This window comes from Dipteris shenzhenensis, chromosome 31, assembly GCF_047967505.1.
Source record: "Dipteris shenzhenensis isolate YYH24624 ecotype China chromosome 31, Dip_SZ_1.0, whole genome shotgun sequence".
In the NCBI taxonomy this organism is placed as follows: Eukaryota; Viridiplantae; Streptophyta; class Polypodiopsida; order Gleicheniales; family Dipteridaceae; genus Dipteris; species Dipteris shenzhenensis.
In genome coordinates, this window is record NC_141626.1 from 45,458,581 (window position 1) to 45,602,759 (window position 144,179).

At 41.9% G+C, this 144,179-nt stretch overlaps 4 protein-coding genes across 4 annotated transcripts; 3 read left to right on the forward strand and 1 right to left on the reverse strand.

Moving 5' to 3' along the window:
• The first annotated feature begins 498 nt into the window (after positions 1-498).
• LOC147881520 (vacuolar protein sorting-associated protein 60.2-like) lies at positions 499-4,209 on the forward strand. The gene is made up of 7 exons (XM_087369684.1): positions 499-683; positions 1,106-1,257; positions 1,340-1,433; positions 1,731-1,802; positions 1,893-2,004; positions 2,096-2,244; positions 3,695-4,209. The coding sequence occupies exons 1-7, from the start codon at positions 609-611 to the stop codon at positions 3,746-3,748; spliced, it is 708 nt and encodes a 235-aa protein (XP_087225810.1). The 5' UTR covers positions 499-608; the 3' UTR covers positions 3,749-4,209.
• Positions 4,210-24,483: 20,274 nt separating this feature from the next.
• LOC147881521 (carbon catabolite repressor protein 4 homolog 1-like) lies at positions 24,484-64,795 on the forward strand. The gene is made up of 11 exons (XM_087402282.1): positions 24,484-25,325; positions 25,603-26,380; positions 26,483-26,569; positions 39,783-39,866; positions 39,965-40,051; positions 40,146-40,241; positions 62,742-62,795; positions 62,909-63,000; positions 63,187-63,301; positions 63,381-63,528; positions 63,776-64,795. Exons 1-11 carry the CDS (start codon positions 25,168-25,170, stop codon positions 63,919-63,921), a joined length of 1,845 nt encoding a protein of 614 aa, XP_087258408.1. The 5' UTR covers positions 24,484-25,167; the 3' UTR covers positions 63,922-64,795.
• A 30,086-nt stretch (positions 64,796-94,881) lies between these two features.
• LOC147881522 (putative cellulose synthase A catalytic subunit 1 [UDP-forming]) lies at positions 94,882-100,497 on the forward strand. Its single transcript, XM_087370067.1, has 14 exons — positions 94,882-95,167; positions 95,400-95,595; positions 95,745-95,962; positions 96,075-96,180; positions 96,306-96,501; positions 96,643-96,909; positions 97,013-97,358; positions 97,441-97,578; positions 97,703-97,828; positions 97,922-98,134; positions 98,272-98,533; positions 98,629-98,828; positions 99,077-99,427; positions 99,529-100,497. Exons 1-14 carry the CDS (start codon positions 95,090-95,092, stop codon positions 100,105-100,107), a joined length of 3,276 nt encoding a protein of 1,091 aa, XP_087226193.1. The 5' UTR covers positions 94,882-95,089; the 3' UTR covers positions 100,108-100,497.
• Positions 100,498-131,328: 30,831 nt separating this feature from the next.
• Positions 131,329-131,969, reverse strand: LOC147881523 (oleosin G-like). The gene has a single exon (XM_087402408.1). It carries the CDS (start codon positions 131,967-131,969, stop codon positions 131,508-131,510), a length of 462 nt encoding a protein of 153 aa, XP_087258534.1. The 3' UTR covers positions 131,329-131,507.
• Positions 131,970-144,179: the final 12,210 nt, after the last annotated feature.

Consider the following 144,179-nt stretch of genomic DNA (forward strand, 5'->3'; position numbering starts at 1 on the left):
GAAAAACTTCCAAAATATGCTCTTGTAAGGGAAAAACATCCAAAATAGACATCCTTATTCCCCCACTTTTCCCCCTCCATGACATAAGCCCCTTAGTGAGTGCTTAAAAAAGCCAAACTGTAAGCCTATGGGCGAAAACATGGAAAGGGGGGGAGGGAGGCCTCTAACCCTTAGGTGGGGCAAAGCTGTGTGAACCAGGTTCGAAGGGGGAGATGCTCATTGCTGACTTTTCCATCTTGTTCGATCGTCAAGGGCTTGGACAAGTCAGGTTACAATGTTGACTTTGAGTGCTTAATCGTTGTGAGGCGAGGGGTAGCGTGGGGTTCAAATTACGATTAGGTAAGAAGTAAAATGGGGAGGTTAATAAGATGCGTCCAAGCACCACTCCAATCCTGGGTTTCAATTTTCAATTTTCAAAACAATGTGTGGAAAAAAAAAAAAGGGATCTGAATAAAGTGAAAAAGGGCAAAACTTTTTCAATGGAAACGGCCTTATGGGATTTGAAATTTCCTCGTCTTCTTCTTCAAAAGTTCTTGTTGCTCTCTCTTTTCTTTCTTCAACTCTCTCTCTCTCTCTCTCTCAGGTTTTCTGCCATCCCCTCCACAAGCATGAAGAAGCTCTTCGGATCCAAGAAGAAGAAGGATAAGCCTCCTCCTGTTACCGTTGAAGAGACCACCGAACGGGTTCTTTGCCTTCCCCCCCCTTCCTTCTCCATCACGCTTCTTTGCACTTACCGTAGCAATCATCGTACCTCTCCACGCTTTCCTTGCTTCCTTAGCGTTTCTTAACCACGTCTGCGTTTAGAACCCCATCTCGGCTTATCTTACACTTTCAAAATGTCGCCTCATCTGTTTGTAAATTGGTGTTCTTACTTTGGCCACGGCTGTCTTCCCCACGATGTGGAATTTCCTGGATTAACTGCACTTGTTCATTCACTCTACGCGATCTAATGATCTTGTCATGTTTTTAGTTCTGGTTTATGGACCCCTCTTCTAGTTTAGCGAATCATCTATACTGAAGCACCGATAGAGTCGGATTCCTTTAATCGAGGCTTTTAGTGCTTGAAGTGCTTCATTAAACGTCTGTTGGATTTGGTACCATGTAGATAAATAGGCGGGGAGATATTGCGGAGGAGAAGATAAAGAATCTTGAGGCAGAACTTTTGAGTTTTAAGGAACAAATCAAGAAGACAAGACCGGGACCTGCGCAGGATGCGCTCAAAGCTCGTGCATTGCGCATACTCAAGCAGAAGAAAATGTACGGCTACATGCTAAATTGTTGTCGCGGGTGACTCACTGAATGTGGCACCTACGCAGCTCACGCTAATCTTTCGTTGCAGGTATGAAGCTCAAAGGGATATGCTGTACAATCAGAGTTTCAAGCTGGAGCGGGTTTCATTTGCCACAGAAGGTATTAAGGACGCTCAGCAGACGGTGAGATAGCGTCCTTGCACCCCTTTTACTTTTAAATCTTGCATTACAAAAGAAATGAGAAGAAAATGATCGGTGAGATAGCGTCCTTGCACCCCTTTTACTTTTAAATCTTGCATTACAAAAGAAATGAGAAGAAAATGATCGATGTATACCCTCTCTCTCTCTCTCTTTCTCTCCGTTGAGATTATGAACGAGCTACTGTCCAAAACTTGACTGATTAGCATTTACTAACACTAGTAGTTCTAACGTTACAGTAAAAAGACCTAAAACACGTCTGGTTTGCTTCGCTTTTTGCAGATCACAGCAATGAAAGCAGGAAATAAGGACTTAGAGGGAACCTTGAAGATCTTGAAAATTGACGATGTGGATGTGAGCTATTTCTGGACCAACTGTCGCACTCTCCGAAGAATGAATTGAAATAAATATGTTTAAGGTTTGACGCCTACATCTGTGATGCAGAAATTGCAAGATGAGATAACAAATATTGTGGACGCCAGCAATGAGATGCAAGATTCGTTAGTTCAAGGTCACAGCGCCCCTGATCTTCTGGATGAGGACGACCTTCTGGGAGGTAGCTTTTCTTTGCTTGGTTTTCTCTATCTGAGTCAAAAGTAAATGCTAAGCTTGATTTAGTGTCTGACCGTGTAAATCTTTGTCCATAGAGCTACATGCACTAGAAGCTGATATAAAAACAGGGAAGCGGACTGCTGTACCAGTAAACGTCCAACTTGATAATGAAGTACAGCAAGGAGACCTGAGCCTTCCCTCAGCACCTTTTCGGCACACAACTGGCGTGCAACAAACTTCAGAGGTCTCTCTCTCTCTCTCTCTCTCTCTCTCACACACACACACACACACACACACACACACAAACACACACCCACACCCCCATGCATAAATGCTTGTGTGTTCATATACATGATGTGAGCAGATGCGTAAATGCATGTATGTAGTACCTATACATACATGGGAAAATAAGTTCTGCTTATGAAGTAACAGGATGATGATTCCTGCAATGCAAATATCTGGTGTACAGTAGGGAAAGGTTGATTTAGTTAATAAACGGCTTGGTTGGAGGTTTTTTGTTGCTAGCAAGGAACCAATAAGATCCAGCCAGTCGACCCCAAGTTGCACCATGTGTCATGCTATAGTGTAGGCGCACCTCCCTTCAAAGTTCTGCTATGTATTCAGTCGAGCAACAGCATTTATCTCCTGCATGGGGATTTCTGTCAAAGCTGTCTGCTCCACCTGAGAGGAGAGCTGGCCCATGTGGACTAGCCATGCCTCGCGCGCTAATTATGAGGAATAATTTCTGATCTGTGAAATTTTGATCAACTGCATGGGGTCCAATAATTTACACAGGCCAGTACGAACTTCAGGACTCTAGATCATAGACTCTTGTAGGAATTTAGCCAGACTGCACTCTTCAATAATACTTATTGGCATTTATCTCCTGCATGGGGATTTCTGTCAAAGCTGTCTGCTCCACCTCAGAGGAGAGCTGGCCCATGTGGACTAGCCATGCCTCTGGCGCTAATTATGAGGAATAATTTCTGATCTGTGAAATTTTGATCAACTGCATGGGGTCCAATAATTTACACAGGCCAGTACGAACTTCAGGACTCTAGATCATAGACTCTTGTAGGAATTTAACCAGACTGCACCTTTCAATAATACTTATTGGCTTGTCAGAAGCTTGAGCTATCCCCACCTGTTTAAACTGCGCGAGGATGGGGGCTCAGCTGTAACAGTTCAAGCAGTGACCTGAGGCTATTGCCGCTATACTGGCCTAACCTGAATTTTGTTGCTGCAGCATGCAGCAGTCCCATGCTGACAATTTCATGTGAAAATTCAAGTGAACGAGCTAGCTCATGTTCTTGCAAAGGAAATTGGGTGTAAATCCAGCAAGCTGCGTCCAGTTCCTCTGCTGTTGACATTCCCACCTCAGATCTCTGCATAGAAAGAGCCACTTGTGGATACACGTGTGGGCCCATCAATGGTCAACCATATAGCATGGAGGGAAGATTCACCAATAGGTTCTGAGGAGACACATGTATACATGGGGGATACATGCAGACACCCACCCGTGCACCTTCACTGACAGTTAACATTCATCTGTGCATTCATGCTCAAAAGCTCAGCTGGAAGTATATTAACTGAAATTCTCAGAATTAGAATTCATTCTAATTTTTTTGATTGATTTTTTTAATGTTGTGCAGACACGAGTGAAGTCTACTTATCTATCATTGTTGTGCTCACAGGCTGTAGATGTATCAGCACTTTCAGCTGTGCCCAGGTCCTCAATACGTACATAACTAGTTGGACCTTTCAGTGGAATCTTTACGTTCAACTTTGTCAGTGAAGAAGCAGGCCAATCTTTTTGCCATTATGTCCCAGAAAACATTTCTGTGGGACTAAATATGTGCAGAAAGTCAAAGCCATGGCTGGGTGTACATGCGTGCTTAGGCTATAGACTGAAAGAGCTTGGTTGTATTGGCTGCTATCGAATATATATATGTATGCCAGGTATGCCTTTTGCAGCGGTTGTAATCCTGGAGCAGAGCTGTCATTAAGAAGATCAAGTCTCCTTTTGATAATGATGTAAGAGACCCTTCACAATATCTTGAACTACTTGATTGTCACCTTTACCAGTTTATATTATTGTTGCTTGGGTGCATCATGATTATTGGCCACGATGCTTTCTGAATAAGAGTTTGGCACTAATTGTTCTTCTCAACTTACATTACTCGAGAAATTAGAGAGATTTTTTACTACCTGTTCAAAAAGGCCAAACACAGAGTGACCTTAAATCACAGTGGCTGCCATTCTTGTCTCTTCTAGTACCATTCAAAGATCAACAATTATATACAATTCAACCAAAGAGGGTAATGGATCACTGTAAAGTACATTCTTTAGAAATGAACAAGCAGAACTTAAAATCTCATTGTGCGGACTGTAAATTGTACAGTTGCTTGTTTTTGCCAATATCCAATTTAGTTGCTTGAGTATGAATTCCATGGTTGGCTTCTCTGGCCTGTAAAAAGAGGAGTCACTTGGTCATTATCTCCTTGTCCTTACGGCATGATAAAGGGAATTTTTATTTTTGCAATGCCCATCAAAATTTGGCCCTCGGTTGAACATTATGCACTCCCAAGTCTCAGACGATATGGATGCATCTCCGACGTTTCAGATTTCAGATGCAGTGTTGACTTCATAGTCCACACTTTTGGTGCAAGCCAAGGTCGAATGAGCACCACTTGAGTGTTGAACTGACATCTTGGTGAGCCAAATTGCACAATCATCAGGTTGGATACCAGAATAGGAACTGCCAGATCATTGGTGTAATTTGCAACAACAGATCAAGCTGAATCTGGGTCTTCATCTTCTGGAACCAAGAGCTATCAAATTCTTAGTCTTCTTGAACCAAGAGTTGCTGGATCACCAGAGCTGTTCATATTCTCATCACACGGTCATCATGACCACTTATTGGAGAAAAGAATTGTCAATTGATCTACAACATCCACAATAATTAATCTCGAAGGGAAGAACATATTAGTGCTAGAGTCCAATGCTATTACTTTGCACTGCCTTTTGCACTCGGAAGAAACCAACACACAAATCCACCCAAGCTATAGTCGGAGCCTTTGCCACATCCATCTTTGACCTAAAATGAGTCTAAATCAATCTAGGACAAAAAGCCATGCATGTCTAGAGCCAGCTGGAGCTACGTTCATGTTCAAATTTTTTGTGCTTGCATGATCACCAAGAATAATGTCCACCAGGGCATCTTCTTCGACCTTGAATACTTCGTCGATTATGTGCTCAATGTGCATCTTTGCTAAATATGGATTTGTCATCATTTGGAATTGTGCATCTTCGGTATTGTATCTTTGGCAACCATTGAAGCTCGTGCATCTTCAACAATTTGGTGCTTTTGCAGCTTTATAGCAACATTCTCCCCAAGAGGATCACCAAAAGTATTTGTGTATAATGCACATGCTTAGATTCTAGTTCAATAACTTGGAAGAAGATATTCATAAACATTCATAATTGAATTCCGAGAAATTGCCACATTTAGATACAAGGATCACTCAACATGCCAACTCAGACGGACTTCTCACGTCAAGCGAAAAGTATTACCACACAATGCATTCCGATGACACACACGAATGACTGATACAGTGCTCTTCTGAATCCAATTTGCCGAACACTTGACACGGATCAAGCTCTCTTTGAACGTTTGGCACGCAGGCTCGGACTCCTGCTTGAACACAATGCATCGTAAATGACATACGCAAGTCAATCTGCCACTTCCTCGAAGGTTCGCTCTGCGACTTCTCGGACTCTCAAGAACGTTGTGTGTGCATGCTCGTCAAGCTGTGCTCAGACACAACTGGGTCAGAGTTGCACCGCTTGAAATTACCGCCGGTGCACATCAGGATTCACAAGGACCTGCCCATGGAGTTGATCCTTACCTTGGAATCAGAACCCAGAGTCCTGTACTTTACTTTCTGGACGCACGGTACCCCTGACTTCTCCGATCCGGATCCGTTGGCAACCCAGACATCTGGAATTCTGGATCCAATCATGGCTATGCATTCAAGATCCGATCCGGATCAATGCATTGGTATCTCGAGCACTTTCGATCCATCTCAAACATTCTGAATTTCAAATCTGTTGGAATCCCCGATATTTCGATTTAGTGTTGAATTCACAATCAAGATAGATTTCACTCTGAATGTGCACATAAGAATGAAGACATACTCAGATCAAAGATAGGCCAGGCAAGATGTCATCATAAACATGGACAAATATAGTACAACAAGGTGAATGATATCTATCATTTACGAGGCCTGCCCTGTAACTACGATAGCACAAATGTAAGTGACAGCAGAGTGCCATAAAGAAACGCAGCCTGTGCAATCTTCTCTGTCAAAACCTTATTCCTTCAATAAAACCTCAACTAAGAGATGATGCATGGAGAACCGAGTCAAATATTTCCACATGGGCAAGCATAAAAAATTCGAAAATAAAATCGCTTCCCACATAGGTGAGGGAAAACAAGTGAAAAAAGATGAATGACACATGTCATTCAATAGGCTTGCCCAAAATAAATGGGGAGGAGAAGGGGGGGGCTAGCGAAGAGTGGTGGAGTGAGGCAAGCTAAGAGAGAGACTAGTGGTGGAGTGAGGCAAGCTAAGAGAGAGACTAGTGGTGGAGTGAGGGAAGCTAAGAGAGAGAATGGGGAGGTGAAGGGTGCGTGAGCTAGGGAAAAGTCGTGGAGTGAGGGAAGCTGAGAGAGAGAGAGAGAGAGAGAGAGAGAGAGAGAGAGACACACCCAAAATCGTTAGTTGTGCATAATTGCCCCATCTATTGGGCTAACAGCTTTAACAAAGACCAATGAAAAAAATCTGGAATTTATGAAATTTAAAAACTCCCTTATTTTAGCTTTGCCAAAGTAGAACCATTGCTAAGGCTACCCTGTAAGGGCAGGCCAAAAATGCTAGTAGGCGGGCAATATCTACACTCTTGTGTCCGTGCCAAACACATCTAGCACGTCAAGAGCGTTTAGACCAAGCAGCTAAAACATGTGGGTGTGTATGGGCTTGTCCTGAGTTTTGGTCCTAAGTTCAAGCCCCAAGGGCAGCTCAGGGTTATATCTTCATATATGGGTGCTATTGGCGCTTTCCATTTTACTACAATGCCCCAAGAAAAAAAGATCTAGCACAAAAGTACTCTAGTCGGTCGACACTACCGAACAATCTATCTTTGTCAAAGTGTTGTTTCCACTTATGTATCCAATTATCAACAATCAAAATTTGAAAATGGCCATAAGTAAAATATAAACCTACAACAATAACTTTCATCCACTCACACATTTATCATTGAAAAAACAAGAGTGCACAAGTGAAAATGGGCACTACCTCCCAGTATCGTAGTCAAACAAGCACCTTTGGGTGGGAAAGAGAAAGCAATCAATTTTTTGAAGGGAGTTGGCCTATTAAAAGGTAAATTTCGTAGGATAATCTCCAAAAATGGCAATTTAAAGCACATAACTTAGTTAATGTTTTTACAAATTATACTTGGAAATTTAGAAAAGAGGTTCAACCCTCCTACATAAGGAGGTAATGCTAATAAAAGGGATGAGAAAGTGAGAAAAAGACTAGAACACACAAAATCGTGATATTGCATGGGTGCGAATGACCTTAGGTATATTTGTTTATGTTGGTTTTCGTATGCAATAGTGTTCCAAATCCTAAATGGAATCAAAATGGACTCTAGAAGAAACACTAAATATTCTCTCTCTCTCTCCTTTAACAAATAAGAGGTAATTTCCATAAAATAACCAAATACAAGTGGTAAAAATCATCTAGAATATAGCTAAAACATGTGTAGAAATCTTGAAATCACTGAATGATGACAAAACTCAACCAAAAGAATGGGCTGAGAGTACCACCAATCTTCCACGTAGACATTGAAATATGTACTTTCCACATCAGTCTCATCAATATCTCAATACCACAACCAAAACATTGTAAGAAACACTGTAGAAATGTTGAATCACCATCCGTCTTAGATAGAAAACTCCAATAGGTGTCCACAATGAGCTATCATTTTTTTGTCAAGTAAGAAGTTCTAAAACTTGTCAATATCTCAATATCACAACTAAAACATTGTAAGAAACACTGTAGAAATGTTGAATCACCATCCATCTCAAACAAAAACTCTAACAGAGGTCCACAATGAGCTATCATTTCTTTATCAAGTAAGAAGTGCTAAAACTTGTCAGAATATAAAAAATGAAATTGAATTCAGCCTCTAGATCAAATCACAATTTCCATCTATTGAAGCCTTTGGCAAATCATGATTGCAAACTGGTGCCTCTAGTGAGATTGCAGTTGTAGTTTGATGCTTGTATTCGCCTCCTAGAGCATGCACATACCCCAAACAATATGATTCCACATAATGCTTTTCATGTTAGTCTATTAAAGCATTATGAGGGACCTACAACATCATCTTTCTTGCGGGGTTTCTAAGATGAGCCTCACCTGATTATTGATGAAGATGAATTTGTAATATTAAAAAAGATACCTTTTCATCAAGATGAGCATACCCATGGTGGTAAATTATCAAACTATAGATGTTTTAAAAAAAATAACAATAATAAACCTCACTTTCACTACTCAACCCTCACCCTGTCCTATAGATGGGTGGCCATGGTTTGCACTTCATATAATGTTCGACTAGTCACATCTAGTGTGATGGGATGTTGGGAGCTAGTGCATGGGGTGGACTACAATCTATATGGAGTTGATCTACAACCTGTAGGATTGTTCAAGTTTGCAAGATTTGATGATTCTTTACTTGTCAGCGTGCCTCATGAGACATGATTGGTCCAGACATCCACTAAGACTTCATAGTCATTTATGGGGTTTATGTATCCTATGTTCTTGGTAGCTTCAGACTAGGCCTAGGGGTGTGCAAGGTGATAATGCTAGGTTTTCATGAGGACATAAGGAGATTACATAGGACTAAACCAGGAGACTACATAGGACTAAACCGAAAGTTGGGCATAATCTTTGGAACCAATCACTTTTGTATGTATTCAATTTAAAAATGATCACTTGAGCTATCGCCTTTGCAAGGGCAAGTTACGTTGAATGTGCATTTAAACGTTTAATTCACTATGTGCATGGATAGTGGGGTCTCGGGGGCAATTTATGAAACTTTAATTATTTCTTTGAATTGACATATAATTACTCAACTCACAACAAAAGATATTATTAGTTTTTTGCTTCATTTTTGTTCTAACATTTTTGTGTTTAGATGGGGGCGTTCTTTTCATTCTCACATGTGATTTTGTGGACTTTGGAGCTTAGCCATCCTCTTACTATTTCACCTCCCCTATGTAGCCCACCTATGAATTGTTACTCCCTAGCATGTTTGAAATCACTTCCAAGCTTCCTCTTGTGCTTTTAGACATCAGTTGTAGGTACTAGGGCATTCCTAGAGAATTGTGATTTGATTTGCTACTCCATCTGCAAATTCAATGGTTAGTTTTCTTGTATCCATCGACTCTGCATGGTTCTTGCATATGCTACTTTATCTAGTAAATGGACAATTATATGCTATCGAATATGCAAAATGCTTGTTGCAAATGCCTTCTCAATCAAACATACTGCTTTGATAGCATAAGTTCTCATTGGATCGATTGATGACTTTGCAATCTCCTTTGATGATATCCATCGATAGTATCCTTACCATATTTTGAAAACACAATGTGAAAGTACTTCAATGGTGGATCTTATCCTCATAAAAGACATAGCTAGTTGATGGCACACCTAACACTTACTCCATTACAGAACCTCGAAGTGTTTATGGAAGCACATACTATTGCAAAGACAGTGTATTAATATATGCACAATGGATATTGTTTATGATAAAGTGGGGAGTGAGAGAGAGAGAGATAGAGACAGAGAGAGGAGTACACACGATATAGCTACCTATACACTATGTTGTATTGAACATAAACATGAATATATACATGTGAACCCCTTGCGGGTAGGGTTATGGTGCCCCCTATGAACCCTATCTAGATAGTGCAATTCACACTATCCTCAACATCCCCTCTTAAACTACTGCACTAGGTAAGTAGAGGGGGCATGTACAAGACCTTTTTGTGGATTTTGTTTGGTGCATATGATAGCATCCAAAAATGAAGAAGAAAACGAAAAAGAACCAAAGTAGTATGTGCATGTGTGAGCATAGTGACTACCTAGGAGAAGCTTGTATAATGAGTACAACTTATGAGATCATGTACATAACGTGCATTTCTTCCTCTTAAGTTGTGGGTCATTTGGGAATAAAACCCAGAAGATAGGCCGAAGGGAAGAGGAAGGAAATACGTAGAAAGTAAAGTCCACCTGGATCAAAGATTGGTCGATCGAAAGATGACTGCGTGCATGACTGCATGTATGGCTGTGTGCTGACCATGTCATAAGTCACCATGGACTATGTAGCTGCTCTGTAGGAGAGACATTCAGATGTGAAGCAAGTCAATGTAGCGATGGAGAACAAATCCAGTAGGTTGTGACATACAAGGGTGCCACCAACCCAAAAGAACTGATAGCAATGTTTGAGGTATGTTGTAGTAGAACTATAGTCTCTGTCAAATGATGCGCATTCGAAAAAGACCGCATATTCGATGTGGACAAAGTGATCTAGGGGCTACAAAAAGGCTGGAGCCGAAGGTGTAGGTATGATACTCTGCTCTACTGAAGAAGAAGCCCATAAAACTGAGAAGGAATGGTGGCATGTCAAGCCTGTATGCTTGACTGGCATGAGTTAAAGCTGATCTAATGTGTAAATAGCTAAACATCCGGTGGTAGCATCTGTCATAGGGCTCAAGGTGAAGCTGACAGTAGAAAGGTCTAGAAGCATGAAATATAACTGAGAATGCATAAGATAGCCCTGAGGCATATGCGGTGTCGAATGCTAATGTCAAGATAGGTCTAAAGTCCTAGATCCAACCACTAATCTGCATCAAGTATGACTGTATATGATAGCAATAAGTGCATGCTAAAACATTGAGTCTCCCTAGGTTGCGCTATGGCTGAACCTGATGATGTCCACTGCACTGGACTAGGACTGCACTGATGTCCATTGCATTGGAGCAGGACTACATTGATGCTTAAGTATCCTCATGCTAAGGAGTGATCTGCTGATCAAAGATGGTGATAACTGGATCCAAGAGTGGTGCAATGCTACATGACTGAGCCGATGCTGGAAGGTCCTGAAGATTGATGTGTTGATCTATTCTGATGATGGAAACTACATCCAAGGTATGCTCTGTGTCAGAGGTGAAAGCATCACTGATGGATGCTAGAATGGAATCACTTGAAGAGTTGAATGCGATGTGGCATGTATCCCCGCATGCAGCTATAAATGTGTGCATCATACTGAGGACTTACCTACTGAATAACTACATGATGATAATTGAACTCCTATTGTGTATCTGTATCTGATGTGACAGCGGATGGAGTCGGATCCATGCATGAATGTGATGGCTATACATCACCAGAATCAGACTATGCTGATGTAGATGGGACCGCCTCATACTGAGGGCTTACTGTCAAATGTGTCTCATGCTGAGGGCTTACTGACAAATGTGCATGACTAGAAAGTTTGGGCTGATCCATGCTAGTATGTGGAACATTTGTGTCCAATCTCTCAAGACCAATGAGGATCGAGCGTATAGCATAAACTGGTACATACCTTGTGGCAATGAATGGTCGCAGTAGGTTCTCTTTCCATTCACGGATCTCATCCGAAGTCCATGACTACTGTATCATCAACTGCACGATGTGAATAACTCCATGCTGGAGGCAGTAGTCTGGTGCTCTATGCAAGAGGCTTACCCTTGTACCGATGAGAGTGGTCTACCCATGAGAACACTAGAGTTGCCACTGTAGGGCTTATGCTCGAGCTGCTACTAGGGGCTTTTGCTAAATTTGTCAACTTGTGGACCAAGCCATGTGATGGAAGGCCAAGTGTGTGCCAAAGATCAAGCCTGTAGTAAAATCATGACAACTATGTGTCCTCCCCTAAACCCATGTGATGGAAGGACAAGTGCGTGCCAAAGATCAAGCCTGTAGTAAAATGATGACAACTGCGTGTCCTCTAAACCTAGTCTTGCCATTTGAGACCTATCTGGGTGCCATGTGCCCATAATGGACCTTAGTACCTATGCTCTCGCTTGGCCTTAGCAATTCAATCAATATTATTACATGTGCCTAGGATTATCCTAGACCCCAACTCTCTAGGCCCCGTTAACACAAGCATTGTTGAACCCTCTTGTTTCTTTCCTCACCATAACCAAGGCATGGGATTTTCAAGAATGGTTTACTTGAAAATTTTTTTGGCAAACCTGCTATATGCTTACCCTTTCCCATATTGAACTCTCTTCAAGTCTATCTTTCCACTTAACTTGACATTCTTGGTATATTGATGTGAACATACCTCTTGCTTGGATTGCAACAACTGACCTCAGTTGTGTATTTGACTTTCTGAGTCAACAAGTAGAGATGTGAAGAGTACTCTCTTGGATATTCATCAAGTATCATCATGGTCCAAAAAATTCTTCAAGAGATCTTAAGATCTCATTAACTAAGAGAGAATGAATTTAACCAATTCAAAACTTGTGAAAGATTATTTGTAATCTTATAGTGTACCAAGAGAAAGTACTATACCACATCCATTCATGCTTATGTTATTTTGGTACACGTCCAAGCATTACATTTGTCATATTCCTCAATATCTATACTGTCCCATATCAGTACGATATTGAGAAATAATAACAAATACAAATCATAATTCTTTTTCCTTATGATGCGAGTAGCAATAAGTGGACATGAATATATACATGTGAACCCCTTAGGGGTAGGGTTATGGTGCCCCCTATGAACCCTATCTAGATAGTGCAATTCACACTATCCTCAACATCCCCTCTTAAATTGCACTAGGTAAGTAGAGGGTGCATGTACAAGACCTTTTTGTGGATTTTGTTTAGTGCATATGATAGCATCCAAAAATGAAGAAGAAAACGAAAAAGAACCAAAGTAGTATGTGCATGTGTGAGCACAGTGACTACCTAGCAAAAGCTTGTATAATGAGTACAACTTATGAGATTATGTACATAACGTGCATTTCCCCCGCTTAAGTTGTGGGTCATTTGGGAATAAACCCAGAAGATAGGCCGAAGGGAAGAGGAAGGAAATACGTAGAAAGTAAAGTCCACCTGGATCAAAGATTGGTCGATTGAAAGATGACTGCATGTATGGCTGTGTGCTGAACATGTCATAAGTCACCGTGGACTATGTAGCTGCTCTGTAGGAGAGACATTCAGATGTGAAGCAAGTCAATGTAGTGATGGAGAACAAATCCGGTAGGTTGTGACATACAAGGGTGCCACCAACCCAAAAGAACTGATAGCAATGTTTGAGGTATGTTGTAGTAGAACTATAGTCTCTGTCAAATGATGCGCATTTGAAAAAGACCGCATATTCGATGTGGACAAAGTGATCTAGGGGCTACAAAAAGGCTGGAGCCGAAGGTGTAGGTATGATACTCTGCTCTACTGAAGAAGAAGACCATAAAACTGAGAAGGAATGGTGGCATGTCAAGCCTGTGTGCTTGACTGGCATGAGTTAAAGCTGATCTAATGTGTAAATAGCTAAACCGGTGGTAGCATCTATCATAGGGCTCAAGGTGAAGCTAACAGTATAAAGGTCTAGAAGCATGAAATATAACTGAGAATGCATGAGATAACCCTAAGGCATATGCAGTGTGGAATGCTATAGTCAAGATAGGTCTAAAGTCCTAGATCCAACCACTAATCTGCATCAAGTATGACTGTATATGATAGCAATAAGTGCATGCTAAAACATTGAGTCTCCCTAGGTTGCGCTATGGCTGAACCTGATGATGTCCACTGTACTGGACTAGGACTGCACTGATGTCCATTGCATTGGAGCAAGACTACACTGATGCTTAAGTATCCTCATGCTAAGGAGTGATCTGCTGATCTAAGATGGTGATAACTAGATCCAAGAGTGGTGCAATGCTGCATGACTGAGCTGATGCTGGAAGGTCCTGAAGATTGATGTGTTGATCTATTCTGATGATGGAAACTACATCCAAGGTATGCTCTGTGTCAGAGGTGAAAGCATCACTGATGGATGCTAGAATGGAATCACTTGAAGAGTTGAATGTGACGTGGCATGTATCCCCGCACGCAGCTATAGATGTGTGCATCATACTGAGGACTTACCTACTGAATAACTACATGATGATAATTGAACTCCTATTGTGTATCTGTATCTGATGTGACAGCGGATGGAGTCGGATCCATGCATGAATGTGATGGCTATACATCACCAGAATCAGACTATGCTAATGTAGATGGGACTGCCTCATACTAAGGGCTTACTATCAAATGTGTCTTATGCTAAGGGCTTACTGACAAATGTGCATGATTAGAAAGTTTGGGCTGATCCATGCTAGTATGTGGAACATTTGTGTCCAATCTCTCAAGACCAATGAGGATCGAGCGTATAGCATAAACTGGTACATACCTTGTGGCAATGAATGGTCATAGTAGGTTCTCTTTCCATTCACGGATCTCATTTGAAGTCCATGACTACTGTATCATCAACTGCACGAAGTGAATAACTCCATGCTGGAGGCAGCGGTCTGGTGCTCTATACAAGAGGCTTACCCTTGTACCGATGAGAGTGGTCTACCCATGAGAACACTAGAGCTGCCACTGTAGGGCTTATGCTCGAGCTACTACTAGGGGCTTTTGCTAAATTTGTCAACTTGCGAACCAAGCCATGTGATGGAAGGCCAAGTGTGTGCCAAAGATCAAGCCTATAGTAAAATCATCAACTATGTGTCCTCCCCTAAACCCATGTGATGGAAGGACAAGTGCATGCCAAAGATCAAGCCTATAGTAAAATGATGACAACTACGTGTCCTCTAAACCTAGTCTTGCCATTTGAGACCTATCTGGGTGCCATGTGCCCATAATGGACCTCAGTACCTATGCTCTCTTTTGGCCTTAGCAATTCAATCAATATTATTACATGTGCCTAGGATTATCCTAGACCCCAACCCTTTAGGTCCCGTTAACACAAGCATTGTTGAACCCTCTTGTTTCTTTCCTCACCATAACCAAGGCATGGGCTTTTGAAGAATGGTTTACTTGAAATTTTTTGTGGCAAACCTGCTATATGCTTACCCTTTCCCATATTGAACTCTCTTCAAGTCTATCTTTCCATTTAACTTGACATTCTTGGTATATTGATGTGAACATACCTCTTGCTTGGATTGCAACAACTGACCTCCGTTGTGTATTTGACTTCCCGAGTCAATGAGTAGAGATGTGAAGAGTACTCTCTTGGATATTCGTCAAGTATCATCATGGTCCAAAAAATTCTTCAAGAGATCTTAAGATCTCCTTAACCAAGAGAGAATGAATTTAACCAATTCAAAACTTGTGAAAGATTATTTGTAATCTTATAGTGTACCAAGAGAAAGTACTATACCACATCCATTCATGCTTATGTTATTTTGGTACATGTCCAAGCATTATATTTGTCATATTCCTCAATATCTATACTATCCCATATCAGTACGATATTGAGAAATGATAACAAATACAAATCATAATTCTTTTTCCTTATGATGCGAGTAGCAATAAGTAACATATACTATTCTATGATTAGTAGAAGGGTATATGTACGTCATTGTCTAATCACACGTCAAAGTTTTTTATTTAACTTGGTAGCTATTAATGATCCAATATGTATTTTCTTCAGTTTGCTAGAAAATACATAGAAGATATTATCTGGCGTACCAACTCTTTTTCATTATCTATAAAAGCAAATTCGTAAAGATATTACCAGAGCAAAAATCTTGCCAACAAAAATGTCATATGCTTTTCTTCTCTTTAATTTTCTCCAATTTAGTTCACTTTAGCATAACACTTTATTGAAGCATACCATATGTATCACACAATAATAATTTTGTTATCTACAATTAAGCTAGGATTGGCTTCTACTTAAGCAATCTATGAGGATACAAGCCCTCTAAGTAATTGTATTTCTTATTTCATACATACCACATGATATATGTCTTCTCATTCTTATCAATGCACATAATCATGCTTATTTAATCATTAAAAATTCTTAACTCACCTAGATTATCCTAGATCCTATATATGCTATCATATTTTATTCTCCTTTTTATGACATTCTAATATGATCTATGACTCTTCTTCAGATTCAATTATTCCCTTCTATCGCCATACCATTCTTTCTTGTCTCTATATGAGTACTTTTATGAGAGTAAGAAAAATGAAAATATGGGAATAGATTCATATCTCCTTTATCCTTCCAAATCCGTGCTTGCTTGGTTGAGCACCAATCAACTTTCTTTTGCTTCTCGTTCAATCCTTGATTTGATAACTTTGTGGTTCAAAAGAGATTCCTCACAGAGCCTCTCTTTCATAGTGACATCATATGAAACTTAAGAAAAGCAATTCTTGAGCCCGAGAGTGTTTTCTAAGCTGTGATTTTGTGCCAGAGTGTTCCCTTTGCTATGATTTTGGTTTCTATATGTGGATTGAAGCCCATAAGCACCTGCAAGCCATGCTCGAGAGCCCAGAAGGAATTTGCGTTTGAGGGCTATTTTTTGGTTTAGTTACGGTTTAAGTAAAAAGGAAAGAAGAAGGATAAAAGATGTATCAAGAGATGCCTTGGTCGTCTTGTCACAACACTTGTATGCTTGATTATGTCTACTAAGCTGCAAGAGAAATTGTTGAAATTGTCGATTATTATCGAAGCAATAACATGCATATAGTGCATCTATAGTCTTTGTTTCATATTCAGCTCTCGATTCTTGATTAGTCTTATTGCTTTCTTTCAAATTAAATAGTTGTGGTCTTTTGCTTAGGAGACTGACATCCCTGTTACTATTTTCATACGACTTTCATTCTTGAAATCACATGATGCTACTATTACTTCAAAGATCATTCATTCTATAAGAATATGAATATTTTCTATCTTCATGCCCTAAGATTAAGTCATCTCTGGCCATGGCTATTCATCTTCCTATCCAAAGATTGCTTCTACCAATTTGTTAATAGTCGGCAGTGAAAAGAAACAACCATAAATTTCTTACCTCAAGTTGGAATATAATGATCTAACCACTCAAAAGGACCGGTGCATACCCTTTGAACAAGTTAGCGTGGGCCATTTTTGTCAAACACAATTGTAGCATTGATTTTCAAAGCATCTTTGAAAACTTTTGCATACAAACTCAAAAACTAGCTATCAAGTAGTCGAAACGATCAGGAAGAACATTTTGAGAACGACCGTGTCATCAGATTGGAGAAAATCATGTCACTTTCTGCCCACAGTCAAGCTAGAGCGCGGCTAGGCTCTGACACCCCTGTTACAAAAATTAAAATTAAACATGATCACAAATTCATGATTTACCAAAACCATAGAAACCAAGAACAAGGAAACAAGTAGGGGAGAGAAGAGAACGAGAGAGCGATACTGCATGTGGTCCAATCTACCCTCCCTAGATGGTGTCTCTTGCTTCCCATCTAGAGTATTTATAATTTTCATTTCAAAAAGCAAAGAGCCAATAATAATACATCCAAAAGCATCCCTTGTCCACAATTAGAGGAATTGCTCAACATAGCTCCACGAGCTTAAAATATCACAAGGCTTAATATGCCCTCATCCACAATTAATAAAATAAATTAGCCCATGGCTTAATATTCATTACTTTACAATATGGCCCTTGGTTTAATATTCATTACTTTACAATATGGCCCTTGGTTTAATATTCCTTACTTTACAATATGGCCCATGCCCTTTGGTAGCCATCCGATACCTTGATCAATCCAAATCACCTTCACCACCTCCGTTCCTCATTATCCAACTCATCATCTATACTCAAGCCGCCAATTGTGTTCGTTGTTACAATCAATTGATGAACCATCACACAAACTAATCCCAGCACAATTGTACCAGATAGCAAAATACACACCTTGTGAGCAATTGCAATAACACAAGTGACATTAGTACTAACATGGAATCACCCACAATACTAACCATCTAGCCTGGCAAAAAACAGGTAGTTAGGCATCTGCAACTACACACCACAAAGCATCCATTAGGACCCCCACCACGTCCGGTGCGGTCCTATGGAATTCTTTGCCATAGTCACACTTGACTAAAATAAAATAATTTCCACAGCAAGAAATATAAGAAATACAATTTTGTAACTCTCTCTCTCTCTCTCTCTCTCTCTCTCTCTCTCTCTGTCTATGTGTGTGTGTTTGTGCACATGTACATGCATGTGTGTGCTTGTTTCATCTACACAAGGGCACCACTCACCATATTTCAGCGACTAGCACAAAACCCAATGACATACACAAGCCAAAAGAGTTTCAAGAAAACATGTTGATTTTTAAAAGGATTTCATTGACATTAAGGTACAATAAAATCTTGGAGAAGTCATCCTTTGGCAACCTCAAGTGACTTGCATAAATCCCATTGACATTTATTTTTATTGGAAAATTTTATAAACAAAGTTTTGAAATGATAATGATCTAATAATAATATAAATTTTAAAGGGGAAGCAAAATAGAGAATCCATTGTAAGCTCTAAGGAGCGACCTAATACTTGCATCCATCCAAAACACATATCAAAGTTACAAAAGGGAAGTGTGCATAGATATGGTATTATAAGTGTCAATAGTCCACTCACATGTGATAGATGTCTAAAACTTATAATGGAAAAACAGTGAAACTATGAATGCCCCTAATGTCCATAAAAGGCAAGAGGAAACCCTATGGAGAAGTTAGGAACTCATTACACCAAAGCTAGACTCAATGATCAAAGGACGAAAAGACCAAAGAGTGAAGATATATCGAAGACCTAAGGACGAATGACAAACTAAAGGACCACAAGGTGAAGGCAAATGATAGGCCAAAGAATAAAGGACACATTTAATAGGTTGAATTGAAGGATGTATTTGACAAGCCAAAGATACAAAAAAGGGCCAAAAATTGACGATTGGGTCTCTCACAAAGAGGCATAAATGCATAAATTCCCAAACCTTGAATGGGAGTGGGTGGAGCATAATTAATGGTGTGGTTGACCAATTTAAGGTATGGTTGGTGGCATGAAAATGTATGAAAGGTCATGGCCCTCTCATTGTAGGGTTCTCTCCTCACCCAAAATTTCTCTTTAGTATTGTTTAGTATATTGTTCTTTTCCCCTCTCTTTGCCTAGGCTTAGCTATGCCTATCTATGAATCCCAATTTGGAGCGGAAATTTGGTTAATATTTGGTGATTCTATTAGGAACATAGCAATATGCTTTTTGGAAGTGAGAGATTGAGAGGAAGCTTGCACAATAGGGAGTTGGTTGTCATGAATGAACAAGCTTGTAGTTACAAAACAAAGCTAAAAGTGGGAAGCCAAGTCCAACACTCGCTATTACTAGTTCCATGCTGTGAATTAAAGTTTTGTGTATTTGCGAATGGGTCCTTTAGTATCACAAGGAGTGTAGGATGTCAATTGTCATCCATGTAGAAAGGTCATTGGTAAAGAGAAAGAGTCCTCTTGCACAGGAATAAGCAATGCAACACGTAGATGCCCAACCAACAATGACAACAAAGTGTGAGCCGAGTAAAGGAAAAACAAAAAATGAGAAGATCACAAGCAACATGTCAGACAAGAGGAGAGAGAGGTCAATGAGGCCCTTTATATCCAAGGCCTCCCAATCCATACATCTTTAACCTATTAATCATGGACACGAACCCATGCTTTGCATGGGCAAAGATGCATGACCATCCTCAACCACTCCCCATCTGAAGGTGGATCTTCCCTCATCCAGCCACCCAACAGATGATTGATTCTTAAATTGCCCATCAATTCACCTTGCATACTTGGATTAGCTTTTGAAAATTTGGTTGTCTTAACACATGGATCTGAGACCTTCCATCTCCTCCTTTCATTCCATTAACCTTCCATCTCCTCCTTCCTCCCAAGAGCTTCCATCTCCTCTATTCCATTGACCTTTTGTCTCCTCCTTCCCCCTAAAACTGCCTCTTGTCTTTCCACCTCCTCCCCACTCAAAGCCTCCGTCTTGTCTTTCCACCTCCACCCCTCTCCAAGCCTCCATCCAAGAGCTCCTTCTTTGTGACACATGGTTGTGGATGGGAATTTACGTCCTAGGGGAAGGAGGTGGTAGGATGGGTGAGAGAAGGGATTGATTGGCAATGAGAGAAAGGGTGAAGGTTATCTTTGCTACTGCCATAGACAAAGCAGTTATGGAGTTTACTGCTCCTCATGGTACTCTATTTTAGTGAGTGACACTATTGTATTTCTTCTCTACTTCGATCAGTTGTGTGCCACAAACATGTGGTGATATATTTAACGAGATTTTCCTTCATTAACCCAAGGATTTTTTTTCAATCTCCCTTGCAAAGGTGTATAGTGTTAAGAAATTTCGGCACTATCTACTGGCAAATGATTTTGTCTTCTACACCAACCATCAAGCATTGAGTATAGCTGTGCCGCAGAAGGCAAAAAGGTTTCTTTAAATCTCATTCTTCCTTTTTTTAGAATGGTATACTAGGGTTCCTCATGGATCTTGTGTGGAAATCATCTATTGGTACTACCAAAAGGGATGTAAAAGTCCAACTCTGACAAATACCGCTATGAAATGTTGATAACTACCATTAACATCATTTTTTGTGTTAGTGGTGGTGAAGTGTTGAGGGCTCCTTATAAAGTTGGGATATTTTATATATTGATACATCTTAAAATTGGGGAAATATTGATGAATGATGACTTTATGATTGTGACTATTAGCATGACTAGTGGTAATAAGGCATAAGATGGAACCAAAGCTATCTCTATGGCTTGGTATTCATCTAATGCACTACAAGCTTCCTGTATATTTCCTTTTGATTGATTAATCTGCCCATACAAATGACCAATAATACCAAATTTGATCCAGTAGGGGCTCCCCACCTAGGACCAATGCCGCACATAGCCAAAGCCTAACAAGGACTTATAGTCTTCCCCAGATCTTCTAGCATGAAGCTAACAAACTCGGCCCCTCACCGCTATGATCGAACTAAAATCCTTCAAGTATGCTCCCACCCCTTCTGCAATGACCGTGACCATGAACCCTTTCTCAATCTCATGTTGAAACCTCAAACTGTTTCTTGTTTCCCACACTGCTAAAAATATCGCCGCCCTGATGGGGGGCTAGCAGGCCGCCATCGTCAATGGGAGCTTATGAGTGTCTCCCAACAGGGTTGTCCTCCATCTCGGGCCAATATTGCAGTGCGATATTAGTCCTACCTTCCTCACGGCTACTTCAACTTTATGCCAAACCTCCCACGTGACAGGGGAATTCCAAAAGAGATGTCTCACAAACTCGAGGGATTTCCCGCACAACCCACACATAAGGTCAACTTGAAGGTGCTTTGCCAGCTTGCCTCGAACAAGCAACTACATGTTCATCACCTTCCACATTATGAACCTTGCCTTGCCAACTAGGCATCCTCGCCAAATCGCCGCACACCTTGCTTTCTACCAGGTCGAGCCATGTTTGAGGTTCCACCTCTGATTGAGGTCACCAAAATGGGATTCGCTATGTCAGTGAAGTGCTTATAAAGAATTCTAGCCTAGAAAGGCAAGGTTTGAGAGGAGACGTGAGCTGTGAGTAAGGGTTGTTATTGGGAAGGTAGGGTTTGAGAGGAGACGTGAGCTAGGAGTAGGGGTTGTTATTGGGAAGGTAGGGTTTAAGAGGAGACGCGAGTTGGGTTGTTATTGGGAATACATCAGAGCAAGAATGATATTTGTGGCATTCTGGTAAGTAAATTTATTGTTCTTGTTCATTATTGACATTTGATATTGTACTCTTCATTGAAGCATTCGAGAAACCATTAGTCTAGTTGTTGACTTCCTGAGACAAGCCCTTGGAGCAATGACGAATACAATTTTTTTGAGTGGGGAATTGAGTGTGTTGAGCATGCTCCCCAATTAATGTACTACTTTAGGTTGATTGAGGTAAGAATTAGAATCAAAAGCTAAGAAAAAGGAGAGGAGTAAAATCTTGCTACCTTTATCAAGATTCCATGAGTATGAATGACTCTTTGTGTACCTCAAAGAGGGATTGGATGTGCTTTAATAGATAGACGAGAAGAAGGGTCCAACTTTTGCAATACAAAAGGTTCCTAATTGTACCTTTGTATGGAAAGGTAAAATGTCCACTTCCTAAATAGACATAAAAGTACAGTTATGGAGCTAGTAAGGTTTGTAAATATCAAGATTGAGCTTCTAATGAAAGCACACATGAATCTAGGCCGTGAAAAAAGTTCAAAGAGCCGTATCACATTGGACCATGAATCTATACAAAAAGCTCATCCACTGGATATTGGTCAAATCAATATAAAAGTTGTTTCCAAGGTAAAAAGGCATTTTCTCCAATTTCAAATTTGTCTACCTCCATTGAAGGCTTAAATCCAAGCACCCATATTTCCCACCATTTTTTCTTTGAGATGTAGGTAGTTCAACTAGACTTGAATCTTTAACACGAGGTTGATTCAAATTGATAGATATGATTCCAAAGCAAGAAAAGGAAATAATATATTTTTAGATTATATATAAAGTGCAACATGGTAGCATGTAGTTTCTAAAATTTGTAAAAGAATTGTATGTCTCCATGCTTGCATGTTGTTTCTGATCTTTGTTAAAGAATTGTGTGTCTCCATGCTTATGTGTAGGCATCCCAATATTGCATTTTGTGCTTTTCCTTCCTACTCTTTTGCACCATGTTATACTGTAAGCATTGCATCTTCCATATCACAATAGAGAATTGATGCTAACACCCTGCTTGTACACTTTTTGCCCATCTCATAGACAAAGCTTGTTGACGCATACTAGATGTGACCAGCATTACCATTTCTGTCTAAGTATCTTCGATTTTGTAATTGAGAAGAAGAAGAAGAAGAAGTAGAAAATTTTTAACTGTAAGGCCACAAGGGAGGGCCCTCACGGGGTCATCAGATGTCAATCCTGGGGATCGACCTCAACGCACCCAACAACAAGAGTCACTCATGGAACTAACAAGCCTCTGTGTGTGAGAGAGAGAGAAAGAGAGAGAGAGAGAGAGAGAGAGAGAGAGAGAGAGAGAGAGAGAGAGAGAGAGAGAGAGAGAGAGAGAGAGAGAGAGAGAGATGGTTAATTACTTTAATTGAAATTCGCAATTTGGTGCAAACTAAGACTTCATAGACATGCTTTGGTAGAGTATGTAACATGGGTGGCTCATAGTTCTTATTTTATTGCCTGTGCCTTGAGAGGACCCTATCATGTGCATATTTAGAGTACAAGGGCGCTCTTATAAAATGATACTGTTTAAGTACATTATTCACACATGCATGTGCATGGATACTAGTTCACCCTCAATGTACATTTGGATGGGCTGATACATGTGCCGTAATGAAATAGGTCTACACACAAACTTATAAAGGATACACCAAAACATCATTGATTTGCAAAACCAAATGGGAGAAAAATATGGGTGGCAAAGTGAATAGCTGTTGCAAACTAGATTTTTGCTATCATCATTTCCTAGGCTTAGGGAGTAAGGAGAGATGTCCACTGTCAATTATGGATTTCCCAAGCGTGAGTGTCTACTCCTACTTGACATGCCTAAGTAATTAGTCCTTTGTTGGTAGAAGGTTTTGCACAAAATATTTTCCTTGAGTTGTGATGATCTATTTGTGTGAGCTCTCATTGGTGCATTCTTAAAGATGATCACCTTATAGTGGTGTCCCCTTGTTTTTTAAACACTTATGTTCTCTTCATAGGTTGACATTGTTGCTCTTTCGGCTAAATGCAACATATGTCTTTTTTCAGTGTAATTTGTCTGCCATCTACATGTGTTGTTATTCTTTCTACATATTATGTTTTTTGCGTTTTGTTATGGCAAGTGCTTGATCAAACTTGCCAATTTTACACTTTTCATTAGCAATTCCTCTCTAGAAGAGTTCTTTATTGAAGCCTTGGAAGTCACTTAATGTGATAACTCATCCAAGTGTATACTTACCTCTTTAGGATCCCTTGAGAGAGAAGTGCATTAGTGGAGACTTGGAAGTAAGTGAATGTGATTATGCACATTAAGTTAGTACTTTGGGAATGGCTTGTCGAAGCTTTGACTCTCCACAAGCATGGATGTCCCTTGTGATATGAATGGAGGTGAGAGAAGAGTACCTAGCGTTACATAAGCGGTAAAGAGGGCAACTCCACCAATGTGCTACCTCCAAGCGCTAAGACATAAAGCGGTGGTGTGAACAATAACAATGCTCCAATTCTAATTTGGGGAAGAAAGGGGTTTTGGAGGGGGGATATAAAGAGAGGAGAGACGTAGTGAACAAAAGAGCAAAAGTAAAATCTTCTTCTTCCTCATCACTCACTTGTTTTCTTCTTCTTCTTCTTCTTCTTCAATCCTCTGCAGTTTGTTGTTCATCATCATCATCTTCTTCTTCTTCTTCTTAGGTTTCTGTGAGCTCTCTGCTTCTCAGACCTCTTCCATGCCTGCCTTCCCTTCTTTCTGCTTCTCCTCTTCCCTCCCTTTCCCCCAACATCTCCCCCTTCCCCCCCTCCGTCATCTCCCCCCTTCATCATCCTAGCTTTCTCCCCCTTCCACCAATCACTTCGCCTCCCCCCTTTACCTCCACCAGAACTCACCAGTAGGCCAAAATGTAGCGGCAGGAGCATCGCACCAACAGCACAGCGACCTCGACTACGACCTCCACAACCTCCAAGACTTAGCAATATGCGCCCTTTCCTCTGCCTCGCATTCTAGTATTGTTCGGCACAGCTGCTCTGGCTTCGAGGTGCCGCTGCCACCTCTTGACCGTCGCGACAGGGGAGGGGCTTGGGAGGGGGAAGTACTCGAGCCGGCGCAGCGCTGCCGGTCCTTTGCAGACCTCTGATGGCGGATCTGCCCCGTGGTTCATGTGCTTCCCCCTGCTCTGCTCTGGCGCCCCGTGAAAGGAAGAAGCCTGCCCGCATTGCCCCGCTATACGACACCGTAGCATCTCGACGGTACAGAGCGCTGCCGCAGTGGGAAGCATGCTGAGCGTGCTGCGTGTGCACTTGCCCTCGGAGATTCCCATTGTGGGCTGCGAGCTTACGCCTTATGTTTTGTTGCGTCGCCCCGACGGCTCTATCACTCCCGATGACGTTCCCGAAACGGCGCCCGTGGATGGCTTTTACTTGAAATACAGATGGTGAGTGCTCTACTGGCTGCTTTTTGATCTCTGAGGGCCTACTATGCATAGAAGCGTCTCCGTTTTTCCCACGTCAAGCTACAAGCAAGCAACATTTCTCGAACTAAATCGAGTGAGTTCCCGATTGAGGCAAGTTTTGGCAAGCCAACCATGACAATTTCGATGGATTTACGAACCTTGATTCAACCGACAGTGGGGGTTGTGGTATTTCCGTGTTTCCAATCAGTGCGTCCAATCCCCTGAACCGCTAATTAGGGTTTTCTTGGTATTTGATCAGGTACCGCATCCAAAGTGACAAGAAAGTTGCAGTTTGCAGTGTGCATCCATCGGAACCGGCAACGCTTCAGTGTCTAGGCTGCATCAAGGCAAAGCTCCCAGTCGGTAAAAGTTATCATTGCTCCCCTAAATGTTTTGCAGACTCATGGAGGCAGCACCGGTCATTGCATGCTCGCGCATCTAATACTGTGCATGAGAATGGCCCCGAGGAAGAGGAGCTCTTTGCGAGTTTTAGTAGTGGATCTTCAGTGATCAATGCAGAAGGATTGGCGGTTTCTACAGTAGGGGCTGGCCTGGTGACAGAAAATGTGGGCCTCAGCAATGGGTCCGCTTTTTCAAATCCTGTTCTTGTTCCAGACAGAAGTGGAGGTGGTGAAACATGGTACGAGGTAGGGTGGAATAGGACGTATACTCCTACAGCAGATGATGTTGGTCATGTACTTAAGTTGGAATGCACTGCAGTCGACTCGAACACTGGGCAGGCAGTAGCTCCTGCAAGCACTCTATTGACGGCAAGAGTTATTCCAGCTCCTTCACCAACTCCCAGGCGCATGGTTTCGATCAATTCGATAGATGGAGTGTCCGGTCTAGATGTAGAGAGCCACCCGTCTGCTGCAGGGACCTTTACAGTTCTCTCCTATAATGTTCTTGCAGATCTTTTTGCAACCGTTGATATGTACAGCTATTGTCCTCCATGGGCTCTCTCATGGGCTTACAGGCGTCAGAATTTGCTTCGAGAGATAGTTGGGTATAGGGCTGACATCTTGTGTCTTCAGGAGGTGTGCATTTCAATGCAGTTGTATTGTCATGAATTTGGGTTGCTCATGTTTGGAGACATGAGCAGGTATTCAAATCAACATTGTTGTTTCTCAATTTTGCAGGTGCAAAGTGATCACTTTGAGGAATTTTTTGCACCAGAGCTGGAGAAACATGGGTACATAGCTGTTTACAAGAAGAAAACTGCAGAGGTATCATTTGTTTTGTACATCATCTGCTTAACTGTATGATAAGCATGGTATAGCAACTGCATGTGAGATTGCGTGATGAGCTTGATATGGCAAGGGAGTGGCTTTGGATGAGTCAAAATACTTTTGTTTGTGTGTTGATAAAATTTGCTAGCATAATATGTGCTTCGCAAAGCGCTGTTGGCATGCATTTGAATCTGATGTCTTTAGCATCCTTTTTCTCATTTGTGAGCTTTTGAAAGCATCTTCTGTACCTCTAGGCTGGCATGTCTTCTTCTAGGTGACCATTGTTGGTGCCTTAACCTTGACTTCCCAACTTACCCTTCATATGTATGTCCTGGGTTCCCTTAACGACAGGGGTCTTAAGTATTGCAAACGGAGGGGAGTTATTTTAATTAGGACACTTTGCAATCAGAAGACAGCTTGGGGTCACAGCCTACAGGACACCTTGGAATGATAGTTGGGAATGCGAGGTGCCTATCTCGGATTGAGGTGGACAAGAATAAGCTCAGTGATTGGATATTGCTATACTAGCAGAGTGGATCAATGTGCGATCAACAATATAGCCTGTGCAGGGATTGTATGCTTCTAATTTTTTTGGCTCGCTGGGATGTGTTTCTAGCGGGAGGGGTGGGACAGGAAGTGGGTTCTAGAGTTTCCTGCAATTTTGATTCCATTTTTACGCCAATTAGTGGCATAGTTAGGGGAAACGGAAATGGGTAAACGGGGAACGGAAACGGAAACGGGTAAACGGGGAACGGAAACGGAAACGGAAACGTTTCGGGATTTTTGGGAGGCTGAAACGGGGAAACGCCACGTCAGCAAGGGAGGGGAGTAGATGATGATGGAGGGCTGAAGCAGGCTGCAGGAGAGAAAGGAGAGGAAAGGAGTGAATGGGGCTGGAAAACCTTGAGGATGGAGAGAGTATGAGGCTGAAGGAGTGGAAGGAGCCTGGAGACCAAAATCAAAAGCAAAAAGACAAAAAATGTGATTTTGGAGACCTAGCAGCCTGTGTTGTTTGAAACGGCACGTTTCAGGGCTCTGAAACGCGTTTCAGACTGGCTGAAACGTTTCAGCCAGCCGTTTCAGGGTCCTGAAACGTTTCAAGCCCTGAAACGCGTTTCAGGAAACGGCGCTTCTCTGAAACGGCGTTTCAGGCCTGGTTGGGCTCTGAAACGCGTTTCAGCGTAACTGTGATTAATGGGCGTCATACTGTCAGACATTAGTTAAGCTTGCTTACGGCAGCTTACGAAGGTAATGAGTCAATATTTTTGGGGTCTGCCACTTGACATTGCCACATCTTCTAGAGTCTATATGGGTCTAGACTTGTCTTGTTTTGTGTAGCTATCATACATGTGCTGTTGTAAGAGCTTCATCAATGAACAGCTGCTTTTTAATATTTTCTTTTGCATGCATCTACTCTATGACTCATTTCAACATGATATCAGAGCTTATGGGGAGCAGGACCGCTCTTAACCACTAAAGAACCTTCATAGTCTACAGCTCTTTTTTCATCTTGGAGTGGAACACCCTGCAAACGGAGAGATCATTTGCATACTTGCCAGCATCTCTACTCGTGAAGCTGTACAATCAAATTGTCTTTTGCAATCCTGGCCCAAAAATCATGTCTTTGGAGAACTGAAGCTTTAGCAGTAGGAAGCAATATGCAGGTGAACCCACAGTTTTTACACTTTCAAGGTGCTAATTGAGACCAAATCTTACTCTAAAGCAGCATAGCCTGGAGTAGGCAAATTTCACACTTGTTTTTTGGCAGAGAATTTATGGTTTTTGGCGCTTTTGGCACTGATTTGTCTAGTTTTGACAATCTGACATGGGAAGAAATGAAGCAGCTGAATGCTTTTGAAGATTTAGCTGTGCACACAGTGATTCTGCTGCAAATGGAACATGCATTATTGGAATTTGCAGAGAAATTGCATAATGAATTCCACACATGTGATTCGCAGGGATAATTTGCTGGAATCCGCTTCTGTGCATGAGTTTTGGGACAAAATAGAAGTGCAAGGTTTTTTTACCATTGTCATGTGTGCGAGGTTGTAAATGGTTCCAATAGCAGCAAATGGCAGAGTTTTACAGGGTTTGGAATTGGCGCGGCTGTGACAATTATGGACAATTTCTGGAACAGCTTTGTCAGCCAGCTGGTTTTAATGCTTTAAAGCCAGAGTTCTGTGAAAGGCTGCACAATTGAAAATATGTGGGGCTTTTGCGGGTGTACATTGAATTACAGCAGATCCTAGCAACTGATAGCCCCCTTTTTGTGTGCTTCGTACGTAGTGTATGTTGACCACAGAAATGCCATAAATGATGCATGCCGATCAGTTAATTATCACATATGGAAGCACAAAGTGAGGAATTCATGTGCTTTGGATTTGTGCAGGTTGCTAGTTGAGGTTTATGGTGGTAGAGAGAAGAAATCAGGAATAGGTGCAAAGTAGGAAGATATTGTTATCAGAATCTTTCTTTAACTACTTTCTCCGAATTTTGAATTTGGACTTTAGAGGGTGTCAACATCAACCTTGGTGGAAATGCCACATGGACTAACCTAATTGCGGCAGGTCAGGCTAGGCTAAGTTGACCCCGGTTCTCGATTACGGCAATTGACTAATTGAGACTGAGTTAGTTTGATTGAGGAAGTAGCGATGGTATGATTAATTTAGATTGACTTGGCCTTAGAATTGAGTTGATTGGTTGGGTTCACTCAACTAACCTTGGACTTGGTTAGGATGGTTTTGCAATTGACTTTTCAACCTAAGAGCTGACTTGTTTCCATGGAGGCTGGCAGCGACAAAGGGGTCGAGCAAGGCTTTAATGTTGTACCCTCACAAATTTTCCTCGCCAAATCTTAGGATGCCTTCTAATGTGTCACTACCTCTCATGAATGTTCCTCAATTCTATCTACTTGGCTAACGTTGTGTCCATGTCTCATCACCACGACTTCGCATTGAGAACGGACGGGCAGAGGGCATACGCATCTGCACCCTATGCGAGAGGAGCACTTCACGTCTAATGCGATGTGTGCTATTAGACATGCGTGGTGGCTTTCATCCATGAGGCTGTGTGGCATATGGAGCATTTTCTCAGGATCATAGGCACGATGTACAGCCAAACTCCACTCCGAGCATGATCATTGAGTCTCACCAGTAGGTTGAGGTTAGGGGACCTCACCTCCATGCTCACTTGAGCAGAGACACGGCCGATTGGAGGCCACAACGGACCACACATATCAATGGCCGTCCATGCCCCATCACAGGTTCTATGCTGCCACAGCAGCCTCATGCATCGCAGGCTTGAGATCTTCGTCATCTCTTAGATGATCACCACAACACCGCCAGCCCCCATCCTCTCCATGTGCTTAGAGAGTTCTCTCGATGTATTGGTGTCGTTATGATTATGGGTTTTCTTTTGTACTGATCATAGGTAGAAGCTCCACCCTTGAGCTCGTATGTTCTTTTGGTCCTCTCTCTCTCTCTCTCTCTCTCTCTCCCCCCCCCTAAAACACGCACGCGCGGATGTGTGCGTGCATCCTTGCTACTGATTGACTGAGCAGAAGCTTGAACTAATGAAAGGAACGGTGTTGTTGGAGATCCTTGCATAGCTCCTTGCAACCCCTCTATACAGATCCGTCTTGGCCCGTACTGATGCTGATGTCATCTACCATGTGGATGCCCCGCTTCAGCTTGTATAGTCACTCTGTATTGTTGCTGATGGCATCCGCCTTGTGCTGGTCCACGGTATCATAGTCAGGTACCTTTTGGTCTTAGTGGCCACATGGCAGCTCATGTGCTGCCCATGTGGCAGCCCCATGCTATGTTGTGAGTTATAGTTTGGAAAATGTGTCAAAAAATAACCAAAATGGATTTACAAAAATTTCATTTGATATCTTGAAGGTTTTGGTGAAGACTTTACTAAAATCTAATTTAAAAAGAAGCTAAAACAACTCAAAATACTCTAAAGATTAACTAAACATGATGCAATTATTTAAAAATAACCAACTCTATGCCAAAATTATGTAGATAAGTTTCCCTTACAATAGTTGAATTCTTGGTTCAAACTAGATCTGATTTTGCTTGAGAAATGATCGAGTAAATGTCTCTCAAGAATTGCCTAAAAACTTCATTATCGAATTCTTTGCCTTTAGGGTTTGAAATGGTATTGAAGTACCCTAGGTTTGACCAAACTAGGAGCAAGACATTGATTGGACCTATCAAAGTAATTGTGGTTCAGCTAGAACCTATACTTACATTCATTGAGCTTACAAACTTAAGTTCTAGTAACTAGTCACAATAACTAGACCTAACCTAGTTAACGTGTTTAATTTAAGTAACCAAGGTTATGGTAATTGGCCTAGTAACCCTATTGGGTCTGCTTTGGTGTGGCTAAGTTTAGATTAATTGAGGATGATGATGTAGTGGCATTTGAATGATGAAGCTATGGTGGTGAAGTAGAAGATGTTCAAGAGCATCTGGAGAAAGTAGTAGAGTAATGGTGGAGTAACGGAATACTTAAGGAGAGGTTCAACCCTCCTTGGCTTGAAGTAATGAACGAGAAAGTAGTGGAGTAATGGTGGAGCAATGGAATACTATCTAAGGAGAGGCTTTCAAGCCTCCTTGACTATTGTGCTACTGTCAGTGATGGTTGAGGTGGTTGTAATTAATTGCTATTGCTAATCTATCTTTGTCTTAAGAGTGCTATTCTCTATTTGACCAAACGGGGCTCAAAGCCTTGAGCCCTGAGCTCTTAAAAGGCTCTAATATCTAGGGGATCACACTGAGTAGTCATGTGCTGCCTAGTAGCCAAGACATTATCATCTACTTTATTGGTTTTCCTATTTTGGTGTGTGGCTTCCTAACATGTCTTGTTATGAAGCCAAGGTATGCTATCGACATGGCAGCCAAGATGCTGCCCATGTGGTAGCTACATCACCACATGCTTTACCCCCCATGCTCTCCTCATACGAGGGCTTACAGCCAACCTGTCAATGAAGATACTCCAGTAGCTCTTGTGTTGTAGCCCTCTAGAACTCTTTGGTGTCGATGTTGCCGCCTTTCATCCAGTGTCTCTTCCTCCACCAGGTCCGGTTCCCCATAAGCACACCACCTTGGTACACAGGTCCATCTTTTGTAGCACCATATGGCACCACCTCCTATCACCTATCCGCCTTTGAACTCGAGCACCCCAAGTATCGGCATCCTCCAACTGTCCCCCTCATGATGGGTGAAGTTTGAACAGCCTGAAGTCCTCTAGGCACCATGCTTTTAGGGTCTATTTCAACTTGTCCTCCATCTGGCAGGGTCTGCAACCGAACAACATACTTGAGAAATCAAATCCCAAGTACAAATCTAGATTTACTTGGACCATCAGCATCCATGTGTAGTCCTGCGATGTCTTTCTGTAAGTCACAGCATCCATCTGACTCTGAGTCCATAGGTCTTGTCGAAGAATCGTCCTTCGTGTCAACAATACCAACAGAGCACCTAGATGGCTCCAAGCACTCATCACTGTCCTTGACCTTCACAAAGGTTTCTGACTCCTTATTCGACCATCACTCAATCTCAGACGTCCCCACCATTACATCGAGGTCTAAATACTTTACTCAGCAACACCTTCGAGAGATGTCACCAAGAAAAGCTCTTCTGTGACGTAATCATCGTAGTTAGAAAACTACCATAGCTTCTTGGAAGCATGCCAAGTAATAGTCTAGCCATCTTGGTCAAACTTGTTATTTTGATCAAATTGATGCCAGTTGATTCCTCACTACCTTAATCTTGGTGATGTCATAGTAGCTAGTCCCTGCTATGCATGATGGAGTTTATGGTTTTCAACCTTGTGAGTGACTATCATGAGATTGAAACTGCACTATGTTGTGTTTTTAGAGGATGAGTTTGGGAATGTTCTTGGATTCATCTAGGTATATGCTTCTGCCGTATTAGCGGACATGCAAATTTCACCTTGTGAAGTTTTCGTCCAAGTTGTGGCCTGTTGGTATTGTGATAATTCTTTCTATCTTAAATGGTGCGTTGCCCTATCAGCTAGATTTAGATTTAGATGCTTGTTGGGGAGAGACTAAAATGAAAATGTTTAGACTTCACCAGCAGTTGTAGCTTGAATGAAGAGATTTTGGACTACCTTTTGATTAGCCTTCTCCTTTAGTGCTAGCCTTCATCATGGCTGAGTCTGCCCTTCACCTCCGGAGTGCCGACAGAAACTCAGTACGAAGACTTTGTATAAATGGATGCTCAAGTATGTGTGGGTGTGTGGATTTGTATGTGTGAGAGCATATTTTTATACTATGGTCTACACCCACTGTTGGGCGCTGATGACGTCAGTGGGGATGTCATAGTAGCTAGTCCCTGCTATGCATGATGGAGTTTATGGTTTTCAACCTTGTGAGTGACTATCATGAGATTGAAACTGCACTATGTTGTGTTTTTAGAGGATGAGTTTGGGAATGTTCTTGGATTCATCTAGGTATATGCTTCTGCCGTATTAGCGGACATGCAAATTTCACCTTGTGAAGTTTTCGTCCAAGTTGCGGTCTGCTGGTATTGTGATAATTCTTTCTATCTTGAATGGTGCGTTGCCCTATCAGCTAGATTTAGATTTAGATGCTCGTTGGGGAGAGACTAAAATGAAAATGTTTAGACTTCACAAGCAGTTGTAGCTTGAATGAAGAGATTTTGGACTACCTTTTGATTAGCCTTCTCCTTTAGTGCTAGCCTTCATCATGGCTGAGTCTGCCTTTCACCTCCGGAGTGCTGACAGAAACTCAGTACGAAGACTTTGTATAAATGGATGCTCAAGTATGTGTGGGTGTGTGGATTTGTATGTGTGAGAGCATATTTTTATACTATGGTCTACACCCACTGTTGGGCGCTGATGACGTCAGTGGGGATGTCATAGTAGCTAGTCCCTGCTATGCATGATGGAGTTTATGGTTTTCAACCTTGTGAGTGACTATCATGAGATTGAAACTGCACTATGTTGTGTTTTTAGAGGATGAGTTTGGGAATGTTCTTGGATTCATCTAGGTATATGCTTCTGCCGTATTAGCGGACATGCACATTTCACCTTGTGAAGTTTTCGTCCAAGTTGCGGCCTGCTGGTATTGTGATAATTCTTTCTATCTTGAATGGTGCGTTGCCCTATCAGCTAGATTTAGATTTAGATGCTCGTTGGGGAGAGACTAAAATGAAAATGTTTAGACTTCACAAGCAGTTGTAGCTTGAATAAAGAGATTTTGGACTACCTTTTGATTAGCCTTCTCCTTTAGTGCTAGCCTTCATCATGGCTGAGTCTGCCCTTCACCTCTGGAATGCCGACAGAAACTCAGTACGAAGACTTTGTATAAATGGATGCTCAAGTATGTGTGGGTGTGTGGATTTGTATGTGTGAGAGCATATTTTTACACTATGGTCTACACCCACTGTTGGGCGCTGATGACGTCGGTGTGGATGTCATAGTAGCTAGTCCCTGCTATGCATGATGGAGTTTATGGTTTTCAACCTTGTGAGTGACTATCATGAGATTGAAACTGCACTATGTTGTGTTTTTAGAGGATGAGTTTGGGAATGTTCTTGGATTCATCTAGGTATAAGTGCCTCCACATCTTGTATCGGCTAGGCTCTCACCAAAATAGGATATGTTGGTACAGTGGCTTGAGGTATTAACTCTGTGCCTGTCGCAATCTCTTGTGACTCCCTCAACACTAAGTGGCTCCTGACCTTTATCTTCCACAATGAGTAATTGCTCCCATCCAACTTGCCTGTGGCTCCAAAATTAGGAACAGTATACCTCTGGGCCGTGACAATGAACTAAAAAGAGATAGAGTAGAGTGTTGTACAATTGTCTGAACTTGAGCCTCCTTCAATCCTTCAGACGTCAAAGTAGATTCCCCTGAACTCTGAATTAAGGTCATCCTTCAGCAAGGTCTGCCTTCAAGCTCCTCTTCGCGTGAACTTCCGATGAGGGCTTTGATACAATGTTAGAAATGGACCAGACAGAGGGTATCGTGCAGCGGAAGACTAATAGAGTGTCCCAGGAATTACACGTGGAAGTGTTTGACGATGGAATCCAAGACTTCTTTACTTGTGTATGCAACACGTGTGTATGCGCAAACCTATAAATAGAAATGCTTCAAGAGAGAGATAGCACCAATAAAAAATATATTTCCTTCCTCACATGGACACAATACAAAAGAGAGGTCCAGATTCCCACCAAACTGTATCTCCTTGGCACTTCTAGATCCCTGAGCCTGCGTGCTCCTCAATGAGCTTCTGTATACCTTAGTGACTGCCACGATCCCTGCTCCTTCCTGCCCTGGAAGACAGCCAAGGGTACAACAGCCCCTTGCTGAGCTAAGTCTTGTTAGAAATCACTCAACAGAGGGTACGCACAGCGGAAGACTGATAGAATTGCCCAGGAGCTCACACACTGCGGTGTGGGGTGTGGAATCATAAACTTCTTAAACTTAATAATGTGCATAGAATAGATGTGCAGACTCATCCATAGACAATGAACCAGCCAAATAGAGAAATCACCAAAATAATATATTTCTGTCCTAAGCTGGATGCCCCCAAGTCAACCGACCTAGTAGGGGGATTTGGGCCGATTTAAACAGCCTCCCTCCCACCGACCTGCTGGTCTGTAAATCTCCCCTGATGGGGAACCTTTCTTGAGGTAGGGCTGGGCCTGCCTGGCCATGTGGCAGGCAGCTGCTGGCCTAGGCCCTGCAGCGCCTACCCTGACCGGATCTAGGCCCCAGATCTGGCCCAAAGTCATCTCCAGATAGATGCCCAGCCTGCCCTGTTGTTCCGCCTCTGTTCTAGGCTGTTTCCAGCCCCTGGAGGCCTGCTCCAGGTCCATACAGCTCCCTGCAGCCCCTCCGTACAGGTCTGCACTGGCCCGTACTGATGCTGATATCATCTGCCATGTGGACACCTGCTCCACCCTGCGCAGTCATTCGTACTGTCGCTGATGTCACCTGCCTTGTGCTGGTCCACTTCATCACAGCCAGGGACCTTCTGGTCTGCCCACTTGGCAGCTCATGTGCTGCCCATGTGGCACCCCCATGCTATGTTGTTTTGCTGTGTTGTATGCTGCAGCCAAGGTGCTGCCCATGTGGCAGCCACATCACCTCATGCTTCACGGTTCACCGCCCCTATGCTCTCCTCATATGGGGGCTTACATATGGGGAGGTGATCCGACCACTCCCAACAGATGAAATCTGCTAGAAAATTGAGCTTGGTACCAAAGTTGTCCAAATGAGCTCTGCAAAATTGAGTGGTGAATTTGGAGTCTGGAGTCTTGATTGGATACAATGGCTGTAGGAATGCCACAAATTGGGTACCATCATAAAGGGGCCGGAGAAGACCATGCAACTTGGGGAAACCTTTTTTTTTTTTGGCACACTTGAGAGAGAGAGACATGCCCATGGACGTCACAGTCAAGATGAGGCCATAAAAACTTCCTGTTGAGCTTTTCAAGGGATAATATGAACACCTTGATGGCAGTAGATTGTTGAATCATGTGTGCTGTGAAGTAGTTTATCAAAAGTCTTTGAAAGATCTAAGGGTCTATGAGAGTGAAAGAACGTGATACATGAGCTGATAGTTTGGAGCCTCTATATGGGCATTAACACCTAAGATGAATACAACACATCCAGAATGCATAGAAACACTAATACATAAAAAGAAATCTCTGAGCCCATGGAGAGGATGGAAGCTGTGATGTGGTAGCACTATGATCATCATTTGGAAGCTAGGGTAGGAGTCAAGCGTAAGAGGATTCTAACGGTGTATGAGGCTGTGACGGCATAAAACTTCCGATAGAGCATTGGCGACGGTTAGTGTTTGTGGTCTGCTGTGGTCTCCTGGCTCTGGCCATGTGTTGGACAAGTGCCACTGTCACCTCTGTCGGTCGTGCTTTTGATCTGGAGGGAAGGTCCCCAAGTCTGATGTGCCTCATTTGGATGGTGAGTCTGTCGTGACTCTCGCTCTGATCCTCGGATTTGCCGTCTCCTTGGGGCATGTTGGTTTGTGTTGCTTGATTAGAGAAACTCAGTGATCATGCTCTGAGTAGAGTCTGGCTGTACATCTTAATCTCGCTTATGTGTCCTAAGCAAATGCCCCTTGTGTCAGACGGCCTCATGAATGAAAGTCGCTAGGCATCTCTGATTTGGGTAGGGGTCCGAAACCATATGTAAAGAGATAGTGATAGCGATCTCAATTCTCATAGTATACAAGGCCTTGGATCTCATAAGTATATATGATATCTGAAGTACTCCTTTGCCTTGATCTCATGCCGATCACATAAAGGACATGCGGCCCTCTTTGGGTATGGCCTCAACCTGTACACATTTGTGCATGACATAAAAATCCAAGGGAAAATCAGAGAAGGCTATAAAGAAACGTCACATCAATAGTAGAGAATGTCACATCGATGGTTCTCAAGGGTGTGGAAAATGGTACCTTGAGGTGTAGAGCATTAAGCTATTTGAAAAGAAATAAAAAAAACGGTAAGGTATATCTTCATTTCCGTGTCTTTGTAGAGGCTTCAATGAACACACACAACAACAAAGGCTGATTGCCTCCTTGAAGAGGTGGAGTAAGAGGTGACCCGGCAAACCCTTGGAGATGGGACAACTTGCCCGGAATGTCGTTCAGAACCTGAGCTGATTAAATGCTTGCTGACCATTTTGTTCCTGGTTGGGTCATATTCTAGGCCCTGATCTGGGTCTCTGGCCAGTCAATTCAGCCATAAGTGGGCTCACCAATATGTTAGAAATCGACCAACAGAGGGTACGCACAGCGGAAGACTGATAGAATAGCCCAAGAGCTAACACACAGTGTGTGGGGAGTGGAATCACAAACTTCTTTACTTTAATGTGCTTCAAATAGATGTGCAGACTCATAAATAGACAATAATCCCCACACAGTGTGTGGGGAGTGGAATCACAAACTTCTTTACTTAAATGTGCTTCAAATAGATGTGCAGACTCATAAATAGACAATAATCCAGCCAGAGATAGAAGCTACCAAAAGAATATATTTCTGTCCAAAGCTATGGACACAATACAAAAGAGATAGATCCAAAGTCCTAGTAGAGCGTGGTGCGTGGTCCTTTGATCTTACCACCACGTACTTCTACTATCTGCCGGATATCTCTAGACTAGAGCCCCCGTGCTCCACCTCTAGCATATGTAGACTCTCCGTCTAGATTCCTTCCACCTTGCTGTCCGGAAGCCAGTCTAGGTGGGCAGCACCTTGATCTCAGCCTCCTCCTCCTCCTGTGTGTAGGTCCAAGGGTGGGATAACTGCTGCTGCTGTCTGCTTCCCAAATGCTGCTCCAAGTGAGTGATGATGAGGGCATAAAGCCCCTCCTTTTGTAGGCCCCCGAACCCACCGACCCAGGCCCATAATCTGGCCGACCTGGTCGGCTGGCCGACTTGTTTGGCCCCCTTTTGGGGCTCTATTTCTAGGGCAGATGCCCTCCAATCGCAGCACAGTTTCCAGCCTTGGTTCAGCCCTCTAGTCAGGCCTGGTTGGCTGACTATATCCAGCCCAACGAGCCTGTCGACCAAGGTCTTCTTCTCTGCTGTCCACCCGCCATGCATTGTGCCAGTTCTAGGGCCTTGATGCAGGTCAAATTTTTTCCCACAGGCACTGCCAACAGGTTGCCTCTCAGTCGCCTTTCTCCTGGGTATATTCCGCCATCTGGTGCTGCTCCAAATCTGCCTCTACCAGGCCAGATCCAGGCTGAATATCCATAGCCAACGTTCCGTCCATGAGCTCCATTTGTTGCAGTCACCATGGCTCCTCCAGGTACCTCACTTTTCTTCACTCTTTGATTCCTGCCCATATGCCAGACATAACCCTGCCCATGTGTCAGTCTCTCAAGACTCAGGTCCACCCCCCCAATGCTCTGCTCACATGGGGGCTCACAAACAGGGAGGTGACCTCTATTCCAACAATATAGCCCCACACTAGGGCCTGTATGGCAGATCCGATCATATGCACACCTAAATCCAAGTTGTCATACTTCTTTGTTCTCCTCAGATGGGGGCTCGCATGTGGGGGCTGGGGCATTGACTTTTGCTTTTGACACCCCTCAATGACCCATTGTGGCCAATACTCACTAGTCGTATGACATGCTCCCTCAGGGTTTATTGACATCTGCAGAAGGCCAAAAAAGCCTATGAGACCAAAACGTGAAACATCATGTGAGTACCAGGCCCCTCAAAGGGGTGACTATGGGCTGATCCCTGAAAGAGCTGTGAGGACGCGGAAAAGCTGACTGGGCTGAACCTGCCCTAAACTGCAACTACACCAACTCCAAGGTCTGATCAAGTGCTCGCCAACTTGCTCTAGTACGAGTGCGATCCCCCAGTGGCTATATTGGCTCATATTCCAGGCCCCTACTGTGCCCATATAATTGGCTCAATGCATCCGTACATAGTCTCATGAACAGTCCCCCAGAGTCGTACGTGGACTGTTCCAGCCTAGATATGGGCATTGAGCAATCCAACAAGGACATGTATTGAAGCCCCTTCATGGGCATGTGCTCTCCGGGCATGTATCTTCCCATATGGCAGCCATGCTTGCTGCCTGTCATGGCCCTTTGTTCTACTCGTATGGGGGCTCACATGTGGGGCATAAACTATACTTCTAACACGTCTATTTGCTTTGCTGTGATGCTTTGTCTTTGGTGCAATGTAACCTTGTCGTGTACATCATCAGTACACGAGGGGCATAGACCCTATACTTCTGACGCATCTGGTGCATTGCTTTGATGCTTTGTCTTGGATGCATTGTATCCTTGTTTTTCACGTCAGAAATTCTGATGTTCACCATATAAGAAACACTCTTGCTGGCAAAGATACAATTATCTGTTTTTTTAGGTGCTGTGGTAACTGTGGATACATTTCGAGTTTGATACTAAACCATGAGGAGTATACCTCGTGAAATTCTTGTGTTTGCTATGAGGGTTTCCAAGGCTCTCTTTGTTGGATTTGTGACTGTTTTAATGTCCATTTGGATTTTGCACTTTTATATGATGGACAATTCATGCCTCCCCCCACCCCCGGTGTTCCCCTTCTTTTTTTTTCTTAGGGGTGAGGGGGTCCACGTCTGTTTACTTTTGTTGTTTGAACCTACAAAAATACGCAAATGCATGAATTTTGAACAAAATATTCCGACTACAGGTTTATACAGGCACTGCATATGCTATTGATGGCTGTGCCACCTTCTTTCGTCAGGATCGTTTCTCATTAGTGAAGAAATATGAGGTATGGTCTACTGAAATATAGACTCTGCAGATAATGTACAAGAATGTGGGTTCCTGTGGGCTTCATCTGACGTGGTGCGCATCTGATGTTCAAATCAGGTTGAATTTAATAAAGCTGCACAGTCGTTGACAGAAGCTGTTATTCCTCCAGCCCAGAAGAAGGCAGCTTTGGGCCGCCTATTGAAGGTAATATATTGCTATGTTAATAACTGGTTCTGTATGCTTTTCTCCTTTTGAATTTGCTTTAAAGGAATGTGAGATGGTGGTCACTGTGCTGCAGGACAATGTGGCTCTTATTGTAGTTCTTGAAGCTCGTGACTCAAGCTATGGTGCTAAAGGCGCTGCTACCCCTGGCAAGAGGCAACTACTCTGTGTGGTAGGGTTTCATCTCATGTGTTGATTAATCCCTCAGTGTCTTTCCAGAATGCTTTGAAATCTCAGGGCAATGCACACCTTTGTTACACATACTAAAGCCTTCACCCTCAAACACACCATGAACAGTCTAGGAACTTGTAGAACAAGTGTTTTTCTTGTTTCATTTAAAACATTTGCCTTCGAGCTTGAGTTGAGTTTGCTTGGACCTTCTATTGTAAACACTACCTCTCAGACTAGACTTATAGCATCATTTGCTATTTACAACTCTCTTATAGGTAAGCTCGGTTAATATGACATCATGGACTTATCAATGGAAGTGTTGCCTTCAATCCTTCAAAGAGTAAGCCTTTGGCCTAGGAGATATTGTAGACAAAGTATTTGGAAGATGTGAATTGCCTGGATAGATGGTTGTTGAAGATAAAATATGGGTTTCCACCAACCTATGACACATTATGGACAAAGGAGCCCAAAGTAGTTAATCGGGTGGATAGGGAATTATTTGGGGTAAATGAAACTGGAAAATATGTGCCTCCTGTTGCTTATTGTTCCTGATGGCTGGTTTGACTTGAAACTGTGACCCTTCGTCAATGTTCTCGTATCTAGTATTCTTGAAACTAGTGGACACGTGTGGGTTTTTGAAAGTTGTCTTGAGAATGTTTGACTTGTAATGTGGTTCGAGTCAATGCCTCTACTTTGTCCTCTTGAAAACCAATAACCCCTTGGACATTGACGTAGTGTAGATGCTCATTTCATAAGGCCTGTAAATGAGAAGTTATGACCAATAGCATAGGTGGTGGATTGCTTCATATTTCAGCCCTCTAGAGATGTTGATGTGAGGACAGCAGCTTTGGCAGTCAAAACAGCCACAAATCAAGGCTGCATAGTGATGTGGCATGTATGGCTGCATACCTACAGCAAATGACATGGCAACCAGCCACATATCAAAGCGGCACATGATATTTCAAAAGTGTCACGTGCTGGCTGCTGATGTGGCAATTGGCTGCTATTATGGCAGTAGGCTGGGGACATGATGCACTCACATTCTTTGCACCGCCATCTCCCCCCCCCCCCCCCTTTTTCCCTTTTGCCCCCGTTCATCCCCTTCCTTCCCTCTCAACTGGAAAGAGGTAGGAGCTACATTGCGAGGCGCAGGTTAAGCAGTATAATTTTAATGACTTAAACTTGGATGGATCCAGGACTTTAAATTTGCAATTTTTGTAATCTGTGTGCCAAGAGAGTACTTTTTCATTAAATTTATTTAAAAAAGCATCTCCATTAAGAAAATTAAAGTTCGAGGCTCTCATTAGTCTTCACTTGATTTCTAAAATCAAAGAAAAGAAAGAGTTTGAAGCTATCTAATACTAGAGGCTGGTCTACATGAACTTCACTTGATTTCTAAAATCAGAACTAGAGTTTATGAGAAAACCTACAAATGCTAGAAAATGGAAAGAGGCAAGAGGGTTAAGCAACTTGATTAGCCTTCTCCTTTAGTGCTAGCCTTCAGCATGGCTGAGTTTGCCCTTCACCTCCGGAGTGCTGACAGAAACTCAGTATGAAGCAGCACTCCGGAGGTGAAGGGCAAACTCAGCCATGATGAAGGCTAGCACTTTGTATAAATGGATGCTCAAGTATGTGTGGGTGTGTGGATTTATATGTGTGAGAGCATATTTTTATACTATGGTCTACACCCATTGTTGGGCGCTGATGACGTCAGTGGGGATGTTATAGTAGCTAGTCCTTGCTATGCACGATGGAGTTTATGGTTTTCAATTTTATGAGTGACTATGGTGGATTGAAACTGCACTATGTTGTGTTTTTAGAGGATGAGTTTGGGAATGTTCTTGGATTCATCTAGGTATAAGCAACTTACAAGAGGTTCATTTAGACAAGAAGATGGACCTTCCAAGGATGGTACACCTTGAGAGCAGCTGTAAACTACTCGCTCATAGAAGACAGCAATTATAGCTCAGAAAAGACAGCAATTACACCTTCATAAGCTCTCCCTCACTCCCTCTCTCTACAGATGCACTAGGGCCCAGGACAAAGCGTCGGGCTGGACCCCCCCGAAGGTTTTTATTCATGAGAGAGAATTCGAGTACACAGTTCAGCGTAGAGCTGCTTCTATAAATTCCAAAACGTGAATGAATAATTACATGAGCTCTTAGGCTCTCTTTCTTGGCAACAAGCCACTTGTCAAATTCTACATTACTTTCCTAATTACATGCCACTAAGGGCAACTCTGGAGTCTTCGAAGCACTTGGTCACGTGAACGGCCTCCTAGATGCTTGTTAGGCTCCATAGCGCTTGGGAAAATAACCCTTCTTAGTACTTGCAACAATTAATTAAAGCGCACCACCATGGCACTCATTAATTGTTAGCGCTTTGCATGCAAATAATACACTGTGGACTAATTCTAGTCATAGTGGGTGTCCCCACTGAACACATGTGCACACATAACAAATATAAAAATATATTCTTTGGTTGATCGGAGTCAACGCTGTTGATCAAGAGTCGAGGCGCCTTAATTGTTGGCACAACTCTCCAACCGAAGTTGGCACAGCTTGGTTAACCGCAGTTAACCTTGGTATAAACTAAGTCTTACTTGACTGAAGTCAAGTATCTTTGACTGTAGTCAATTCTTTAACCAATAGAAAAACTCTTTTGACCATAATTAACCTAGATGGAAAACTCTTTAATTATGATTAAATAAATGGTCAATTGTACTTTGACTTAGGATATTTACATTGTGGTGACATCCGCTCGGTTTCTATTTAGTTGACCTCAATTGAAAAGCTTCCTTGTAAACATCCAAAAGTTGTGGATGATTGGACAACATGTCTTCATCCATTCACTTGCCATCCAATGCCGTATAATTCCTAGTACCTTGTAAAATTCCTTGCCCTGAGGGTCTTTGCGTACAGTATGGTACACAATCTGCTCTGGCTGAAGGACCTCCTCTAGCTCATCCACTTCTAGTGGATCCTCTGATATTGCCTCTGTTGGCTTTGGCCCTTGGAATTTCTTTAGAAGATTCACATGAAATGCATTGTGAATCCTCCAATGCTCTAGCAATGCGAACCTGTATGCAACCTCATTTATTCTTTCTATAACCTTGAAAGGGCCATAGTACCTGGGAGATAACTTTGCATACACTTTCTATTTGCCTTTAAACTTGCGGAGCCTAGCTTTCTCAAACTTTAAAAGTACCCAATCCCGTTCTTTGAGATCTAACTGTCTCCTATGCTTATCTGGAGCTCTTTTATGCTTCTCTTGAGACCTTTCAATTGCTGTCCCGACTTGGCTGTAAGCTGTTTGGAGATCTCTCACAAAGTGATCAGCTGCAAATATTTCGTCTTTGGTCCTCAGGATAGGTGGCAGAATCACCTTCCCATAGATGACCTCAAAGGGGGCTTTCCTTGTAGAGCTGTGTACTATATTATTGTAAGCAAACTCTACCAATTGTAGGTACTTTTCCCAGTCTGAACCTTGGTCACCCACGTAGCATTTCAGCATATCCAATGCTGTAAAATTTGCTACTTCACTTTGACCATCTGGCTGAGGATGGAAAGAAGAAGAATAATTCAGATTCGTCCCCATATTATTAAATAAAGCTCTCCAGAATAGACTGGTCATTCTAGGATCTCGATCACTGACAATGGACTTAGGCATACCATGGTGCTTAAAGATATGTGCCATGAAAAGCTTAGCCATATTATCTGCCTTTATGGTTTTGCTTCTGCCGTATTAGCGGAAATGCAAATTTCACCTTGTGAAGTTTTCGTCCACGTTGCGGCCTGCTGGTATTGCGATAATTCTTTCTATCTTAAATGGTGCGTTGCCCTATCAGCTAGATTTAGATACCCGTTTGGGAGAGACTAAAGTGAAATCGTTTAGACTTCACAAGCAGTTGTAGCTTGAATGAAGAGATTTGGATTACTTTTTGATTAGCCTTCTCCTTTAGTGCTAGCTTTCGTCATGGCTGAGTTTGCCCTTCACCTCCCGGAGTGCCGATAGAAACTCAGTACGAAGACTTTGTATAAATGGATGCTCAAGTATGTGTGGGTGTGTGGATTTGTATGTGTGAGAGCATATTTTTATACTATGGTCTACACCCACTGTTGGGCGCTGATGACGTTAGTGGGGATGTCATAGTAGCTAGTCCCTGCTATGCGTGATGGAGTTTATGGTTTTCAATCTTATGAGTGACTGTGAGATTGAAACTACACTATGTTGTGTTTTTAGAGGATGAGTTTGGGAATGTTCCTGGATTCATCTAGGTATATTGCGAACCGGAATGAAATGAGCTTGCTTGTTGAATGTATCAATGATAGTCTAAATTCCATCATTCCCTGACTTTGATCTTGGCAAATCAAAGATGAAGTCCATTGTAATAATTTCCCACTGTGCTTGAGGCACGGGAAGAGGCATAAGTAGGCCAAGTGCCTTCTGTCTATCATACTTCACTTTTTGACACAGCATAGGGGGTGCATGGCATTCTTCCAAAATCTTTTTCCTCATCTCCTGGGTGATGCATAGGCAATCATCTTTCATTAGATACCCATCTTTTAGGGAATAGTGACTGGTGGATTGGCCCTCTTGCATTTGCTGTAAAATCTCACCAAAATTTGCATCATATGTCCATTCTGATGTAATGCAGCGCCAACACACTCTCCACATGCATCACAATCAACATCAAAAGGTTGATAAAGATTCGGGACTATAAGAATAGGCTCTGTAGTCAACTTCTCCTTGAGTGTTTTGAATGCTTTCTTTTGTGACATTCCCCATGTGAAGGCTGCATTTTTCTTAGTAAGGTCATGTAGTGGAGCTGCGATATTAGCAAAATGCCTGATGAATCTCCTGTGACAGGAGCAAAGTCGAGAGAAACTACGGACTTCATGCACAGTTTTCAGCTCAGGCCATTCTTGGATGGCTCGGATCTTTGCAGGATCCATTTGTATCCCATTCTTAGATATTATGTGCCCCAGATAATGGATCTCTTCCAAAAAGAATTCACTTTTCTTGCTATTGGTAAAAAGTTGATGATTTCGAAGTTCTTGAAATACCAAAGCAAGATGTTCCGTGTGCTCTTCTTCTGTCTTTGAAAAGACTAGGATATCATCAAAGAAAGTACCCGTGAAGTGTCTGTACTTTCGGAAGATGCGATCCATCATTCTATTGAATGTGGTTGGAGCATTTGTCAACCCAAAAGGCATCACTAAGTATTCATACAACCCAAATGTAGTGCGAAAAGCTGTCTTATGCACATCTTGTGGTTGTATTCTGACTTGATGATAGCCACTCTTCAAGTCTATCCTGCTGAAAATTATTGCTCCTCTGAGCTGGTTAAGCACATCATCTATGCGTGGTATCAGAAATCTATTTTTGATGGTCATCTTATTCAATGCACATTCGAAAAGAACCATCTTTCTTCTGTACTAAAAGTACTAGTGAGCAAAAAGGAGACGAACTGGGCTGAATCAACCCTTTGGACAGCAAGTCTTGCTCCCGAGCCATAATCTCCTCTCTTTGAGTTGCACTGACTCTATAAGGTGGTCTATTTGGTGGCTCATTGGTCTCTTTGGGGGTAACTCCCATGGCAGAGCATCTGAAAAAGAATTTTTAAAGTTCACAAGAAACTGAATTTATCTTTGTCTGCATCATTCATTTCAGCATGCATATCATTCTCTTTTTCTTTTACAAAAACCATGTACGCGGAAATTGCAGACTTTATTGCTTTACCACATGTAACATTAGATACAATGGGGATAGTGTAGGCCATCTTTTGGTGGTTCTAGTGATGCCCTATAGGCCATGGTATGTGTCTTGTAGGCATAAGTGTAGGCACTTATAGTGTTAGTGCCTTCTATGCCACATAGGACACTTAGTCCTATGTGACACCTAGGACACTTAGTCCTAGGCCTAGATACAAGTACTTTGTACTTGTGTTTAAGAACCTTATCTAAATATTTTGACGTGACTTCTACATTGACTTCGTCCTGTACCTGCACTCTCTCTCTCTCTCTTCGTTTTGTACCTACAGTGGTATCAGAGCAGGTTTTGCTTCCAGCTCTCAAGCTCTCCTCAGCCCCGATCACTAGTACCTTCAGTGCTGTACTGTATTGCCACAGTCCATACGTGAGCAGACCTGCATCACCCGTACCTTCTGCGTCGTCGTCGTACATCCGTACTTTGCAGTCGTACACTGCGCAATACCTTCCGTACTATGCGTCATCACTTACCTTCAGTGGTAGTTCACCGTATGTTCGGTGAGCAATTTGCCGTACTTGCAGTGCGCCGTCGTACTGTACCGTACGTGAGAAGACCTGCGACGTACTCGTCCTCTGCGCAGTACATCCGCCGTAGTACTGTACCGTACGTGAGCATACTTGCGATCGTACGTTGCGCTATACTCCATCCGTACGTCGTATTGTACCGTACGTCATTTCGTACCTTCGCTGTACAAGGTCCTTGGTCTCACTGCAGTCATCTACAGATTTGGGGCTTTGCAGGACATTGCAAAATTTGGGGCTTTCACACATTTGCCCTCTTTTTGGCCTATTTGCCCTAAATAAATTTGGGGCTTTTGCCAAATTTGCTGTTTTTGCATCAAATTGCAGTACATTGGGTCAGATTGCAGGACATTCAGTTACATTTGCAGGACATTGAGTCAGATTTGCATAGATTGGGTCACATCTGAATTTGCCCTCTTTTTGGCCTATTTCCCCTCAATAAATTTGGGGCTTTTGCCAAATTTGCTGTTTTTGCAGTGAACATTGCCTGTCACAGTCACATTTGGGTCAGATCTGCATTTGCCCTTTGATTTGGGTCATAGATTTGCAGATATTTGCTGTCATTTTTGGGACAGCCAGCTTTTTTGCAGTGATAGCCTTGAGGCTTTTGGGTTTTCAGGTCTTTTACAGGTTATCACAGTTGCTATGGCTAGGAACAATCAAGATTTATTTGGGGTTCTTCGTGAAGATGATAAGTTGGATGGCACCAACTATCCGGTGTGGTCTTATCTCATGAAACATATTCTTGTTGCAAAGCATTTGTGGAATATTGTTTCCGGGACTGATCTGAGGCCAGCCAATGCTACAGTGGTTGTTTCTACTGCTGGTCCTTTTGCAGGTGGTACTTATCCTGATGCCTCTTCCTCTAGCACTCCTGCTGCTGCTCTTCCAACTCAAGAACAGTCTAGATGGGATGCAAGAGATGCAAATGCACATTCATGCATTGCTTTATCATGCAAGAGAATCATTATTCCACACATCTGGTCCTACAGGACAGCAAAGGATGCTTGGGATAAATTGGCTTCTCCATATCAGATTCGCAATGAAGCTCGTGTTGCATATTTGAGAAGGCAATTACAGGAAGTGAATATGAATGAAGGTGAGTCAATGGATGCATATTTGACAAAGGTCAAGGACCTCATGGAACAGCTTGCCAACATTGATGAGGTGGTGCCAAATTCACAGCTTGTTAGTACTACATTGAATGGACTACCAGATACATATCAAGGGTTTGCTACAACCCTTCTATTAGTGGCCATGGGTAATCCAGACCACTATTCTTTTGATCAGCTAGTTACTTTGCTTTTGCAGGAAGAGCAAAGTAGAGCTAACAGACAAGCCATTATTCCTGATCATGCATTTGCTTCACAGCAAACAGGAAGAGGCAAGGCTTCCAAGCCTATGGGCAAGCCAAAATCTGCGCATAGCAGCTGCAATTCCTCTACGCATAGCAGCTGCAATTCCTCCCATGCATCTAAAAATGCCGCAGATAAAGGAAAGAAGAAAAGATGCAACTATTGTCGCAAGCCTGGACATGACATTTCAGAATGCAGGAAGCGCATTGCTTCGGAGAAAAAGAAAGTAGGATTGACAGTTAATGCCTCACATGCCATTGAATCCCATGAGCCAGCAGATGCTTCACATGCACATGCTCTTCAGGATGATTGGGCATGGGCTGTCCATTGCTCATTTGATCCCTCCAAAGCTGATGCACTCTTTACTGCTAGTGATGCTCAGTCCTGGTACTTTGATAGTGGTGCTTCCAAGCATGTCACATCTTGTAGACAGTTGTTTCATTCTCTAACACCTCGAGGGGGGACTGTTACATGTGCCAATAATGCTTCATATGCTGTAAAAGGAGTTGGAGATGTGCAGCTTACATCCATTTCCAGCCGTCCTGTCACTCTGACAAATGTTCTTTTTGTGCCTGGCCTTGAAGTCAACTTGATTTCAATTTCAGCAATTGCTACTTCAGGTTTCAGAGTAATTTTTGATGGCTACAGATGCCTAGTATATGATCTTCGTGATGACAATGCCATAGTTCTCACTGGCACTTTGCAAAAAGGGCTTTATCACCTTGATCATCATTCAGCTGCACTTTCTATTGAAGCATTGGCCATTTCAGATCCACAGCTTGCTGAAACTCATCTTTGGCATGAGAGAATGGGCCATCTCAATTATAGAGCTCTTGCAAAGCTACATTCACAGCAGATGGCAAATGATGTACCTCAGACTCACATAGTTACTAAACATGTGTGTGAAGGTTGTCTTTTAGGTAAGATGCATCGATTTCCTTTTCAAAAGAATTGTCTAAAACTCTCACAAAGGAAATTGCAGCTAGTACACAGTGATGTCTGTGGCCCAATGAGGACAAATGCCATTGAAGGATACAAGTATTTCATGACTCTCATTGATGATTTCACAAGGTATTGCTGGGTATATCCTTTAAAGGCCAAATCTGAAGTTTTCTTATGCTTTCAGAGATGGCTGAATATGGTTGAGAATGAATCAGGATGCAAGCTTGTCACCCTTAACACAGATAGGGGGGGTGAGTATATGTCAAAGGAGTTTGATGCATTTCTATCCTCACGGGGCATTATTCACTCATGCACTACTCCTTACACTCCTCAGCAGGAAAAACAGGTCCACAATGGAGATGCCCAGATGCATGCTTAAGGCCAAGTCTGTTGGAGATAAGTGCAGTGTACTATTTCCTAGTCTACATTTGTCTAAGTCTAAGTCTAGTCTTTATGTCTTGAGTGTGTGTCACGTGGCACTTCTACAATTATCCCATAAGCACTCTTGCTTTATGTCTTGTACTTTATCCCATATATTCATGGGTCACATCATTGCAATCTATCTGTCTAGCTTGTGTCTTGTCTACACTCTTCTCAAGGTATTTCTTGTCTTTCAATCTTGTTATTTCATTTCCAGTTTCTAGTTCTAGTTCTTGCTTCCATATTTCAACATGGTATCAGAGCTAGTTTGATCCTTCTTCTCTCCCCTCAGTCTGCCTCTTCTCAGATCTCTCCCCCGCTCAAGATCTGCCCCTCTTCTCAGATTTCTCCCTCTTCTCATTTCTCCCTCTTTCTGCCCCGCCATTGCGCGCCAGATCTTCGCACCAGATCTGTGTGTTTCTGCTCCAGATCTGCGTCAGATCTGCGCTCCAGATCTGCGCACCATTTCTGCCAGATCTGAGCGCCAGATCTGCGCAGTTCAGCCACAGATCTGAGCGCCATTTCTGCCAGATCTGAGCGCCAGATCTGCGCAGTCCTGCTGTCACTCCTGCACCCGCTCCTGCTGTCGCTCCTGCATCAACGTCCGTACTCCGCTGTCCGTACAGTCTGTACGACTGTACGAAATCCGTACCTGCACAGGCGGACTTCTCCAGCTGCTGTTCGAAATCTGCTCCATCTTCACGGAGATCTGCGCCATCTGTTCGACCTCCTGGACTGCGCCCTTTTTTGCACCTCTACCTCTGCCTGGGATTAAGGTACTGTGCTTTGCCTCTTTCAAGTTTGCTGAGCAGTCTCTTCTTTTTGCTGGTTCCTCTTGCTTCGATGGGCTGTCATATGCTATGGCCTTGACAAAGTAGTGAGAGAACCGGCTTCTTGCATCTCTCCTCTCATTTATTTCTGCAATATTGTAAGGGAATAGACACTGGCCTTGCATCCTAGCAAGAGTTAAGACCTTCCCACATGGCATCTTCCTCTCATTCTCTCATATCTATCGACAAATTTAATGGGTCCAACTTTTATACTTGGCAAATCAAAATCAAGTGCCATCTTATGAAAGAAGGTCTTTGGGACATTGTTCACCGTGCTGCTCCTGAAGGTCCCTCTGAGCAAGTTGTCACTGCCAAGAACGACAAAGCCTATGCTATCATATTACTCGGCCTTGGAGATGATTACATTCATCACATCTCCGACATACAGTCTGCTCCTCAAGCATGGATCACTTTGGATACCCTTTTTGGAGCCCGATGTAAAAACTCTAAGATTGCACTTATGATCTCATTCTTTGATCTACATATGCAGGAAGAAGCTACTATAGCCTCTCATGTCAATTATCTTCGCAGTCTTATGGTTCAGCTTGCGTCAGTCAAGTCTCCCATCTCCGAAGATATTGCTATTGCTGTGCTTCTCAAAAGCTTACCTGACACCTATGCTACTCTTGTCACTACCTTCAAGTATCATAATAATCCTTCTCTTGAGGGTGTCATCAATGCTCTCCAAGAGGAAGAAAGAACTCAACAACGAAAGGTAACTGACACTGCATGTTTAGCAAAGAAAGGAAGTTCTAAGGTAAGAAAGCCTTGCACCCATTGTGGCAAAACTAGTCATATGGAGAAGGACTGTTTCAAGGCTCATCCATGCACCATTTGTGGCCGTGATAATCACCGGGAGAGGGACTGCTACTCCAAAACCTCTACATCAGCCCGTGCATCTACCTCAGCCCATGTTGCTGCAACATCTCCATCAGCTGATCCTGCTGTTCCTTCCTCACATGATGAGAAGTGGGCGTTCTGATTACTTCTATGTCTTGTCTACCACCTTGACCACCGATGATGTAGGTCAACGGGTTCTAGTGTCTTGGTCTTTCTATTTTTCTACAGTCAGTCTTCTGTCTATCTAGTCTTGTCTTTCTGTCTATTTGTCTATCAATCTGACTGTGTTTTAGATCCATCTTGTCCCTACCCTTGTGGACCCATATGAGGATATCACTTGAGGAGGGGTGTCTCAAGATCTTTTGTCTGTCATGTTTTCTATCTTGTCTCTCAGTCTATCAGTCTTTATGTATGTCTTCTAGTCTTGTCTTTCTGTCTTACTCCTAGTGTCCACTTAAGGAGGGTGTTGGAGATAAGTGCACACTAAGTGTAAGTCTAAGTCTAGTCTTTATGTCTTGAGTGTGTGCTATGTGGCACTTCTACAATTATCCCATAAGCACTCTTGCTTTATGTCTTGTACTTTGGCCCATATATTCTTGGGTCACATCATTGCAATCTATCTGTCTAGCTTGTGTCTTGTCTACACTCTTCTCAAGGTATTTCTTGTCTTTCAATCTTGTTATTTCATTTCCAGTTTCTAGTTCTAGTTCTTGCTTCCATATTTCAACAAAGTCTTTGCCCGCCCAATAAATTTTGGCTTGATGCAGTAATGTGTGCCAACTATGTGCTGAATAGATCACCTACACGGGCATTAAAGACTATTACACCTTATGAAGCATTGAAAGGCAGGAAGCCTTCACTTTCACACATGAAAGTTTTTGGGTCTCTTGCATATGTTCATGTACCATCTCAGCTGAGACATAAGCTTGATGACAAGGCAATCAAATGCATATTCATTGGTTACAGCCAGGAGAGCAGAGGGTATCGGTTATATCAACCAAATATTGGGAAGATTATTGTCAGTAGAGATGTGATCTTTGCTGAACATTCAGCTTCTCCTCTTGTGGACTGCAAAGCAAAGCCAGATATTGACATGTTTGATGCCTTTGAATCTTGGTTACCTCTACCATCATCAGAAGAGGATTTTGAGCAGCAACATGCGCCTCCTGCAGGCCCTCCACAAAGCAATAATCAGCCTCAACCTCATGCTGATTTGCAGGTTTCTCTTCCGGCACAAAATGATCCCATTACTCATGATGCAGTCATTGAAGAAAGAGCTGTTAATAGACAGCAAAGGCAAGTTCCCAGATGGCTTCTGGATACATTGAGGGACAGCAAACAAGATCAGCCTTTTGCTGCCCGGACAAGATCAGGGAATAGACACCATGGTCACTTTCTTGAGTTTGCACTCCTTGCTACAACTTGCAATGAAGAGCCTTTGTGCCATAAAGATGCTTTGACAGCAAAGAGTGGATGGATGCAATGAAAGCTGAGTTACAATCTATTGCCAAAAATGACACTTGGGAATTAGTAGATCTCCCACCTGGCAAGCATGCCATTGGAATGCGGTGGGTCTACAAATTAAAAAGGAAATTTGATGGCAGCATAGATCGATACAAAGCCCGTCTTGTTGCAAAAGGGTATGCCCAACAACAAGGCATTGACTTTGAGGATGTGGGAGCAAGATGATTCAATGTGGGACCATTCAATGTGTCATTGCCATTGCAGCCCATCATCATTGGCAAGTGCACCAACTTGGCATCAAGACTGCTTTTCTTCATGGGGATCTGCAGGAAGAAGTCTATGTTACACAATCTCCTGGCTTTGACGTTGTTAATTCTGAAAATAAGGTATGCCGGCTTAGAAAAGCCCTGTATGGTTTGAAGCAGGCACCCAGGGCATGGTATGCCAAAATTCATGCACACTTACTATCCCTTGGTTTTCATAATAGTCCCACAGAACCCACTCTTTATTTCCGTGGGAGTGGATCTGATTTTTTAGTGCTGATTTTATATGTGGATGATATGCTTATCACGGGCCCAGATACTCAGCAAATTGCAGCTTTCAAGGCTGATTTGCAGCAGATTTTTGATATGTCAGACATGGGACAGCTCCATTATTATTTGGGCATTCAGTTTGCTCATGTTGAGGGGGGTATCATGATGTCTCAGTCCAAGTATATTGGACAGCTCCTTGATCGTTTTCAGTTTGAGGATTGCAAGCCAATCTCTACTCTAGTGAACCCTGGCTTCAAATTCTCAGCTCATGATGGGAGCGCACCATATGATATCACTCTTTATCAGCAGGCTGTTGGATGTCTTATTTATTTATGTCACTCCAGACTTGACTTGCAGTATGCAGTATCTCAGCTCAGCAGATTCATGCACATGCCCAGTTCACAGCATTGGCAGGCAGTGAAGAGAGTCTTCAGATATCTCAGAGGCACTCAGGATTTAGCCCTCTTCTATGGTGATTAGGGTTCACTTATCATGCATGCTTACACGGATAGTGATTGGGCAGGATGTTCCGACACTAGAGTGTCACATACTGGCAATTGTTTTTTGCTTGGCAATTCATGTATTTCTTGGCTCAGCAAGAAGCAACCGACAGTTGCCACGTCTAGTTGTGAGGTTGAGTACAGGGCAGCCTTCACCGCTACAGTAGAGTGTGTTTGGCTTCGACAGTTACTTACAGATCTTGGTATTTGCCAGACATCCTCCACTATTATCTACACTGACAGCCAGAGTGCTTTGGCCATTGCGCGTAACCCAGTGTTTCATGTGCGTACCAAGCATATTGAGGTTTACTATCATTATGTTCGGGAGCGGTTGTCAGCAGGAGACATAGAGTTGTCCTATCTTCCCACAGAGGACAACATCGCAGATATGTTTACAAAGGCACTTCCTCGTCCCAAGTTCGAAGTCTTCCGACAGGCTTTACACTTGGTTCCCTTTGTTACATGATCTGACATTCCTTGTACATTCATAGGTGGCTATATCCTTTTGGATGAACATGTGCCACCATGACCAGAAAACTACCAGGTATTCTGAGACGTTTCCAGAGTACTTCAGCCCATCCCATGGCGGGGGGTTTGTAGGCCATCTTTTGGTGGTTCTAGTGATGCCCTATAGGCCATGGTATGTGCCTTGTAGGCATAAGTGCAGACACTTATAGTGTTAGTTCCTTCTATGCCACATAGGACACTTGGTCCTATGTGACACCTAGGACACTTAGTCCTAGGCCTAGATACAAGTACTTTGTACTTGTGTTTAGGAACCTTATCTAAATATTTTGACGTGACTTCTACATCGACTTCGTCCTGTACCTGCACTTTCTCTCTCTCTCTTCGTTTCGTACCTACAGATAGCTTTCCCTTTATTCCTGGCAACTAAATGCTGGTTTTGCCCCCTATGGATAAAACTCAGCACCCTCTCAGGGTATTCTATTGTTACTTCCTTTCGATGGATCTACGGTGTACCAAGTACAACATCATGTTGCTTGAGAGGAGAAATTAAGAAGTCCTGCTGATCTACATAGCTCTGCACATGGACACGAAGCTTTCCAATCAAAGGAGTAACTTGCACTGGATTTCCCTGGAACATTTGATCAGCATCAAGAGCTCTGCCTAGCTCTTCAATTTTAATCCCTAATCTCAGGGCTAAATCTTCGGATGTAAAATTCTCTGTAGACCTTGGATCAAATAGGATTAATGCTTGTTGATCTCTTACCTTCCCCCATGATAGCAAAAGCTCTTTTTCCTTTGGGTCTAAGGTACTACCCAAAACATCAAGGATTGTTCCCACCATTGGTCTTGGTAGTCTGGTTGGGTCAAGTTAACTAGACCTATAACTAGTCCACTAACCAAGGTTAAGTTAGATTAACCCTTGGTCAGCCATATCAGCATCCACGTCACGTGTCAGAATGCCAGGTCATCTCACATGTGCATGCCACGTTATCCTTGCATGTGGGTCTGCCACATCAGCTGACACGTCAGAATGACAAGTCAGCACTGTTTTGTGCACTGCCACGTGTCGTTTGTGCCACGTCAGCCACCTGCCAAGACCCCCTCTGCCACGTGTGCGCCACGTCATTTGCTAAGCTGTGTGCCACGCCACCTAAGGTTTGAGACCTTGGCTAGTTTGGTCGGCGTCGCACGTCGTCGGAGCCTTATACGTGCAGCGCAAAGAATCGACGATGGAGGAAAAAAGAAATTCCTTTGTTCACGTCTCTCGTCGCGCCATCGCGTTAGGACAAAAGCAGCTTCTTCTAATTGCGCTCCGCGTCGCCAGCCTGGCTAGTTGTATGGTCATCTTCTCCAACGTATCCGCCTTCCATTTCTTTTAGCAACGAATGATGAAAGCACCCGTCCAGCACAGGCGCCTCTAGAGCATAGCTTTGAGCGTCAATTTGGCGATGCAAACCTCCACCCGTGCATGCCCCTCTGCGACCTTTTCCATTAGTTATTTGGTCGCTTATTCGTCAGCATCCCGTCGATGACAACCTTCCCTTTAAGCCAATTCTCCGCCAGGCGTTCTTTCGATGTTGCGTTGGAGATCCCAGGCCTACCCGTTAATTCCTCTCCTTTGTTAGAATCGTCACAGCCTTAAAAGGCTATGAGCCTAAGCTCTGATACCAATGTAAACTACTCGCTCATAGAAGACAGCAATTACAGCTCATAAAAGACAGCAATTACACTTTCATAAGCTTTTTCTTACTCCCTCTCTCTACAGATGCACTAGGGCCCAGGACAAAGCGTCAGGCTGGATCCCCCCGAAGGTTTTTATTCATGAGAGAGAATTCGAGTACATAGTTCAGCGTAGAGCTACTTCTACAAATTCTAAAATGTGAATGAATAATTACATGAGCTCTTAGGCTCTCTTTCTTGGCAACAAGCCACTTGTCAAATTCTACATTACTTTCCTAATTATATGCCACTAAGGGCAACTCTGGAGTCTTCGAAGCACTTGGTCATGCGAACGGCCTCCTTGATGCTTGTTAGGCTCCATAGCGCTTGGGAAAATAACCCTTCTTAGTACCTGCAACAATTAATTAAAGTGCACCACCATGGCACCCATTAATTGTTAGCGCTTTGCATGCAAATAATACACTGTGGGCTAATTCTAGTTACGGTGGGCGTCCCCACCACTGAACACATGTGCACACATAAGAAATATAAAAATATATTTATTCTCAGGTTGACCAGAGTCAACGCTCTTGATCATAATTAAAGGGCTTTAACCAAGGACAGGGGCGCCTTAATTATAGTCAAGTCTCTCTAACCGAAGTTGGCACAACTCTCTAACCGAAGTGGCATAGCTTGGTTAACCGTGGTTAACCTTCTTGGTATAAACCAAATCTTCCTGACTGAAATCAAGCTTACTTGACCGAAGTCAAGTATCTTTGACCGTACTCAATTCTTTGACCATTAAACTCTTTTGACCATAATTAACCTAGATGGAAAACTCTTTAATTATGATCAAATAAATGGTCAACTGTACTTTGAGTCACGATATTTACATTGTGGTGACAGCAGCTAGGGTAGGTCATAGATGATAATAATCAGCGTCCACCTATCCCTCATGGTTAGCATGAGAACAAGAGGGGCTTCATAGACACCTAAACGCACTATAGTCCTTTTGTGAGTCTCATGATTTGAAGGTCAACCTGGGTAAAACCAAGGTCATGATCTTTAATACATCTCGAGCCATCATGCGTCAAGAGCAGTTCACATTTGCGGGGTCATTTGTTGAGATAGTTTCATCATACACTTATCTTGGGGTTATCTTCTCCGGAGCCAGCTTCACTATGAGACCCGCGATGCAGGCACGCTTGAGTAGAGGATATGCTTCATTGGCCAGACTAGAGAGGCAATGCTTCCGCTCGCACTTTCAGGATCCACGTACCAAGGGGTTGCATTTTGACTCCTTGGTTCGCCCAGCAGGGATGTATGGCAGCCCTTGTTGGGGGCCAGACTTGTCGGATACAGAGTGGGCCCGTGTGGAGTGGCTACAGGTTCTCATGTTATCACGGATGATTCATGGTAAGTCATCCGTTCTTCACTAGATCATTCAGGCTGAGTTTGGGTCAACCCCTTTACAGCTAGATGCTGCATTTTAGGTCATCACGTATCTGTACCGAGTTAGGGAATATGGGGATTATACCTCGAGGCGTAGCAGGCTACCATGGATAGCTCTATCCTCTTGTATGGCACTTGTAGCAGGAGGAGACGAGAGGTGCTGGTATGCATGTACAAAGAGATGGTTTGAGCGATTGGGGCTCCACATGGATAGACTACCTCCCTTTCATTACAGCATGGATGCTTCTTTACAGCTAGATGCTGCATTTTAGGTCATCACGTATCTGTACCGAGCTAGGGAATATGGGGATTATACCTCGAGGCGTAGCAGGCTACCATGGATAGCTCTATCCTCTTCTATGGCACTTGCAGCAGGAGGAGACGAGAGGTGCTGGTATGCACGTACAGAGAGATGGTTTGAGCGATTAGGGCTCCACATGGATAGACTACCTCCCTTCCAGTATAGCATTGATGCCGTTTTCTCTCCTCTTATCACACGAGGTCAACCAGGTTATCCGTGAGGATCTACTATAGCTACATACATTTCGGACCTGGTTGGGACCGAGTGAACTCCCAGTGAAGCTTAGCTACTACAGAGATCACTTCTTACATATCACAGCGGAGGGTTTCATTGACCCACCGGGATACACGCAGATTCACCTACCCCACTTGTTGAGGATCTCTCTTGGGCAGTTTCGGTTCTCTTCACACATACTTCACATCGAGAGCGGTAGAGTAGAGCGACTACCCAGGGAGAGATGCATATGCACAGTGTGTGACATGCAGGAGGTTGAGACAGAGGAGCATTTCATCTTCAGGTATCCTATGTACTATGAGATCCGAGGGCATTTCCACTGCCTCTTCAGGGATAGTTATGGGATTTTGGCGTGTTTCCTCTCCTACCCAGACCAGCGGTGTTTGGCAGGTTTCATTCATGAGGCACTTAGACATCGTGAGAGGATACTCCGAGCACGGAGACAGGAGCAGACTTCTTCCTCGGATGATCCCTCTCAGAGCTCTATCACGGAGTTCTTTCAGATAGACGAGGCCTCGACATGATCATGACCCGGAGCCTGTGACCCGATAGCTCAGATAGAGGGTCGACACATAGATCACACTTGGGGACATCCCCTCCTTGTTTAGAGTCGGAGCCCGACTGACGGGGTCACAGTAGCCCGTGGTCAGATGTAGAGCTATGACCAGGAGACATGCCAGACCGCACCTTTGAGTGGCCGACAACACTCTATTGCCGACTTCATGTCTTCATTGTCTCATCCATCTTGATATCTTGCTGCTGCTGCTGCTGATGATGATATTGATGACGATGCTGAGATGGATACATAGTCGGCCATCGACATGACTATGTTGTATTGCCATTCTGCATTTTTGCATTTTGCATTGGTATGGACGCTCGTTTAGTAGCTCCACTACCACAGCTTGTTGTATCAGGATTTTCACAGTCTCATAGACCCATTGGTCTTCCGAAGACATCAATAAATTTTCTTTCTTTCTTTCTTCTTTCTAGACAAAGGCAGGTTCCCCATCTGATTCAGTGATTTGGAACCCAGTGGTGTGCTATGAGTCACTCTGCTGGTATCACAGCCAGTCATGGGTTGCAAGTTGCAGCCTCGGGATGGAGGTCGATGTAAAACCTCTTTCGTTGATGTTTGGCTCCATAATGTTTATACCTTATGTTCGATCTTTGATAGGTAGGTTCTTGGAGGATAGTTGAGCATCACGTGCATTTGCATAAGGCCTAGCCTGCAGGCTCCTCTATACTCACTGATGAAGGAATCCCCTGGTAGTACATTCCACCAAATCAAACTGCAAATTCATTGGGTGAAATACTGATCACATGGGTTGTATGAGACTGCAAGTTTCTCATCTCTTGCAGTGATTGGAAACTCGGTGGTGCGCTAGGAGATCAGTCCAGTCTCTCTGATTTTCCCAGAATCCTGGGAGACTGCTGGCAGTTATCACGAACAGTCATAGCTGGATTGCTCCTGATGGAGGTCGATGTGCAGTGATCCTGTTTGATGTTTGGCTGGATAATGTTTTTACCTTGTGTTCGATGTGCGAGTAGGGATAGGAAGGTTTTTGGGGAATATTTGAGCATGCATGTATCTGCAAAAGGTCTAGCCTGCAGGCTCCTACATTCGCAGGTATAAGGAATCTGCTGGCTGTGTAGTCCACCAAATCAGACTGCAAATTCCATAGGACAAATACTGTTCCCATAGATTATAGGATGCATGTATTGGCCAATACAACATGGTCCATTCTCAGTATAATATTATTAGAAATCGACCAACAGAGGGTACACACAGCGGAAGACTGATAAATAGCCGAGGAGCTCACACAGTGTGTGTGGGGGGTGTGGAATCACAAACTTCTTTAACTTATGTGCATAGGATAGATATGCAGACTCATCAATAGACAATGAACCAGCCATATAGAAGACACCAACATAATATATTTCCGTCCAAAGCTAAGGAGAGATAGATCCAGAGTCCCACCAATGGTGTGGTCCTCTGATCTTACCACAAGGTCCTTCTCCTATTTGCCGGCTATCTCTAGACTCGAGTCTGCGTGCTCCACCTCGAGCGTCTGTAGACTTTCTGTCAAGAATGATCTCAGCAACCTTCTGCCCTAGAAGACAGTCTCGGTTCAGCCTCTCCCTGGAGCTAAGTCTGCAGCAACACCTCTCTCCTTCACTTCCTGTGTAGAGGCCTGAGGATGGTGCATATGCTGCTCCTTTCTGCTCCTCCAAAAGCTGCAAGGCTGGATGCCTGAATGAGGCCTGAGGCCTCTCCTTTTATAGGGCAAGGATGCCCCTTCATATGGACCGTCTAGCAGCCCTAAAAAACCGACCCAGCAGTCCCCCCCATGGGCTCACAAAACTAGGCCCCTTCATGGCCATTTGCAGGGCCGACCTGCCACGTGGCATTGCACCACTGGCCAGGGCCCTACTGCCTCAGATCCAGGGCCTTTTGCCCTGCATCTTTCTTCATGCAGGCGCCTCCTGCTGCAGCGTCCTTGCCTCCTGCCAGGCCCTCACCAGCCCCATACAGCCACGTTTGCACACCGTACCCTTCTGTACTTGATGCGCCATCTGTTCTTGCTGGAAAACCCTGCGCAATCAGGCTGCTGCAGGTCCCTGACGTCCATGTGTCTGCTCCGTACTGCTTTCACCATCAGGAGCTCCACCACTTACCAGGTACTCTTCTTAGCCCATTGGCCCTGTCTCGATAGCTGCCCACATGGCAGCCTGTGTGCTGCCCATGTGGCAGCCTCTGCCTTTTGCTGTGTGCTGCCCACATGGCAGCTCATGTGCTGTCCATGTGACAGCCCCAATACACCCTGGTCTACCTCCCCCATACTCTCCTCATATGGGGGCTTACAAATGGGGAGGTGACCTTCCAACAAATATATATCTACAATAATATCTGATCTGGGATGCCACTTTATTACAAAGTTCACCTTCTAACAGTGAAAGTTTTTGGATAATATTTGGCCATGACACGCATTCGAACGAGGCCTAGCCTGCAGGTTCCTCCTACATTCGCAGGGGGTGTGTAGTTGACCAAATCAAACTGCAAACTCCATAGGACAAATACTGATCACATAGGTTATAGGAGACATTAATTGGCCAATAAAACATTTTTTCCATTCTCAGTATAATATATATCCACAAAAATATCTGATCTAAGATGCCACTTTATTACAATGTTCATCTCCTAACAGTGAAGGGCATAAAGGCCTAGCCTGCAGGCTCCTACTACATTCTCAGGGATAACGAATCTGCTGGCTGTGTGGTCGACCGAATCAAACTGCAAATTCCATAGGACTACCTTTCTCGACTTCTCTGATTGTGTACGTCAAATAGATTAAACATGCTTTTGATCTTTGTCGGCCCTCTCCATGTGCTTAGGAAGATCAAATTCCCCTTCTACCCTATTAGAGATGCCCCAACAGAGAGTACGCACAGCGGAAGACTGATAGAATAGCCTAGGAGCTCACACATTGTGGTGTGGGGTGTGGAATCACAAACTTTTTAACTTATGTGCATAAAATAGATGTGCAGACTCATCAATAGACAATGAACCAGCCAGATAGAGAAACCACCAAAATAATATATTTCCGTCCAAAGCTATGGACACAATACAAAAGAGATAGATCTAGAGTCCCACAAATGGTGTGGTCCTCTGATCTTACCACAAGGTACTTCTTCTATCTGCTGGCTATCTCTAGACTCGAGCTTGCGTGCTCCACCTCGAGCATCTGTAGACTTTCCGTCTAGAATGATCTTCTCAACCTTGCTGCCTTGAGTGTCAATCAAATAGATTAAACATGCTTTTGATCTTTGTCGGCCCTCTCCATGTGCTTAGGAAGATCAAATTCCCCTTCTACCTTGTTAGAGATGACCCAACAGAGGGTACGCTCAGTGGAAGACTGATAGAATAGCCTAGGAGCTCACACAGTGTGGTGTGGGGTGTGGAATCACAAACTTTTTAACTTATGTGCATAAAATAGATGTGTAGACTCATCTATAGACAATGAACCAGCCAGATAGAGAAACCACCAAAATAATATATTTCCGTCCAAAGCTATGGACACAATACAAAAGAGATAGATCCAGAGTCCCACAAATGGTGTGGTCCTCTGATCTTACCACAAGGTACTTCTTCTATCTGTTGGCTATCTCTAGACTCGAGCCTGCGTGCTCCACCTCGAGCGTTTGTAGACTTTCCGTCTAGAATGATCTTCTCAACCTTGCTGCCTTGAGTGTCAGCCTAGGTAGGCAGCCCTCTGTGAGCTAAGTCTGCAGCTCCTCAGCCCAGTTCTCCTCCTGGTCATAGGCCCAACTAGTGCTGCTCGGCTGCTCCTTCCTGCTCTCAACCGTCTAGAATGATCTTCTCAACCTAGCTGCCTTGAGTGTCAGCCTAGGTAGGCAGTCCTCTGTGAGCTAAGTCTGCAGCTCCTCAGCCCAGTTCACCTCCTGGTCTTGGTCATAGGCCAACTGGTGCTGCTCTGCTGCTCCTTCCTGCTTCCTGAAGTGCTACTCTAGAAGATGAGATATGAGGGCACAAAAGCCCTCCAGAACCAACCGACCAGCCAGCTGGTCTGTAGCAGCCCTAACCAACCGACCAGAAGGTTGGCTGGTTGGCTGCCTATCCAGCCCTATTTAGGGCCCTTTGCCAGCCCTTTGTTCCATGCAGGGCCAGCCCCTTTGGACTGCCTACCCCGCCACCTGCCAGCCCTGTTTGCAGACCATAGACCTGCCCAATACCTGCTGCAACTGTGCGATTCCATGCTGCTACTGATCCGCCCCTGCTCAGCCCTTGTCCGGACCCTGGTGCACCGTGCACACCTTCTGTACACTGCCCTGCAGCAGCCCGTACTGATCCGTACAGTGGCTGGACCCTTGCTGAAGTCACCGCCATGTCACGCCACGTGCATGGCCTGTTTGTACCATCTGTCGCCCTCTCTCTGGGCATACCTTGCCCTAGGTCTCCCTCCCCCATGCTCTCCTCATGTGGGGGCTTACAGATGGGGAACATACCCCGCTTTTTATATAAAGAGAGTGATTCCTTCTAGATTGATTTCACAGAATTTCTACGTTAACTATTCTATACAGCTTAAAAGGATGAAGGTGACAACTGGTGATTGAGGAGTATTAAAAATTAAAATAAAATAAAATAAAATTTGACATTGTCACATGTTTAATTTACAATTTTCTGCTTTCAGGCAAATACCCACATACATGCAAACCCAGAACTGAAGGATGTCAAACTCTGGCAGGTGGGTCTAATTTCGTAAAGCGAGGGCTCTCTAGTTTCACTATTGCCACTTGTAAGGCATTTTCTGATTTTTATTTCTTGCTATGTTCTTTTCTGATTTGGGGTTTACTTCAGGTTCATACCCTTCTGAAGGGTCTGGAAAAAATAGCAGCAAGTGCTGATATACCCATGCTAGTGTGTGGTGACTTCAATTCTGTTCCTGCAAGGTGATAATTTTGCTCCTGATTGGGAAATGTCAAGATCCCGTCTAGAAAATTTGATTGGGAAGCCTTCATAAATTAAGAAGTCAGATGACTAGAATAGTTTGAGCTTTCAATAAAAATAGAAAATCATTGAAGTGGGGCATGTCTGGGAGGTTAAGTCCATCTAACTTCTTCGTCTTCAATGTGCAGTGCACCCCACACGCTTTTGGCATCAGGGAGAGTTGATCCTTCCCATCCAGACCTGACTACCGACCCACTTGGTATTTTGCGCCCTACAAGCAAGCTGTGCCATCAGCTACCTTTGGTAAGTTCGTTGTAGAATTATTTGATTTTAGTATGGTTTCTTACAACCATTCTGACTCTGGATGCTCATGTCTGAGCAGGTGAGTGCGTACTCTGCTTTCGCTAGATTGGCAGGAGGATCTACTTTAGAACGACAGCGTCGACACATGGACCCTTCTAGCAATGAACCATCATTTACAAACTGCACTCGGGATTTCTTAGGAACCCTAGATTACATCTTTTTTACTGGTAATGCTAGATTTCAGAGACCTTCCTCCCCCCCCTTTCCCCAAAACTCTGGAGGGTTTTAAAAATACCATGTGGCCCTCTTTCCACCTCCTGAAGGAACAACAAAATACAAAAGGAAAAATTTCAACTATTAATGCCCATGTTTTGGTACACACACATTTTCCTTGCTAGGAAAGAAACGTTTTTTGCCAAAGTTTTTTGTTTTAAACGACACATTGTAGGTCTGACCATGAATTTTACTTCGCAGCTGACTCATTGGCAGTTGAGTCCTTGCTGGAGCTACTAGATGAGGAGAGTTTGCGAAAGGATACTGCACTTCCATCCCCTGAGTGGTCATCCGATCATATTGCACTGCTTGCAGAATTCCGCTGCAAGCCACGCGCACGCCGCTAGTGCTATTGTGTCATCAGATGCATTCAGTTACTTCAGCCCAGAGCCATGTCAAGGCTGTATGAAGGGCTTTTCTCTCACCTTTAGCCTCAGAAGCCAGTGCATAGGTGTAATGAGCTGGTTGGCTGCTCCTTCCATGATGCTTCTCTCTTGTTCATGGATGAGATTGTGGTGTGTACCATGGGTCATGTGTACTGCTCATTTTAATTGAGTTGCAGTTGTCTGATAGAGAATGGGATTAATCTGCGATGTAAATTTGATAGGTACCTATCATGGGAACCACAGAAGAAAGTCTGTGGTAATATGCCAACTGTTAAACAATAAAGTCAGAGTGTTGTCAGTCCCACTTATGTAAAACAGCGTCACCATTGCAAGGGACGCATTAGAAAGGTATGGAAAATCTACAGCTGCATGTTCAAGCTGTTATTTCTTCCAAGGTAGATGCATTGTTAAGTTATGTAAAGTGATCATGTGCGTGCCTTTTTTGCACGCTCCCGATAAAAGGAGTACACTGTCAGTTTGGCAATTGGAAAGCATTTCCACCCTTTTTATGGGGAGGGTCAAGTTTACAGGTATCCAATGTCTACTATTTCAAGACCTGCAGAGTACTACTAAACAAAACTTTATCTTGTGGGAGAGCAAACGAGCCTATGTATAGGCATAAGAGTGCTCTTCTTATCACCCTTTGTACATGAACAGCTGAGTTGTATGAGATTCGAGCCTCTTTCTCAATCACATACTTGCAAATGCCACTCAGAGCACATCCTGAGAGACTACAAGCACAAAAATGTAGCGCACAACAGTGATTACATGTCCTTGTATAGGGTATTGTTAAAGGTTTCTGTAAATTTGGTTTTAAAGCTGCGAAACATAAGAAGGCACAAGTCAAATTTTGGTAGTGTGACCTGCTGGGATTGCAGATTGTGTCTACGCTCTACAGCATGTCTGCATGTCGACAAGATTTGGTTTCCGAAGTACGCTTCTTGACGTTGTTAAAGGTTTCTGTAAATTTGGTTTTAAAGCTGCGAAACATAAGAAGGCACAAGTCAAATTTTGGTAGTGTGACCTGCTGGGATTGCAGATTGTGTCTACGCTCTACAACATGTCTGCATGTTGACAAAATTTGGTTTCCGAAGTACGCTTCCTGACATGAATCTGGTTCAAAATAACAATTTTTAGTGCATCAAGGAAGCAAAACTGTTTTCTACTTGAAATATGGACGACTTTGAACATTCCAATGTGCTGTGTAGTATATTCTATAAACATACTCTGAATTTATAATGTAATCTCTTGAAATTTTGATAAAAATATACACGAATAAATTTTAGTATGTCTACTGTAACATGGTGCAAATTAATATCTTGAGATGCAAGCAGGGTAGAAGCATACATGATTAAATGAAAGAGCATTGATTATAATATGGTTTGATCTTATTGAAGCAGACGGGGCTCACAAAAGTATGTCCAAACCTTAAACGAATATCAGCTGCAGAATGCAAACTAAAACTGAGGATGTGGTAGTTTTAAAATTGAGATTCTAAAACTATTTTCAAAGAAAGTTTTGTTGTTAAGCTAGTATCTGTTCACCTGCATTGCTTTTTGCTTGTATACGTGTGGGGGCTCTTTTAGCTTCTTGAATCATTGACAGCTATTCGCATTAAGGAGCTTAATTATGTGCCCCTCCAAACCTACCCCTTCATCTCCTCTATTCTCTTGATGCGCATCTCTACAAAGTTTGATAAAAGTTTGTTGTGTTGTAGAGTCCTCAATTGTTGTTATTAAAACATAAGTATTCTATTACTTATAAGTACAACTCCATTGGATTTCCTTCTTGAGTACATAAGATTTTGAGTTCTTGTTTGAATGTGATACCTTTTAGTACGCTTAAAGTAAAAGCGATTGTGAAACATTCCCATGGGACTTGTCCATGTTCATTACCTTGTTTTTATGCTTGTTGCAATCTTTCTCGAACATGCCTTCTATCGCTTGGCAAAATTGATTCTTGTTGCTTGTTTGATTGCTCCTTTTTTTCTTGCTCTAGTCTTGATAGTTGGACTCTCTCAGTTCACGCAAGCATAAAAACAAGCATTAGATCTTAACGTACACCTAATAAGCTTGTGTCAAGATGCGAGGGTGATTGTTTTTTGGGTTTAGAGACAAAAGTAAAATAGCATACTCGGTATATGTTTTTGTAAGAATTGCAAATCAAGCGGTTGATCTCTTTGAAAATTGTGGTTTTTATTGTTAAGAAGAGTTGGAGGAGGATAAGGTCTACGTAGGCAATAGTAAGTTGGAGAGCAAGAGGTAATAGCGGATATGCTTGGAAAACGATGTATGCCTATTCAAAGCACACTTAAACACAATTGTAGTATTGTAAGAATTTAGATTAAGTTAAAATATAGTGGGGAAGGAAAATTTTCCAATTGAATATGCTTCTATAATAATGTGTTAACATAATGATTATAACCACATATGCCTATTCGAAGCACGCAAAGACACAATTGTAGTATTGTAAAAATTTAGATTAAGTTAAAATATAGTGGGGAAGGAAAATTTTCCAATTGAATATGCTTCTATAATAATGTGTTAACATAATGATTATAACCACATATGCCTATTCGAAGCACGCAAAGACACAATTGTGGTATTGTAAAAATTTAGATTAAGTAAAAATATAGTGGGGAAGGAAAGAGAACAAAGTGTCCACATTTTCTAATTGAATATGCTTTTATAATAATGTGTTAACCTAATGATTATAACCACATAGTGTGTGCACGGGGAAGTGAGCACTTTCTTTTCGAAAGACTTATAATCCAAGGAATGGGTCCTTTCCTAAGTGTTGTGCGAAACGATGTCAAACTTCAGCTACTTCAAATTTGAGTCCAATTTGGTGGTCGCGTGCTTTGCGAAGTGTATTAACGGCATTACAATCAAGACTCAAGGTGAAGTGAGAGATTGGAAGACTCCAGGAGTAGCTTGCGTGAGCGTTGCTATGGAGCCATCATCTTTATTGCAGGTTGTGTGGGACCACGGGAGTCGTCAGTCTTGGGCCTCTTGGTTGCTTGCTGTTGCGTTGCAGCCTACTAAAAGACTCTAGAGTCTGAGTCAGGCTCTTAGAACCTCAAAGAGAGACAACAGTCGTACTCGGTTGACTTGTGCGCAACGAAAGCCTTGGAAGTTGGTGAGAAACAAGCCTTGGTAGCTTGGTTGATGAAAGCCACGGATTTTAATAAAATTAGCCTTGGAGGAAGATGAAATCCGTCGCGGTCATTTCATAAAGTACACTGCAGGTTTTGTTGTCGCGCGAGCTATGCACAAACAAGAAAGCTTGGATTGCCACATCATTCATAGTTCTAAAAATTTGAAAAAAAGCCACATCATCCAAGCCTTTTAAGCCCTCTCGTTTCTAAAGTTCTTTTTCAAACACCAAGGACTTTAAAAGCCATTTTCATCTTTCCTAAAGGCCCCTAACTCTTCCAACCTTCTTAGCCTCGCCAAACTCAAAGAAGAGGAAACTAAAAACGGTATTTCAGAGTTCGAAATCGAGGGAAGTAAAAGAGCGGGGTCGGGAAGCAAGATCGTGAATTAAAAGTGTGAAAGGACACGTCGACTTCAAAGACAAATCCAACGCCTCGAACAAATATCAGGGAAGTGGGCATTACATTTTTCTCTCTGACATAAAGCACTTTGCTTTATAATTTTTGGAAAATACACGTCTTTAGAATGACAACTCTAGAAAGGGATGATATGATTAGGGAGGCCGGAGAAAGGGCTAGAAGGAAACACATGAGGAGGTACAAATTAAAAATCAAGAGGATAACGTGGAAATGGAGGACATAGACTACGGTGATTATAGAATTCCGTATACGGAATTCACTAAACTTGAAACTCGAACGCAAAATATAGAAACACAGCTAGGAGTTATCAGTGATACATTGAAAGCCCTAGCTGAAGCTATAACTAAGATAGCTGATTCTCAATCGGTATCTATTACTGAAAATTCACCGATTCCTCCTAATCAAGTTGAGAGGTCCACCTCTTGACTTAGAGAAACCTCGAACATCCTTACGGACTTGAAATCGCCAATTTTCAACGGGGAAGAAAAGGAGCGTAATAAAGATGTGATTAATACGTTCTTGCAAAAGTGGCAAGACTTCCACTGACTCAGGAATACACCTCTTGAAAATCAAGTCGTGGAAGCAGGTCTTTCCCTTGGAATTAGAGCCTATAAATGGTGGATAAGCCTCAGGGCGAGTGATAGAATTCCTAGGTATTGGATTGAGTCTGAACAAGCCTTCCTAAAAGAGTTTTTACCGAAAAATGAATTAGAAAGAGCATGGGAGGCTTGGGATAATTGCACTATGGGTATAAACACTCTAGTCCACTACATAGCGAACTATAGGGAGGCAAACCTTAAGCTGAAGGGAATTGATGAAGTCCAAAAGATAAGGCGTTTCGTGAGAGGTCTCAAAGACACTTATAAGGTTAAGGTGAAAAGAAATTCTCCTATAACCTTCGAGGAAGCCATTAAGTATGCCCAAATATACGATGATACGACGGGGAAATTCAGAGTTGGAACTTCAGAGCAAATAGGTTTTGTTCCAAAGTTCAATAAATTTTCCAATTTGAAAAGGAAGGGGCACTTTAAGAAGGACGTTCCTCAAGCACCACCTAAGAAACCTCAAACACAAAATTATTCTCTCTTGAAGAAAGAGGATTATGAAAGGGCCATGCAAGAAAATTTTTGCCTCAAATGTTTGGGCAAAGACCATGCTGCTTGAAACTTCCCTAAAAATAAACTAGCGAGAGCTAAAGTCCCCAATAGATATCAGGAAGGAAGAGAGGATGGTTACACATATTAAGAAGAATCACCGCCCATGCTGAATCTAAGGGAGCATGGATGCAATGGCGATCAACCAAAGGAATACAATAGTGAAGTTGAACATCGAACCCCAAGAGGGGGATCTTCATTTCATTGAAAGAGATTTATACATGTTGCTCTCTACATAATTCGTAGGTACCTCCAGGGTGGGACCTCTTGGACAAGAGTCCTTCCACTTTTTGGAGTGACCTCTTAGGTCTCTACACAAAGTGGGGTACCTCTTGAGTCCCTCCACAAAGTGGAGGAACCTCTTGATTCCCTCCACAAAGAGGATTTTGGCTATCCTCATCCTTTTAGATTCATCATACCATCTTTCAGGCTCAAGATATTACAAGCGAAGCTTTGTTGCTACACCATGATACATGGTGTAGAGGTGGATATTCAAGGTTATCAAGATGCCTTGGATTTTAAAAATTGTATCTCGATAGAACATATGTAGTGCTTGATCAAGAATGGCTGTATAGTCTTGGGCATAGCTTACAATGGAGTTATCTTAATAACTCCATTATGTTTGAAAAAGAGGGTAGAGTCTTCCAGATTCAAGGAGAACATGATGTGCCTAATTCTCCTCTTATTTGTTCGATGGAATTGGAACTATTTCTAAACCAAGAAGAAAGCGAGGTATATCTCTGTGAACTTACTTTTATTAGTGATTTTATGTCTTCTGCATCGGAAAGAAGTAGTGTTGTTTTTGGTAATGTTAAAAAGTATAAATCTTCTTTCAATGATTTAATGTTTGAATTTAAAGATGTTTTTCCATCTGATTTACTTTATGGTTTACCTCCTAAGAGAGAAGTAGATCATAAAATAGATTTAATTCCTGGATCTACCCCTGTTTGTAAACCCCCATATAGGCTTAGACAAATGGAGGAACGTGAGGTCCAAAGACAACTAACGGAATATCTTAGGAAGGGCCAAATCCAACCAAGTAGCTCACCTTGGTTTGCACCAGTTTTACTGGTAAAGAAAAAGGACGGTACTATGCCCGAGTACTAAATAAAATCGCCATAAAAAATAAGTATCCTATGCCTTGCATTGATGAGCTCTTTGATCAATTGCAAGGGGTAAAATACTTTACTAAAATTAATTTAAGATCAGGATATCACCAAGTACGAATTAGGGAAGAGGATGTCCCTAAGACATCATTTAGTACTAGGTATGGGCATTATCAATTTAAAGTAATGCCATTTGGATTAACAAATGCTCCAGCAACTTTCATGACACTTATGAATAGTGTCTTAAGGCCATATCTAGGGAAATTTGTTGCAGTATTTTTAGACGATATCCTTATTTATAGTAAAACCAGGAAAAAGCATTTGGAACATTTGTGAAAAGTATTCTAGCTACTTAGAGATAATTCACTCTTTGCTAAAGAATCCAAATGTGAATTCTTTGCAAAAGAAGTGAAATACTTGGGACATATAATATCCTAGGAAGGGGTTCGTATGGACCCTCACAAAGTAAGGGCCATATTGGAATGGCCACATCCTACAAATTTAGAAGAATTACAGATATTCTTAGGTTTGTCAGGATTCTATAGGAGATTCATCCAGGATTATGCTAGGATTGTTGTTCCGATGACGGACCAGCTTAAGGGGAAGGGAAGCACCTTCATATGGGATGAACCTCAAAAGAGAAGTTTTGAAAAATTAAAAGTAGCTATAGTAGCAGCTCATGTCTTAAAAGTAGTGGATCCCAGCTTTTAAAAGAAAAAAGTTAGATCGTGCCAGCAGCATTACTCAGCATATAAAAAGGAACTATATGATATAGTCTATGCTTTAAAAAAGTGGAGGCACTATTTATATGGTGCAAAATTTGAGATCTCATCTTTGATCAGGAGAGCATTAAATGGATTTGTAAAATCAGGCAAAGTTTATTGTAGCAGACTCTCTTAGCCGAATGTCAATTGTTAATGAATTGAGTTTTACTCAATTTCAGAATGATTTCCTACAGTCCTTAAGGGGGAAATGTGAGTTTGATCCTCACTTCTTTGAAATATGGAAAGCAATTAGAAATAGGGATCCAACTAATTGAGAGGCTTTCACTGAGGACTCGCATGGAAATGGCGACACACCACAGGTTGTGGATAAAGGACTTAAGTGGAAAAAATATACTATTGAAGATGGCTACCTGCTCTACAAGGGTAGAGTATGTGTCTCAGATAATTATGACATTAGGCACCAAATTCTTTTTGAATGTCATGATAGTCCGAGTGCTGGATACTCAGGAATTGAGAAGACATATGTGCTTCTGAAAAGACAATTCTTTTGGCCTAGAATAGGTAAGGACGTCCAAGATTATGTATTGAAGTGCCAAAAATGCCAGGTCAATAAGGTCGAACGCCTTAAGGTAGGAGGTCTCCTACACCCATTGGAGATTCCATTTGGCAAATGGGAAAGCATCTCCATGGGGACATAGAGGGGGCACAAATCAGTGTGGGTAATTATGGATCGGTTGACCAAGGTGGCTCATTTTATTCTTGTCACAGTGAAGATGTTAAAACTCCAGAATTAGCTAGGCTATTTGTGGAGCATATCTATAGATTGTATGGGTTACCAGCCGGTATTGTTAGGGACCGGGATAGCAAATTTAATAGCCATTTTTGGGGGGCTATGTTTAAGAGGTTAGAAACTTCATTGAATATGAGCACCACGGTTCATCCATAGAGTGATGGTCAAACTGAAAGGGTCAATTAGATCGTTGATATGCTTTGAGCATATGTAAGTAAATGGCAAACTAATTGGAAACAATATCTGCCCATATTAGAATTTGCATATAACAGTGCCAAACATTCAGCTATGGGTTTTAGTCCATTCATGATGATGTATGGATTTCAACCAAGAGCCCCAATGACAATGGGACTCGAAAAAGAGAAGCTTCAAGAGGCCAAAGACTTTCTTGAGGATATGAATCAAATGTGTAAGTTAGCTAAAGATAGCATAAAAAGAGCTCAGGATAGAGCACGAAGTTATGCAAACCCCCATCATAGAAAGTTGGAGTTTGAAGTAAAGGAGAAAGTCTACCTTAAGATACCCGAATCTTCAAAATCTCTAAAGATAGGTAAATGTCCAAAGTTGTCTCCTAGGTATTGTGGACCATTCACAATACTTAACAAGATTGGAGAACCTGCTTACAAATTAGCCTTACCTGAGGGATGTAGAGTACATCTAGTTTTTCATGTCAGTAGGCTAAAAAGAAAGTTAGGAGATGATGATAATCTCATTAGAAATGAAGTCCTTGTTGAACTCATTAAACCTGCATCTTTAACACATAAATCAGAAAGAATTTTAGATAGACAAGAAAAAAGAACGCGACACACTATATGGCAAGAATGTCTGGTTAAGTGGAAAGATAGATCTGAAGAGAGTTCAACATGGAAAAGGGTAAGCAGTCTTCAGAGGAGGTTTTCCGATTTTGTTTTCGAGGACGCAAACCATTCTCAAGGGGAAGGGAATGTTACGTCAGCCATAATCCCAGTATTGTCTAGTGTGGTTACGGTGAAGCGGGAAACCAGAGGGCTCAACAGTGCTTGCATCAATATGGAGTGCAATGTTAAGAACTAAAGGGCAGTAAGGTTCTAAGGTCCTTTATGGACATGTGGCACTGAATACGCAAAGCATAAGGTACCTCTAGGAGACAAGCTCTTCAAGTTTACCAAATACAAGGGAGAGGACAAGCCAAAAATCTTACTGGCCTAGATCTGAGACCTTGAATATTTCTTTGAGGGGGACAAGTATGAAGAGAAGGCTAAGCTCCGTCAATTTGCAGTCCTGCACCTACAAGAGCATGCTTCACTCTAGTGGGCAGCCATGGTAAAAACTCGACAGTAGGCCCACATCTGGAGGCACTTCAAGAAGCATTTGCTGAGGCACTTCTTGCCCAAAGAGTTCAAGAGAGACACAATGGTTCAATGGGACATACTACGCCAATGACAAGAAGAGAAAGTCAGTGAGTATGTTGATCGTTTTTGGCATACCTTGTTAAAAGTTCAAGCATTCAGTAGGAAAGATAAAAAGGAGCAGCAGAGGAAGTTCTTTGCTAGTTTAAGGTATTCCATCCAGAATGAGGTAGACATCAACACTCCTACTTCTCTGGAAGATACCATCAATGTCACTTTGAAGGTGGAAAAGAAGCAGCTCTTCTCCAACAAGCGCAATGGTAGCAACAACAAACGGAAGCTCCAAGGACCCTCCTCCAGAGAGAAAAAGGGTAAGGACACGCCAAAGGAGATGAAGAAAACCAGCTAGCCTCCTCCAAAGAAAGCATCCCAAACTTTCAGTTCTTTGTCCTAGCAACAAAAACAGAAGTACTATTCCGAGGGGCGATGTTTCAAGTGTGGCGAGGCCAGAACTTCTATGAATGCCCACAAGCTGCCAAAAATAGTAGCAGCAAAAGAAGCAGCCCCAAAGACGACAGCCTTGGTGGTCAACAAGGTGGATGCACCTCCAAAAAAGGAGCTGCAAATGATGCTCATAGTTTGCTGAAAACATGGGGTCAGGATCAATCCGCTCTTTTTCTCTTGGATAGTGGGGCTACTCACAATTTTATTTCTCATGAGATGGCACAAAATTTGGGGATAGCCCCAGAAGACAAAGGAGAGGCCTAGGAAGCATCGGCAACTTTCAAGAATCAAGAAGAGAAGGTGTATCGCAGCAAGCTACAGGTACACATCCAAGGGTATTTGGATCATCTACCCTTCATGGTGGCACCACTCCAAGGGTCGGATGTAATTCTTGGTATGCCCTAGCGTAAGCAAGTCAACCCCTGGATCGATTATGTGAAGAATGTTCTAACCCTCGAATATAAGGGTAGCATTGCAGCGGGAGTTTTAGGAAATACTATTCCTCTGGTAAGTCATGCATGATCTTCCAATTTACTTAAGAAAGGAGTATGCTCTTTCCTTGTGTTTGTAGATGATACGAAAACAAGAGAAGAAAAGCTAGATCCTCTCACACAAGAAAGATTAGATTTTCTTTAGAAATTCTCTAGCTGCTTCTCTCAAGAACTCCCTAGTCACCTCCCTCTTAAAAGACCACAAGATCACACAATTGACATAGTTCCTGGCACTTCACCTCCAAATTGACCTCCATATAGAGTCAACAAATCCCAACGGGCTGAAAATTTCAAACAAGTACAAGAACTCTTGGACAAGGGATTGATCCAACCTAGTAGCTCTCCTGTCTTGCAAGTCTAAAAGAAGGATAAAACCTTTAGGATGTGCATAGATTATAGAGCCTTAAACAAACAGACGGTTAAGAACCGTGTCCCAATTCCTCGAATAGATGACATTTTTCATCGTCTAGGAGGATTTGAAATTTTCAGCCACATAGATCTCAAAAGTGGCTACCATCAGGTTCGAGTTGTACCTGAGGACATTCACAAAACAGCTTTCTGAACCACCTTTGGGCTGTATGAATACTTGGTAATGCCATTTGGCCTCACGAATTCCCCAACCACTTTCAATCGGCTAATGGAACGGTTGTTTAGAAACTATAGAGGATTCTCAGCCGTCTTCTTTGAAGATATCCTCATTTTCAACCGAAATGAATAAGAGCATAAAAAGCATTTAAAGGTTGTATTCCAAGTCTTAGCTGAAAATGCTCTTCACATCCAATGAGAAGAAGAGTGAGTTCTTTCTTCCCAAGATCCACTATCTTGGCCACATCATCTCATGTGAAGGTGTCCGTGTGGACCCGGCCAAGATACAGACCATTGTAGAATGGCCCGACCTAAGGGATGCTCATGAGGTAAGGCCCTTTTTGGCCTATGCTCATATTACCGAAGGTTCATTTGGCACTTTGCTGAATTGCAGTCCCTCTACATGACTTCACTAAAAAAAATCTGAAGTTTAGATGGACCCAAAAAGAAAAGGATTACTTTCATGCTCTAAAGGTTGCCCTAACTATAGCTCCTGTACTTATCATTCTTTATTTAAGGAAACTTTTTCTGGTAGCAGTTGATGCCAGTGGCGATTGCCTTGGGGCTTCTCTTACCCAAGATGGTCATGCAATGGCCTTTGAAAGCCGATGACTAAGAGATGTTGAGCTTCACTATGACATCTATGAAAAAGAACTCCTGGCTAAGAGATGTTGAGCTTCACTATGACATATATGGAAAAGGACTCCTGGCTATTATTTATGCTCTAAAGCTGTGGAAACACTATCTTTTAGGGATAGATTTCCTAGTAAAGACCGATCATGAAAGTCTCAAATATTTTGTAACTCAACCACTGATTAGAGAGAGACATATGAAGTGGTCTACCTTTTTGCAATCATTTCATTTTTAGATCCAATACACTCTTGGAAAAGAGAATGTAGTGGCGGATGCCCTCTCTCATAGACCACGACTTCATAATATTTCAGTCCCCTATCATGATGAGCTAAGAGCCCTCAATGATTTCTATGAGGGAGATGATGATTTTTCTCAGCCATGGGCACATCTAAAAGCTGGAGGAACCCATCATGCCTACCACCTCAGGGATGGATATTTATTCATGGAGCACAAGCTATGCATCACAAAGCAACTTAGATCCAAAGTGATAGAATAAATCCATAACCCACCTTATACTGGCCATAGGAGGATTGTGGCCACTTTGCAGCCATGGAAAGACTTTTTTATTGGCCTGATATGAAAAAGGACACTGCTGCCTATATTGTAGCTTGTCTAGCATGTCAAAAAGTCAAATATGAGAGAGGAAAACCCAAAGGTTTACTTTAGCCTCTACCCATTCTTGAAAGACCATGGGAGCACATCGCCATGGACTTTATTACGAGCCCTAGGACAAATCAGGGCCATGACATGATTTGGGCAGTCGTAGATCACTTTAAGGACAAATCAGGGCCATGACATGATTTGGGCAATCGTAGATCGCTTTAGCAACAAGCAAGCCCATTTCATCCCCTGTAAAAAGAATCTTAAGAGCAGTAACTTCTGGTAGGCTTTGTTTGAGAATCTAGGAACTCTCCTAAGTTTCTCCTAAGCCTCCTTTCATCCTCAAACAGATGGCCAAATTGAAGTTACTAACAATACACTCTTGGATTTGCCGAAATTTTATGTGCATGATCACAACAAACCTGGTGGGAGAAATTCCTTCCTCTTGTGGAGTTTGCTTATAATAACACTATCCATTCATCCACTGGAAAAGCTCCTTTTGAGATTGTTTATGGTATATCCTTACCACCAACACCACTCGTGCAAACTAAAGAGAAAATCCCTGCCATGATGATCAATTTGTGAAGGAGGACTATAAGTCTGCTTATGCCATGGTCCGAGCAGCCATCCAGAAAGCGTAAGAAAAACAAAGAAAAGCTGCAAATAAAAGACGAAAGGCATTTACAATAAAAGAGGGTCAATGGGTATTGTTGAAATTTGAAAAAGCCAGGTTAAAAACCAAAGTGGGCCATAAGCAGATATACCTGAAGCTTTCTTTTTGGTATTATGGTCCTTTCAAGGTGTTACAGATAATTCATGATGTTTCAGTTCAATTGACTCTTCCACCCCATTGGAAGATACATAATGTTTTCCATATCAGTTTGGTGAACCCCTTCATCAGGGAATCACCCCAAGAGCCAACATTGGAAGACCCACTTGAAGTGGAGGATGATGAGATTATTTTGATCCCAGAGCAGATCATTCTCTACAACTTCAGCACAGGGAGATGAGGAAAGACTCGCACAAGCAGTACCTTCTGAAGTTCAAAGGACTCCCATCCACAGATGCCAAATGGATGGATAGATCTATGTTTCAAGAGTTTCCTGCAATCCTGGGTGATTATGAGGAAGCATTTTAGTTGAGGACAACTGAATAAAAGTCGGAGGGAATGTCACTCTGCTACAACATGTATCCACTTGCTTGGTAATTTTTCTTTTAGATTTAGATTTGATATGTTTTGCAAAAGAATAAAAATGTTTTTCCTACTGTTCAGTTAGGTACATGGGGGCAAGGTCTAGCATTTGAAGGTGGACCCCCTTTGTTGGGGTTACGGGCATTAGTGTCCCATAGAGTTATGACCTCCTCTAGGAGGGACATTGGAAATCACACTCCACCTAAGTACCTGATTTATGGGACCAATCAAATGCACAAATTTTATACTGACCTAGCAACCATTTAGGAGAATGTCTCCAGGCTTTGGGTGTGAGCCTAGAAGCATGCCAAAGAGACATGGAGATACAAGATAAGACGACAAACTAATGAGCTCAGTTATGGCTCTTTTGTGACTTTAGAGTACATCATTCGATAGTAGAAGTTGTTAGGTGCCTGATAGTGAAATCAGAATTGAATTCTAACCACTTTGTATTTTTAGGGTTTTGGGTGACGTGGCATGCTGACATGGGGTGGCATAACCACATGTAAGCACATGGGACACATGGTAGCATGTGGGACAAGTAGAGAGCCATGCATGGACCATGTCACCACTTGTCACTACAGCCCCATGCAGCCTGCCAAAATCTGTTGCTGACAAGTGTCCCTCCTATCCTTGGCTAAGGGGGGGGCTCAGCCTATAAAAGAGGGCCTTCCCTCTCTCATTCTTGGATAGAAAAGTTCTTGCTGCAGGCTTTCTGTCTCTACTGTGCAAAAATTCTCTCTCTATAGTTTACGCTCTTTCCCTCTGCAGAAATCAGTCCTCTCCCCTCCTCTAGAGCAGCAATAGTAATTCTTCTCCTTCCCCTACTTGGAAGCAGCCATAGTAAGTTTTCTAAAGCATTACTCCCTAGCAAGCTTTCTCTCTCTACTGTTCCAACCCTTTCCATGTAGAAATTAGCCTCTTCTCTACACTTTTGGAATAGTAGCAGCATCTCTTTCCCATCTGCTAGCCTGGGAGTAGCCATGACACTCTCTTCCTAAAAGCATCACTCCTTTAAGATTTTCTCTCTCTAACCTACATGCCTCTTTTTTGAGTTGTTCTCAGTCCAGCCTATTGTTCACATTCTTCCCATCCAAGGGGTTGCAATAGCATCAAAGACTCCATCTCCAAAGGAGTCAAGTCATGAGGGGAGTTTGTTATTTCAAGTTTGTCTCATTTGCAGCTTATTTTCATGTTGGTATTGCTCTCTTTTTAGATAACTAGTCTTGCAACTAATGTTGGATGGAAGTGGTCATTGTTTGAGGATTGCGATGTTTAGGAGATGAATCCGTTCTAGTCTCAGCCATGGAGTCATTCTCTCTATTGTTTATCTCTTTCTACAGTGTTCCTAAGTCTTCCATCTAGGTCATAGTCATCAACTGAGTTCAAAGTTTGAGAGGTGCATTGCACATTCGTCTTGTATCTCTTTTTCAAGAAATAAAGTGAGCCTGTGGATAAGGGGGGGGGGCATCTTAGCCCCTCAACCCACATGTATTGTTAGCAAGTTTTGCAAATTTCAATTGTGTATGTCTCTTTATTGCTATTCATATTTAGCAAATTGTCAAGCTTTGCAAGATCTCACATTCTCATGCAATCTCTTCCAGTATGCATCCATGAGCACCTTATAAAATTATGAATAAAAAGTTTGTAACTCCCTATCTCCAAGTTGTCAGAAAGCACTGAGTAGTTTACATGTGGGCATCACTCCTGCATTCATAGCAAAGTATCTTTCCATCCATGATATGGCCATATGTCCAATATGCCCTATAAGACATGGATTCTTAAAACACCTTGTCGGTCGCATGTGTGCACCATCCATCTATGATTTGTTGATTTTGCATCGCTTGAATTCTGAAAGATTGAATAATATTGGTGATTGATTCCAAGGTTTCTTATGCTTTCCCATTGTAGTGGTATCAAAGCAAGGCTTGGTTGATCCATAGCACAGCCATATGAGTGTGTAGCAATGGTGATTGATTCCAAGGTTTCGTATGCAATTCCCATTGTAGTGGTATCAAAGCAAGGACTCATTGATCTATAGCACATCCATATGAGTGTGTAGCGGCGTGTGCACCATGCGATGATGGTATGTGTGGTAGTGTGTGCACTGTCCGCATGATTTTATGCATGTTTAGCAATGTGTGCACCATCCATCTATGATTTATTGATTTTGCATCGCTTAAATGCTAAAATATTGAATAACATTGGTGATTAATTACAAGGTTTCTTATGATTTAAATATTTGCATTACTGATAGATGTTGTGAATTCAGGGAAAGAGTAACTAATCGAGTGATGGCTATTGGCGGCAAGCTTTTTTGTGCACGTAAGGCGCAACCAGTGATGCTAGGAATAAACAAGGCTTACTTTAGGAAGCCTAGTTTTTGAAATTACAAATGCTCATGTACATATTTTTAATTTCTAGAACATTAAAGGCTTAGCCTGAGCATATTAACTAAAGTGGGAAAAACAAACTCTATTTTAGGAAAAGGCAAGCTATTTTGGAAAGGGTGTGTGTGGCTTATCTCCAGTTCATCCATGGAGGAGATGGACATGAGCTTGTATCAGTGTTGCTTGAAATTGTTGAAAATCAATCGAATACATAGGAAGTGGAAGACGAGAACCACTCCTATGGGGAGAGATTGCACCCAGCACGCTTGTCATCTTTTCCGTTTGTGAGTTTTGAAAGATTGTGCATATTCTTGTGTAGTTTTCATTGTGTTCTTAAGGATTTGCAGGTTCCGCTAGCAATTCCTATTGTAGTGGTATCAGAGCAAGGCTTCGTTGATCTGTAGCACGGGAAGTGCACGGGACTGCTACAAGAATGAGGGGGAATATTCTGCCATCCATAAATAGAAGAGGCGCAAGTAAATGCGAGGACGATAAGTGAAGTGGGACAGGAACAGGCAAAAAAAAAATCGCCAGAAAGTAGAGGAAGAATGTGCAATGTGGAGAACACTCGAAACTCAAAGCCGATCAACTGAAGCTCCACCAAAACGTGCAACAAAGGTGGTGACTTTTTCAAGGAATTGGTGGCACTCTTGACAAAGTTTGTAGACATTTTTGCTTGGGATCACTCCGACATGCGCGACCTAGACCTGCAGTCACTGGGTAAATTTAAATAAGGATGCCACACTAACCAAAGCGGTATCGCATGAATTCACACATCACGAAGCAGGTGAAGACTGAATTGGAGCATCTTCTATACGTGGAATTCATTGTTGTACCAATTGAAAAGCCCCACTGGATTTCTCCAATCGTGATTATGCCAAAAAACAATAAAAAGCTGTGAAGCTATGTGGACTATCGTAAACTCAATGCTGCAATTGTACCAGGTCCCTTCCCACTTCCATACCTGGGTTCAATGCTTGATGAGGTGGCATGGCATGAAGGCTATTCTTTCCTAGATGGGTACAATGGTTACAATCAGATCAAAATGGCCCCAAAAGATCAGCCCAAGACCCCGTTTATCATTGCTTGGGGTGTATACGTTTGTACCGTGATGTGGTTTAGATTGTGGAATGCATCATCCATCTCTCAGTGGGCCATGCAAGAGATCTTCACAGAATGTTTGATGGATTTCATGAGTATCTTTTTGGATGATCTCAGTGTGTTTGGTGCAAAAGCAAAGAATTTGGAACACCTGAGCCTCTATCTCCAAAGCTGCCACAAAACGTCTTTCAACCTCAACCTGATGAAGTGTGCACTCGCTATCCACAGTGGCTGATTGCTAGGTCATGTTATCAGTACAAAGGGAATTGCAATCGACCACGACAAAGTGACATCAATTATGCAGGCACCCTCACCCAGCAATCCGAAAGAGTGCTTGTGCTTCTTGGGGCAAATCTAGTGGCATGGCAGACACGTGGTTTTTGGTGCACATGGCTATACCACTAAATGCATTAGTGTATGTGGAGCCCAAAGCCTTTGTTTAGTCTGCATAATGTGAGAAGGCTTATCGGAAGCTCAAGGTTCAACTTTCTTGGGCACCCATTTTGATTCCTCCAGATTGGGAAAAGACACTTCAATGTGTTTGTAGACACCTCTGACTGAGCGGTGGGCAACGTACTAATGCAAGAGGATGAGGCGGGGTGATTCTGACCAGTGTATTATGCTAGTCTTCACAAGCTATCTACAATGGTGTGGAACTATTCGGTGATGGAGCGACATGGTCTGAGGATGGCTTTTTTCGTAAAGAAGTTTTCACACTATCTTTTGGGTTGATGCTTTGTGTTCCACGTCGACCACTCTGCACTATTGTATCTGGTGAAGCAATAGAATCTCACCGATCGACTTGAGCACTGGATGCTACTCCTTCAAGAATTTTACTTTGAAGTGGTACACCAACTAGGGTCACAGCAGTGGGGTGGAAGGTAGCATACCAGTTTCTGGAGATTCACTATTCAAGGTACTTGTGGAAAAGCTAGATCCTTTGGATAAATGACAAACGTAGTGGTAGTTAGTATCATTATTGTGGTCCCAAGTAAGAATATTGGCCTCTTCCTTTGTAAGACTTGCATATATTTTATGCAAGTTGATGTTTTAAAATGCATAGAGATAGGGTTCTTTATGCATAGCTACCTCTGTCCTCTGCACTTAATATCCTCCAATCACAAAAAAGACATAGGAGTTTGCTTTTGAGGGATCAAAATTTCTTTTCTCAGGGCATTGTTGGATTAACCATTACTAATAAGGGGACCTCGTTGGCAAAAGGATTAATCTTAATTTTTCCTTGAGATTTGCCACATGTGGTGGGTGTGCCTCCAAGGGTCCTAGTTTTATAAAAAAGGGGCAATTTAAAACAGGAGTTTCCAAGGCACATCCCAAGAGACTCCAAACTCAAAGATACTTTTGAAAAAAGAGGATTACGAAAAAGTTAAGCAAGAAACTAGTTGGTTTAAATATCTAAGCAAAGTTCATTCGACTTAGAACTAAAGCTCCAAATAACCCCAAAAAACAAGTACATTGCGCTAGTCTTACTGCTTAAAATGAAAAGTACATGGAAGTAGAGGTTTATCATGAGGATAGCACCCATATGTGTTGCTCATTGATAATTTGGCAGCCCACTTTTGCCCCTCATGATCTAATGAGAATGCATGGAAATATCAAGGGGGAAAAGTTAAGTATAAAGGTCAATGATTGTGCCATGCATAATCTCTTAAAGTACGTTAGTTAAGAAATTGAGTTGCCTAAGACTCCTACTACCCACAAACATGTAGTCTCTCTTGCAAAGAACAATGATAAAAAAGTTTGGGACTGCATGATACACATGATGTAGAGGTGGACATTCAAGGCTATTTAGATTTCCAAATCATGCATCTTGATAGAACAAATGTGTCCTAGGTCAAGAATTACTTTATATTCTTGGGATGCTCTACAAAGGTGGAGTATGTAACTCCAAATTTCTCACATCCACAAGCCTTTTTTGTCATTGGAATATTCTATTGTGTGCTAACAATTCAAAGCCTAGGTAAAATTCCAAGAGCCTCTACATCTTGCTCCTTTTGGTCATCAATTAAAATACATTGAATCCAACCACAAGTTGCAAGGGTAGGTATGATGTGCATTGTACTTCCACTTAGGCTATGAATGGAGCATTATCACATGTGATTTATTCAATCACAAAGGAAATAAGTGAATGTATGGAAGCTGAATATACTGTATCTACTCAATCAAAGAAGTTAGGGAAAAGAAGGATGCACATTGATAAAAGATTCACGAGCTATAGGAAGAGGAGGATGCAATCCTTTATAACAAAGGCTTAGCTAATAGAAACATGGAATACCATGTGTTGTATCTAGAATCTCTTAGGGAGAGTAGGGGTGAGAAAGTTGAAAGCTCTGAGGACATAGGATCTTGGTTTGAATCATGAGGAACAAGATTATTACTTGAATGCAACAATCTCTTCGTTGAAGAATGAGTAGGCAAAGTATCGCTTGAGTATGCAAATTTGTAGATCAAACTTTAAAAACGTTCATAGCTTGGACAATGCAAGCTTGGCACATCTGTAACATACCATTGCATGGTGCACACACTGCTACACATGCATAAACTCTTACTGATGGTGCACGCACTACTACACATATCGTCATCGTGTAAGTGGTGCACACACTGCTACACACTCATATGACCATGCTATGGATTAACAAAGCCTTGCTCTGATACCACTACAAAGGGAATTCCTCCTTGCAAATCATCGAGAACACCACGAAAACTATACACAAGAATATGCATGATCTTGCAAAACTCACAAACGGAAAACATGACAAGCGCACTGGGTGCAATCTCCCCCATACGAGTGGTGCTCGTCTTCCACTTCCTATGTATTTGATTGATCCAACAATTTTGAGCAACGACTGATACAAGATCATGTCCATCTCCTCCATGCATGAACTGGAGATAAGCCACACACACCCTTTCCAAAATAGCTTGCCTTTTCTAAAAATAGAGTTTGCTTTTTCCACTTTATTTAATATGCTTAGGCTAAGTCTCTAATGTTCCAAAAATTAAAATATGTACATGAGCACTTGTATTTTCAAAAACTAAGCTTTCTGAGTGAAGTAAGCCTTGTTTATTCCCCGCATCACTGGTTGCGACTTACGCGCACAAAAATGCTTGCTGCCAATAGTCATCACTCGATTAGTTACTCTCCCCTTAAATTCACAACATCCATCAATAATGCAAATATTTCAAGCATAAGAAACCTTGGATCAATCACCAATATTATTCAAATTTTCAGCATTTAAGCTATGCAAAATCAACAAATCATAGATGGATGGTGCATACATGTGACACATACCATCGCATGCTGCACACACTACTACACATGCATAAAATCATATGGATGGTGCACACACTGTTACACATACCATCATCGCGTAAGTCATGCACACACTACTACACACTCATATGGCCATCGCCATATATCCAGCCATGCGTATAGATGGTGCACACAATCCTACACATACCGTCGCTCATCGCGTAAGTGGTGCACACACTGCCATTGCATAAGTGGTGCACACACTGCTACACACTCATACGAACAACAAGCACACATGGCATCGGTTATGCAATAAAATGCTAGATCCCACAACTAAATATTGAAAGATTAATAAAAATAATGAGATAATCCCAATTCTCGTAACACACCTATGGGGAATGTGGTAATATGTTTAGGCAAAGAAGTTTGAGGAGAATCTAGAAAGATGCCAGCACTGCCATAGTGGCCTGTTCAAGAAGTGGTGATATGGCAGGTGATCGATTGGGTTCACGAATTTCTCCGACAGAAGCGGCACCAACACCTAAATCTAGGTCGAAGAAAGCTCAAAAAGTCCAATTTGCAAAGGTGCCATGTGCTATGGTAATGGACAACCTTGCCCAAGCCGCAATCAAATCCCAAAAAATGCATTTTGGAACCAATGCCAACCAGAGGGGCAGACAAGGATGATCAACTGGAGAAGGCAGTCACCCAGTCTGATGAAGTAGGGGGAGCGGGGGATCTCCTAGATGCGCCAATTCACATATCCTTGGGGCGGTTGCTAATGGAGAGGAGGTCTTATCAAAGAGCAACAAAGAAAGGGAGAACACCAAAATTATGGGTGCTAACTCACCCAGATCAAGGTAAGCTCTTATTATGTATGTATGGTACAAAGGGGTATAGACTGGGCCATTGGCCTTTACCCCAACAACCTCCTACTTTAGGCCAATGCGCCTTTAAGGGAGAAGATGGGCATCCTAGTGTCGTCTGACACCCATCAATACTCTGCAATGTGCAAACCACTTTGAGGAAAGACTCTTTGTCAGAAGATCTGCAGGGTTCTCATCTGTGTGAACCTTGAAAAGCTAGATGCGCTTGTCCTTAATCACCTCTCTGATGAAGTGATACTTCACATCAATATGCTTTGTCTTCGCATGGAAGACAGGATTCTGTGCCAACTAGATGGCACTCTGACTATCATAGTGCAAATTTGGAACCTCTCCTGCAATGCTCTGGTCTCCCACTAGACGAGTAAGCCATATAGCTTCCTTGCATGCCTCAGTGGCTGCAACATACTCTGCCTCGGTGGTAGACAAAGTCGTACATGGCTGCAAACGAGAGACCCATGAAACTGCACCTCCAGTGAATGAGAAAACATATCCTGTAGTAGACCTCCTAGTGTCTACATTCCTTGGAAAATCAGCATCTGCATATCCAACAACAGATGTGTCCTTCCTCCCAAAGAAAATGCACATGTTCTTTGTACCATTCAAGTATCTCATGATACCTTTCACTGCCTCCCAATGCTTCTTGCTAGGATTTGCCATATACCTACTAACAGCTCCCACTACAAAAGCAATATCTGGACGTGTAGCAACCATGGCATACATCAAGCTTCCTACTGTGGATGCATAAGGTATCTTTGCCATTTCAGCCCACTCCTCATTTGACTTAGGGCTATCCGCTTGGCTAAGTTTCACATATGGAGGCAACAGAGCACTTATGGACTTCCCCCTCTCCATATTGAAACGCTCAAGTACCTTGCTAATGTACTCTTTCTGTGACAAATGAAGGAGTTTCTTGTTCCTATCCTGAACAATCCTCATGCCAAGTATGTGACTGGCATCACCTAAATCCTTCATGTCAAAGGTCTCATGCAACCTTTTCTTCAAGGCATCCACATCCAAAGTAGATTTCCCAGCAATAAGCATGTCATCAACATATAAAATCAAAATAAGAAGGCTGCCATCTGATGCCTTCTTTGTGTAGAGGCAATGATATGTCTCACTCCGTGTGTACCCTTGGGATCGCATAAATGCATCAAAATTATGGTACCACTCCCTAGGAGCCTGCTTCAACCCATAAAGACTTTTCTGAAGCTTGCATACCATCCATTCTTTGCCTTGCACAACAAACCCCTCTGGCTACTGCATATAGATGTTCTCATGAAGGTCTCCATGTAGAAAAGCTATTTTCACATCCATTTGGATAAGCTCCATGTCCTCTCTGGCAACTAATGGAAGCACTATACGAAGGGTAGTCATCTTCACCACTGGGGAAAAGATCTCAACAAAGTCAATACCCTTCTTCTGCTTAAAACCCTTAGCTACCAACCTTGCCTTATACAATGCATCTGTTGGAGACATCTTCAGCTTGTAAACCCATTTGCATGGCAATGCATGCTTTCCTTTGGGCAAATAAACCAAATCCCAAGTAGCATTCTTCATCAAAGGATCCATCTCTGACTGCATAGCCTTCTCCCACTTATGCTTGTCATTCCTAGACATAGCATCCTCAAAGCATGAAGGCTCACCACAATCTGTCAACATGACATAATCTAGAGATGGAGCATATCTCTGTGGAGGTCGTGAGACTCTAGTGGAATGTCTCAACACTTGCTCACCATGAGCATCTTGATGTCCCAACTGATTTTCCTACATAACCTGAGGTTGTCCACCTAGATGTGGCTCTCCCACCTCATGATCTATGGGCTGTCCATGCCCTGCATCATGTGGAACAGGTTGTGCATGCCTCTCATATGGTGGTTGTCCATCCTCTTGAAACACCACTCTGCATATCTCAACAGTCTTTTCTGGCTTCTTGTGCATCTTGTTCTCATTAAAGATAATATCATGGCTGCGTACTATCTTCCTGGCCTCTAGATCCCACAATCGGTATCCCATCTCGCCTGAATCACCATATCCAAGAAAAATGCACTTCCTTGACTTTGGATCAAGCTTGTTGCATTTTTCCTTAGGGATATGAACATAAGCTTCACACCCAAATACACGAAGATGCCCATAAGATGGTGGCTTGCCTAACCAAACCTCTTCTAGCAGTTTCCCATCTAGTGCCTTGCTAGGCAATCTATTGATAAGATGTATTGCTATCTTGATAGACTCAGCCCAAAAGCCATGAGCTAGACCGGCATTAGAAAGCATGCTTATATTCCTTTCTTGAATAGTTCTATTCATCTTCTCAGCAACCTTATTCTGAGAAGGATTCGTAGGAGTAGTCAACTCTTGCTTGATGCCACGTAGCTCACAAAAATTCCTAAATGCATGAGAGACATACTCTCCTCCATTATCAGTGCACAAGCATTTGAGCTTCTTGCTCGACTGATTTTCAGCAAAGGCTAAGAACTTTTGAAATGCATCAAAGCATCACTCTTCTTCTGATGAGGATAGACCCACACTTTCCGTGTAGCATCATCAATGAAAGTAGCAAAGTAAGAAGCACCACCCAATGAGACAGTAGGCATAGGTCCACACACATCACTGTGAACCAACTCCAATTGTTTAAGCCTCTTCTTCCCCAAAGATTTTTTATGTGAAGACCGTGTTTGCTTCCCATACATGCAATGCTCACACATGCTACAATCTGAAAAATTAAACACGGGAACAATTGCAAACCAGAAAGTATCTTCATTCCTGTCATGCTCATGTGTCCCAACTGACGATGCCACAAAGAGACAGATGGCTACTCGGTCACATTGATTACATTATCTCTTATGCCTGACACATGCATTGAGTACAACGTTCCATGCTTGGAACCTCTAGCAATCACAAGTGACCCTTTGCTAATTTTCCATGTATTATTGCCGAAAAACACATGATAGCCATCATCATCAAGCTGTCCCGTACTTATCAAGCTCTTTTTTAAATTTGGAACATGCCTAACATTCTTGAGTATAAATGTAGAACCATTAGGAAGAGACAAGTGGATATCTTCCACTCCAACATTGTCACATGGATAATCATTTCCAAGTCTCACGGTTCCTTTCCTTCCTGCATCATAAATGGTAAACCACTCCCTTGTGGTGCTAACTCATCTAGATCAAGGTAAGCTCTTATTATGTATGTATGGTACAAAGGGGTATAGACTGGGCCATTGGCATTTACCCCAGCAGTTGCTGTACTTGGTGCCGCAATTCCACGAAACACTCATACAATCCTTGACGGGTGAAGCAAAAGTACCTGAGCTGAAGGTCTTCCATGCCTTGTGAGTGTCGGTTCCAGTAGTACCCCTAATTGATATGTAGATTTTGGTTATTTTCGCAAAAGCAAATCACCAAAGTTTTTTACATGTGTTTGTCGATGGAGGTTCCAAGGTTAACATTGTGACACTAAAGACGTGTAAGGAGATGGTCTAGTCGCAATGGGAGTCTACACCATTCCTGGTTCTAATGGCAAATCAGTGGTGGCGAGTTTGCCCACTTGGAATGTTGAAAATCATGTGCATGGAGGTCGCAGGAATCTATTCATGGTTTCATTCATTGTTCTCAATATGGAAGCACCCAGGCTAGAGTATAGCTTTTTGTTGGGTCGACCTTAGCTGCGATAGGCCAAAGTCAGGCAGAATTGGGAACTCAACACCTTGTTGATGCGAAGAGGCAAAAAGAAAGTTCATCTACAGATGGGTGTGATGAGTGTGCTCGAGGGAGCAGTGTGACCAATGGTTGCAGAAATGGTCAACATGGCAGACAGACTAGATGATGACAAGGAGAAGGAGTTTCTACGTAGTAACTCAGACCTAATGTCATTCTTTAGAGTCGACATCAAGGCAATCTCTGCATAGTATTTACTGCCTGGACCTTTTGTGGGTCGAGCAACTCCACAACCGTAGATTGAGCAGATGGATGACCCACTTACTTCGGATATCAAGATGAAGGATGTCTTCGAGCATGAACGAGAATTTGAAGACTGCACAATGCACAGTTATATTTGAAAACGGCAACCTAGTGATGTTCCGAATTGAAAAGCGTCGACTTAAGAGTATTTAGACACATCCTGTTGTAAACTTGGCCCCTAGATCCTATGGTCCCCTTAAAATTTTAGAGATTATCAATGACAATGCCTATTGCTTAGAACTACCACCACATTGGAAAATTCATAATTCTTTTCATGTGCATCTCTTGAAACCTTTTCGTGGAAACCCACCAATTCACCCTATTGTCAAGGAGGCACCTTTGCTTCAAGGACAGACCCAGCTATTAGAGCTATACTGTATCATTGATACACAAATCACTCAGACAAGACGTGGAAATTCATATCCCATTTATCTTGATACATTCAAGAACCACCCTATAGAGGATGCCAAGTGGATGCCCGCCAGATATTTTCGCAAGTACCCTGATTTGTTGACTACCTTTTTGTCATGCAATTGATGACAATTGCGATATCAAGCAAGAGGGATGTTACAAGATTTGGGATTATCCCATTATTTTTGAATCTTTCAATATTTAGTTGTGGGATCTAGCATTTTGTTGCATAGGTGATACCATGTGTGCTCATTGTTAGTATGAGTGTGTAACAGTGTGTGCACCACTTATGCAATGGAGCGACAGTATGTGTAGCAGTGTGTGCACCATCTGTACGCATGGTTGGATATATGGGTATGGCTATATGAGTGTGTAGCAGTGTGTGCACTACTCATGCGATGACAAAATGTGTAGTAGTGTGTGCACCATGCGATGGTATGTGTCACATGTGTGCACCACTTATCTATGATTTGTTGATTTTGCATCGCTTAAATGCTGAAGGATTGAATAATATTGGTGAGATTGATTCCAAGGTTTCTTATGCTTGAAATATTTGCATTATTGATGGATGTTGTGAATTCAAGGGAAGAGTAACTAATTGAGCGATGGCTATTGGCAGCAAGCTTTTTTGTGCACGTAAGGTGCAACCAGTGATGCAGGGAATAAACAAGGCTTACTTTCGGAAGCCTAGTTTTTGAAATTACAAATGCTCATGTACATATTTTAATTTCTAGAACATTAGAGGCTTAGCCTAAGCATGTTAACTAAAGTGGGGAAAAAAAAACTCTATTTTTAAAAAAGACAAGCTATTTTGGAAAGGGTGTGTGTAGCTTATCTCCAGTTTGTGCATGGAGGAGATGGACATAAGCTTATATCAGTTGTTGTTGAAAATCGATCGAATACATAGGAAGTGGAAGACGAGCACCACTCCTATGGGGGGAGATGGCACTCAGCACGCTTGTCATCTTTTTTGTTTGTGAGTTTTGAAAGATCGTGCATATATTCTTGTGTATAGTTTTCGTTGTGTTCTCGATGATTTGCAAGTTCCACGAGCAATTCTTGTTGTAAGGTGAGATTGCTTGGTCATCTTCCATGATCTGCGCCATGGATGTGCTAGGCATTTTCCTTGCCATCTTCTATCATTCCAGTTTCTGCTGATCCCATTCTTGACCCTCTGTGCATTCATTCCACTAGTGATTTTCCCCTAAGCAGAATAAGCAGTTCTTTGTTCGAGGACCACTCCGGCCACCACCTTCACACCTGCGGCCATGGCCCCGGGCACCACCTCCGGAGGAGGTTTTTCCTAGATCTCCGCAGTCCCAAATTGTTGTACGTAAGATGCTTTGGGCTCCATAGATGAGGGTGTTGTCCATTGCGTTTGTCCCTGTGATTGCAGGCCTTGTCCATTGTAATGACATTGATCTGTGACATGCGTATTAGTCATGCAGATGGCACACCACTTCTCATCTAAAGCGTGCTCCATTGGTGAATGACTCGGATTCTGGCACTGAATACACCAGAGGTTCGTCTTTCTAGGACTTGGTGAGTGGCCTCTGGAAGCTAAAGAACCCCCTTTTTCTCCTTTCAAGTTCTTTTTGGGCTTCTTCGTCTCTTCCGCTTCTGACTCCTCATTGCTCTCATTAGATGAACTGTCGTCCACACTCTCTTTGTCTGACTCATCATCACTGCCTCGGCGCTCCTTCTTTTCTCCTTAGACTTGCTTCTACCCCTTGGACAACTTGCATTGTTTAGCCATCCCTCCTGGAGTGCTTGTCCCGCACGGATCGCTTGATCGATCAAATCATTCAAAGCGATCGTTGCTTTGTCCATTGTTGCTACCACTATCCACACATCCTTGGCCAGCCTGTTAATAAAATATTCATTCAGAACCTCCAACGTTTGTCCCTGGGTGGCCAGAACACGTTGCAGAAGCTGGCAGAACTAGGATGCATAGTCTTCAACATCCTGATCACCTTGCTTCAAGATCCGCAATCCCTCTAGAGTCTACGGAATCATATTTTCTTTTTGAAACTGCCTCAAGAACGCGACCTTGATTTCATCGTAGGTTGGGAAGTGATCTGAAGGATATTCTGCCACCATCTTGACACCTTTGCCTCCAGAGTGGACTCGAACACCGCTTCCTTTTGCATCAGATCCACCGCACGTGGCACATTGAGTGTGTAGATCTTGTCAAATTGCCGAACATGGGCATTTGGATCATCACACACTTTCCCCAAAAACTTGGTATACTTCAAATTCCAACTCTAATAATGGTGGTATATCGTATTCTAAAGATGAATTGACGAATATCATTGGAAGAAACCTCATTGATGAAGAATACTTGGGGCCTATCATAGCTTCATTCATCAAGTAGAAAGTCCTCATCTAAAACACCCCTGTACACTACAACCTTTCAAGATTATGAAGTGATGTTCATATTGAATTGAAAGCCGGGGTTGACATCCCTTGATATTCTCATTTGATGCTCATTCAACAACTTCTCAACATGCACAATCGCCTATGGTGGGATATGGGCTCTTATAAATGAGGTGACTAATTTGGACCCATCTTCCTGATTCTTCATCCACTTACGTGTCCATGCCTTTTCCTTAGTTGTGGACAAAGCGGCTATATTCTTCAGAATTCTAGGGTCAATATTGCATTGACCAACAAAGACATCTTTTTCTGTAATCAAATATCTAATCACACTATTCACTGCATCAGGTTTCACCAGTATGTTGATGCACTCCTCCATGCAACAATCTTTGTCCTTTTTGCCAAAAAGCCACTCTTTCTTGAGGAGTTTCTCTGCTGCCATGGTTACATAGGTGTCCGGCAAATATTTTATGGGCCTCCACATTCTTGCTGTCACCTCTTTTTTCTCAACCTTTGACTGTTGTGATAGAAACAAAGGACCTTCATAGGTGACATAGAGCATGGAGCTAACTGGGTGACTCTGATACCATTTGATGGATCATGGTGGAGGAGGAAAGCATGCCGAATGACAAGTGGAACAAGGCACAAATTGTGAGGCAAGCACAATAGATTGATTGATTGTCATTGCAAGTACATAAGATTCCTTTTATAGGTTGAGGATAGCCTTATTTCCTCACACACATACATCGTCAATGATGTCACACAAAGAAAGAATCAAATCTAATATGGAAATCCCTTCGGACAGTAGACCTGCATACAAGTGGCCCAAGTAGCCAAACTATGGATACATTCACACCCACAACTTAGTGACAATCACACTAGATCCCAAACCACTCTCTAGTCCTAGTTCCCACACCTTGGCTACGAAATTACCAACAACATTGTCTAACTTTTGTTTTATTTGTCAAACACAAAACTAGACTAAAATCCAGGAGCAGCGTGGAATTCCCATGTCCAAGCAATGGCACACATTGTAGGTGTATGACTTGAGAAGGAGAGAAGAGAGGGTCTTCATCTTGTACAAGAGTGATGAGCAGAGGAAAAGTTTCTTGAATCCTTTAAGGACTAACTACTACAATATATAGTGTTTTGACATGAAGGATTTTGTAGCAAATATCCCTAAGAAGGATTATGAAGTAACCATACAAGATATCCATTATGCATTTAGGTTGAAGGGAAGTGTAAACCTAAATGAAGGGAAGTGTAAATGATATAGCATTAGGACATAAGTAAATTGATGCTATGATATCGGCCTTCAATGTCCACAACACTGCTCCAAATTGGAGCATTATTATTTTTCATTCTCTAGCTTAGATAGCTTCAGACCACAGAGCACTCATGGAGCATACAAATTCTCAGATAGTATGATTTGGCTAGTTTATTGTAAGTTATTCGATCATCTTTAATGTGTGGTAGATGTTATTACTATAGCTTTGGACATGTTAAATCTTTGTATTTGTTGATTTGGGTTACACGGTAAAGAAAAATTTAAAGCATGTACCTAGAAACAAAATAATACATGTTTTGAGATGACGAACATCATATACTTCTCGTTATCGGCGGAGAAGTGCAAAATAGTTATTTATTGTCCAAGACAAAATGTAAATAATGTATTTCATTTTCCACCAGTGATCTGAAAGCTGCGATATGTAGAGAATCACAAGTCCATCATCAACCCATACCAAAAGCCACAATGTTTGATCAATGAGATTTTGGATCTATTCATAGTTCAAGATGATTGGACCACAATTTGTGCTCTCTAGATGAATAGGCAAAGCATGGCGGTTGATAAAGATCCCTCGTAAGCACCATTTATCTTGCAATGAGTATGCACAATGTCAGATGCGGATTGGGAGGTGGAAGCAATGTTAACCTCAATATAGTTAAAGTGCCACTGCATCCAAAGAGTCCCAACCTTCCTTCAAGGATGAAGAACTTGAGTTGGTAGAACCAACAAGAGAAGACAAAGTGGTATATCCCTCAACTAAGGACCAACATGATAGATCGAAAGACGAGGAGCATGTTGACGATGAGAAGCTTTTAAATGTTTAGAGCTTTATTGTTCTATGAACTATAGTCATAATATTTGTCTACATATATTTTATCAATATGAGTTTTACTTCTTTTTTTCATGTGTCATTACAATCAACTTCTTTGCAATAGTTGGTCAATTTCTATTTTTTCATTTTGTTCTAAAAAATGTTAAAATCTAGATTGGATTGTTTATCTACGAAAGGAAAAGAGGGAGATAGATGTAGAAATCGGCAAGGCTTTTGCAAAGTGCATCGTTTTATGTTAGAAAGATAACTGTTTTGAAGGGGGCAACAACAATAGAGAATGGTGGACTGTTAGTAGCCATGGTTCAATGCGGGTGCCAAAAATCCCTTTTAAGTTTGGTAGCCATGATTCAATGCGCGTGCCAACAATCCCTTTAAAGTGAGGGAGAAGAACACAAGAAAACATAGTAGGACCCCATTTTGAGGAGTCGTATGCATCCTCCTTGTCCAGATCTTTCCTTGTTAAGAACTCTAGTCCAAGCTTCCTAAGGTGGATGACCCCATCTCTTTTGATAATATAGGGAAGGGATGTGGGGCCTTAGGTTACCGTCAAATGGTGATTTGTGATAGTAGGGAGCAGTCAATTAAGCAAAATAGTTTTTAAAGGAATTTGTGTAACTTTACAAGGGTTCAACCCCTTGGAAATCCGTAGTTTTGTGAAGGGAAATAAGCTGAAATATGGAAGGTAAGGGTTTAACTTAATCTTGGACATGGGAATGCTACTTTATTTAAGATTTTATTAGTATTTTTGAGGTACTCCATTCAAAGCTCTTGAAAAGTAGAAGCCAAGCCATTGTGATTGTAAGGCTTAAGCTCAAAAAATGGAGTAAATATTTACCATTTTGAGGAAAAAATATCTATAATTTCTTGTTAGGAGCACTTTATGCATAATATAATGGTTAATCAATAGAAACGGAATTGTGTTGTGAAGGTTAACTTTTAATGGCAACTCAAGTAGTTATATATATTAAGTATACTATAACATAAAGTCTTTTAGTTAGCTGAGACGGTAGGCTGTCTGCTTTGTCTTGTGGCAATTGAGGTTGGTTTGGAGTAGTATGCCTAGTGTGCCTTTCTTGTGGCAATTGAGCTCGGTTTGGCGTAGTTTGGCTTTCTTTGTGTTTGTTAATCCCAAATGAATAAAAGCCGGCACTTTTTTGGCCGGGGGGGGGGGGGGGGGAAATGTCCGGGTGAGCTTTGGAGGGTATCTACGCCAGCAAAGCAAAATTCTCTCATCGTGACTTCGTAAGGGCGCAAGTACAGATAAAAGGGTGTAAAATAAACAGGATTTTAGTAAAATAGGGCTGACTTTAAGGCCCTAGTCGGAGACCGGGACTTACAGCCGGCAAACGGTCGGGGTCTTCGGATTCGGGAAATGATGAGGTGAGACCGGGCGGGCTACCAGCAACAGCCGGTGGGAGGGTCAAGGGGCGGTGGCGTGGGCCCTTACCCCCTGAAATGGGGCTGTCGGTGGGCGACCGACCGGTGACAGCCGGTGGGGGTGACCGGGAGAAGCAAGTGCGGTAGGCGGGCTGGAGCTGTCGAGGTGACGGGGCCCACAATAAAAAAACCACTCTGACGTGTCCAAAACCACCATTAATAAAAACCGCTCCGGAAAGCCGTGAAGCGGTTTTGGTCACGGTTGCCTTGCCAAGCAATCAATAAATATGGAAGCAATTTTAAAAAATGGCGAAAATAGGCAAAAGTGAATTTTATTATTGTTCTTCTTCTTCTTCTTCCTCGTCCTAAGATTAGTCTCTTTTCTTTTTCTTCATACAGCTAGAGCTCTGTATCGCCATAGCCAGAGCTCCGAACACTGCATCGCCATCGCCATAGCCTTATCCCTTGCCCTCTTTCTCCTCCCAGCCATGCTCCCCTCCCTTCCTTAACCCCCTCTCCCCCCCCCCCCCCGCCCCGTTTCCTTGCCCTTTCCGCCCCATGGAAGCCAACGCTGGCCTTGTCGCCGGCTCCTACAAACGTAACCAGCTCGTCGTCATCGCTCCCGAATCACACACTGTACTTCAGACCTGCCCCTCCTTCATTGCTTGATTAGCGCTTCGTTCTTGCCCCTGCACTCTCTCTTCCTCCCTTCCCGGCTCGCAAAGTCGGAATTTTGTGTGCTCAGCGGCGTTTTTTTGGAGTCATTTTCTTCATGGATCCCTCTGCCGAGGGACTCACGGAATTAATGTACATTTGTTGCTGGCCTTGGTCCCTCGTACGCATCCTAACAAGCTTCTTTGTAATGCAGCCGAGGCCGTTGCAACATTCCAGCGGTCAGGTGTGTCAGATCTGTGGCGATGATGTAGGTATCACTACCAACGGGGAATTATTCGTTGCTTGCAACGAATGTGCTTTCCCCGTGTGCAGGCCCTGCTACGAATATGAGCGTAAGGACGGTACTCAGGCTTGCCCTCAGTGCAAGACAAGATACAGGCGCCACAAAGGTGAGCTCAGTCGTACGACTCTACTCGCCAGCTGTTAGAATATGATCAGACTCACTCGATATCTTCAGAAAATTGCTCTCTCTTTGGGGTTGGAGGGAAAGGTTCAATTTCTTGCCTTTGAAAGCAATGTTGTAATGGCTTGCCACCAGGTAGTCCTCGAGTTGTTGGGGACGAAGAAGAGGAAGATGTGGACGATCTAGAAAATGAGTTCAACTACGTGGATATACACAATCAAAATAGGCAGCTCATTGTAGATCCCTTGTCGGAAGCTGAGCGCATGAGCTATGCTCGGGCCGATGAGAGAAACACTCCGCAACAGCCTTCACCAACAATCCCTCAAGTTCCCCTTCTTACCAACAGTCGACATGTAAGGTTTCGGTTTAGCTCATTCTTCTACTCCCCGCGATGCCTCTTAGGGTGCTGGACTTTTTCGCTGCTCTCTGGCTACTGATACTTCAAGTTTTTTGTGTGATGTGCAGGTATCGGGTGAGTTCGTCAGTATCTCAGCAGATCATTCGCTCGTCGGTGGTCCTGGCAGTGGCAAACGAATTCATCCTTTGCCGTACTCGGATTCCAACATACCCAGTAATGACTCTTTCTAGCTGCATTTCTGCTTTCACGGCCTTCTTGTGGTCCCTACAATGTGGCACTTCAGCAGCGTGTTTTAAGCTGTGAACTGACTTTCCTGAGGCTCCATTATTTCGTTGCAGGTTCTGTGGAGTCCCGGAGCATGGATTTTAGTAGAGAATTTAGTCCCTATGAGTTTGGAGATATTGCTTGGAAGGAGAGGCTTGACAGTTGGAAAACCAAGCAGGAGAAGATGCAAATGATGATGACAGAAGGTGGGGATGCCGGAGGAAGGGGGGGTGATCTAGATGACAGTGGGCAGAATGGAGGCCTCCCAATGTAACCTTCTGGACTCTTTTTTGATGATGCTCTGCTTATGCTGTAGTTTGGTCTCAACGACTTTCCCTTCAACAAGCAGCTGCCTCTAAGTTTGGACAGCTGAGTGTCATTCTCTTCTCACATGCACTTTTATGCTGGCAGGACTGATGACGGAAGACAGCCACTTTCAAGGAAGGTGGCAATACCATCTTCCAAGCTCAATCCTTACAGGATCGTTATTATAATACGGCTGCTGATTTTAGCATTTTTTCTGAGGTTTCGTATTCTAAGCCCTGTCAGCGATGCCTATGGACTGTGGATCACCTCAGTCATCTGTGAGATCTGGTTTGCAATTTCATGGATTCTGGATCAGTTTCCGAAGTGGCTCCCAATCAATCGTGAAACGTACCTCGACAGACTTTCCCTGAGGTGAGATCTCTGGTCAGGTAGCTTGGAAGTTTGCCATCATTCAGGGGTGACTGTTTTGAAGAATATACGGACCTATCTGAGGCATCTTTGTTCGTCAACACAGATTTGAACCTGAAGGCCAGCCTTCCAAGCTGGCTTCTGTGGATGTGTATGTCAGTACAGTGGACCCACTGAAAGAACCGCCACTCGTCACTGCCAACACTGTTTTATCTATACTTGCCGTAGATTATCCAGTGGATAAAGTGTCATGCTATGTGTCTGATGATGGTGCAGCCATGCTAACTTTTGAGACCCTTTCTGAGACCTCCGAATTTGCGAGGAAGTGGGTTCCCTTTTGTAAAAAGTTCAACATTGAACCTCGAGCCCCTGAGATGTACTTTGCACAGAAAATTGACTACTTGAAGGACAAAGTTCAACCGACTTTCGTGAAGGAGCGCAGAGCCATGAAGGTTCCGTACTGTATGCCCTGTAGTGTACCTCTATTCTGCTCTCTGTGGCAAGTTTTGAATCTGGTTTTGTTTGCATTTCCAGAGGGAGTACGAGGAGTTTAAAGTCAGAATAAATGCTCTGGTTGCAAAGGCACATAAAGTGCCGGACGAGGGATGGATAATGCAAGATGGAACTCCTTGGCCTGGGAATAATACTCGAGATCATCCTGGAATGATTCAGGTCCCAAATCTATACAAAAATTGGTCCCAAATTGGCAAATATCTGAATTGTTTATGTGAGTCGAATTGATCTGTATGAGGTCTGCACAGAATATGACAGATGCAAACGTTATATACTCATGCAGGTCTTCTTGGGTCACAGTGGAGGCCATGATACCGACGGTAACGAGCTTCCTAGACTGGTTTACGTGTCTCGTGAGAAACGACCTGGCTTCAATCATCATAAGAAGGCTGGTGCCATGAATGCTCTAGTATGTATCTGTCAGGAATGCCTTTCATTCTCAGTTTATTTTAAAACACAACAAATTTAATATCCTTTGATCTAACTCTGCACTTGACGTCAGGTCAGAGTTTCTGCTGTGCTTACCAATGCACCATACTTCTTGAATCTGGATTGCGACCATTACATCAACAATAGCAAAGCTATTCGAGAGGCAATGTGCTTTATGATGGATCCGGGGCTTGGCAAGAGAGTTTGCTATGTGCAGTTCCCTCAGAGATTCGATGGGATTGATTTGCATGATCGTTATGCAAATCACAATGTGGTGTTCTTTGATGTGAGTTTCTTTGTTTTTTTCGGGGGGGGGGGGGGTAAATTTGCTATGTCGGTCTGATTTTGAATTCTTCTCTTTACACACTTATCTGGGCTTGTGGGATACGAGTGTCTTATGTTGATGAGATGTTGTACCTTCAGATCAATCTGAAAGGTTTGGATGGAGTCCAAGGTCCTGTTTATGTGGGAACTGGGTGTGTATTCAGAAGGCAAGCTCTGTATGGAACTGAGGCTCCCATTAGTGACACACCTCCTAATGACGATTTTATTACTCGCTTCTGCTGTGGACCTCGCAAGAAGAGCAAGGCTTCCCGGTCAAAGAATTCAGAGAGGAAGGTGACAGCAAGAAGTGACTCGTCTATTCCCATGTTCAGTTTGGAGGACATTGAAGAGGGTGTAGAAGGTAATGATTTTGTGTGGCAATTCCTTGAATAGCAGATTAAAAATTCTGTCGTGCTGGGGAGTCTAATAAACCTTTCTTATGTCTGGTGATTGCAGGTTATGATGATGACAACAAATCTCTATTAATGTCTCAGAAAAACTACGAGAAAAAGTTTGGTCAGTCACCTGTGTTTGTTGCTTCCACCTTCTATGAAGATGGGGGGGTGCCACATTCTGCTTCTCCTGCTTCTCTTCTTAAGGAGGCCATTCATGTCATCAGCTGTGGTTATGAGGACAAAACAGAGTGGGGTAAAGAGGTCTGTACTCTCACATGGACCAAATGTTGTTAGTGCATCAAAATTAAAAGACAGACTTGTTTTTTTGTTTTGATTTTGTGATTCTTGGGCCAAGTTTCTAATTGGTTCCCAGATGCTCACTGTATTTTTGTCTTGATTACAACTGCGGTAGCTCTCTTAGCAAAATCCAATGCAACATTTCAGTATGACATGGCGACACTAAGATGTCGAAGATCCCTTGACTCCCATTCCTTTATGCTTGCTCACAGATTGGATGGATTTACGGATCCGTCACAGAAGATATTTTGACTGGCTTTAAGATGCATTGTCGGGGCTGGCGTTCGATCTACTGCATGCCGTTACGTCCTGCCTTCAAAGGATCTGCCCCAATCAATCTTTCAGACCGGCTACATCAAGTTCTCCGGTGGGCCCTTGGATCAGTGGAAATTTTACTCAGCAAGCATTGCCCTCTGTGGTATGGCTATGGAGGTCGGCTGAAGTGGTTGCAGAGGCTTGCCTATGTCAACACCATTGTCTATCCTCTCACTTCGTTACCTTTGTTGGCCTACTGCACTCTTCCTGCCGTCTGCTTGCTTACAGGAAAATTCATCATTCCCTCAGTGAGTTGCTGCACAATATTCCCTTTCCAGAAGTATGCAGTTGTCGGGTATTGCTTGCTGTGCCCCCATGCTAAGATTTTTTATTTTGTGCTGTTTTGCAGATTAGTAATTTTGCCAGTCTGTGGTTCATTTCTCTCTTCCTGTCCATTTTTATCACTGGTATATTAGAAATGCGCTGGAGTGGAGTTGGTATTGACGACTGGTGGAGGAATGAACAGTTTTGGGTGATTGGAGGTGTCTCAGCTCATTTGTTTGCGGTCTTTCAAGGCTTGCTCAAGGTCCTTGCTGGGATTGATACTAACTTCACTGTTACAGCAAAAGGAGGAGATGACGAGGACTTTGGAGAGCTGTATGTCTTCAAGTGGACAACCCTTCTAGTCCCCCCAACAACATTAATTGTCATCAATCTGGTGGGTGTTGTCGCTGGCATCTCGGATGCCCTCAATACTGGCTATCAGTCTTGGGGTCCGCTCTTTGGGAAGCTCTTCTTTGCCTTCTGGGTGATAGTTCATCTCTATCCATTCTTGAAGGGTTTGATGGGAAGGCAAAATCGGACACCTACCATTGTGATTGTGTGGTCAATCCTCTTAGCCTCAATTTTCTCTCTTCTCTGGGTGAGAATAGATCCATTCTTGAGTCAAACACCGACAACTTCCTCTCAGTGCGGGCAGAACTGCTGATTCTGTATTTCGTCATGGTTTCCAAAAGTTTCAAACTGGCGCATTTTCAGCTACACCAAACTTGTGATGGATGTACCTGGATACTGCATTGAGTGATGCCTGCATAGGTAATAATGGGGATTGTCCACCTGGTGATTTGATAATTGTAATTTATGAGTTCAGTGGGGGATAGGTATGAAGGGTGTATTTAGGAGACACTTTATTGTCTTACTGTTTTATATCTTAAAGGATTTAGATGTGATCCCCATCACTAGATAAATGGACAGTGAATAATTTAGTACTAAGGTGGATGATTTTCTCGTGTTAAGCCATGGGCTGAGCAAACTGTGATGTACAACTGTACTTCTGTTATTCTCTGCAGGGACAGTTTCTCGGATCTGCTTCTGTGTCTATCGAATATGGTGTCTATCTAACATATTCAAGTTACAGTTTTTGTACAGTTGAAATTGTGCGGAACCCTCTTAGTCCATCCTTTCACGTGATCATTTTCACGCCAACGCACTGTGGCTGGAAGGGTTCTCTGTTGCATCTATTGATGCCTGTAAAGCGTTTGCACTTCCATTATGTCTCAGTGCCAGTTTGCAGATTGGCAGATAATGCAACATGTATGTAGTGCCATCGTGTTCTCTTGGATGTTTGGTCGCTTCACAGTTCTGTTTCTTCACATGTCTGTTTCTTGCATTAGTCTGATCAGCGTTGGAAAGTGAAGACTATGTCAGTCAAATCATTGATGAATGTTGGGTTTGGATTTTGAGCAACATTTGGAAGCTTGTTTTTAAGAATTTTACATTATGTCCACATTTTGTTGGTGGTTTGTTGGTTTGGGATTTTGTGCAACATGTAGATTTTGTCTGGGGCAAAAATCTCATCCACAGAGTGAGCAGTGACTATGGAATTACAAGTAACATCAAACACTGGAACTGAAGATTCTTCTCAAAATCTGACCCCTAATCTTTGTAGAACCCAACCGGATCAGTTAAAATCCTTTTTCCAGAAATTTAATGTGCATTTGCATGGTATAACCTGCCACCTAAAGATTGAGGAAAATTTCACTGCAGACTGACTCCACCAAATGCTGTAGCTTACAGCGCAGCATCAAGAGAGACAATGAATGCTGCATAAATGATTCAAGTCATCCTGAATGGACTAGGAGAAGGATCTGAGACTCTAGTCTATGTTATTACCTTTCAAGGAAATGTTCCAATACTAGAAGAATTATAGTCAATGTTACTTGGTGAAGAACACAGGACTTGTCTATTCAAGCATGCAAAGGTCATTCCAATGTTTAAACACTCACAACTTTAGACAAAGGTAGAAGAAGAGGTAGAGGTTGAGGTAGAGCATCTCAGAGAAGTGGTTATCATAATCAAAACCAACATCTGCAATAGCATCATCATGGCATCCAAGAGGAAATTATTCTAACATAGGAAGATTCAAGAAAGATGGAATGCATCTACCGACATGTTAAACATTCAGAGCAGCTAGTGTCATCACTTTGGACACTATAAAAGATCATCCATATATATATATATGTGTGTGTATTTGAGTATTGTACATAAACCTGGGGAGACTCAATGTTTCATCATGCACTTATGGTTGTAGTATACAGTCCTTACTTGATGCAGCTCAGTGGTTGGATCCACGATTTCAGATCAGGCACCTCGTATTCATCGGGAACATCTTATGTTTTTTTAGAGTTGTATTTCAAGCTTCTAGTCCTTTATACTGTCAGCTCCTTCTCGATGAGTCTACGATAGATGCTACATCCCAAGTTGATGGATATATGGCTATGCACACAACAGACAACCTTCAGCTCATGAGAGTTGAGCATAAAGGTTTGATAGGTCCCCATACCTTGTTACTTTTACGGACCTCTTCATTCGCAAAGCAGCATATCATACCTGCACCTTCGGTCCCAGATGTTCAGTCCCTCGATCACTTTGTCCACACTGACTATGCAGTCTTCTTCAACCCCGCATCATACGACTGAGATTATTCTACCACAGCATATCTTCACGATTGCTATTAGTTCTTTTGGGTTGGCGACACCCTTGTATGTCACAATCTACCGTATCACATCACCATAGCTACATCGACGTGACTAGCTTCACATCCGGATGCCTCTTCAGAGAGTAGCTGCATAGTCCACAGTGACTTATGACGTGTTCAACACACAGCCATACACACTGTCATTTACGCGGTCATCATACCAGTCCTTGATCTAGGTGGACTTTATTTTCTGCATATTCCTTCCTCTTCCTTTCAGTCTATCTTCTAGGTTTTATTCCCAAAGGCGAAGGATGACCCACAACTTAAGAGGGGGAAATGCACATCTTGTATAGGACCGCATAAGTTGTAGTCATTGTATATGCTTTTGCTAAATAGTCACTGTGCTCACATACGCACACACTACCTTTGATTTCTTTTCAAATTTGGATGCTAGCATATGCACCAAACAAAATCCACAAAAAGGTATTGTACATGTACCCTCTACTTACCAAGTGCAAATTAAGAGGGGGTGTTGAGGATGGTGTAAATTGCACCATACCTCTAGGACATTAGGGGCAAACCCTGACCCTAACCCTAATCCTAACCCTAAGGGGTTCACATGTATATCTTCATGTTCATGTTCAATACAACTTAGTGTACAAGTAGCTATGTCGTGTGCACTCCTCTCTCTATCCCTCTCTCACTTCCGCTAGTGATTCTCCCATTTTCTATTTTAGCCCCAAAAACTAAAGGAGCAAACTATACATAGAACACTTCCCTTGTGCACCAAACACAGTGTCAAGGTGTACCCAAGCTTCATGTGGAGTCTCAATTCCATCAAATTTGTGATGAATGTAGGAGTCCCTAAATCAAAGCAATGCCTTCTCATCTTTGACCAACCAAGTCTTCTTGAGTTTTCAGCTTCTTTTCCTTACCATTTGCAACATTCCATATGACTTTCTTCATAAAAATGAATTTCACCTTGGTTTGCCATGTATGAAAGCCTTCTCCTTCAAATTTATCTACCTTTGTTTTAGTAGCCAGGAGAGGGTCTTAACCACAAGTAAGGCAGTGTCTAATCTCTTACAGGGCTAGAATAGACATAAAACTATGCAAATAACTTCAAAAAGTGGAAAGCCCCAAATGTTGAGTTGACCATTCAAGCATGAAGACCACAAACTGTCAAAAGTAGCTTGTAGAGACAAAAACAACTTGGAGGGCTAAATCTACACAGCTAGAAGGGCTATTGAAAGGTATTTTTATACAAAAATGGACATATACCAAAGAGTATCCTCAGCCAAGGATGGGCGAAATGTTGCACCAAGATGTTGGTCTAAATTGCTTCAATCTTGATTGGTTTTTGTCGATTGCTCCTCAACCATTGGTCCAAATGAGCTCAAATCTGAACAACTGCTAGCCCATAAGGTTACCCAATCGTACTTAGGAGGGTTGGTTGAAATTTTACTCCTACAAGTCGTATGCAGTAGAAGTTTGTTGGCCAATAATCATAGTGGCACAGACAACACAAAAAATTTCTAGAAATGCAATGGGGAAGTGAGACTTATCTAGGGGAATATCTAGCTTGAAGGGCTCTAGAAATGGTGGACTAGATATGGAGAATTTGAGCCTCCAAGATTCAGGTAGAAAGGGGGCAAATGGAGAAGAAGGTGGAGGGTGAAGAGGAAGGTGATGATGATGTGGCAGAGAGGGATGGAGGCTCAAGGAGGGCAAAGTGGCTCTGATACCAAATGTTGGAGCATGATGGTGACACAATATGATGGAAAAGAGAGATGTTTATTCAAGAATAGAAGGCCCAATATATAGGCATCAAGCTACATCTAAGTGATCTCATAAATGATGTCAACCAAAAGCCACCTAGCTCCTTGATTCTCTCCATCAGATTCTAGAATCTCTCAATCACAACTACTAGAACCTTATACTACCTAATCTAGTCACACCAATGACACACACAATGTGGTCACACACTAACTCCCATGATCACACTCTACCATAGCTATCCTTGACTTTGTAACCCATACAATGATAAATGGCATGGAACATATGTTGTCCCAATAGGCTTTGCCATACTACATGACCCATATCATTGCCTTTTTTGGAAAAGTAGAAAGAAAGGGGGACTTTTTACCTAGGAGCGACATGTTCACTGCATCCGTGCATGCGATTACTGATCAAGGGGTCATAGTGAGAACTTTTGAGAAAACATCATACATCATCCCTAATCAACTCTTAATAGGTGCCCCATCATATGAAAAATGGGAAATTCCTATTAATAAGTTATGGAGGGAGGAAGAGGGGTGAAAAGAAAGAGGGCAAGGCCATGATTAAACTAAGGTATAAAGGGGGGAGGGATAAATTTAGGAATAATGGAGGCTAGTGGCATTAAAGAAGGAGAGACATGAGATTGGGGAGGGGGGAGGGACCACACATTAAAGAAGAAAGGACATCTCAAAGGGGAGGGGGATGAGGGAGCATTTATAATACTATCATAAGGAAATCGGCATATAATATTTCTTTATAGCTTTGTGGTAGGGCTCACTAATGGGAAAAAGACGGTTTTGGGTTCGAATATTTTCTTGAACATTTGGGAAAGCCACCCTCATAAAATAAATTAAGCCATAGAGAAACATAGGTTAATTAATCATAAATAAATTACACCATAGAGAAACATAGCTTAATTAAAGAATAAATAAATAAATCCATAGATAAACATAGCTTAATTAAGCCTCCATGCACCAAAACTAATTAATAAATGGGTTGGAATAGGAGAGATTGAATAGGAGTGAAAGTCTTAATAGAGTACGTGCTCTCGGTCCTGGACATTGAATATTTGGGAGGCATGGTGTAGCAAGCAAGTGGCTGAATGAGGTTACCAACAACAATGTTTTTTGGAGGGACCTGATTGCCTTCATCAGCCACACTGAGTTCTACCTTGATAGAGTACAACTTATATGAGGTTGAAATCTATATCAGATTACAAGTCTTGCAATCTATTCAGGTTACAATCATGGTACAGATGCCACGGTAGATAATCAAAGTTCACAATTAGATTCTAGCACTTAGTTGAATTTGACTCGAATTGAAAAGGCTAAGAATACTGGAATGAGTCTTGGAAGCCAATCATCACAGATACTTGTTGACCATCGATCCCATTGGATATCGTTAGAAATAAGAGAGAATGATATTTGACCTTGAACAATTGAAAACATTCCCCCCTATTCATTGGTATCAACTATAGCCAAACTTTGTAGATAGCCAACATGATGAAGGCGACCAGGCCAGGGAGTCGCACTGGGCTAAAGGATCAAACTACATAGGGAGGAGCATTAGCATTATGAAGGGCAATAGAGATAATCAGCTTAGATGATTATGAAACTCAATCCCACCCACCTATTCCTAAGCAAAGAAGATTGAGCTAGAGAAGGTCATCTACTGGAACCTCTTTGGCGCCTCCAATGACATTTCCAATTCAAGGATGCCTCAATGCCAAAATATCGATAAGGAATCTCAACCTCTTGAAGACATTATAGTTTCACTCTAGAATCCTTTCCACTCTTGACAAGATAGGAGCACCTCTTGAGGAGTCCTTTGAGTATGAGGAGATGGAAGAGGATGATGACGAGGATGAATCAAACAAAGAAGGCCAGGGTATAATTTCAAGAGAAAATGGATGTGCTTAGGCAAGCTCAGGCCATTGTAGAGGAGTACTGGTAAGGAACTTGAAAGCTTGAAGAGTGAGAGGCCGTGCTTAATTGATGAGTCCAAATAGTTGGCTAATAGGATTGGGAGATCCGCAAGTGAAAATCAATGCATAAGGCCACAAAGTACTATCTCCAACAAACTAGGAAGGCATGCGCAATGACAAGCTCATAGGCTTGGTTGCAATAGGTTGAAAACACAGGTACAATATGCTCAAAAACAAAAATGGAAGACTGAGTTTTGGGAGGAATCCCTACGCTTTGAAGTGGTCAAGAGAGAGAATATTCAAAGGGCAAAGGATTCTTGTGCTAGAAAGTCAATGGCTTGATTTGAGAAAGGAATCAACCAATGAGTGAGCAATTAAAGAAGAACTTAGACCATGCCAAGTCTTTTTGTGGGTCTCCAAGTCCAAAATAAGGGATGCAGAGATGATGATGATTCATCTCTATAGGGGTGCCTCATCCAAGGCTATGCTGTCGACCATTAAGAAAAAGCTAGTTACTAATTTGACCGCTAAAGTCTAGAATAGAGAGAGAGCTCATGCTCCTCTTCAAGTATAACCAGAATTTGAAAACCATTTGAGTGCTCTATATTATTTTGGTGTAAAGCATCATATCCTTCTAGGATCATTTTATTGTAACAAGATATCAAACCTTGTCCATGTAACAACATCAGGGGTGGCAATTTAGGGGAATTGTCTGCATATAGGTGAGTGTTTATCAACACACACATTGATAGAGGAAGAGAGTGGTGTAGAGGAACTCAAAACTCTAGCTTGGTCATGATAGAGCAAAGTAGAAGAGAGACCCAAATGCTCTCTCCTCCTCCTCATTGTACACCTATCGGTGTGGCAATATCTGCTAGAGAATATAAATGGATTTGCAATTGGCTTTATCAAACTTTTTAATATTTCAAAATCTTCCTTTGTGTGTTTTTCCAAATGTGTTACGTGAAATGAATCAGTGTGTTAATGCATAGCTGTTTCATTCAGTGCTTTGATAAGGCTGATTCAAACTATGTGAACAAGATAGGAAGAGGTTCAAATGCTAGTATGCACAGTTCTTTCATTTACAAAAATCATGGAAGAAAAGCTTGTAGAGCGATAGGTGTAAATAAAGTTGATAGGATCTTCATTATCTTGCAACTTTGACTCGATACATGAATTTGCTCGTTATACTGATGAGGCTAATAGGCAAAAGAGTGAGCCCAAGTATGTCAATAATCTCGCTGAGGGTCCTCGCATACATTGAAAAGGAGTTTGATGCTTTTGGTTATACGATTTAATTTTGAAGACCACTCTGAGACATAATATATTCCAACAATATACCAAGGTTTTTATCAATTGCAAGTGTGTACTTACAAGTGTTAAATGAGGTCAAGGTAGTAGATATGTCAAATTGTAGCATAAGTCATTGAGGCATAGGCATGAACTATGTATGAGTAAAGGAATGCAAGAGGGTTGATTACAAAAGTGTCAAATATAATTTCGATGGGACTTAGCGACAGGAGGTTACATGACTAAAAAATGGTTAAAGGAATTAGAAAAGGATGGAATTTAAAAAGGATAAGAGCAGAGAAATGTTTCTCTATCACCAAGTTGAGGAGGTCAAGGATTTATAAATTTTAACCTAGGAGTTCGGATTGAGAGAACGTATAGGATACAAGAGGATTCAGAGTCCAGAAGCTACATGATTGAGAGAAGGTATAGGGCAAAAGAGGATTCAAAGTTTAGAAAGTGGTAAAGGGTTGAAAGGAGGGTTAAGGATTGAGATTAGACAAAGGCAATGAGGGTAGGAAGATATGAGGCAATTTGGGTTATAGTGAAGTAGTGAAACAGAGAGAGGGAGAGTAGGAGAGGAGGATGGAGAGATGTGGAAATGATGAAGAGGAGGAAGATATGAGGCAATTTGGGTTATAGTGAAGCAGTGAAATATAGAGAGGGAGAGTAGGAGAGGATGATGGAGAGATGTGGAGATGATGAAGAGGAGGAGGGAGATTGCGAGGTTGAGAGAACAAGAGGAGGGTTGCAAGGTTGGGGGCATGCTACTGCATAGTTGAGACTGAAAGGAAGCGAAGATACTTGGGGAGAGAGCAAAAGTACACAAAATGTGGAAAAAAACAATGCCCAAAGAGAGTGGATTCTACTATTCATGGGGTATTTATACATGAGCCTTGGCACTCTCTCTCTAGGATTAATTTTTTGTATCTAGGTCCTAGCTTGCCACACTATGCCTTTGATATCTTGAATCAACTTGCAGCATATAAAACTCAATTTTAGATCGTGTTTGTGATATGTCAAAAGGATTTAGGACAGTTAAAACTCTAGCTATAGTCTCTCACTATAGCTTAAATTGTTCTCTCTAACTCAAAATGCACTCCGTGATGAAGGGCAAGGTGTAAGATTGTTCTCTCTAACTCAAAATGCACTCGGTGATGAAGGGCAAGGTGTAAAATTGTTCTCTCTAACTTCAAAACACTTGGTGTGATGAAGGGCAAGCTGAAATTGTTCTCTCTCACTTCAAAATACACTTGATGATGAAGGGCAAGGTGTAAAATTGGTCCTCCATCAAATAGAAATGGAAATGGCGTCTCATACTGATCCTTTTTTAGTTGCCCCATAACACATGACATTCTCTCACTAGACTTAGACTTCCCTCTTTGGAACATGATTTTCAAGTATGCCTAGATCTATTCAAGTGTGTGTATTGGTTATATCTTCGCTTCCTAAACCCAAAATATCTCTTATGCTTATTTTGTTACAAGTGAAGCTCCATCGTTACACACACATACTTATAATTTTGACGTCTACCTTGCACTACATTTGACCTGGGCTTTGTTTCAGTGACCTGTCCTCATGTGTTGAGGTTTCTTAATGGTGGAGTAATATGTGCTATTTTGTTTTCTCATCTGAAAGTTCTTACCCGAAGGTGTATCTTTTTAACATGTTTGTGATTGCCAACAACTCCCCCACCTTGATTTTGTTACCCACCTAGGTATCAAGGTTTTGTTGGTAGAGTATCTACCATCTATTTTTGCAGCTAGAAGGTGTGTATAATGGCACCTAGTTGTTGACCTCAATACTATTAACTGTATGTTTAATGTGGCACATGGAGCAATACAAGCCATACTTGTCCATTGTGCATGCAAAAGAGAGTATTATAGGTAGGTAAAAGGAATCAAAAGCAATGGGCTTATGAACTTGTAGAGATCAATCAAACTAAGGCATCATATCACAACGTTTTAGGGAAAGATCCATCTTGGAGCCCAATTCTTGAATTCCTCTTGAGAGACTACATATTTGCACTCTTCATGCTATTGTCAAAATACATCATTGATTCATATAACTTGAATCACCAACAAGAGAGTGATAGGATGATAGCAAGAATCGAGAAGGTTCTTTCTAATAGGGAGCTACATTTTGGGCAAGCAAACATTACAAAAGATGAGAAAAGATTTTGAAAAATAGACAATGTTCCATATAAGCCAAGCTTTTGTGTCAAGGATTTAAAATTTCTTTATACAAAGAAAAAGAATGATTGGCTCAAATGTGTGAGCTCGATGTATGGTGGAATGTACACAATGCATGTTGTGAATAAGAGGGAAGGGGGAACAAAGATTGGAAAAGGCTTGAGTTTTGTTAGCTCTTGATATCTTTGTATCTCTATTGTAGAAGAAAATATTCAAAGATTATGATGTGTAGAATTTCATCAATATTGTTAATGACTTTAGCCAAAAATATGGAGATTGCTTGGGGATAAAATCATTTCATACAGTACATGGTACTCTCTAATTGGATATATTGAGATGTATGCATTGAATTGTCCCATACTTAATTATTTGTTTTCTTGTTTGGCAATAAATTTTATATTCTCATGCACCATACATGGCATGGAATTATGGAAGCATTGGAGTGTTGTGGTCCACTCAGGGTATGGAAAGATCTCACTATCAAGCACATTGTGCATATAACAAAGTGACACAGTGTGGGGGTGGTAGAACTAAGTCGAGCCTCATGGTTCAATGGTGGTATAAGCATATCAAAATAAGAGGAGCTACAATGCTAGCATTCAAAGAGTCACTAGTGTCCCATGCAGTGTGAGATGTTAATGCTGAATGTACAAGAAGAATATACAATTTATCATATGTAAGATAGATTCATGCAAGGTGGTATGCAACCTATCATAGAGAAGGGTGCATGTGGGTGGAGTCAAATGAAATTGATGGTGTGGAGTCTTTCCATGTGCATGCCCATGCATGAGTTTCAAAATTTATTTGTAATTATAATTATGTGATCTGCAATAAAGTCAATGTATAGAAGCTAGATACATGAGCAAAACCCATTCAAGTGGATGAAGTTGAGTTACAGAGACAAATGGTGTTGATCAAGGAAAAGGTTTTGCCAACCACAAGTGCATTTTGAAGGGAAGAGCATTTACAATGAAAAATAGTAAGGCCAATAGAAATTGATGCATTCTCAAAAGTCGGGAACCAATCAAATCCTTCTTTTATAAAATTAATCATTATTTCTAATTTTCTTTCTAAGTAGTGAATAGAGTCATGGAATTATATAGATAATTGAAGGTCAGACATATCACTGGCATAAGCAACATGGATCAATGGAACACAACGTATTAGTAGTATCAATAGAGTCACCCACCCTTTCAATTCCTTATTACTCTTCACAAATGTGGGAAATTGTTAAATTCCTAAGTAATTATAGCCTAGAGGAACAACGGAGAAACCCAGAAAGATAGGTAATTCCAATGGTCCAAGAAAAACTTCAAGTTATTGAAGCAAAAATTTAAAACTCAAAAGCCAACTTGGTAGACTAGGATTTGGAAACATTACATATATTCATCAATTAACAAAACAAAACCAATAAGTTTAACCATAATCATAGCATTGGAAGCACAAGGTGAGCTACACATATCAAGGAATAATGAAATCATCTCAACAAGGGCTACAATGTTTATATCAAGGAAACTCATTCAAGTGAAGCGAATAATAGAAAACTTAGAAGAAATAAGGCAAGAGCAAATGGAGAAGCTCAAAGAACTATGAAAGAGATCGAAGGCCAAGGACAATGTAATGCAAGTGTAACAAGACCTAAATGCAACAAAAGTCCAACTAGTAGGTTTGTTGCAAGAGAATACTACATTGTAAGGGAGGCAAAGGGCTATAACTATCTAACGCAAAAGGGCAAAACTGCCTGCACCGATAAAGTATAGCACAGAGAATGTTAAGGGAAATATGCTTAAGCCTCACCTTTTTCCATAGTCTTCTAAGCCCTTCCAAAAAGGAGTCAAGGACTATCAAGATGCCCTCACAATTTGTCCCCCATTAATCCAAATCCTTGACCCACTCCTTGTAGACCTCATTTCAAAGGTATTCACTTTTCACTTTTCTCGTGTTGATTTTCCCATAACTGACATACCCTTTTCTCCCATGCTAACATAAATGCCCATGAGCAATACTATTCCTGTGTCTACTATCAAGAATCTACAGAGGTATGCCCATTCCAAGAAATGAGGATGATCCAATCCAGACATGCATGAGGAGCACTTCAAATGAGGCGGTGTACCAAAAAATATAATAAGATTAATAATGCGCTTAATTCAAATCACAACCGAAATGAAGGAGAAAGAAGCTACACAAAATAGAGTACTTATTGTTGTAGGAATACGTTAGTACAAAGGGAAGAACATGGAACACCAAAGTCCACACACTTGATCTAGAGAGAAAAGCTAATTGGCCATGAATTAAAAGATACTGCAAGGTTGAAGAATGGTCATCACGAAGAAATTTGATTGGGGAACTCAAGATACATGCAAGCAAGGAATGAGGGACTCCATATTAAGGCTTAAAAAGGTATAAGGGAGCCCATATTAATTCTTAAAAAATAATGCAATATTTAATAAGACACCCTAGGTACAATCGAGTTGATATGGCCTTGTACTTATCCCTATAGCATCACAAATTCCCTATGCATTAGTTGCATTAAATTGCTCCCCATAGCATCACAAATTCCATGTGCATTAGTTGCCTTGTACTTATCCCTATAGCATCACAAATTCCCTGTGCATTAGTTGCATTGAATTGCTCACCAACTTTGTTCATTGACTCAGATGTTATCTCTAATTTTAGGCATTTGAATTTGGGATGTTGTATAGAAGACTCTAACATTTTCTTCATAAACACTTCACTGGATACCACCAGGGTGTTCATCATGGATAGACATGAGTCCCGAAACAATTCTATAAACCCTCACTTGATGCTTCTAGTACTTTTGTTGGATATTTCATCCATTGTACGCAATATCCTCTTATGAAGTCTTGGACCTACAAGAGTACCTTTCATGAATGATAATGTTTTTTCCAATTTTTCAATCTCATCTTTAAGAGATGTGTTTTGCATCTGTAAGTGAATTGAATTTATACTCCCCTCTCCCAACTAAGCATCTAATGTTTGAGCTTTTACCTCTGTAATTCCTAATTTTTCTTTTCTATGCTAGCATAGCACGTTTCTTTCATAGCCATTTGAACATTTGTAGCTTGCATAGATGATATGAAATGTTGATTTCAAGCCTCTAACATTGCAATCCTTTTGTCTCTTTCATTAAGCAAAAGATTGAGATTAACACGAACCCCTCTAGGAGTCGAGACCCATAGCTATCTCTAAGTTGATAATTAATTTTCTCATAGAAGGTGATTCGGTCTCCCACATGGAGAGGTTTGAGAAAATATTCAAAGCATTTGGTGCTCCCGAAGATCTAGAAATGGTTAATGCCTTAGGCCTCAACCTGGATGGTAAGGAAGGCCAATGGTATAGGGCCCTCAACCCTGAGGAGAAACTTAGAGACGTTGCAAAAATCCTTCATCGTAAGGTTCGGCTCCTAGTCACCACAAGTGGAGCCCGATTAATCAGTTGCATGAGGTTTCAATGCAATCACCTCATGTAAAGTTGAAAGAGAACTACATATGGTTGCCACAATCTCACTTCATAATTTCATAAAAGACATCTCGCTTTAGTGCAAGCCATCTATGATAGCATGTCATCTCCTTAGACCATCCTAATTAACTTTTCCAAAGACAAGCGGGGAATAAGGGCATATAAAAAAGTTGATAGTTTGTGTAGGGACCACAATTTACTAAGGGCGCTCCTTGTAGAAAATAGAATCACATTTTTAGTAGTTGTCACTAAAGATATATTGTAGTAGACCATGGGCTTATCTAGTTATTAGTACAATTAGATCTAATTCAATAATTGTTTGTTTTTTACATGATTTTCATGCCCTTCCATAATTTTAGACATAATCATCTTCATTCTCATATAAGGGAGGATAGTATGGTGTGGTCTCTTGGTATAAAAGCTTCTTTTTCATGTCTCTTTCCCAGTGATATCTCTATCACTCAGTTCAAAAGCACCAGGAAGTGAAGAGGTGCGTGAAGTTTATCACCCCCAACTTTATGTCACATCTTTTGGTGGAGATAACGGGTACATTTGGTATTGGATTCATCCCACCTTACTAAACGGTCTCGAGTGTACTTGATTGCATGTTATGCCTAGTATAGGCATGTGTTTTCTGATGTGATAAAGAAGATTCCTAGAAGAACTCCGTTAGAAGAGATTGCAGTCCGTTGAAGAGAACTAGAAGATTGTGAAGGTACGGTGATGTGCAAGCTATTCGCACGGTCATTATGATCATATCCTTTATGGCTTAACCAAATCTGCATGACCATTTAATGGTTATGGACACAACTTCTTTCAAACTTTGCAGAGCCAACAAGGTAGCCATCTGTATAAGCGAAAATATGATGGATAAGGACACAAGGCCAAAGCTATGACCCCATCTGAAGAATCACATGCGGTAAGGTCTTCCAGTACGGAGCCTACCAAGGAAGAGGATAAGGGGTCTAAGGGCTTAGATATGGGGGAGTTGGTCTCTAATCTACTAAATTAGCTAGATTGACAATGGAGGGTAGGAACATCCAAGGAAGCACCTAACCCCCATCTATTTCCTAGAAGAGATAATGTTTGGTGCAGGGTATGCAACAATAATTAAATGATTTCCTGGATGCACATTCTAGCGACTATTGACATTCCAAAAAGAAAAGGGTTCCAAATAACAACCCTCAAACATGAAGAATTAGGAAGTAGTACCCCTCCATATTTTAACATGCTTGAACCTTGCAAGGTGAGCAAGGGGGAAGTTAAAGTTAAGTCAAACCTCCATTAGCTGACATATGTAGGAGAAACCACTTCTTACCATGAGTTATCCTCCAACTGGGGATCTCGATTGAGTAGGGTTACTACTCCAGTGGGCTCTATAATGGCCCTGAAAGAGCTCCCTTTAGGTCCGAAGCGCTAAAGGTCCAAAAGATTGAAAGCCTCCACCAAGGGCAAAGAGAAGTTCACCCCAAATGTCAAGGAAGAGGAGGACGAAGAAAAGGAGGACCTGCAATAAGTTCCTCCCCATTGTAAGGCCTACACATGCTAGAAATACAAGAAATCAAGGCTGGAGAGGCCCCCCTTTCTAGTGCTTCCATTAGGATACGCATGGCCTCATCCAATAGCATTGTCTAGGAGGATGGAGGAGGCTTCATTGTTGTGGGCATACTAGGATGTATAGGCGAGCCCTTCCATTGGTTCACTTGTACCGATGTTGGGGCTATGAAGCCTACTCCCCTGAACATCGAGGTTGTGATTGGGGGTGAAACTGTCGTACCCCTTGAGGGAATGTCACTAGGCATCTGCATGGGCCCTGTGAAGGCACATAGCCCATGGCTCGTGGCCTAGTAGCGAATGTTCAAGGCACTTGGAAGGTCAGGGGCCCATAAGGGGGTCGTTCTTGAAAGTTTCGTGAGTTTCCAAGCCTAGATTTTGGTTTAGCAAAGTCCCTCATCCATGGGTCCTCTTCCATATGCTCGAGTTCAGGGGTCCCAATGAAGACAGTGGGTCATGAGTCCACAAAAACAGCCTCAGTTCCTGCCTGCAGTAGTGTAAAGGTTGATTGTCATTGGCCTTCCCTTTTCGTGGGCATACTGGTGGCGAAAGGGTTCTCCATCTCCACTGAATCCATTTGTCGTAATCGTCCAAACCTATTGAAAATACATACCCTTAGTCAGGAGGCTACAAAAGGAGCAAGAGAGTGAGGCAGTGCTGTGCTTATGGGAGGGGCTTTGGAGGGTCTCGAGCCAATTGGTTCATGCATTTCCTTGTTCAAGCTCTCGGCCTCATCTGAACTAGAGGGCTCATTGTGTCGGGGCCCTAATACTGATTGAGAGCTAGGAATTGAATTCCCTGTTGGAGCTGAACCAAAATTGGGACGTGAGGTGGGCAATGTGTAATTTGAAATGCAATCCTCGGGCTCAGGCTCTCTGGACTATTGAGCCTCAAGTGCATGAATGAGGTCTCTGCTTAGGGACACCCTGCCTCAATTCTAGTTTTGTATTTTCAGTCAAGGAACTTGTCCCCAAATCTATCCCTCTGATCGAAGGGTTAGCTGTATGCCACTGGGTCAGAGGGTTAACCTTATGGCACTGGTCGACATGGGTCAGTTAGATGGGTTGAATTGGAATGTTGCCGAGTCAGTGAAATAGCTTTAAAGCACTAGACGATGGGATAATATGAGGCAGTAGGATAGGCAGATGGCACCCAACAGTGGGTTGACAATTGGGAGGATAGCTTACCTCGAAGGGATAACAGGAAGGCACCAATCGATGCGTTGTCTGCTTATGCCTCCGGATCGGTGGTTTAGTCTTATGGCACTGGGTCAATGCCTGCCAGACTATTGGGATAGCTGGCTGGCCAACCCCTAATAGATATTTAATTAAAGCGACTGGTTAGGTTACTAACATGTGTTGATCGTCGATGTGTTAAAGGCTTATGGCATTGGTTGGTGGGATAGTTGGCCTAAGGTGCTGAGTCAGCGGGATAGGAATTGTCTGGAAACACAAGGCATCATCGACTCTTTTCCAACAATTCCTAGTGGATTTTCCAGTTTTGTTCCAGGTTTGTGTGCATAGGGGTGTTACAAACTACCCAACTATCTATAGCAAACAAAAAACACCAAAGAATAATAACTTTTTCTACTTAAATGAGTGATTTCCACAAGTTGAATTGTCACACACCAAGAACCACTTCAAAACTTGACTCACAACTCTTCATTTTTGAGTATTTTTAGTTGGATTTGACATTGCAACAAGCTTAGCGATCACACTAGCTACCTTCTTGTATAAACGAACATAAAAAAACAATATAAAACAAGCTCAAATGCATGAAAATGGCTCCATAGATAGAAATGAAAAAGCAAGCTCGTTCTACTCTAAACTTACCCTTTCTCCATTCTTTTCCACTCAAATCACTCCTAATCTCCACAAACAAAGCGCAAAGCATTGCACAATGGGTGGTTTATGAAAGGAAGAAAATGCATCACAAGAGCATATCTCTAACTGCCTAGCTGTGGCCCCAAAGATGTGGTCCTGTGGTAAAACACATGTCGTGGGGATCTTGGAGGCATGCCGTCTGAGTCTCCACTCTCAATCTACTCCTTATGGGAGCCTTGAGATGCAAAAGCCTACACTTGTGTCACTCAAGTGCCTATTGGAAGGTGTACAAGTGATTCCACGAGAGGAAGAGGGATGGAGAAGGGAAGGGAAGAGAGGGGAGGGGGTGGGAGAGAAGAGGGGAAGTGTAAGGGGATGAGTGGAAATCACAAGGAAACACACTAAGCAAGCAACCATACCCTCAAACAAGAGTTGAAAGAATGAGAGCTTGTATTCCAAATATTGCAACTACACAATGAAGACCAAAGTCAACCACTTGGCCTTTTATACAAGTCACGTTTTGAAGGGAGGGCCAACCCTATTCCTTGTACCACGCTCTCTCTCTCTCTTTTGTTACAACCACTTGGGCCCATATGGCACCAAGGCATATGCTAATTCCCTCAACCTTCCCTTTTTCTCTAAATGGCTCTTGTGTTATCCATATAGGGATCCAAATGGCTCGTGTATCCCTGCCAATTTGGGTGATCCCGGTGACTAGTTCAAAACTCAACCGTTTGTGGCTCAAAACCCTTATATATTGGATGGGCTAGATCCGTTAACATGCTCAATGGTTGTTAACAATAGATTTGAACGGTGACATATTGTTATATTGTCTAATTGGCATATATAATTGAGACGGTATACGTACGATCTGGGACCCACTGAATTACCGTCAAGAAGATTTAGAGAAAATCAAGAACTTTGGAAGAAAATCTATAGATTAAGTATTGAAAACTTTATGGGAACATTTCAATATAGAATTATGCAAGAACAAATCGTATGTTGATTGGAAAAAAGATGGGTAAATACTCAAATATATTTTACGTAGTTCCCAACCCATTCCTCATTCTACCCCTTAGGGGGTAAACCAAAACCAGTGGAGGATCGGTATCGGTAAGAATCGGGGTAGATGAGTTAACTTTGTTTGTTTATCACGCCACGGGAGGAGGAGACAGTTAGTTATCTGACTGGATCTGGGGGGGTCTTGGATCGAAATGATCCCACCCCAGATCGACTATTTACCACATGGAGGATCAGCTTTTTTTTGGTGCCAGATCGATCCTAAAATAGTCCCAAAGTTGAAGATCCATCAATGGGTAAAGCTACTCCGATGCCTAACCGAATAGCTACTGTAGTACCAGGTTCAAGTCAGACACTAGTTATGTGATTGTCCTAAACCAACCTCATGGTCGAAATTGTTTTATTTTCTAGTATGTTTGATTAATTTAATTATTAGCTTGATTAGTTTGTTTAGACTGTGTTTTTTACATGCAATTAAAATCAAACTTTGTAACCTTTTGAATTACATATGTTTTTTGAAATGGGATATCTTCTTGCAATTCAAGACCTTTTATGAATTGCAATTCAAGTATTATGTTTGGATTTCATTGAGACCTTTGGAAAAGGGTTGTGAAAATTGAGTGTTGTGTTTGTTATGTGTTACAGTAGGCAATCAGCTTTCGATGTTAGGTAGATTGTGCCTCCTTTGTCATATCTTAGAGCAATATATTACTGGGTATTTTGGCTATCAATATTATTGTACATACCTCTACAAATATGCTTGTTCGTGTGTGCCACAGTGGCATGGAATCTTTAGTTCTCGGAGTGGGCCTAAATGGCATGCCTTGGGCTAATTCATATGGGTTGTGTGAAGAGACCTCCCACGTGAGCGTCGCCTTCTTGTTAGAAGATAGGTTGAAGGTGTTAAAAGAGAGCAAGATGTCTCTGTAGGTTAACAAAGCTTTGGGTGGAAACTCCTTCCCAGTCCTCCGAAACTCAGATGGCATGCATGCAGTTATTGGAAAGATGCACACATCGCAGGAAAAATCCAAACAAATGGACTCCATTCAAGGTCTGCTTCGTAGCAAAGAAGTGAATTTTGTGCAAGAAGACTCGTCATCATTAGCTTCCATAGTTAGAAGCATTGAGTTTACCTCTACACTAATTTCTGGGCTTTGAATAGGAGAAATTTATAGCCTTTACGTACTTATGGTCCTTAGGGATAAATTACTGTTGTTTATTAGAACGTCATTGGTTGATGCAACTGAGCTTATTGTTCATTGGTTGATGCATACAGGCCCGAAAGTTTTATATCGAAGCAGCAAATGCGCTTATTGATAAAATCAGAGATAACCTCAAGATGGGCATTGCTCTTGCATCTGAGCATTTGGATGTTACAAAGGAAATTTGGAATCTATTGTTGGACCTACATGCTGGTGTGTCCCCCTCTCATGCTGGTGTGCCCCCCTCTCATCATGGAGAAAAATAAGAATGAAGTTTCTCTAGTCTCTAGTTTACTTACCCTAGTCACACTCGCCCCAGAAGTGTTATGTTCTTGGGTTCCTCTCAGGTTACTAATAACGATGGAGAGTGGACTCTTTTTGACTTAGTAAAAAATATAAAATAGCCCTTTTTTTGATTCACTAATGAAAGTGTTGTGGTACTAAAACGAAGTACTAAAGATTGAGACAACAAATGTTTAACACTCATCGTCTTCTGAGTTGATTAGTTCTTGAGAGGTTGTCTGCTTTCCATTGCTACGGTATGCCAGATCAGGGCCAGATCATCTCTATTGCTCATGTCTCTCACTCCCTCATGATGATCAATTTATACTTTCTTTATAAAGGAGATGGCCTTGTTGCAAAGCCAAGACCGTGAAACAATGCAAAGGGATTTGTTGTCTAAGTGCCTTAAATGCACTAACAAAAGTAGCATCGAGGACAATCTACCTTACCTTGCTTATAGCTATAGGTCCTTAACCTCGTCGATAATGGGTCATGCACTCATATTTTCGAAGGAGATGTACATATGATGAAATATTTTTGATCCAGTAATAAAATAGCTCTCTTTGTCAAGATGCATATGATCAAGCTGGATTTGCATATAGTTCTCTTCACTATTGATCATGAAGACCTCCCAACAAAATGTTTGCCAAGATTGCTTCATGCACCTCTGAAGAACCTCTGTGGGGACACGATTAACTGTTATGTGGCCTTTAACCTTGTGTAGTACTTGTATCATCTGGAACTTGATTGCCAACATTGCATCAACATGCACTATAGCAAGTGGTGCCTCATCATATAGAAAATTATAACTGCTTCATCCACTATGGAGTTTTGCATAGAGAATTCCATACACCACTTGATCTCCAATGCTGAACACATTATGCCAACCATCCTTGACTTGCTCTTACAGGATTGCTTGTATAGCACCATGTAATAATCCTCCTCATCGTTGTTTATAGGGGACATGAGCACTGCAAAATAGTCACCAAATCTCAAGCATGTCTTCCAGTTGGTCTCTATGTATTGAGTATGCTATATCATCCTTTGTGGCTATTGCATTCATTCCCCATGATGGGCTCTAGCCTGTGTAAGGTCCAAGTACCCGAATGAGATAAATTGATGCACTTGTCCCATGACTTATCCATGCAAACAAAATTATGGTAAGCCTCTGAGCAGGGCTTGTGTAGGATCTTTGCAACTAAAATCCAATATGCATTGTCTTGACCAAGTTCCTTTGATCTGGAAATCCCATTCATTTCTTGCTCATGTATGATCTTTGCAACTAAAATCCAATATGCAGTGTCTTGACCAAGTTCCTTTGATGGTCTAGAAATCCCATCCATTAGTCTTGTCAGCATCATCCACCTTTTGCTTCCACGAAGAGTTTTTGATTCACATCATCTCCCATCTTCCATTGAAGTCAACTAGTCCACAACCTCATGAGCATTCTATAGCTTTGTACTATTTACATCCAATTGCTCGGCAATTTAGAGCACGCTTTATCTGTGCACTAGCACTCTCATGTCCTCCCTTGCCATGAACACCACCAAAAAAGATCCACACCACAAAGTAACTAGCATTGCCACCTTAGCTCAATATTGGAAAGTAGGCCGCAACTCCCAATGTGCATGCGTAGTTTCTTTCTTCAAGGCTAGGTGCAGTTGTTGCTCTGCAAAGTCACAGTTCACACAAGTATACACAGCGCCATTGCCACATAGCTTAATCACGCGCATGTGCACGCGCACACACACACACACTATTGGTAGGACATTGGCAATTGCTCCAAAATCTGCCATGTTTCTAGAATAGCGTCGCGTGCGAGTGAGTCCCAAGCCCCCGCCTCCTAGTCAAGCCAACCCTCATTCACACAAGTATACACTACAGAGTTGCCACATGGCTTAATCTCTCTCTCTCTCTCTCTCTCACACACACACACACACACACACACACACACACACAAGAAGCCTATTCTAATACTGTTGTTGGCCGATGTTCCAAAATCTACCATGTGCTTGGAATGTCGCGAGTGCAGGGGGGTCCCAAGCCAACCATCCTAGGCACACCACAACCTCTCGCTAGCCACACCACCTCTCCCTTATCCAAAATGCTAGCAAGTTTGTGGTAGAGGGGCTCACCACCTTCATATATCCAAAGATCCTTCAATGTCACCTTTGCATATGGGATTTCTATCCCTCATCCTCCACGTGAGTTGCATGTATCATGGGCCTTTAGCCCCCTTCATTTCTTTATCCACACACATTTCCTTAGGCACGAAGGGGGGGTTTTGAACACACCAAGTCTTCTAAAGCCTGTATTTCCAACATTAAAAACTCTCATTTTACGTAGCATTTTCACTTAGTAATAGTAATGAAGTGACTATTGAACTCAAGGGACTAAACTTAGCACATGAGTTCAACAAAAAGGCTTTTCAAAAAAATTTACAAAATATGGAAATCGTAAGTTTGTATAGGAAAAGGAGTCATTTTAAAGCGTTACAATTTACAAACAAGGGGTTGTAATAATACCCCTTAAATGCATGTAATGCATAGGGTTTTCAAGTAGTGATACCTTGAGCTATTGAAAGAGCATAACACTGAAGGGCACTAAGGGCAAATAGAAAACGATTAGCGAAAGTTTGAAGAACTTGGACGATGAAATGAGCAAGGATCCTAATGTGTCTGAAGATAAGGTTGTTGCATACCCGCCAAATAGCTTGAATGACTATTGTATAGATCATATTCCAAAGTAACCTTTGTGAATTAGTGAGGGTGCCTCGGTCACCTAGCAATGCATGCTTCCACTTGACTTGTACGTGCATTTCTGTAGCGCCCATCTACTTAAGGAGAGTTCTCCATAGTGAAACTTGCATGTATTTTTCCTCCTCCTCATAATAAAACTCATATCTTTTTTGCACGAAAAAAAAAACAATCTTCGATCATAGTGAAGGTAAGGTAGGTATGTGAGAGTATTAATAATATAATTCAAGGAAGAATACAAAATGCACTATATTCTCTTAAGTGTGAAACACTTAAGAAAACAAGGGTCCCTGGATGTGCCCGATAGCACTACCCCTTACCAAAATCTGAGGCTTTGTATGCTGAGTTAATGCACCACGTGGCTAAGGTAGAAAGCGTGTAACTATTCGAAAACAAGGGGTCCTTGGACGTGCCCGATAGCACTACCCCTTACCAAAATCTGAGGCTTTGTATGCTAAGTTAATGCACCACGTGGCTAAGGTAGAGAGCACGTAACTACTCCTTCCCGAATTCAAAGGGCTCCCAAAATAGCATTTTTCCCAATGCTAGAGTTCTGCCCCTAACGGGGCAGTGCTAACAAAGTTGATGTTTAGGTAGGTAGCATTGTGGGATGAAAATAAATTCTCTCCTTTCGTTGAACCACATGTAAATTCAAAATTATATTATTAAATCTGATTTTTAGGGAATGACAAGAAGATGCTTAACCGTCAAAATGTCTCCTCTGCGGTTCCAAACGTCTCCTGAGTCCTCTATACATGTTTTGTATTTCATCTCGCTCTAGCTAGTCTCCATCCATATCCATCTTGATTTGTACTCCTATAGATCTTGGATTCAAACTCACAGAGAAATTGTAGGAGTAAAGGAAATTCCCTTCCAACAATTACGAGTGGCTACTGAAAATCCTGCATACATCTGCCTAAGCATTGTAATCCTTTGTTGACAAACATGGCATGAGAAGGCCTTTATTCGTATTCCAGGTTCAACAGAGGCATCATAATCTTCAGGAGACAGACATGGCATGAGAAGACATTTATTCGTATTCCAGGTTCGACAGAGGCATGATAATCTATCGCATCGTTTGTGCTTTTCTATTCATATGAATTCTTAGACAGTAATTTGATAGGAGGCTCGCATCTTTGCACGATTGTGTTCTTTTATAATGTCTAGAATCTGTGTTCCTTGTGCAATAATTCAATACAGATGTGCTCTCTTGTTGTGATATCTTTGTGCCCTCGCTCACCTCCTGCCCTGCTCTTGTCCTCTCTGGGTTCCCTCTCTCTAGCGTGCTACCTTTGCTCTACTGCTTAGGCCTCTACTTTGCCTCAGGTTTTTATAGTTGGGATGGAGGATTCTAGACACCATTATGAGAGGCAGTGGAAGATTTTGTCTTCCTAGTGAGAGGCAGCACAAGACCAGCCCCAACAAAAGATTCTAGTGTCTACTGTGAGAGGCGTTGGAAGATTATGGCAAGTGCAGGACACCATTGTGAGAGGCGGTGGAAGATTTTGTCTTCCTGGTGAGAGGCAGTGCAGAACCAGCCCCAACAGAAGATTCTAGTGTCTACTATGAGAGGCGCTGGAAGATTATGGCAAGTGCAGGAGTCTGGACGATGCAAGGTCTGTTTTTACAGAGATGCTACAGCATGATGTGGGCCCATAGAAAAGAGGCTTTGCAACCGTTGGGGAAAATGCAGGTCAAAAGCTTCTAGCTATACAAGATCATCTTCATTTATGATGTGGATGCATCTGTGAGTGTGGCAGCCCTAGAAAAAATTCCAATGATTCAAGCCTCTATTGTTGAGTTAGATATTATTATGAGAAATGCACTTATCAATGTGTATGACAAGTGTGGGATCCTTAGACGATGTAAGGGCAGTGTTTGTAGAAATACTACATCAAAATGAGGTTTCTTGAAATGCCAAGCCTCTATTGTTGAGTCAGGTTGAGTCAGATATTACTGTGAGAAATGCCCTTATCAATATGTATGACAAGTGTGGGAGCCTTAGACAATGTAAGGGCAGTGTTTGTAGAAATACTACATCAAAATGAGGTTTCTTGAAATGCCATTATCAGTGCATCCCTAGTGCATATACTCCACTCATGCATGATGAATGAATGGACTATAGGGATATGAGCTGTAGTGTATGGCAAGTGTGATATCCTTAGACAATGTAAGGCAGCAGGATGTGGGTCCATAGAAAAGAGGTTTTGCAACTGTTGGGGAAAATGCAGGTCAAAATCTTCGAGCTATACAAGATCATCTTCATTTGTGATGTGGATGCATCTGTCAGTGTGGTAGGCCTAGAACAGATTCCAATGATTCAAGCCTCTATTGTTGAGTCAAATATTACTGTGAGAAATGCCCTTATCAATGTGTATGACAAGTGTGGGAGCCTTAGATGATGTAAGGGTAGTGTTTATAGAAATACTACATCAAAATGAGGTTTCTTGAAATGCCATTATCAGTGCATCCCTAGTGCATATACTCCTCTCATGCATGAGCAATGAATGAGCTATAGGGATACGAGCTTTAGTGCCAAGTTTTACATATCTTGAGTGAATGGACTATATGGATACGATCTTTAGTGCCAAGTTTTACATAACTTGAGTTCACTATCATCTAATCTAAGCACCTTATCAATGTACTGTTGCCAACGAGCGCTTAACTTTTTTCGACTGGTTTGGCAACCCTTTTGACTCCCAGCGACCTGTGAAATGATGCTATAGACTCGCCACCACTGCCCACCAGTTCTATGCCTATAAATAGCCCATTCTAGCCACTTTGTGTGCCACATGCTGTCTTTCTCTGTCCATACATTGGCCCTCCTCCACTGTACTGTGCTGGTAGCCCACAGGGCTGATCTTCCTCACCTCCTCTCTAGATCTTCCCAACCTCCCCGTGTGTATCATGTTCGTAGTGCTGCTACAAACAGCCCATGTGACTGCCCGTGTGTCAACCCTTTAACTGTTCACATGGCAGTCCTTGAGTTGGGCCAGATCCATGATCATTTGCCCATGTGACATGCATACCTCATGCCCACAGGGCTGTCTCTCACGCCTCCCAATCCTATGCAGGTACCATGGCCCAATGCTCTCCTCATATTGGGAGCTTATAGGTGAGACTATGAAACCCTCTACTCCAATAGGAATTTTGTAAAGCTAACCTCTTTGCAAGTTTCCCATAATTGTAGATATTAGAAGCTATACTAGATGTTTCCTTGGATATAGAAACTGGGCTAATGCTTGCTTTCATAGCTTTTCTCTCTTCATGCAGTACGAGGATCATTAATGGAGGTCGTTTGCAAGAAGTGGCCGTTTGTAAGAAGTGGTGTCTACAATACTTGTGTCATGAAAGGGACATCTGATGGACCTTTCATCTCTATAGTAGACTAGATGGGCCTATGCTCTAAAATTTTATCCTAAATTTTGCATTTGTGTATATATTTGAATGTTAGAATATCACGGTAGTATCTCCAAATGAGGATCATTAATGGAGGTCGTTTGCAAGAAGTGGACATTTGTAGGAAGTGGTGTCTACAATACTTGTGTCATGAAAGGGACATCTAATGGACCTCTCATCTCTATAGTAAACTAGTTGGGCCTATGTTCTAAAATTTGTCCTAAATTCTGCATCTGTGTATATATTTGAATGTTAGAATATCACAGTAGCATCTCCACATATGAGTATGGACGATGCAAGGTCTGTTTTTGCAAAGATACTACATCAAGATGTGGGTCCATAGAAAAGAGGCTTTGCAACCGTTGGGGAAAATGCAGGTCAAAAGCTTCGAGCTATACAAGATCATCTTCATTTGTCCATGTGACATGCATACCTCATGCCCACAGGGCTGTCTCTCATGCCTCCCAATCCTATGCAGGTACCATGGCCCAATGCTCTCCTCGTATTGGGAGCTTATAGGTGAGACTATGAAACCCTCTACTCCAATAGGAATTTTGTAAAGCTAACCTCTTTGCAAGTTTCCAACATAATTGTAGATATTAGAAGCTACCCTAGATGTTTCCTTGTATATAGAAACTGGACTAATGCTTCAATTCATAGCTTTTCCCTCTTCATGCAGTACGAGGATCATTAATGGAGGTTGTTTGCAAGAAGTGGCCGTTTGTAAGAAGTGGTGTCTACAATCCTTGTGTCATGAAAGGGACATTTGATGGACTTTTCATCTCTATAGTAGACTAGATGGGCCTATGCTTTGAAATTTTATCCTAAATTCTGCATTTGTGTATATATTTGAATGTTAGAATATCACAGTAGTATCTTCAAATGAGGATCATTAATGGAGGTTGTTTGCAAGAAGTGGACGTTTGTAGGAAGTGGTGTCTACAATACTTGTGTCATGAAAGGGACATCTGATGGACCTCTCATCTCTATAATAAACTAGTTGGGCCTATGCTCTGAAATTTGTCCTAAATTTTGCATCTGTGTATATATTTGAATGTTAGAATATCATAGTACCGTCTCCACATATGAGTCTGGATGATGCAAGGCCTGTTTTTACAGAGATGCTACAACAGGATGTGGGTCCATAGAAAAGAGGTTTTGCAATCGTTCGGGAAAATGCAGTTCAAAAGCTTCAAGCTATACAAGATCATCTTCATTTGTGATGTGGATGCATCTGTGAGTGTGGCAGCCCTAGAACAGATTCCAATGATTCAAGCCTCTATTGTTGAGTCAGATATTACTGTGAGAAATGCTCGTATCAATGTGTATGACAAGTGTGGGAGCCTTAGATGATGTAAGGGTAGTGTTTGTAGAAATACTACATCAAAATGAGGTTTCTTGAAATGCCATTATCAGTGCATCCCTAGTGCATATACTCCTCTCATGCATGATGAATGAATGGACTATAGGGATACGAGCTGTAGTGTATGGCAAGTGTGATAACCTTAGACGATGTAAGGGTAGTGTTTGTAGAAATACTACATCAAAACGTGGGTTCTTGAAATGCCATTATCAGTGCATCCCTAGTGTATGTACTCCTCTCATGCATGATGAGTGAATGGACTATAGGGATACGAGCTTTAGTGCCAAGTTTTACATATCTTGAGTGAATGGACTATATGGATACGATCTTTAGTGCCAAGTTTTACGAGCATCTGTGTATATATTTGAATGTTAGAATATCACAGTAGCATCTCCACATATGAGTCTGGACGATGTAAGGTTTGTTTTTACAGAGAAGCCACAGCCTCGAGAGTCTCTCTATTTGTAGAATTACCTTGCCGGTGCCCTGTGTTGGCTGTATGCCAGCCCATCTGCCCATTATATGGGCATGTACTTAGGCCTATGTAGGCCTGCATAGGAGTCCATGGCCTCATTGGCTACGTTAATTACAACAAGAATGATGCACAATTTATTGTCCATAAGCCAATTGTACTCTTTTAAGACCATGCTCAGCATATCTTGTCACAAGAGCAGCGTACAAGACCCCATTCTAAACTGGCAACTCGTCAAGCTTCTTAAAGCAAGCCACATTTGGCATACATATCCTACAAAGTGATGGCAATAATAGGATCCCTTTCCAGAGCCTTTCTAGCTATCTTAGAGTGTATTTCTCACCCCTTGGCACAAGCTTTTAAGCTGGAAAATAATATGATAGGATTTGAATATAAATACACGAGTTGCTTCCACTCAAGACATTCAGCGCTTCATCAGCAAGCTCATGTTCAGCATATCCTGCCATGCAGTCCACGAGACTTCATTTGGAACTATGATCTTGTCAAATGCTTTATGTGGTTCTGCAAGCAAGCCACATTTGGCATTCATATCCACCAAGGTGTTGCCAACAACTATCTCTTTTTCCATCCCATTTCTGGAAATCTCAATGTGCATTTCTTGGCCCTTGTCCATGGCACCTATGCTGCCACATGCTTTCAAGATGCAACAAAAGGTGATTGCATCTAGAGAGAGACCCTCCGATTGCACATGTTTGAAGGTTTCCTCACCAAGCGCACGCTTGGCATATCCTACAATCAATGCATTCCATGAGACTACGTCTTGTCAAATGCTTCCTGTGCTTCTCTAAGCAAGCCATATGTATACTCCCACACTTACCATACATATTTATAACGGCAGTTCGCACCAGCATATCTTGCCCAAATCCAACATCCATAATAGTAGCAGCTTGGATCTTCTACCCCTCATCTAGGCCTATCAGATTGGCACATGCATCAATAGTAGTAGAGACAAAGGTTATGTTGTCTGCTGGCTTAAGGGCCTTACACTAGTGTCATTGAGCAGCTCACCGCTTTGAAATGACCATTCTGGGCCCATGATGCAATGTCTGATGACGCATACTTCTAAACACCCACCCTGCATCAGACAGAGTGCCACATTTGCCATATATGTGGATAAAGGTACTCCCAACCATCCATCAAAATTATGCCCAGTATCAATCATGGCACAATGAACTTACTACCCCCTTGAAGGGCTATTAGGCTAGTGCAAGCATCAAGGGTGCAAGAAAGGTGATATTGTTTGGCTCAACACATGTAAGCCGCATCAAGTGCAAGGTATACAGAGCTTTCTGGCAATGTCTATTCTGAATAAATGTTGTAATCAGGGCATTCCAAGATACAATATCCCTAGAAGGCATAGTCTCAAACACAAGTTTTGCGTCACATACACTCCCTCACTTTCCATACATATTGACCAATGCAGTTGCAACCACCACCTCATACTCATGGCTACTACCAACAATGGCAGCATGGATCAATTTTCCCTTCTCAAGTGCTGACAGGCTTGCACATACATCCAGAGCATAGGCATTGCAATACATATCCAACAATGTGTTACCATCAAGTAGATCTCTTTCAAACCCCTTTCTAGCAATCTCAACATGTATTTCTCGTCCCTTGTCTATGGATGCTATGCAATAGTGGCATGGATCAGTGGACCTCTACTAAGGCTACCACAGTAGCAACTGCATCCATAATGCAGATGAAGGTTATTTTGTGTATCTTAGAACCCTTGACCAAGATAATTTGTATGGCTTTCTTGCCATGCCTATTCTGAGCACAGGCAATGTGATCATAGAATTCTAGGAGACCACATCCCATTGTGACATCTCTGTAAAACACTACCCTTGCATCATCTGGGCTCCTACTCAATTTGAGTTTGGGATATAGAACTTTGCATTTAGTATATAGCAATTTTCATTTAGGTATTAGTGTTAAAATGGCTAACATGCCATATCAAAATCTTGGGTGGTCGTTGTTCTAGGTATATGTGCATTGAGCTATATGGTGCATTGAGCTCCATTAATGATCCTCGTACTGCATGAAGAGGGAAAAGCTATGAAAGGAAGCATCAGCCCAGTTTCTATATACAAGGAACATCTAGTGTAGCTTCTAATATCTACAATTATGTTGGAAACTTGTAAAGAGGTTAGCTTTACAAAATTCCTATTGGAGTAGAGGGTTTCATAGTCTTACCTATAAGCTCCCAATACGAGGAGAGCATTGGGCCATGGTACCTGCATAGGATTGGGAGGCATGAGAGATAGCCCTGTGGGCATGCGGTATGCATGTCACATGGGCAAATGATCATGGATCAAGCCCAACTCAAGGACTGCAAAATGGGCATGGCAAAGGCGCCCTACAACTATTTGGCAAAATGAAGGTTAAAAGCTTCCAACTACAAAAGATCACTTTCATTTGTGGTGTGTATGTGCTAGTGTGGTAGCACTAAAAGATCTCTAATGATTCATCTGTGTATGTGCTCAGAATGGACATGGCAAGGAGGCCTTGCAACTATTTGCTCAAATGGACATTGAAGGTTTTCAGTCAGACAAGGTCACCTATGTCTTTGTTGTGAATGTTAAGGTAGTACTTGCAGAGCAGCTACAATTAGATGGCATATCTTGGAATGCAATTATCACTGCATTTGCCTAGCGTGGGCATGGCAAGGAGGGATTGTAACTATTTATTAAAATGCATGCTTGAGGCTTTGACCCAAATATGCCCCTTTATTGATTTTGCTTTCTCATGCAGAATTCATGGTGATGCAGATTGGGCTTTGCGTACTACTAATTTTGTTTTGGAGTTGTATCCAATGAATGGTTTTACGAGTAGTAGGTGGAGACAAGCTACTCTCAAATCTTATGGAAGCAAATCATAGGGAATGAATGGTAGGGTGGCACGGATATTGAAGAGGATAGCTTTGGGTGAAAGTTGAGTAGAAGTAGAAGGTGATGATAAAACTAATGAATGGAGGTCAAAGAGATGATAAAAGTGCATGGAAAAGTGTGACTGACATGGATGAAGAGAATCAGATAAGATCCTCTCTAGAGCTTAGTAGGACAAGGATGTACAGGTTGTCTAACACATTAGCTAGATAGAGTAGGGTAGGTAATGTATGACCAATCTGGAAGTCCCTTCTTTCCTCATGCCAATTTCGAATGTATTTCATGCAAAATAGGATTCTGAATGTAATGTACGGTGCTCCTCAGTTTAACATCATCTCCTAAACTCCATTGGTACTCCATTCTTGATAAATTTTCATGTATTGTTATGTCTTTAATAATATTGAAGTGTATTTCAAATATTTCTACTATTATAGTGCTCTTCTTAATATCATAATTAATACTTCTCAAATTGCAAGTTTACATAAATCTATGTTAAAAATTCACTTTATAAATTAAGTCAAAATGGAAAATATTATTTAAAAATTTCTAGGAGATAGCAATAAAATTACTTATATATATTCTAGTCAGTACAGCTACCTGCTCGGATCTAGTTCACTATTTGCTACTTTGCATATTACTTTAAATTTGACCCTTGCACTAAATACAAGGTTCACTTCTCAACTATCTACTAACTTTCCCTTCTCAACTATGTACTAGCTTTAATTTAATATCGATGTGTTTCATAAGAACGTACGAGCACATACGCATCCTCCTTGTATTAATTGAGACCTTTACTTAGACATTGAAAATACTTGACAACAATTCCCATTATATTATTATTCCAATGCAAGTAGTGAAGAGCATCAAAATCATAGATGTACAATTGCCAACGTCTTGACAAAATCACCCCTCAAAAGTTGCGTGACATTGAAAATCAACCTCTCGATTTCTTGCCGGTTATTCAGTACCATGAGTTGGCATGTGAAACCAGAGACAATCATCGTATATGTAGCACAATCACAATCCCATTTTGGTACGGTAGAAGAAAACGTGAATGCGTTCAGATGTAGAAGAGAACAGTGGACGTAGATCATCCAGTTCGCCGCCCAAGCACATCAATAATGGAGGGGGGAAATAGGATCGACATGCCCATCAGTGCGCGCATGGACTGAGCAACGATACGTACTACCTCTCTTAAGCTGTTGGCTGTCGAGGAAAATGTTACGACAGGTAAACACGTGTATAGTTGTTAACTTAGTCCGAGAAGAATATCATAGGACCGTCTCAAGCTTGAGCGCATCGAACGCTCCCAAGATATTGGTAAATGAGCTAGTAGTAAGTTGTGCAACAAGCAAGAGAGGATAGCAGTTCACGTGGCCAAATATTTCACTTCATTAATCCCCGCTTCTCAGCCCCAGCATAAACAGCACTAACTTCACGTGTAATGCAAACGAGAGCAGACACCTAGGCTCTAGCTCTTTTCTGTAAATGCTAACTCCCTTAAGATCCATCTCAAAATAGGCTTTAACTGGCTCCGTTTCAAGTCAATTCCATCAATCATATGTGCCCAGAAACTCATTTATAAAACTAGTTTAGTAGCGAACGAAACTCGTTTTTATAAAATCAGTTTCGTGAACGAAAACTTACGCTGAATAAACTATATGAGACCAGAAACTCAGTTTTTTAAAAACAGCAATGTAAGTTAACACAAAGTCTTTAAAGTAGTACAATGAACAATAAAGTTTGCGATCACAATTCTCACACAATGCTTGTAGTCTTGTTGAACAACCTATATATGCTCGTGGAAACTACTGACCCAGAAAGAAAAGACCTAGACCCAAAGTAAGCTAGAAGCCATCATACTGGCCAAAATCGCAAGCATCGAGCGGTCGAAACCGATGCCGCACAGGCCTTCTTGTGGTACTAAACCATTATTTTATATGCTACGCCATTGAGTACCAGCTCCCTAAGCTCCTGGAGCTGCCTCCTGTGCCTTGCTTTGCAACGCGCCAGTAAAATCACGAGCCCTGTGCTTCACATGTTCGGCTGTATCCTGAAGCCTCATCCTAGCGTAATCAATCTGCTCAGAACCGGGAGGATGACGCCCTTTGAAATAGTTGTAGATCCAGGAGATGGCCGATATGGCCGCTACTCCTACAGCACCTGCGCTAACCACGCCAGCTGTACTCAAGAAGAGCACAAAGCCCGCAGGCACCAGTATAGGACTGAAGAGTATGAAAACAGGCGTGAGCAGAAGCAACGTGATGATGGTACCGGTGACGGTCAAACCTCCCAGAAACAAGAGCGTTCCTCCGATAACGAGGAATGTGATGAGCCCAAGCACCTGGCTAGAGGTAGGACCGTGCTCTTGAATTCTATGCAGCATTCCTTGAGCGCGTTCGCGGGCTTCGCGAGCTTGGTCCGCCATAGCTTGAAGGGCTTCTTCGGACGGCACTTAAGTAGGTAATAAAGTAGACGATTGCTTCGAGTGATGCGACGGGGGATTTTGCGGAGCTAGAAGCTTATATAAGGAGAGCTGCGGCAGCGCGGGGTGGCAGAGGAGGGATGGGCGGTCACGTGGAGGAACCTTTCTAAAACCTGTATAAAGTTAATGACTGGACGCAAAAACAGGCCGATGAACTAGAAGACACGAGACAGAAGCGGTGGCAACAAAGAGAGCATGCAGAGAGCCAAATGGCTACAGCTGTTGGGTCGATCGTGAAGCGGTCGAGGAAGAAAGCGTTGTTGGTTTGACAAAACGAGGATGACGATGAGAGAATAATCTGTGCGCTCTCCCATGCCCCCCCCCACCATTGGATCGGTATCTCAATCTTCCCCTCGCATTGGAATCTCACCTCGCTCTCACACACTTACGCACCTCCCATTCCCTCCACCATTGGATCGGCATCTCATCTTCCCCTCTTGATGGGGACTCACCTCACTTACTCACACACAAGCACCGCTCGCATGCCCCTCGAGTCACAAGGCGTGTCTCTGCGTCAATTCATGATAATTATTACTACTCTTGTGGCTTGGAAGAGGAGTCCTACCATTCACAGAGAGTATTTTTTGGACACTTTTAAAAACCTCAAAGCTCATGAAATAGGACATAGAATTTCGTTAATTTGGATGTTCACACAATTTATAACTATATTTACGAAAATTGAGCAAGTTTTTGTGACCTCCAAATAGTTTTCGTTTAGATCAAGATCGAGATTCTTCCATTCACCTGACACTGAACCTGGGTTTTTTGTGAATATTGAGGACTCCTATTGCATTTATGAGCTTCCATTCGCCTGACACTGAACCTGGGTTTTTTGTGAATATTGAGGACTCCTATTGCATTTATGAGCTTGAGGGCATTCACGCAGGCACAATGTCTAAAAGCATAGCATCCTAGGCGTAGATCTTTTTTGGAGGCCTTAGAGGGCATTCCCACTCATGAATGTCAATCACAACGAGCACCCAAACCTAGCAAAGGTAGCGACGGTTGTGTGCTAGAGTTCCATGCTAGTAAGGATGACAACCTTTTCATGAAGCTCATGGATTCATAGAAAAGAAGAAGTTGGGATTGATAGATGACAATGTAGCCTCAAAATGCCTGCTCAGCGAAAGATTGTGGATTTGTGGGTGGATCTCTCTCTCTCTCTCTCTCTCTCTCTCTCTACACACACACACACAAATACACACACACACACACACACACACACACACACACACACACACACACACACACACACACACACACACACACATACGGCCTTAGAATTTTTTGGCATTTACATTGGATTTGCATCAAGAGGGAACACCCTCTTAGAAGTTGATTTGAAATGTTGTCAACCAACATATGATTGAAAGCATTTCAAGCAATCTTTATTTTAATGTAGTAGCTCTACTAACATTAATTAGATGTTGGAGCCATGTTCCTTATAGCATGTGTAGCATATGAGGTCATCCTTCCAAAACACACCAAATCACATGAGGTAGATTAGTATCTCTTCACATCACTTGATGTACACCTATTTTGGGATGTTCAATATCTAGCTCCATGCTAGTCATACAACACAATTACACGCTCAACCCATCATGCACCTGCATCAATGGTGGCATGGATGGTAACATTGGTAATGACCATGTAGCCACCATCATCAAATTGGTGGGATGGGGCTACAACCTCGACCTAACCCTACTCACAAAACTGCACATACCCTCCACATGACCAATACCGTTATTTTTCCTCACCATTCCCCAAACCAAGCACATCTTGCACCAACCTGGGAGCATGACCTTGCTACCATTGCACAATATACTCATGCAGATTATAGTTATACTAATAAAATTTATTTCTACAAATTAAGCCTCTATTAGTAAGAATGCTTTTGACCATATCTCATACATAGCTCTAGCTTTGGACAGCAAAAGAAAAAGAACAAAGACATCTTGCTCATTACCAAAGTAATCCCTAAGGTTTGAAGAGAAATAGGAACTGAATAGGAGATTTCATGGTCAATATGGATTCAAATGCCAATTGGACTATATCTCATACATAGCTCTAGCTTTGGACAGCAAAAGAAAAAGAACAAAGACATCTTGCTCTCATTACCAAAGTGATCCCTAAGGTTTGAAGAGATAGGAACTGAATAGGAGATTGCATGGTCAATATGGATTCAAATGCCAATCGGACCAAGTCTTCAACAGCTTTATGGTTGCAGTTGGTGTCATCATTGTTACAAAAGTCTTTATTGTGCAACTAGTACACTCACAATAATGTAATGCCCATATAGAATCCATGGGTTGCATAGAGACAAGGCATTCAGGGGGGGTAGAAAATGTACATCCTCACTCAAACCTAAAAATGGAACCTAAAAAGAACTATACTAGGGGAGAAAAAGCTCTAAAAATGGAACCCAAAAAGCACTAAACTAAGAGAAAGATGGGTTTTTGGAGGTCCATATTTGAAAAAGTAAAAATAAACATATTATTCTAGAAAATATAGATCCTTAATGTGAAAAGATATTTATGTTGTCTTGATTACCTTAGCCTTCAGTGCTCTTATCTTCTTGATGGTTCCTCTCCCACGAACCACGTCCTCTTTGGATCCCCCTCAGCCTGCCTCTAAAATTACCACGTCCTTCTCCATAGAGCTGACTTTCATGTTGGACTACTATGATATAGCTAGTTCTGATTTTCAAACACCTACCAAATGGCCTTTCAATAATGATCTCTCTTTGCTTCTATTTGCATTTGAGTAGAAGATGGTTTCCTACAAATTTCTTGTGGATGAACAACCCACAGGAAATCAATCAATTTGAGTAACGCAATCAATTTTTGAAAATCAAGAAATGTTTCATGGACAAAGGAATATGGACAACTCTGAACCTCCAATGGTCAAGGTTACAAACACGAAGTTCTCATTATCAACAAGCGCTCCAATTGAGCCAAGGGAATTTATAATGCCTTTTACCTTCATGGAGTAGTCAATAATCGTCCCTTTCTACACTTTATGCAACTCCAACTTGAGCTGCATCTTCTGTGGTTGGGTATTGCTGCTATACATCTTCACCAATGTATCCTACACCTCCTTAGAGTTTACTTTTAATTTGAATTCTTCTTAGATGTGAACCTTACATACATGTCTTTTTCCTTGAGCTCAAAATAGGCCAAAATGTAGTTTGTAGGCATGGCTTTTCCAATGGCCTATTTCATGCTCAAATGAGTCATGATTTTGTCTCACCATTTGATACATAGATTTGCTTGCCATTTATTCGTAAGAGGTACTTTACAAAACATAGGAAAAGGAGCAAATTGTATAGAGCATTCAATTGCATTGCCAAAATATAAGTGCAATAAATGCATAATTATAATAATAATGAGATGTCACCTAAGTGGTTATTATTGGCATTCAAGTACCCCTATTTTTGAGGTGAGAGTTCTAGAAAGATGGGGCTAGTTGGTCACAAGATTTTGAGTCCTTGCATTGAGAAAGTGATAGCAACAAGTGGCCATATGTTAAAAAGGACCATGGATGATGCAATGCCACTTCACTAATATGCAACCTACACGTCAAGTAACAATACGTGGAGTAAGTTGATTGTGGCCCATCCACAAATTATAAATCACTAATTCAATATCAGGTTAGCAAAAGCATCAGAAATATAGATAGCATAGGCCTAGCTATTATGGAATGGTAGTTTCACGAGGGCACTGAATTGGTGGATTCCTTGAGAGGTTATGGATTCTTGTTGGTTGGGCTTTTTATCCCAAATGCAAACTTTGTTTCTTTCAATCCATGGATCAAGTAGTCACTTTTTGGAATTCAAATTAAACTTGATACTCAACCTTCTTTATCCTTTTTCCAATCCACCCTCCTTATCACAAGCCTAGATATCCTCGCCAAATATTGTGATCACTTCATATGCATAATCATTGCATCATTAAAAAAAACTTAGAGATAGCCAATATATAGCTTTCCTAGCTCTCTCATGCCACGATTTGAAGGCTTGCGCTTGCTATTGTAGATTATGAATCTTAGGAGTAGGTTCCTACTCATCTTCATTGATGAAATCCCAAAAACCATTTCCCATAAGAAACATTAAAAAAATTATGGACTTAAAAGGGGCGCTTGTAAGAGAGCCCTTGGGTTGGTTACATGGAAGGATAACATGAATAAAATGAGTAAAATATTGGATAGTGGAGGGCAATAGAATATTGGAAATGGCTTGACTTTCCTATTTCTTTATTCAAATGGTCCAAAGTTTGATGTAGACCTCCCACCTACTGCCTCAACTCTCTCATCACGTTTTTGACCTGTAACCAAACTAAAAACACTAGTTTCTCAACCAAACTTGCATCATTTTTTCTGAAAACAAATCCTCCCATCTAACTATCATACTCCTCTCATATCCTCTCATTTATCTTCCGTATCCCTCATTTCTAAGAAGCATTTCGAGTTTCTCTTGCTCAAACCCTATTTTCAAACTTCTTCCTTTCTTTTGAGTAGGAGACGTCTCTCTCTATTCTCCGTATCATGGGATGGCCTCTCACGTCAAAATCTCATCATTTTCCTTCTCTATCTATGTTTTCCTGCCATTTCACATCACTTGTTTAAAACTTTCAAGAGTTTGAACAAGATACAACCTAAGTCCTTTTTGCTCTATTTTGGTCGCTTTTCTTTTAAACCTTGCCACTTCTTATCTCATCTAAGATTGTCTTATGATTTCAAATCGTTTTTAGTCAAAAACTTAGGGCAATCAATTTTTCGGACAAAACATGCAAAGGGGTTTCAAGCCTACCAGGAGCTACTAGACAAGATTCATTGAGAAAGGAACAAACAAGATTGACTTTCAAGCATTACACTTGCTTATGCATGAAAATCAAACTTACTTTTTCCCATCTCACAACATTGGTCACTTCTCGCGGGAGGGGGGGGGGTCACTTAGTGTAATATGTCTATATCACGTGCATTCAAGGCCTCTTTTCTAAATCCCTATGTAACCTATTTTCTCAGGGGGGTCACTCATCATATGTAACCCTATCACGTGAGTTCAACAGAAGGATATTTTTTATTTCTAAAATTTACAGAAATAAATATACATAAGGGACTATTTAAAATAGTTTTGGGAAAAATTTACAGATTTGTATAGAAAAGGGATATATTTTATTAATAAAAAAATTTACAGATAAGGGATTTTAGAAATAGGCCTTGAACGCACGTGGTATAGAGGGTTTATACATAGTGACCCCCCCGAGCCTATTTTTAGTATTTCCTTCCACCCCCTTTGTAAAATTTTGTAAATTTTATAAATCCCATGATGTAAATATACTTTTCTCTTAGAGAAATTTTAAATGTCCTTATGTGAGAGATACATTACTATTTTTAAGTATCAAAACATCAGATATCTAAATCATGTGTGTTATTTGAATCTACATGTCCCTACTACAACAATGGGCAACATGAATGTTCAGTTTGACTCTTGGTGGTCCCAAAACCAAGACTTACAAAGTGTGTGAACTCACTTGAAATATGCAAAGAAGGAGCTAGCTCACAAGGGACTTTTGACCAATCTCTATATAGTGAACTCTTACCAAACTAGGAAATTCATGGATTTTTACTAGATAGAATTACTCATTTTATCCTCTTTATATAGAGAATCGTATTTCCTATATATCTATCTAGGAAATACGAGTCCTTCTATAGAGAATGAAGTTGATTCCTTTCTTATATAGGGAATTTGATAACCTATATAGTCCCATCTAGGAAATCTACATTCCTATATGGAGAATGAAGTGGATTTCAAGTTTGCTATGTAGGAAATTTTTTTTTTCCTATATAGCCAACATATATTGCCATCTAGGAAATGTCAGTTCCTATACCAAGAATGAAGTGGATTTCAAGTTTGGTATGTACGAAATTGTGTTTCCTATATAGCCCACGTATATTGCTATCTAAGAAATGTGAGTTCCTATATGGAGAATGCAGTGGATTTCAAGTTTGTTGTGTAGGGAATTGCATTTCCTATATAGCCCATGTATATTGCTATCTAGGAAATGTGAGTTCCTATAAGGAGGATGAAGTAGGTTCCACAATTCGTATATAGGAAATGAGTTCTTTATCTAGCAAATTATCAAGAATTTATATTTTTCTATGTATTAATTATGATTATCTGCATATCGAATGAGCTATTTTTTTAGAAAATAAGAAAGAACATTGTATTCTTCATGTAAGAAATTGTTTACTTTTTTAAATAAAAAATGAGCATTTAAAAAAAATGTTTAGCATCTCTATATTCTTAAAATAAAAGGTACTAGATGGAGAGCATGGATAGACCTCTCCTTACACTCTCAGCCCCTCCACATGGCATGCAAATTTTCATCATCCATGGAGCCATCTATGTGTTGCGCATCCAAACTACCGTCTCGATTGCCGAGAGCCAATGAAACATTGTCCTGGGTTCTTAGAGTGAGATTCTTTGTGTTTCTTGGCATAAAAAATTACAGGCACTGCACTCGAGCTCCTGATAGATGAATTTACCTCATCCACCATTCTCTCTGTTTGTAAACATCTGTTCTTAGACTCTCCCCCGACTCACATCTAAATCGAACAGTGTCTTCGACTTTCTCTCATTTCCATTTTCACCGTTTTTGCTATCGGTCATTAGTGCATTTTCTAAATGTACTAAAGGCTAGAATGCAGATTCATGATAAACATTGAAGATGCATGAATCCTATTTGGAGTATGTTGAACTTGAATTGCAAGGGAGTGTATATTGTCGTTGATCTATGCACCTTGAGCTCAATAAAAAGCTCTAGGGACATCAAGTTTGTATTGGATTGTGGAGAAGCCTTAAGTAATGAAACGACCATCGTGCACTCCTTCCAAGAAAAATGGCTCAACCACACCCATGTCCTAGGAAAACAGATGTTGACAAAGTTGAATTGTTTTGTTTTTATTCCATTCATCCTGCAACACAATTTAAGCTATGGATCATGACCAAATGTGGAGATTATAAGGGACATTTCCACAATCTTTGAAGCTGTGTATAGCAGATGTAGGAACTCACTGCATCCTCAGGTAAGCTGATTGTAGCAACAATGAAGGGAGGCTTAGAGGTAGCTCAAGATGTAGCACTCAAGATTTTGTCTTCTCAGGCAAGCTTGGGGTGCAGGGACCATAGGAGAGCCGGTAGTAGGGGAATCTCAATCGATGAGGAGTTGATAAAGTCTTGAATGCCAAAGTCCCCTGAGAGACCAAAGAGTCTATCACTGCCCTTACCCAGGATGGTGCTTCCTAGTGAGGAGAAGTGTGGTGAGCATGCCAATGTTCACATCCAAACCAAAGGATAGTCGATATAAGCAATAAAGCATAAAACATTATCTAGGCCCTTGATTTGGTTGTGAGTTTCTATCCTCACTGTTTTGGATCTCATTGGATCTGGAAGGAAAAGAGAGAAAGGTACCATGGATCTCACAACTTAGAGTGCCCCATGAAAAGAGAGAAAGGTACCATGAGCTCATTTGGAGGTTTAAGCAAATGTTATCGATATCCTTGGCATCTATTTTTCCCTCCATTGTCAATTTACCTTCATATACAACAGCTCTTGGAGGTTGTGTTGTATTGAAATCTGCAAGGTACTTTGAAGGATCTTGAATTGCAGTGGTGTTATGTTTTATGCTTGCAAGGTACTTCTACATTTTAGCATTGGAAGAGACATGAAGAATGTATTTGTGGCTTCCTAGAGAAAATTAGGTGTTGTACTCAAATTTGCAAGGTACTTTAAAGGATCTTGAATTGCAGTGGTGTTGTTTTGAATCTTGCAAGGTACTTCCAGATTTTTGCATCATAAGAGATGTGAAGAATGTATATGAATAGAATGTGTGTGTAGAGTAGCGGCAAAGCTCCGCTCGTACTTGCATAAGGCTAGAAATAATCCCTCTTAGAAATCCAACTTACATGTTCTACATGCAAGTTCTACATACGATTCCTACATGCAACTTCTACATGCAACTCCTATATGCGAGTTCTACATGCAACTCCTACATGCAAGTTCTACATGCAACTCTACATGCGAGTTCTTTATGCGAGTTCTACATGCAACTCCTACATGCGAGTTCTATATCTAGTTCTACATGCAACATGCAACTCCTACATGCGAGTTCTACATGCAAATCCTACATGCGAGGTCTACATGCAACTTCTATATACAAGTTCTACATGTAGAGAGAGAATGTCTTACAATTCCTACATGCAAAGAGAGAAGCTCTCCAACTTGTATAAATACCCCATAATGGAACGAAGCTCAGACTCTTTGGGGCATTGTGTTGAGTTCTACTTTGGTATTCCAAGCAATTGTCTCAAGAGTCCATGCTTCCTTGCACTCCACATCCAAAAGCATGTCCTAACCTTGCAACTCCTCCTCCCCTCTCCTCCAACCTTGCAACCCATCCTCTCCCTCTCCTCCTCCCTCCTCCTTCTCCCTTATCCTCCTCCCTCTTCCTCCTCCTCCTCCCTCTTCCTCCTCCTCCCTCCTCCTCCTCCTCCTCTCTCCTCCTCCCTCCTCCTCCTCCTCCTCCTCCTCCACCCTCCTCTCTCTTCTTTCCCCCATGCTCTTACACCTTCTTCCTCTCCCACTCCTATGCTCCCCCTAAACCCTTAGTTCCTCAACCCTTAATCTCCACCATGTACTCTACTCTAAACCTTGGAACCTCTTCTAAACTCTGGAACCTTCTTCTAAACTTTGGAACCTCTCTCTAAACCTTGGAACCTCCTTCTAAACCTTGGACCTCCTTCTAAACCTTGGAACTCCTTCTAACCCTGGAACCTCTTCTAAACCCTGTAACCTCCTCCTAACCCTTAAACTCCTCCTAAACCCTGCAACCCCCAATGAAGATGAAAGCCTTCATTACCTCAATCATGATTATACACGTTCCTTTTACACATGCATGCACTATGTTTGCTTACCACACTTAAGCCTACGTCTCTCACTGGAATACGACTCGAGGTCCTAAGCTACACGTATACTACAAACGGCAACCCCGATATATTTGTAGGTGACAAAAAGCCTCGGAACCCAGCATACTAAGAATACCCTGCTCTTCCTGCAGAAGCCGTGGGAAAGAGCTAACAATCACCAACATGCCCTCTCCCTTTTCCTTCACCATGCCCGCTACCTCCATTTCCTTTACAGCATCCTCTGCCTCCTCCCTTGATCTCCATTGCCTCAAGTGTAACCTCAAAGAAAATGCTATTTCTTCCACCTTGACTCAGGCCCTCTGCACTGTTTCTCATTCCCCCAATCCCCTTCTCTTAACCAATAGGAAACACACAAATCGCCTACTGTAGGTGATTTCATTTTGCTGGTAATCTCTAAGCGCTAGTGCCAAAAGAGATCCAAGCTATTTGTGGCAGATATAAATTTTGATCTTGGTAGATTCGTGGTAGATCTGGATTCCATCTTGGAATTAGAGTCACTAGTACAAATAAAAAGAACTGTAAGGGCTGACTCACAAGAAATTGACATTAGTGGAAATGAATTGGATTTTGCACATAGTTTTGAAAGATGTGAAAATCGAGGCACACAAAAACAATGGAAAAGGCTAGGAACATCCCAGTGGCATAAGGAGCCCAAGGTATTATGGTCCCAAAGGTAATTTAAATGGAAAATTGATTATGCAAAAAAAGTAAAGAAAGGAGCTTAAAGCACAAAGTGAGAAAAACCATTGAATCACCTGCATAATAGCATTCCTTGCCACAACATAGCAAGCGTGTTAACATGAAGCATCCCCTCACTATTTTGAGTTGCAGAAGCCATTACTAGCAATGCTTGATCTTTTTGTGTTGACTCTGATTTATATATGACCCCAAGGTTAAGGAAGATGCCAACCATGTAATGGATGATGCCAAACTGGGGAATTGAATGCAAAGTTTCTAAATAACATGTTCGGGCTACTAATGACAAGGAGTTGGAGAGTGTCAACAAATATTTCGATATGATGTGTACCTTATTTATGTGTTTCAAGATTATTTTTTCTCATTGGATGTCTATCATAGAAATTCTATACTTTATTGCAATTGTGTGTGCTTTCTATATCAGAGAGAGAGATTAATCCCTAAGCACTATTTTTTCTCATTGGATGTCTATCATAGCAATTCTATACTTTATTGCAATTGTGTGTGCTTTCTATATCAGAGAGAAAAATTAGTCCCTAAGCACTAATTAAATTATTTTATAAAATACTAGTAGAGTTTTATAATATAAATTTAGTTTTCAAAGTTTATGTCCTTAGTCTTTCACTAAGAGGCCAAAGGATGATCTAAGAATTCCAAACTAGTTGTTACAACTCAATGAAATCATTGCATTTCTAGAGGGATTAGTGAATCAATTTAGTTTGGAACCTTTGGATTGATTAACTTCTAGCATTATTATGCATATATGTGGAAGGAAATTTTGACACATGGCTCGATGAGGGGGTAGTAAATAAACTGATGCACCAAGTTTGCATGTACTTGCAAAGTTCCAATGTCCATCAAACACCAAATGTGTGGCTAGGAAGGCAGAATATCCCATTGTGCATCCTATTATGGGAAAAAAAAATATGTAGCAATCATCAATAATGATACCTCCAATCATCTTATTGGTAATAAACTTTGGATAGTAGGTCTTGATTAGTTTCCATATCCCTACAAAGTTTCGATTTTGTTGATGGTGCTTTTTTCCTTCAAGAGTACATCCTTGGAGATGGTGTATATGCACCTACAATGTGGTTGATCAGTCTGTATGATACCCCTAGCAGAGACCTGTAATGCAAGTTCAACTTCTATCTATCCTCCACCTGCATTAATGTGGAGCATGCATTTGGTCAATTGAAAGGCCAATGGAAGTACCTCAATAAGAAGTTCCTAAACCTGAAGCCCAAGCTGGAGCAATGAGTATAGTGGCATGTTGCATTTTGCACAATATGCTGCTAGCAGCAATTGGGGATGTTCCATAAGATGAAGATTGCTTTGATGGACCACATGATGAGGATGTATGCCAGTGATTAGTTGAACCTATTGCTCATTCTTGCAAGATTGCATCAGCTTGGGCAAGCACACAACGAGATTCTCTTGTTCGGTATGTTATGGCACTACATCGAAGTTGTAATGCCACTGTGAGATACTTTGTCTTTGGGATCATTATTATATATGCACTTGTGCAATTGAGGGGTGACTTTACATGTATGCATTGTGTAGTGGTTTTTCAAATGCAATTCATACTCCATGAAGGAGAACTTTACTTTAGTTTATAGTGGCCTATGAAGTGTATGAACACACATATTAATCCAATCAACCCTTATGAACAACGATAATAAATAGATAAATGCAAGTGACACATGATGCCATAAGCCAAGGTAACTCCATATGCTTCCATGAGAGGCAAGGAACTTAATTGAGCTTATTAAATGAAACATATTAAATAGAACTCATCGAATGGAATTTTTGAATAATCCCTCTTTGGGGCAGTCAATGATCTTATCAAGTAATTTTAAATGACCTTATTTTCTCATCGAATGAAGGGTATGCCAGTTGAGGTAGGGGATACACCCACCTCGTCAAATTTCCAAAGGTCGAAAAAGAAAATTTATGCTGCCCTACCTCTTGCAGACTTGGGTAGTGTGCTGGTCCAAGTTTCCAAAATGCATTCCTTAGCACTATCAGAACAAAATGAGGTGGTGAAGGTACTTGAGGCACACAAGGTGGATATGCATCGTGATGAGGGTGCGAGAGCACTGGTAGATACTTTTATGGCACAACTGGAGACTGCTAAGGATGCCGTGCAAGCAGAGAAGAGTGCCATGACAGTTGATGTAATCAAGATGGACCAACTAAAGCACACAATTGGGTGGTTGACATTGGCCATTGATGAACAAGAGGGGAGTGTTGAGGATTTCTCAGAAGTCGCAAAGTTTTTTGTAGCATAATTTTCCTGGAAGTTGCCATGTGGACAAAGAGGCATGGCAGTGGTCTTAGACTATTGCAAGGACCAAGGTTTTGGCTTACACATGCTGCATGAATGCAAGGATGTACTCAACTGATGCCATAAAAGTTGTGGCTGTTGGGTGTGATCCACCATGCACATGAGAGGGAGGCATGGCTACATAT

Bases quoted from the DNA above. Each gene is read 5' to 3' on its own strand.
- LOC147881520 (XM_087369684.1), top strand. From the start codon at position 609: ATGAAGAAGCTCTTCGGATCCAAGAAGAAGAAGGATAAGCCTCCTCCT. The intron at 684-1,105 runs GTTCTTTGCCTT...GGTACCATGTAG, and splicing joins TTGAAGAGACCACCGAACGG to ATAAATAGGCGGGGAGATAT. The intron at 1,803-1,892 runs GTGAGCTATTTC...TCTGTGATGCAG, and splicing joins TGAAAATTGACGATGTGGAT to AAATTGCAAGATGAGATAAC.
- LOC147881521 (XM_087402282.1), top strand. From the start codon at position 25,168: ATGCTGAGCGTGCTGCGTGTGCACTTGCCCTCGGAGATTCCCATTGTG. The intron at 25,326-25,602 runs GTGAGTGCTCTA...GTATTTGATCAG, and splicing joins TTTTACTTGAAATACAGATG to GTACCGCATCCAAAGTGACA. The intron at 63,001-63,186 runs GTGATAATTTTG...TTCAATGTGCAG, and splicing joins TTCAATTCTGTTCCTGCAAG to TGCACCCCACACGCTTTTGG.
- LOC147881522 (XM_087370067.1), top strand. From the start codon at position 95,090: ATGGAAGCCAACGCTGGCCTTGTCGCCGGCTCCTACAAACGTAACCAG. The intron at 97,579-97,702 runs GTCCCAAATCTA...ATACTCATGCAG, and splicing joins ATCATCCTGGAATGATTCAG to GTCTTCTTGGGTCACAGTGG. The intron at 98,135-98,271 runs GTGAGTTTCTTT...TTGTACCTTCAG, and splicing joins ACAATGTGGTGTTCTTTGAT to ATCAATCTGAAAGGTTTGGA.
- LOC147881523 (XM_087402408.1), bottom strand. From the start codon at position 131,969: ATGGCGGACCAAGCTCGCGAAGCCCGCGAACGCGCTCAAGGAATGCTG.